Source organism: Enhydra lutris, unplaced genomic scaffold, assembly GCF_002288905.1.
Source record: "Enhydra lutris kenyoni isolate GAN:26980312 unplaced genomic scaffold, ASM228890v2 scaffoldscaffold32, whole genome shotgun sequence".
NCBI classification, from domain to species: Eukaryota; Metazoa; Chordata; class Mammalia; order Carnivora; family Mustelidae; genus Enhydra; species Enhydra lutris.
The window spans coordinates 14,075,528-14,219,706 of NW_019154116.1; the positions used below are offsets into that span (position 1 = coordinate 14,075,528).

At 42.4% G+C, this 144,179-nt stretch overlaps 1 protein-coding gene across 2 annotated transcripts; it reads left to right on the top strand.

The window, feature by feature from the left end:
* Positions 1–45,705: 45,705 nt before the first annotated feature.
* Positions 45,706–107,341, top strand: LOC111153441 (brain abundant membrane attached signal protein 1). 2 transcript variants are annotated; one of them, XM_022512460.1, is made up of 2 exons: positions 45,706–45,897; positions 105,766–107,341. In XM_022512460.1, the coding sequence occupies exon 2, from the start codon at positions 105,775–105,777 to the stop codon at positions 106,438–106,440; it is 666 nt and encodes a 221-aa protein (XP_022368168.1). In that variant the 5' UTR covers positions 45,706–45,897; positions 105,766–105,774; the 3' UTR covers positions 106,441–107,341. The 2 variants fall into 2 exon arrangements, with proteins under 2 accessions (XP_022368168.1, XP_022368169.1); XM_022512461.1 differs by lacking the exon at positions 45,706–45,897 and adding an exon at positions 99,691–99,718.
* The last annotated feature ends 36,838 nt before the right edge of the window (positions 107,342–144,179 follow it).

Genomic DNA, 144,179 nt, shown 5'->3' on the forward strand with positions numbered 1-144,179 from the left:
AATCATTGTATCTTGGGCCACAAGCTATGACAAATGGCATTTCAGTACTTATTAATTCGTTAAAATTTGTAAACTGAGGCACTAATCTTTCACCACCTGTCATGAAGCAGTCACTTTGCTCTGCTTGGAGAAAAGGAATATTGTATCCTCCTGTCCTCAAGGAGTGTCTACTTTAGGATCTCAAAGATTCCAGACGCATTGGATCACATATTTGAATAAACCAGGTATCACTTGGGCTACCCACCATGGCTTTCTTAGATCAAGATCAGCTCTGCTCAAATGCCCTTCCATGGACAATGGCGCCCTTGATTATTTACTCCATCCATTAAAATACAACACATGTGAAGCAGTGGTATGTGGTGATTTCTGCTGGCAGGTTGATGGCAAGGAGGTTCCACTGCAGAGCCATAGAGCTATTCATTTAAAGTTGAATAACAGACTCCCCTAGTCTTCAAAATGTTTCTTGGGTATTTCCACGGACTCTTAATTCCATTCCTCCCCTTCCTCCTTCTTTCTTCTCTCTTCCTCTGCCTCGGCTCTCCCTCACCTCACTCAACTCTGTTCATCCAGCTCTGTTTCATTCATTAGGCAGGGCTGCTTAACTATCTTTCTGTAATTTGCTTCTAAGTGACAGGCTCAGGGCCTAACCTTCTAGCCCCACAGGGCATCAAGGATTTTCTTATATAAACAGAGTTCTACCCCCAGTGTGAACCTCTAGAGCAAAGTGGGAATAATGAGTTTTCTTAATTTGATATTCATGCAAACAGACTAAATGTTAGCATCTGAGCCGTAGAGATTTGTACACATTTTATGAACATTTGGGAAAAGATGTAAGAAGTCATACTGGCAAGTCTTGGAACCCTGTCACAGGAGGAGGTGAAAGGGAGACAGAGAATTCCCCCTCTGCTTCCCCCATTCTATAGGAAGGGAGCACAAGGGGTGAGGGGAGTACTCTTCGTGCCTGAGTAGAAAGTTCTAGATGTAGGTGGCTGGGAAATGGAGGGGAGGGAGAGGCCAGGCTCAAATGTCTGATGTAGCCTGTGGTAGATTTGAAGATAAAAATTTCAATTAAATTTTTTTTTATTTCACCTTTAACAGAATTATCTGCAAAGGTGTCTTTCTTCAGATCAGAGAACAAAGACCAGAGGCAGCTGAAGTTCCTCTGCCCCCTGACTACAGCATCTCTATTTGCTCAGAGAACAGAAAGTTAATCAGAGGGAAATTTTCCTTTGGTTCTTTGCTCCCATCTGTCATGAGGATACACTTTCTGATAAGGTGACAAGTCTCCCAGGCTTTCCTGGGTTCTTGGCATTAAAAGGAAAGTTTTTTTTTTAAGGGCCAAATTATGATTCTCATGAAGATGAACATGTATCAAATATATTCTTTTTTTTAAAAGATTTATTTATTTTTATTTTAGAGAGAGAGGAGGGGGAGGGAAAGAAGACCCTGCTGAGCGGAGTCTGACTCGGGGTGGAGGTGGAGGGCCTCCATCCCATGACCCTGAGATCACAACCTGAGCTGAAACCAAGGGTCAGACTGAACCACCAGGTGCCCTTCAAATATATTCTTTAACACATAGATGAAGTGAGGAAACTAATAAGACGTTACAACGGGTTCAGAAGAAAATTCCAACAACACACACGTGTAGACAATCAGGGATGCTAAAACAAATCCTAAAGAGTCGATGCAAGCTGGTTGTGAAGTAGAGAGTTGCAAGTACAGAGCTATGAAGTAGCCTGAAGACATGAAAAGGGCAAGCCTTGCGGTGCCATCTAAGCTTGAAGGGTTGCCGGACAGAACACCCGGAAGATTCATTTCTGTCTATCCATTCAGTCTTCCACACGTTTTCCTCACTTTGGCAAACAGGCAGACCATGTGGGTTTATCTTGGTGAAATGGGAGATGCAGCCATCTGATTTTGCTCCACACTGAGGTAGTTTGTTTCAAGTTTTCAATCCCCAAGTAGTTGATATAGAAGGAGACCTTACCTGACGGGAGTGGAGGGGGTGGGAGTCCCATCCCAATCTGTCTTCCTTAACTTCCTTCTGGGCTGCTCTTCTGCATCCAGATTTTGAGGTTCTGGGTCCTTTACTGTGAGAGGTGATTTTTACTTAGCATTATAGGTATTTCTTCCCTGGACTGGATCATTCCAGCCAGTGCCTTTCTGTGCCATTACTGTGGGCAGGTCCCCAAAGCAAATTTAGACTGCGTATATGTTCTAGAAGAATAACACAAATTACTCTCTATTTTGTAGTAGTTAGACACACTGTGATTCATATTGATTATGTGTTTCCATATCATGCAACTGGAGCTATCATCATTACAAAGTGAGTGGAAAAGCCCTCCAATGACTTGGAAGATTTTCCTGCTGCTTCTTTGATAGCAGCCAGGATGACAATCTGAGTCGTTTGAATTTAATGCTGTGATCCTCCCATGGTGTATGTACACTCAAGATACAAAAGGTAATCCAATTGCTAGTGGGTAAATATATTAAAATTATTTATTTTGAGTGTTATCTCATACTTTTCTAAAATTCAATTTTTTAATTTACAAGCAGTAAAATTGACTTTTTATTGGTGCACAGGTCTATGGAGTTTAGCACCCAGTTGTTAAACATGTGTGTGTGTGTGTGTGTGAGGGGTAACCATCATTATAATCAGGATATAAGACAGTTTCATCACCCCATGTCCAAAATAGGACATAGGGATTAGTTCATAGTTTAACATCTATTTTCATGTGTGTATTATTTTGTAATGGGCACAAAGATATGAACACAGTAATACATGTTCATAATTTTTGAATAAATAATCATTGTAGAGGTGTGCACTCAGAACTTTGTACTAGTAGAGGCGTGTGAACAAGTGTTTGGGGACAACCTCTACGGAGAGTAGTAATAAAAGTTGCTAATTGGGAAAAAATGTCATAAGCCGATTTTTCTTTTTTTTTTAAAGAAGATGACTGCCCCAGAGCTGTAACTAGTGTATGGAGCCCCTGGGGGGTGGGGCACCAACCTGGAGACCATTGTAATCACTGAAGCAAGAGGCCCTGAAGGCCTGGATTAACGAATGGCAGAGGAGAAAGGCTGAATTTAAGAGATTTGTCCAAGATGAGGGGTAGAGGTATAGACCTGGGCATGAAGGGGAGGGAGCAATTGGGCAATAGGCCTTGGGTTTGCTGCATGGGAGGTAGGGTCGATGGTGATCCCGCTGATGGAGAACTTGACTGTGAGGTACAGCTCTTCTGTGGGCCTGGGGAAATTGAGTCCAAGTTGGTGGTATGAAATAATGAGCGTGATGTGGAGTGGAGAAGGTCTTGGGGTGCATGTTGGGATTGCCTTTGGGATTTGTAGTTTATAATTACAGCCAGTTGGGGCTAGTGAGAAGGTACATGGGCACGTTTCCTGTCTGTCAATAGTAGGATTCATCTCGCACTCCAGGATTTAAAATTCTTTAAAAGAATTTTACTTGAAAATAAACCTGAGACCCTCATGGATATCCTTCTTAGCCGATGACGGCCCCAGCCCTGGCTACAAAGAAAAGCCCGTATCTGCTCAGATAAACAGACCCCGCCCCCCACCAAGTCCTTTGCTCTAGTCTTGCTGAAGTTTTAGCAGCAGAGTGAAGACACTTCTTTTTTCATTATTATTACCATTTTATATTTATTTTATGTTAATTTTATTAATTTTTAAAATTGGTACATATAAACTTGTATCAATTTTTGAATACACATAACCTTGCAATTATTTTTGATTAATATTATTAAATTAAATTAATAGTAATTTGTTAATTAAATTAAATTAATATTATTAAATACCAAATTAATAATTTGATTGATTAATATTAATTTTTGAATACATGTAACCTAAAAAATGAATTTAGTTTGAAATACATATAACTTTGTATTCATTTTTTGAATTAATATGTATAACCTTGTATTAATTTTTAAAATTACCACGTAGAACCTTGTATTAAGTTTAGGTGTACAGCATAATGATTTGATATTTGTATATATTCCAAAATGATGACCACCATCAGCTTAGTTAACATCCATCATCATACATCGTTATCAAGTCTTCTTCTTGTGATGAGAGCTTCTAAGATCTGTTCTCTTAGTAACTTTCAAATATACAATACAGTATCGCTGGCTCTGGTCACCATGGCGTCCATACACTATATCCCCGCGACTTACTTATCTTGTAACTGGAAGTTTGCACTATTTGACCTCCTTCCCTAGAAAGGAGACTTCTTAATCCTCCTGGGAAGTCGTAGTTCAGACTCTCGACCAGTTAAATCCTTGGGGTGTTCTCAACTGGAAAATAGCCTGACCGACAAGAACCACCAGGAGCAGGCAGAGCCTTTTCTGTCTGCACTCCGCTGCCCAAACTTCGGCAAGACGAGAGCAAAGGACTTGGTAGGAGGGGGGAGTCTGTTTATCTGAGCAGATACCGGCTTATCTTTGTAGCCAGGGCTGGGGCCGTCATCAGCTAAGAAGGATATCCATGAGGGTCTCGGGTTGATTTTCAAGTAAAAGCTAAAGACCGTCTTGGCAGGACTTCAGCCAGGGTCTGAATTAAGATCGGATATTATTTCAGAAAATTTGTCTGGTGGCTGTTTTGAGCAATGGACTCACAAGTTGCAGGGGACATTTGTACCTCAAAATGTCTGCAAGGACATAGTAGAAGAAAACTGGGTGCAGATGTACTCTTTAAACTAAAAAAAAAAAAAAATGACACTAAACTCTACTGCTATTTAATGCTCTACTTGAGGGAAGCGCCTGTGTGTCATTTATAAATAAATGTGTGTGGATTGAGAATGCCTGCTCGGAGATGTTTTACTGATGCGGATAAAATTACAGTTTTTGCTTTTACTTGAAAATATAGCCAAGGGCCTTCCGCATTTCCTTTTTTGTCCATTATATGGTAGAGAAGAGGGGGAGATGAGGCAGTTGGGATAGAAAGGAAGAGGCAGACGGGAATGGTATTTAGGAGTTGGTGATTGATGGTTTGTGAGTGAATCCATGATAAAAGCCTGGCCGCTCAGTGAGGAATGTCTTGCCTTTCTAGTACACATGTAGAACTACACTATTTCTGTGACGACATTGTGCCTTCACTTGTTCTTTTTTAAAAATTTTTTACTTTATTTATTAGGGAGGGAGAGAGAGAGAGAAGCAGACTCCCACCCTCCACCCTGAAGAGAGAGCTTGATGTGGGGCTTGATCCCAGGACCCTGAGATCATGACCTGAGCCAGAAGCAGACACGTAACTGACTGAGCCACCCAGGCGCCCCCCTAATCTGTTCATTACCACTCGTTTTCCTCTCAGTCTTTTGGAGATGTATTCCGGGCAACTGCCAGGATGTTAAATAAATGTTGCAAGGAGAATATTATAGTAAATGTTTTAATAGCTCAAAAATGGAATAGGTCCATATTTTTGAACCAGAGTGTGTTCCATATAATGCCAGGCGCTTGGTTTTTGCTTCCAGAATGAAATAATAATGCACTATGGCATGCTGTGGAGTTGGGGTTAAGACTGACCTTATCATTCTTCTATGACAGCCTGGAAGTAACTCAAGTTGGTCACTTGGCGATGCCCACTATTTGAAATTTACATGGTGACGAAGGACACTATTAAATACTCACACTTTACACACTGCCAGTATAAGAGTCCAAAGGAAACATAAAAGTTATTTTCTCCTTAGGAAAATGGAAGAGTCAAAATTAGCCAGAAAAGTTATTTTCAAAGCATTTCCTTTTGGATACGTAAGGAATGCTGACTATTCAGCAAACGGACGTTGCATAAAGAAGATTTTGGTCCCATGATCTGGCTGAAGCTTTGCACAAACAGCTGCTTATCTCACAAATGGAATTTCCTGTTAATATTCTTGCAGACTAATTGTTCATCAGAAGTATAACAAATGTCAACAAATATCACAAATGTGTTACATCTTAATATTCAAGAGATGGCAGAAATAGTTCAGATGTTTGGCTTGGTTTTGCTTAAAAGGCATCAGTACAATTTCTAGATTTTGTCACAAACTGCTCTTGACGAGGTTAATACTATTCAGAGAGACAGATTTTGTTTAAATGCTCTTTTAATTTATAGCGACCTATGGCTTAAGATATGACAGGTTGAGGGAAGAAACAAAAGTCTCAGTACAAACCTCCTGGGACATAAGAAAATAAATTTTTAAAGAGCATTTCTACTTTCTCTCCCTCTTCCATGATATCAGATTATTTTCCTCCTTCAGACACACATGAAAATGGAATCAGGTTCCAAGAAACCAGAACTCCCTTCTTACCTTGTTGGCATCTCCTCCCCGGGCAGGGGCTATTACCTTCCTGGGCACTGGGACCCACTTTCTGGTCACAAGGAGGGAAGTTGAAGTACCCCCTTCTCTGCTATCCTGTCTGTTCCTGGACATTTGTAGCTATTAACTCTTTCTCTGTCTTTCTTTCTGAGGCTTGTGTGTGGTCCCAAGAACTCCCACGTCTGTGACGATCAGCACCCACACACCACTGCCAGCCCCTGCTCTCCCTTGGAAAAAGGCTTGGCAAGGGAGGGAACACATTGGATAGTATCATCTCTAGGTTACTGTCTGTAACCAAGGCTCTATGTTTATACATAGTGTTTTTTTTGTTCTGGATAGCTCAATTTTCTGGGTTAATTACCGGTTCTTGTAAGTATGCCATCTCATAATACTGTATCTTCATGAATCGAATAAATGTTGGGTGAGCTTCTCTTTCCCTGTGTGTTCTGCTGTAAGTGGGGCATGCAGGAGCAAATAAGACTTTTCCTGCCCCCAAGGTACTTGAGAAACAAGATGACATCAGGAAGTTGTTGGCAAAATATTTACGGGCCAAACCTCAAGGTATCCCCTGTTTTGTTAGTCCTGCCCCCTCAGAATATGAAGAATTATAAAGAGGAAAAAGAGTATGTATGTACATTATAAAAAGAGTATGTACATAAATTATAAAGAAGAAAAAGAATGTACAGAGAGGTATGTGACTTGCAGAGTTGAAAATACTTGCTGTCTGGCCCTTTACAGCAAAACTTTACAGACCCTTGACCCAAGGGCTATAAAGCAAGGTAAAACATTTAACATTCCATCAGGAATGGTCAAAAGGCATTGGAGTCCAGAGGAAGGAAATGCTACTTCTTGACAAATGGGATCAAAGGGAGGGCTGTGGATGGGGGAGGCGAGCCTTAAAGAAAAGATGTGGAGTTTCAATGAAGGGAAATGGGAAAGAAGCCATTTCAAGGGGAGGGAAAGAGGAGAGAGAACAAACTAGAAGCTCAGTGATGCCCTGACCATAGCTGGAATCCTCCAGGGAGCTTGTAGAGTAGAAGGTCAGAGCCTGAAATTCAAACAAATGGGAACAAATACACTTAAATGCACACCAAGTTGGAAACATAATCACACAGAGAAAGAATCGTTTCCAGAGACCTGTGAACCAGTCCTCTGCATGGACCTCCTAATGTGAAGCATGTAAAAAAGAACTGCACAGAAATCTCAGACTTCCCTCAGCAGCTTTATGAGGAGTAGTAATAGTACTGGCGATATGATTTTGACACCACCTTATTTGTAGCATGAAATAAAGCAAATTAGTAGATATGTTACTTTTGTGAAGAATCAAGATTTCCGGGGGCGCCTGGGTGGTTCAGTCAGTTGGTAAGTGTCCCACTTGATTTTGGCTTAGGTCATGATCTCATGGTCCTGGGATTGAGTCCCATGTCAGGCTCTGTGCTCAATGGGAATGTGCTTTGGGACTCTCTCCCTCCCTCTGCCCCTCCAACCCCAAATAAATAAATAAATAAATCTATCTCAAAAAAAAAAAAAAAAGAATCAAGATTTCTGGTGTAAGAAAAAAGAGGTACAAGTTAAAAAGTCAAAGAAGGTAAGAAGACTAAAATTTAATTGGCATTATTGGTATGAATTCATGATTTATATGCATGCATATATCTTAATTTTTATTTAATATGTGTGTGTGTGTGTGTGTGTATGTGTGTGTGTGTATTTCCACAGAAAGAATAAAAAACCACGAGAAGTCTGTCCAGATGTTGTTTCTAAGTATCACTTAAAGGAACCAGTCCTCTTGGAAAAATGGCTGATTCTAGGCCTTTGGTTCAAGGAAATTTCAAGGTAAGAGTAGGAATCTTCTTGTTTCCAAAAGGTAAGAAGTATCAAAAGCTAATAAAGCCATGTTGAAAGGCCCAAGGACCAACTGGACAGCATTCTCATTAGGCAAATTTGGGACACTTTGAGAATCAAAAAGAATGATAAATGGTATTGATTTTAAATATGGAGTAAATAAAAATTCTTAAGTCTGTACTATGGTACAGAAAAGAAAGAAACAGACAAAGGAAAAAGGAAACCTCACTTGTTGCCATTGGAAATGACGGCTATGAAAACTCTGTACTCTGATTAGGTGAAAAGAATTAGCATTTACTCTGTTTTTATAACAAGAACTACAGTTCATCTCAAATTGGTGAGCAAATGTTTTCTTATGGGATAACACCCATGAAATTGAAAGGATGACGGACCTTGAAAAATGAGCATTTAGCTCTCCTGCATTGTGGTGGGTCCATAAGATGGTGAGGCCCCTGTGGGAAAGAATCCAGCAGTTTCTTACAGAGTTAAACATGCACTTAGTCAACAACTCAGAAATCCTATTCCTAAGTGTTTATCCAAGTGAAATGAAAACCCATGTTCGCAGAAACCTGAATGAGAATGGTTTTATGGCTTTATTCCTAATTGCCTCAAACTGTCCCTCGACGTGGGGACAGATAAGCGAGCACTATGGCACTCCCACAATGGGATTCTCTTCAGTAATAAAAAGGAAAGAACAAGGGATACATGAAACCACATGGGTGAATTGCAAATGCATTTGTGCATTATGAAAAAAAGCCAGAGTTAAAAAGCGACACAATGTATGATTCCATGTATATGGCATTCCAGAAAAAGGAGATCTAAGGGGACATAACACGTGTTAGTAGTTGCCAAGAGTGGCCATCGAGAGGTGCAGACCATAATCCTTGATGTGGGGGAATTTGAGGAGTGGGGGGCAGGGGCACTAGTCTCTATCTTAACGGTTATGATCGTTGTAGATTAGTATATACATACATTTGTCAAGAATTGCAAAACCCGGGAATGCCTGGCTGGCTCAGTTGGTTAAGCGGCTGCCTTTGGCTCGGGTCATGATCCCAGGGCCCTGGGATCGTGTCCCACATCAGGCTCCTTGCTGGGCGGGGAGCCTGCTTCTCCCTCTGCCTGCCTCTCCTCCTGCTTGGCGTGCTCTCTCTCTCTCTGACAAATAAATAAATAAATAAAAATCTTTAAAAAAAAAAAGAATCGCAGAACTATACAGATAGAAAGATGAATTTTTATTGTATGTGAATTGTGTCTTAATACAAAAGTGAAAAAAAATACCATTTTGAAACTCTCAACTAAATAGTTCTCCCAGGCCAGTGTTTCCAGCATCAGTGTATACTGAAACTACTAGATGAAATTTTGGGGGGAGAACAGGACAGTTATGGGCCAGAATATCACCTCATATATTCCTTGCCAGTTGCAAATTGAAAAACAAAATTGTCTTATTGGAGGGGTAAGATGCTCATCCCCTTAATCAAAGCATCAAACTCAGCATCACTAAGACTATGACAACCTGACATTCTAGGGCACCGGGCATTATGTAAAGTGTACATCTCTTAGGAATTACATTTGCCCCAAGTGCTTGATCTGAATCTAGTTTCTACAGAGTTGCATTCTAGTCCAGGACCTGCTGGGTATTAAGTGAAATGACACCATGAAGAGATGATCAGACCAGTATACATGGTAGACCTTTCCACAAGACCACTGGCCCGATTGCTTTAAAAAGTCAGAGTGACTTAGAAAATAAATAACTAAAAGAGAGAACAATAAAGAGAACAACTGTTGTTCTCATGTAATGTATGGAATGTGATTGGATTCTTATTTTTAAAAAAGAGCCCAAAAAGGAGATTTTTGAGACCATTGTGGAGATTTAAATATGGACTAGATATTAGGAAAATTGTTTTATTAGGCATGAGGATGGCATTCTGTTTCCTTGTTCTGGATAATTCCATGCTTAAACACATAGAGGTCAAATGTCATGTGTGCAAATTATTTTCCCATAGTTCAGCTCACTCTGTCTATCTCTCTATCATATTGCAAAATATTCACAGTTGTAGTGAATCCAAAGATTTCCATTTATTATTGATCCAATTCTTCTTGATATTTAAAAATTTTATGACAAAAAGTTGGGGGGAAATTCCTACCAGATCCTACTCGACTAAATAAATCAGGATGTCTTGGGGACAGGACCTAAGTTATGGCGTTTTTTAAAAAGTTCTCCAGATGAGCTTTTGAAAAAAATGTCAAATGACCATTCTATTGGATTCTGGATTCTGTTGGCCGGGAATTCAGTCAGGGTAAAGGGGGGATGACTTGTCTCTGATCCACGATGTCTGGGGCCTCAGATGGGGTATCCTGCAGCCTGGGGCCTGGGGTCATCTGAAGGTATCTTCACACACATGCTTGGCGGTTGAGTTTGACTATTGCCTGGAACTTCAGCTGGGCTGTCAGCCTGCACACCTCCATGTGGTCTCTCCATGTGGCCTCTCCACGTGGCCTCTCCACATGGCCTCCAAGTGATTTTCATGTGAAATCAGCATTTTACCAACTTGAATAATCATAAGAATTTCATATGAACAATCATAAGAATCATAAGAATTACCTTAGGCATTATTAAAATTCAGATTCCCTGGGGGTCTGAGGTGAGGACTATCCAAATTTATGTGAAAAGCCATCCAAGTGATTCTCCTGGAAAGGTAAGTTTGGAAAGTGCTGACCTAGGGCCTCAGCCCTGTTGTTCTTTCGAGCCCCAGATCTTTCCAGACAGCGAGTACCAGACACCATAGACAAGGGGAAATGTCATATGCTATTGCTTTATTTCTGAAACTTAGTTCCAGTTCCTCTTTTTGATTTCTTGATTGTCTCGCTGCCTCCAACTTTGTCTTTCTCTTGGCTGTGATTACGGTTCTCCCGTGGCTATGTGGTTTTGATGTTTTGGTTGAAACGCTTGTCTAAGCCCTTGGAGCTTCCTTCTTCACGAGGTGATTATGTGGGACTAGAAACTGGATGCCTTTAAGATAAACTGGGAAAGAAAACAATGGACTAGGTCATACCAGGTCCTGATTGTGAGGCCAAGGAGTTTGACTTTACATCAGTATGCAGTGGTATGCAGAGAGTTTCTCATCCATGAGTGCAGAAGGATCAAGGGTGTGCATTATGAAAACTATCAGAAGCGATGAGAGCCTGGAGTCAAGAACAGGTTAGAGCCTAGACGAAGAGTTCTAGAGGCATTTACCAAGATGGTGTCAATCTCAAAGTTCAGGAGAAGACAGATGTAGGACACCTTATTTTCAAATCCTTTAGAGACCATCATCCCATTCTTGGGTATCAGTGTCAATAGATAAAATGGAATAAGCATTCTATTCTCTGTTTTCAGAAGAAAGATGATACTGCTGACTTAGAAGCTACACTCTAAATTGATTCTAAGCCTCTCATAATGTATATGAAGGGGTCACATGAGGTCATTTCCCTCTATTTGTCTCATTTCCCTCCTGACCGACAGGAGTACAGCTAAGCTAAGCTTTAGATCTGTGGACCTTTATCTTAGTCATGTGATTTTCTAGCCAGCTGAGCCTCCTACCATAATCTAAAACCAAGGAAGAGCTTCTGTAACCAAACCAGAAGCAGAGAAATGAATCATCTTCTGAGGAGATTTCCACTGGTATCTATCAAATATTATTCATATACACTGGTGGTTTTTTTGTTTGTTTGCTTGTGGTTTTTGTGGGGTTAACATTCTGCCTAAATTTAATGAAGCTATAGTTCCTACTGGTTATTTAGGAGTAACTTCTACATGAATTTAGAACAGGTCATCAAATTATAGCCTGTAACTGAACAGGGCCCAATGCCTGGTTTTATAAGCAGTTTCACTGGGACATAGCCACACACTCTCACATAGTTTCTATGGATGATTTCAAACTATAATAGCGGAGTACAATAGCTACACAAGAGACGGTATGACCTGCCAAGCCTACAGTATTCACTATCTTGTTCTTTACAAAAGTTTCCTGACCCCCGATCTAGGAGAATGACTTTCTCATTACCTGGTGGTACACTCTGCACATGATCCTGGAGGAAGGACAATGAGAAGAATGTAAACCTCTTTATCCATTTTTTTTTAAGTCAGGAAAGTCTAGTTGGGAAAAACAGATTCAAATTCCCTTTTGTGTGTATATTCCTTGAAGTTGTTTTACTTTCTTTCTTTTTTTTTTTTTTTTTTTTTTTGAGGTAACTCTTAGTAGATTTATAATTGGCTAAACTACAGTCAGGTCTCATCTGTGGTTTGTGGCATAGCAGTTAAACTCAAGGTCTCTGGAGCCAGACTGCACAAGTTCACATCTCATCAACTCCATCTACTCCTTGTACAACCTTCCACAAGTCATTTGACTACTCTGTGCTTTGGCCTCAGCTATACTACTAGAACATATGTCTAACGTTGTTAGGAGGATTGAACTCATTAAGGCATGGGACGACGAGGACAGTCCCTGCCTACCTACCACTGTGTAAACATTAGCTCTTATGAGTATTGATTTGATGTAGGATCATCTACAGCCAACATCCTTGATGAGATCATCAGTGTTCTTCTTGCAAATGATGACTTAGGATACCAATATGCTCTCCGTTTCAGGGCCCTCTGAAATGTTTTCCTAAGCTGTTCTCTAAGTGCTGTCCCTGGACCAACAGAATCAGCATCACCTGGAAATTTGTTTGAAATGTAAATTCTCAGGCCCCATTTTTAAGATTTAATGAATCAGAGACTCTGGGGATGGAGACTAGACAATGGTGTGCTGGTAAAGGTGCTATCTGCCTCTTGGGCAGAAAAAAAAATTGCCCCAGAGTTTGCCGATTCTTGTGGTTTAAATTCTCCCACTATGACTGATTTCAGGCTACCAACGTGACGTTATTGAACATGCACTTGGGAGGAGATACACACGATGGGTTCCTCTGAGCCTATAGGAGGAACGTGCTCCAGCTCACTGCTGGCTTGGAGATCTGTGTTTTAACACGCTTTCCAGATGATTTGGATGCATGCTGGAATCTGAGAACCATTGCTCTGACTGATCCCCAAAGAGCTTAGTCATTCAGAGTTCTGGAGAGGAAGCAGGGCAGAGTTCCTGGGCTCTGCTAGTAGGATATCTGGGCACGAATCTCCTTCTGCTACTTCCCGACCTAAGGCAGATGCCTGGCACTAGTTAAACATAACTACACGTTAGTTCTTGTTATTACTTTGGCTGTATTCCTGCTGCAGTCCACTGACTCCTTCTTCAACATTTAGAGGACTTTTACCACTCCCCACGTCCCTAGGGTAAGCCAGTGATGATCCTGTGGTAGGTAGATTGGCAGGATTTTCCTGAGGACTTTGTCATATTATGTGTTGTGTCTCATGGTGATTATATGAAGTGGAAGATGGCTGGTGTTACCCCATTTTACATGACAATCAAAAATAGCCAACATGAGCACGGCGATCTGTGGAGCCTTGCCATAGTGCTAGCTTGGGGTCCAGAGTGTATGCAGTCTGGAAGTTCATTTTTGTCTTTCAGCAACTGAAACTACTTGGATGAGGGGTCTAACAGATCCTTCCTGATAATTCTGATATCCACCACCATCGAATGGCTGGGCTCCTGTGTGTGAGAGATGGTAGGGAGCAAAGAGGCTAGCTGGGTAAACTTGAGGTCTAATGAGGCATCCTTACCCTCATTGAGTCTCTCTCCCAGCCACCATGCTCACCTCCACTGTTCTGATCTCACAAGGGTCTGTGCTGGTGTTCTCTCCCATTCCTCCTTCCTTGTTGATTACCAACCCAACAGCCACCTCCTCTTTCTCCTTGTGAACACAGCCCCGATTTTGTGCAGGGAAAGATGCATGAACTCTGATTCTGGCACTGTGCAACAGAACTTTCTGTGGGGATGGAAACGGTCCATACTCATTATGGAGACCACCAGCTTTGTGTGGCTATTGAGCACTTGAAATGTGGCTTGTGTGGCTGAACAAATGGATTTCTAATTTTGATCCATTTTGACTTACCTCTAGATTGCTTCATGAGGCTGGTGGCTACCATGTTAAGCACAAAGGGTCTAACCCATGCTAATCCAGTCCTCTTTGCTAGGCATTGCCACACTCATCATGTGGCTCAGTCCTGACCTATCGGCTAGAGTGTAAAGGGATGAAGGTGTGCAGGAAAGACTTTTCTTCCCACTAAAGAGAGAGAGGTACTAGGAAGCTCACTTCCTTTTCATGCCCTGCCCTGTCCCCCTCCCACAGTTTCCTTGCTGTTCCGCCTGTTGTCCTGGGCAGCATGAAGCTTGGTGCCGTCAGAAACCTCTTTTGACAAAGGAGAGGATGATATTAAGGAAGAAAGATGATTGATTAGAACTAACATGTATATAGTGCTTATTATAAACCAGGCACTGGCTAAGTAGTTTATATATACTAATGAACAACACTAACAACAAACTTGGAAGGGAGGTGTTACTGTTTTCTCCAATTTTACAAAGGCAGGAACTGAGGCTAGGAGAAGTGGAGTAACTTGCTGGAAATCCCACCACCAAGAAGCATTCAAGTTGGGATTTAAACCCAGGGAGACTGAGGAGAGAGGCTGTGTCCCTCATCACCTCCCCACACTGCCTTACTAGAATCAAGAGCATTGCTGACACGCTGCATGGCTCCAGTGAGACGAATACACAGCCTTAGGCTTAAAGCCACTTGAGGCTGGGTGTCCTATGACTTGCAGTCTCGTATATCCTAAATGCTGGCGTATCTTCGAGTGGGTCTCCACCCAGAGTACAGGGTGGTGCTAGCCCACTGAGTCACTCCCCTACCAAGGGCTGAGTCACAGCAGACGTGGATTAGGAAATCAGCACCATCTAAGGCTTAGGGGCGCCTATGTTGAAATACCTTGATGGACACCCGAGGGGGCTCTCCATCCTCATGCCAGCCCAGAGCTGCCAGCCAAGCTCAGCCTTTCAGCTTCCGCTCCTTTTCTCTGATTCTGGTCAATAAAGTTTGTCCCAAGGTATCATGGAAATAAGAAGCTCCAAGGAATAGGTAGACCTGGAAACCATCTGTAAAGGGCTATAGGGCACACGCTTCAAGTTTCACCTCCTATTATTCATTATGCTCTCATCATGGAGTCAACGTCTGGGTTTCCCTGTCTTGCAAACCCACTTTTGTGACTAAGGAATTCAGGCAGACATGAAGTTGTATCACCAATAAGTAGGTGTTTGTCTTTTCAGGCTGATGAAAACTTGAAAATGCATGAATATTTAATCTACACAACCAGAAGTAAACACAGCTTTAAGAGAATAATGCTGAAAATCTCTTGTCCATGTCAGCACACAATACACTGATTTGGGGACAGAGGCGGCTCCCATCCAGAGGGGTGTTTTGGGGGAACCCCCTTCTGTCCCCATAGCTGTCCTTCCTTCCTTGCTGCTAGGTAGCCCTTGCTCTCTCCCACACCTCCTCCATGGCCCCTCTCCCTCCCCAACCCAGCTATTTCCTTTTTTTACTACACCTAGAATTAAGTAGAGCCGGGGCTGCTGGAGCAGAATGAATGGGGTGATCCAGGAGAGGGTGAGAACAAGTGTAAGGGACCAAGAATCCCTGGGCCTCCCCCCTGCCCCATCGCAATCTTCATCTAGCCCTTCACTCATCCAGCAAATAATTATGGAGTACTGGTTGGTGTACTAGAGATCCCATGGTGGAAAAGCTTTCCTGGGAGAGAGAAAGGAAACCTCCTCTGTAGGGTCCCCCTGGGGTTTTATGTCTTCATCTTACTTTAGGATTTGTTAAATCCAAAGACCTAACATTCTTTTTATATCAAACTTGTGAGTTAACAGGTTAAGTATTATTGCCCCATTTCACAGGTGGGAGCATGAAGACTGAGGTCTTCTCATCTGATGTGAGTGAGCAGCAGAGTCAAGCCTCAAACCCACATCTTCTGACTCACATCTATTGTCCTGACGCTGCATGCTGGGTCTGGACTGAACTGGGCCACCCACTGCAGTGTTCACACTGCTCTGAAGCCGACCCCCGAAAGTCCTTTGACCAAGACCCCCTCATTGCAGAGAGAGGAGGGGCCGTTGCCTGCATGAGCCTGCTGGTTAGGCTTTGAAGTAAAAAAGTCTTGAGATCAAAGGAAATATTTTGTTGAATTCAGTCATTTGTCCTTGATCTGCTGGAAACCTTAATTTAATTAGCAATATAAACTTTGTAAAAACTTCACTTTCCCAGCTTGATTTAACCTATACTGTTCTTTTATATCTAAGTGACTTGGAACAAATAAGGGGAAAAAAATATGGAAAATATCTCACATAAGACGTGAACTGTGTTGTAGGTCTATCTCATGAGTATTTCCCCACAATACTGACCCAGATTTGTGTACTTCTAATGCTCCACTGGATAATAAGTTAGGGTGAGAAATCTTTTGGACGAAATTGTCTAGCTGAGGTCCAGAGAGGCAAAGTTCCCGGATTTCTTTATGTTTAAAATCACAGCATTTTAGAAGGAGGGTACTAGCATTACATATCATACCACAAGTCAGGAGCCTGATATATGTTTAAAGAGGTCAGTCCTCACCAGAACCTGTGACGTAGGCGTTCCTATCTTGAGGTTACCGAAGAAATCAAGGGACATTCCCATGGTCCCCTAGCTTGGAAGGAGTTCAGGTTCGAATCCACACTGCCAGAAGCTGAGCCCTACTGTGTGCTCATAGGCCCTATTGTTCATGAGGCACTGAAGAGCTGCCTTCAGACCTTCCCAAGCCATCTGACCCACTTCCTCCCCCATGTCAGAACTGAGGTAAATGGCATCCTGAAACTTAACTTACTTGCCCATCCCGGAGGGAGTACAGACAGAACTCAGGCCACTAAGTGTCTGGAGGATGTTCTTTTCCCTTGTCCTTTTGCAAAGGTCAAGACTGGGAAAAGCTGTCCAAGGTGGATGAAGGCCACCTCTGGGGTCCTTGAGAAAACTCTTCCATTCCAGAATCCTTGATTGTTAGCCAAGGTTCACCAGGGCATTTAAGCCTCAAGAGAATGGATCTCCTCGTTTCTATAGCATATGTTGTGTGCGTAATGGATCCGCTCTCCTCTGTGAGACTGCATTCACTGTGGACACATATCTCTGCCTTAAGCATTTTGTTTCTGGGAGTAGTTCCTATGGACGTGGAGATGCCTCTGGCCAAGATGCCACTGATGTATTTTCTGCCAGACCCATTGTTTGCTGTCACATAGAGATTGTCCGTTTTTTAAGGCAGTCATTTGAGTTCATCAAATCCCACAATGGGGGTTTTCAAATGACTCTGGTGATAAATAACATGGTTAGATCTTGAGCTAGATTTGGTACCCACTGCTCGTAATTTTCCTTTCCCTTTCACCTGCTAACAGAAAACAGAAGAACTTGGCAAGCGATGGTGTGGTTGCTAATACTGAAGGAAATCACTACTTCTGAGAAACTTTTGACAGGCTCATGTCTCTTCCTTACTCAAGAGGAGTGGACAGTTCTGACTCCCTCTAGAATAGTCTCCATTGACTCACACTAAAATGATCTCCCAGGAGCTCTGTTTCAGCAGCCTCAAACTGAACTTGCATGACTGTCTATTTGTACCACTCCCGCTCCCTGTCCCCCACCCCCACGACACCATTGCTTTCCCTGGGAAATTTCTTAAGCTTCTTACTGGAATTTGCTCTATGTGGTTAAATCCCCAACAAGTAAATTGTGAGCTTGGCATAAATGGTCAGTTTTGTTTTAGAGTCACATTCAAAAGAATAAGTGAAAAGGAGATAAATTTCTTTTTAAGGAGGCTCCTAATTCCTATAACTGAATAATATCCCTGAAATGTAATTGAAATTCAGAATCTGGGGAGAGTTTGCAACAACAGATTGTATGTCATTTGTGCTGAGAACTATTTCAATCTGGATTTCAATGTAAGAGGGAAGATGGAGGAAGTAGGGGACAGGCTCCAAATTTTGTGTAACATCCAATGCATTTCTTTCTTTCTTTTCTTTTTTTTTTTTTTTTTTTTTACTTTTTGGAAAGTGTCTACTGAATATAGGGTCTGAAACAAGCCACTATTTGCTGAAGCTGAGTGATGGGTACATGGGGCTTCACTGTTCTTTTCTCCCTGCTGTTATGCATGTTTGACACTTTCCTTAATAAAACAAGAGAAAAGGAAGAGGAAACAGCGGCTGAACAATGATCATGGGTGTAGTGCTGGGCTGTTCTCAGCTTGCAAGAGTCATCCAGGAGAGCTACAAAGAGGAAGAAAAGCATTAGTTCAAACTCATTATCTAAAGAGTTGGGTTTTTATTTGTTTTTTTGTTTGTTTGTTTTTTTAATTTTTTTTTTTTTTTCCTGGAACCTTAAGAATACACTCAAAAACCGTTTCAACATGGTCTGGCCTGGCAGGGGTCAGAGACGGCTGGAGCACCAGATGGTTGAGAAAACCTATGACATTGGTGGGTGGCTGGTTGAAATGGTTTTCGACTAGAATTATGACCGGAAGATTCAAAAAGGAGCGTGTACCCAGGCATCCTGCGATCGGTCATGAGGCTGCTGCATAGTTTTGACTTCACCTGGGGGCCAGGATACAGTGCTTCAGTTTTAGGTTCTTAATTATAATAATTACTGCAAGCCTTGTTCTTTTGTGTCCCTGTCCCACCCCCTTCCAGACAAGCAGAAGGTACAGACCCGACTGTTCTCTGTTTCGGATTTTCCGGTGGGTAAAAGGAATGTATAGGAGATTAATTCACCTTCCCTCCGGCACGCTAGGGTAAGCCTCCTAGACCTGCCAATTCTTCCCCTGCGAGCACTGGGAGCGCCCAGCCGTCCGCGGGGTGAAGCCGACCTGCTTCCTCCTCCTCCACGGTCTCTGGGGCCCCAAAGGTTGCCTCTTCCTGCCGGGGTTTCAACCAGCTGACCGCAGGCCGAGCGCTCCGGTGCCCCGCAGCTCCGAGGACGGAAACGGACCCGACCCGTGTGGGTCCTGGAGGCCGGCGAGTCCCGTTCTGCCCCGTCACTCTGTCGCCTCCAGGGATCACCCAAGTTCTGGCCCCTCAGGTAATCTGTTATCTTTCTTACACTCCAGCACCATTCTGTTCTGGGGGGGCTTTCCCGGGATTCCTGATTCGTCTCCTGTTCTCATGCCAACAATGCTTTGCACTGGGCTGTGTGGGGTCCTTGTTCCACACGGGATAATCCCTTCTGTGCCCTCAAGAGTCTTCAAAGGATGTGAACCCTAACTGAAACACAGCTTTCTCCAGATTATTCTGGTTTTCCACTTCTCCACGTGTCATCAGCTGGGTTGGGGGGTCAGCATTATGCCGACACTCCACGGTCACCTGGGGTCCCTCGCTCTTCTTTTTGGACAATATTCCTCCTCTGTTGGGTCCTTGACTTTTTGTGATTCCTTTACCTTCCCACCTTGCTGTCTCCGGTGTGATCTCCTGGTGACGGCTGCCTCCCACCTCTCCAGTTCAATTAAGACGTGAGTGTACACATGTGAATGAGTGTGTGTGTGTGTGTGTGTGTGTGAGTGTGTGTGTGACTATATAGTATCCAGACCCAGTCTACAACACCCAGTGATTTCGATTCTAATTTTGGCTTTGTACTCACTGGTTTGTGTGACTTTGGACATGACAGTTTCGAGGGTCGTTAGCTCTTCTGTATGATGCAGGAGAAGTATTTCCAATAGCATTGGGCAGAAGGAAATGAGACCCATACAAGGTGATCGGCACATTTCTGGCATAACTCAAACATTGTTAACGAAAATTGGAACTGGCCTGCTTGGTTTTGTTCCCAAATCCCATCCTCATCTGAGGAAACTTCTCTGTTCTTCGGAACTATACAACCTGTTCCTCACCAGAGACCCCTGACTGCTTTAACCTGTGACAGGCACGTCCCCTGCACGTCTGCCCCACTATCTGTGACAACTTTCTGTTCTACACGCTCTCCCAGTGCTCTTTGTCTTTCTTTCTGGATCACCAGCTGGAGCCCCTCAGCCTTGGCTGGGGGCCTTATTTTCACTGCAAACTACAAGGGCTGTAAAGTGTATGTCATTCATCTTGTATGAAGGTCACATTATTCTGTGATTATATTTTCACAATTTTGCACTGTGATCATTATGAGGTAAACCACTGCCTACTGTGGACCACAGGCCAGACGGTGCGTGAAGAATCTCACCATGTACCTTTAACCCAGAGATTGGGCCTCAGGCCAGTCATAGCTTTGATCTCAAGGGCAAGGTATCTAGGACATTGGCTTGGCAGGGAAGTGAAATGGCACTTTGTACAGAATTCCTCAGAAGCTGAGACACCAGGAGGCCAAGAAGTGGTCTTCGTCATCTGACTCGAGTATTTGAGCTCCAGTGAACAATGGGAAAGTCGTCTGAGCCTTGGGGCAAACTCAGCTATGTACAGTGGTTCCATGATTTTCTTTGATTTCCCTTGAATTTTCTTTGGTACTTTAGGAAATTCCAGTCTGTTTCAACCGGGCTGTGGTGCAGTAAGAATAAGGAATTTTCTCCTGGCTGGGCCAGACTTTGAAGATGGAGTTCTACTTTGGAGGCAGAAGGGCCGTGATGGAGGGAATCAGACCTGGGGCTCGCTAAAGCATTCAGAATGAGCTTGGCCCCACAGTCCGCAAGCTCAGGACCTCCCTGTTCTAGAAAACTGTGGAGCCAGGGAGCATGGGGAGGCTTAGTTTGGCTTGGGCCTGATTTTTTCCATCATTCTGAGAGGTGGAGAGCCTCTTCCCTCATTCTCAGAGTGGAATGCAGAGGAAAGGGAAAGAAATTCTTGTGGATACGGGGAAATTAGACCATGACAATGTACGTATCATTTGGTTTGAGGTTTTACGAGTTCTCAGGGACATTTCTATCCAAAATATAGAAAAGGTCCCCAAAAGGCAACTCTTGAATGACCGCGATTTTGAAGGATTCTTCACTCTTCTCTTATAGGTGAATAATTAAAAATAAAATAAAATTGTGTGATGTTTAAAGGAGGCTAATCAAGGAACTGGGAGATTTATCTCCCAAACCCTGTTAATCACTGAATGGCTGTGTGATTTAGAACAAGATGATTAACCTGGTTCTGCATTTCCTAACTTTTAACGTAACTGTTCATTATCATTAAATCTTTCCCTTCAGAATATTGTGAAAAATAGGGAACATTTACATCAAATACTTAGAGTAACTTGAGGGAGCCAAATGCTTTAAAAATGCCACCTGGACTATGAAGTTTTTAGCTATTTGAGGAGCCATACAAAATATACGAGGAAAAAAAAATGGACACATCCCCAGAAATCACTAAGAGCTGTGCATTTAAAGATCAATAAAAATAATGTCTTATATTTTAAAAACCGGAATATTACAAGTCAGACAGACAGAAAAGAAGGGAGAGAAAGAGAGAAAAGAAGTAATTCTTTACAACCTTATGCTTACTTAAGTATCTCTTCATTGTCACTCCCAGAATTCTGTCTACGGTTTCCGAGTTTGGTCATAAATAACTACATCATTTCCTGGGGATGTGGTAACAGAGCTCCACGGACCAGGCGGCTTCAAACAACAGAAGTCTATTTTCTCACAATTCTGGATGCTGGAAATCTGAGGTCAGGGTCACATATCTGAACGGGGCTCGTGGAAGGATCTGGTCCATCCTTTTCTCCACTGGCACCAATGAAAATCCTGGGTTCCTTGGGCTTCAGACGTGTCACCCCAGTCAAGGCCTCTTTCACAGAGGACTTCTCTCTGTGCATCTGGGGGTTGATACCCCCTCTTCTTAAAGGACCACAGTCATACTGGATTGGGACCCGCCCTAATAACCTCATTTTCACTTGATTACCTCTGTAAAGACCCTCAAATACAGGCACATTCACGTGTGCGGGCTTCTGGCTTCCACACAGTTTGGGGGGAACACAGTTCAACATGCAACACTGACCAAGTTTTTAAAAAAATCTTTATTTTCCCCTGGTGACCTGGGCACTGGCAATTCCTCTGTGTGGGGAAGACCTCTCACTGGTGACCTCGGAGGGCAGGCAGGGAGCTCAGGGACCGGTCTTGGGGTCTGAAAGGTGCGGTAAGGGCCTTTAGGGTGCCTTTGCAGAGTCTTCACTCCTGGGCCCCGCCTTGTGCCTCCCCTGCCCACCCCGGCCCTCAGTCCTTCAACTCAGTCCGAGAAATGCATGTTCAGTTTAACACATCAAATGCTTTTTAAAAAATGGACTTATGGGGCACCTGGGTGCTTCAGTGGGTTAAAGCCTCTGCCCTTGGCTCAGGTCATGATCCTGGGGTCCTGGCATCGAGCCCCACATCAGGCTCTCTGCTTGGCTGGGAGCCTGCTTCCTCCTTTCTCTCTCTGCCTGCCTCTCTGCCTGCTTGTGATCTCTGTCAAATAAAATAAATAAATAAATAAATAAATAAAGTCTTTAAAAATAAAAAAATGGAGTTTAATGAAAAATTCAAAAGTTTTTTGAAAGAATGATCAGAACGTGCACCGCCAGCCTCTTGCAGTGGCCTTCTTGTTCCTTTCGCCCAACGTGCCAAGGAAACCCCCTCTTGACCGTCTGTGGCAGGGGGACCCCCTTTCTCTGGAGATCCTGACATGCGCAGCCAGAGTCCGTTGGTGACATCGGACTGTGGCACGATGCCCCGTCCTCCGAAATCTTATTTTAAAGCCCCATGGGCCTTCGAAATGTTCTTGCCTAGGGCGACCAGCAGGGGAGAGCAGGGAGGCGGGCTGAGGACCTTTTAGAGGGCGGAGCAAGCTCAGCGGGACATCGGTATGGCCCGCCTGTCACCTCTGGCCAGACCCTCCTGGTTCACAACCTCAGGCGGGTTCAGGCTTCCTGAACACGTGTCTGTGGACCTCAGTATGGGGCCAATTCTGGATGCCCAGAGTCAGCTACTTTTTACTTCTGCTGCCAGAAAATGATTTATTTTCTTCCTTCAGCACTAGCGTGACCAGCGTGCCTCTCGTGTTGTGAGAACAGTTCACTCTGGACGATATTAATGAAAGGACAGGAGTTTACCCAAGGGGGTTGAAGGGCGCGTTCCTTCCTGCGCTTTGACCGCAGTGCCCCCTAGTGGGCCCTTTATGCTGTACAAGGTTCTAAGAACGTATTTTAAGGAACTCATTGTTTTGTAAAGTGGACCCATATTTTGTTTTTTTTTTTCCCCAACTAAAGATTACTGCGATACATGACCAAATTGTGTATAGATATAATCTTCTGGTTGTTCACATGAAATGATCTGCACATGCCCTCTTCCTCGTCTCAGGAAGGAGGGGTGTCGAGGACAGAGAGGTTAATAAAACGGGCACAGAAGGAAATCACCCTGAGGGATTTTGAACTGTGGTTGGTAACACAGTATATATGTATCCAGAAAACGAAAATGCTGAACATACAACTACAGTGATGCTTTAAAACAGATTATCTTGGCTAAAAATCTTTTTAAAAGCAGGATAGGGATATGGATTGCCTCAGAGCAAGTCCGACATTTAATTTCTGTGACAAGTGGTTGGGGGAGGAAACAGCAGGTCCCCAGACAAAGGCCACCTTCTTACCGTTTTGCATAAAGATAATAAAAAATTATCCCCAGGTATTCAGCTCAGGCCAGCAGGCAACAAGTTCTAGAACCCTAGAGGGCAGGCTTTCCCTCAGAGTTAATCTCTCCTTACACCACATTGCGGCCTGAGTGTTCTTTCTCACTCTGGTCCACAACCAGGGTAGAGACAAAGGCCTGGCCTCACTTCCTTGCTCTGTAGCTTCCAGGAGCCCGCAGGGTGGCCAAGTTAGGAGATGCCAGTAAGGACCATCATGCAGGAGACACGGGTCTGGAGAGTTCTCAAGGCTTCTCTGAAGGAGGTGTAAAGATATTGCTGAGATTCCCAGATTTTTAGATCTTACAAACAAGCCACAAAGTGGAGAAAATTTTTAATGGAGGATTAAGAAAAGATGGCTCATTGCAAAAGAAATTTCTGGGTAACGGCATCAAAAATACAGTCATTAAAAATTGAACAACTATCTTCATCAGTTTATAAAAGAAAAAAAATTCAGTACAAAAGACAAGACATAATTTTAGAAGAACATGTCTTCTCAGGAACTATGTGTTTTATATACATGTGTATATATATATATGAGCACGTGCGCACACACGTGCACACACACACACACACACACCACAGTTCCTTCCCTTTCTTTCCTTTTCCTGTGGAACAGGGAAAAGCTTCTCCTGACCTGGCAGATATGTATGGACTGGCATTTGGGGACAGTGTGAGTCCTTTGTCCCTGAAAGCTGATCTCCTGGCATATTTGCACCTCCGCTGTTACTTCTTGGGAATTAGGACTCAGGCCCCATTGTGGTGTAAGGAGAGACTAACTCTGAGGGAAAGCCTGCCCTCTAGGGTTCCAGAACTTGTTGCCTACTGGCCTTGGCTTGTTGTGGAGGGCACGTGAGCTTGTCAGACCTCAGAGGGTCTGGGGGACCACAGGGCCTAAACACACTGCCTGGTTAATCCTCAGCTCCATGCCAAACCATGCGTGAGCCACCACACTCAGATGGGAATGTGCTCATGGTCAGGCCCTCAGAGGAAGGATTCCCAAACGTCCCCGCGGCCGTCGCCTTCCAGCGCTCAGGAACACTCACTCTCAGAAAGGAAATTCGCAGACCCTTATGGTCAGCAATTTAGAGCCAGAATAGGCCTAAAATCATACAGCTGATTGTCCCCATATTACAAAGTCACTCATTCACCTGAGAGGGACAAAGGACATGTAGAGATTCACTCCAGTTGTCTTTGGAGAGGCTGATGCTACCTCGTCTACTTCACACAGCCTAACACCATAGCCTCGGTCAAAGATGCACCCCTCAAACGGTGGGTGGGCCAGGGTCTCCTGACACATCATCTCACATCTGAGCCTTTCCCAACCCCCTGAGATTCACCCTTACGCTGCTAGAAGGCTTGTGAGCTGAAGAAAAGCCAACATCAGAAATCTCTCTTGAGAACCTTCCTTCCTTCTGCTGGGTTGGGAGCTGTTATTTTATCTTTTAGGTTTTATCTTGTCCATGTTCAAACTTTTTATCCCTTCTTTAAAGGCCTTATTTCACAAATTTTTAATTGTTTCGGGTTTTTTTTTCCAGTTTAGTTCTTTTTTCACATGTGTTATTCCAAATGGGTTACTACATCCGAACGTCCAATGGACAATGAACGTGTAAACAATTTATGCATTCTCCTACTTTGTGCATTTTTAAAAAGATTTTATCTATTTATTTGAGAGAGAGAGAGTGCATTTCTGCACAAATGTGGGGAGAGGGGCAGAGGGAGAGGGAGAAGCAGACTCCCCACTTAGCAGGGAGCCCAACTCAGGGTTGGATCCCAGGACCCTGAGACCATGACCTGAGCCAAAGGCAGACAACTGACTGAGCCACCCAGGGAACCCCTACTTTGTGCATCTTGAGAACCTAGACACCACATAGTCCTCATCTTTTTATTTGCTGTGTATCTTTCAGTTTGCCTTGTTTTGTCTTCCTAACCTTTGAATGACTTCTATATTTCAACCATTTCACTTAATTTGTTGGTTTTTGATGGTGTCTCTGTAGTGAGCTGAATGATGGCCCCCTAAAAGATATGTGCACACCCCAGTCCCTGGAACATAAGAATGTTCCCTTCTTTGGGAAAGAGGATGTTGTAGATATTAAGTGAAGGATTTTGAGATGGGGAGCTCATCTTGAATTAGTCCAGTGAGTTCTACATTCAATGACAGGGTCCTTCTAAAAGACACACAGGAGAGATGGCAGAAAAAGGGACAGCTACCAGAAACTGGAAGAGGCAAGGAATGAATTCTTCCCTAGAGTTTCTGGGGAATGCAGCCATACTGATGCCTTGGTTTTTGAACCTCTGACCTCCAGAACCAAGAAGAAATATTTGTTGTTTTAAGCCACCAGATTCGGGGTCATCTGTTAAGGGAGCCACCAGTATTCTAAGAATTTGCTTGACACATTTCCCATTTGGTGGTAGGCAGCCATTATTCCCACATTTAATGTGTAATTTCCCAACTGTCAGTGTCTTACTCCCCACTTTTAGGTCACAGATCCCAGTCACACTGGGTATTCTACTCATTGCATTTTATTGTCAGTTTATGGGCTGTGTCTAGCATTGGAAGCTTCTATTTCTCTGCTAGTCAACAGCAAATAAAAGAGTTTATTTCTAATTCACACATTTTGGAGCAAAAAGGCTTGGAAAACTTACAGAATAGAATGGTTTGACATCTCAAAAGAAAATAGGAATCGTGTGAAGGTGTTTTACAGTGATCACACTATACTCTGGTAGCAATTAATGTGGGGTTTGGAGCTAAGTTCCCGGGGTTGGAATCCAGCTTTAACAATTAACTGTGGACAAGTTATGTATCTTCTCTGGGCCTCGATCTCCTCATCCATGAAATGGGTCTAAGAAGTTGCACCAATTTCTGATGAGCATGAAGTGAGGTAAAATGTGTAAAGTTCTTAGAACAACACCAGGAGCATTTTCAGCACCTTGCAAGTGTTAGTTATAGTTTGTGTGTTTATGCTTTAAACATCTAATTAGTGTGAAAGCACCTTAAAAATAGGGAGGGGCCAAGTAGGGAGGTTACTAAGTTATTAATAACCTTAAATTATTCCCTTGGGGAAAGAGCATTAAGAAAGTGCTCGTAGGGACATAATAACTTCGTGTGATCCTGAAATAGGATTTTGAGCAGAATTATATTTACTCATGTAGGACAGAACAAGGGACAATATATTCCTGAAACTAGCATTAAATATTGTGTCATATGCCATTGATGGCCATGTTTAGCAGGCAGTGTAACGACCAATACCCTCTCGTATGGAATAAGCCTCTATCTCTTTTATAGATCTTTTGTCGTATCTCTCAAGTTTATTCCATCATTTCGGTTCCAGGGCTAGGAGATTAATCTCAGTTAGCTCCCTACTGCTTTATGCCTGTGCTATCATAAGTATTCATGGAATCCCTTCCCATATGACTCTCTTCCCTCCAGCAGAATTTTGGGCACAGCATCCTGTAGTCCTGAAACAGCGGTGGGCTCAGAGCCCTGAAACTGCACACAATCAGTGGGGAAAAATATTAACGTGCCTATAAATAATATGCAATTTCTATTATGCTAATCATATGCATGTGATAAAATACACAACCATAGAGAATTTTTAAAAAAGATGAGTTTAGGGGCGCCTGGGTGGCTCAGTCAGTGAAGTATCTGACTCTTGATTTCAGCTCTGGTCATGGTCTCCGGGTCGTGAGATCGAGCCCCAGGTCAGGCTCCACGAGTCTACTCGACATTCTTTCACCCGCTCCCCCATCCCTCCCCTGGCTCTCTCTCAAATAAATAAATAAATGTGTATTTTTTTTTAAAGATGAGCTTAAGCTGAAATAGAAAAATTTTAAATTTCATTTATTTATTAATTTATTTAGAGAGGGAGAGTGCATGTGTGAATGCAGGGAGGGGCACAGGAGAGAATCTTCATGCAGACACCCCGCTGAGCATGGAGCCGGATGTGGGGCTCGATCCCAGGACCCATGAGTTCACGACCTGAGCTGAAACCAAGAGCCGGTCACTCAACCCACTGAGCCACCCGCTGATGCTGAATCCTGCCATTAAATGCCACTGAAAGGCATGTTTTACATTTAGGCCAAGGTTCCTCTTTAATAACAGTGAGTACAAACCCTCCAAACAATACTTCTTCCCGGTCATTTAAAACTTCCTCTCCAGCTTATTGTCCTAGAAGATTTGATTACCTCTGCTCAAGAACAGGTGCATCTGCCGTCCTTGTCTGCTGCTCGTGTGTCCTTGTGTTATCAGTACCTTGTTCAATACACCATTTCTTTCCAGGAAGCTTTTAAAGCCACTTGTCATTTTTCAGAGGGTTAATTAACGGAGGTAAAGCACGAGCCATCTGTGCAGCAGAATGTGACAATAAATGAGCAGCGAAGAAGTGGGAGGAGCCCCCTCTGTCACCCACATCACTTTGGGATAAACTAACACGCTCATTGGCCATCTGACAGGCTGAGTGAGAGCCTCAGTGCTGGGCTCCTGGGTGGCTCGGTCGGTTAAGCATCCAACTCTCGATTTTGGCTCAGGTCATGATCTCAGGGTCATGAGGTCAAGCCCCACAGAGTCTCCTTAAAATTCTCTCTCACCCTCTCCCTCTGCTCTGCTCCTCCCGAACCCTGCTTGTATATGTGTGTGCCTACGTGCTCTTGCTCTAATTTTTTTTTTTTTAATCAGTGTCAATTTCCATATTTAATACTGACAAAAGAGAAGACCGGGGCTCCTGGGTGGCTCGGTGGGTTAAGCCTCTGCCTTCGGCCCAGGTCGTGATCTCAGGGTCCTGGGGTCAAGCCCCTCATCGGGCTCTCTGCTCGGTGGGGAGCCTGCTTCCCCCTCTCTTTCTGCCTGCCTCTCTGTCTACTTCTGGTCTCTCTCTCTCTGTGTCCAATAAAAGTAGGTAAAATCTTTAAAAAAAAAAAAAAAAAGAGAAGACCTGATGTATTCTCGTTGCCGCCCAGTTTGTGCTCCTTCAGGGTGGACATGCGTCTCTTAGGGGACTATTAACCACAGATAAAGTCAAAATAATTTAGCCAGGCTTCCTTGATCACCAGAGCTGGTCTCCATTAGGCTTTCCTGGTCCAGTGGTTGGACGGCTTCTCTAGGACCTAAGCTGAATGTATGCCGTTAGGCCTCAGTCTGAACAGATTGTTCAATATCCCCTTCCAGAATGCTTAGTTTTTACCTCTTATGAGTCCTGGAACTGCCCTCCTCAAGTTGAAGTAGAGAATTCTACTTTTCCAAGAAACCGTAGGACAGACCTCCCCTCTCCAGAAAGTCTTGCCTGATGATATCAAGGCTTAAGTGAGCACTCCTGTCTTTGACTCTGGAAATAGTCTTCTGGCAATTAGACAAATTGCCTTGTTGAGGTATTTTCTATTATTGACTTCAACTATTATTGAGACTTTTATTATTTTAGTTTTACATGCTTGTGTCTATCTCCCCAACCGGACTGGTAATTCCTTGATGATGAATCTGTGTTGTATCATTCTTTTTTTTTTTTTTAATTAAAAAAAGTAAAATGGGCACAAAATTTAAAACATTTTTGGTACAAAAAGGATCATCATGAAAAATGTAACTCTTTTGCTCACTCCTTCCCATCTTTCTTTTGCCATCTTTACAAACATTCCTTTTCAATTCTTAGCTGGTTCCCCTGGTAATTTTCTCCAAACTTTACTGCTCATTCTCTAGTTCTTGCATTGCCACTTTTAGATATTACCTAGCTAATTTCTGTTCTGGGATATGATAGGGTATTCTAATAGTCTTCACCTGTCTTTCCCTTGCCCTTTTCATCCTTGTATTTTCCTAACATTTGTTGCTTAATTATTAGTTAGCATTTACATTATTATGGCCATATAAATATGGTTTACCATTGAGTCAACCAGAGTAGATGAGTTCATTTCTTTTTACAAACTTGTTTTTCCTAAAGTTACCACATTTTCTCATTTGCTTTATTGTCTCTGAAACTATATTTGTTTTCTTTAAAGATTTATTCATCCATTTGAGAGAGAGAGAGAGAGATCATGAACAGGAGGGAGAGAGAATCTCAAGAAGACTGCACTCAGCTTGGAGCCAGATATAGGGCTTGATCCCAGGACTCCAAGATCACGACCCAAGCCAAAACCAAGGTCAGACACTCAACTGACTGCACCAGCCAGTTGTCCCTGAAACTGTATTTGTTTTATTTCCAAGTGTTCTCAAACAAATAGCAAGTGTCTGTCAGTATTATCTTCCAAATTCTCAAATGCATCATATAATCTTCCCATTCAGGTTTTGCTGGAAGACCTTCCTCCCACAGATTTTGTTCACTTGCTCTAATTTGGCTGGGTCAGCTGATGTCTGAATTCACAGCACTGTTGTGACCCTGTGACTTCCCTTTGGCCCTGTCCTATGCTGGACATCCTTCTTTTTGGATTCCATGTCCCACTCTTCCTTAGTTTTAACCTTCATTCTGATACAGTCTTTAAAAGTCTGAAAATATTGTTGTACTCTTATTTTTTGGTGGATAGATTGGCTGGGTATAAAATCATAGATTGAGAATAATTTTCCTTTAGAAATGTAAAAGTTTTATTTTCTTACTTCTAGTATTTTCATTCTGATTCCTGATTCCATTTGTTGGTTTCCTCTCTGGAAGGTTCTGGCATCTTCTCTTTATCTCCAGGGGTTCTGGTATTTCAAGATGATGTGTTTGTTTGTTGTGATCTTTTCATTTATTGTGCTAGGCATTCAGTGTGCCTTTTTAATTTGGAGACTTGTGATTCTCAGTGCTGGGAAAATGTTCTATAATATCATTGATAATTTCTTCCTTTCTGATCTCTTTCTGGAATTTCAGAAAAATTGGACCTCTTGTTTTGAAACTCTCTCTTTCCTTTCCTTTCCTATTTTCTATTTCTTGATATTTTTGCTTTACTTTCTAGGATCTATTCCATATTATAGTCTAACCTTCTGTTGAAATTATACCTTGGTTATATTTTTAATTCCCAAGAAGTCTCTCTTGCTTTCTGATGCTTGTTGCATATCTATCTTCCTGTTCCTTTTTTTTTTTTTTTAAAGATTTTATCTGACACACAGAGAGAGAGAGAGATCACAAATAGGCAGAGAGGCAGGCAGAGGGAGAGGGGGAAGCAGGCTCCCTGCTAAGCAGGGAGCCTGATGTGGGGCTCAATCCCAGGACTCTGAGATCATGACCTGAGCCGAAGGCAGAGGCTTAACCCACTGAGCCACCCAGGTGCCCTATCTTCTTGTTCTTATTTTATGACTAAATTGTCTTCCCTGATAGCTCTGAGGGTACACACAGCACATACACATCGATTCCTGCTTTACTGCTACATCCTCTGGAGTCCTCCCTTCCAGTCTCCAAATCATGTTGCAAGTTTTCTTAAATACCTGATGATTCTTGGTTGTCCTTTTATAATCAAGACCAAGATACTTGAAAGTGATTTGTAAATTGTGTGTGCATGGACAGACCTGTGGAGAGTGGACTTCAAAACAGGTGCCAAACTAAAGTTTGGGCTAGGGGCTTTTTCATTACTGACCTTTTCATTAGAGACCCAGCTCACCAGAGAGGCTTCTGATCTCTTGTTTGGGGGCAGGATTTTCTTGGCTGTGGACTTCTGGCATCAGGTTCTTGGAAGTGGGCTGAGTAATCTACATCATTAAACTGGCTTTCAGTGAATTCCCTTAGTTTTAGGTCTGTGCCTCACATCATGTACTTATCAGTAATAACTAGATTGGCACCACTTGAGATCGTTTCTTTAGGGCACATTTCCAGCCAAGGGTGTGGGGACTGGGGAGCATGGAGGTGGTTGTCTCTACTGAAAGACTGAGAGGAAATCTGGGCATGTGTTCATCTAAATAGAAATGTTCAACTAATCTCCTCACTGCCCTCTACTTTGGGTGTCTCCCACATCCAAATGTTGGACCTTTGAAGGTTCTGTTGAGAAAACTGGCTTCTAAAACTTCCCATGAAAGATTTACAGTTTAAAACCTTTTTTTTTTTTTTTTTTTAATTAAAGGGGCCAATCACAGAAGTATCGTGAATCGTCTGGTGGCGTGGAATTTGTGATGCTTGATCTGAGTTGAAAAAGTCACTGGGAACAGCAAAGCTGGATCTACGTCACTCAGGAAGTTTGCCATTAACCGGCAACTGTCCAAGACTGTCTTAAGAACATTAAGTTGTCGGGGCACCTGGTGGCTCAGTTGGTCAAGTGTCTGCCTTCAGCTTGGGTCAGGATCCCAGAGTCCCAAGATCGAGCCCTATGTCAGGCTCCCTGCTTGTGTGTGTGTGTGTGTGTGTGTGTGTGTGTGTGTGTGTGTGTAGGAGTGTTGGGGTCTGCTTCTCCCTTTCCCTCTGCTGCTCCTTCTGCTTGTGCTTTCTCTCTCTCTCTCTCTCTCAAATCAATAAAATCTTAAAAAAAAAGAACACTAAGTTGTCACTATTATGAAAGGAAATTTATATTCTTTGGAGCATTAGAACACATTCTTATGGAAATGTTAAGGGGATATAAAAATAATTCCAATATGGCACCAAATAAGCTTTGCTTTGTTACTCTGACCCAAGACATGCAGGGGAGCGTGCCCTTTCCTTTTCTTGATGCCAGGAACTCACTATCAGAAGTGAAGAGCACAAAGTTATTTAATGGAATTGAATTTAAAAATTAGAATATTTTAGCTTAAGTAATTTCTTTTGTTGTTTGTATTTAGTAGTCAAAGAAATGTGTACCTTTGGAATAATAGAGGCTGCAAAGACAGAACAGGGGTGTCAGGGAAATTACCACTAATTGCTCAATAAAGATTCTTGAGTATGTGTGTCCCATGGATGGCACTTCCTCATCCGTACACTACATCCCGGTCTGGGTGGAAGGTATTTTAGCTTCTTTACTGGACTCTGAATCTCATCTTAAGCTTTCCAATGATGTCACATCCTAGAATACAAATTAGAGGAAACCTAAAGGTGTTTTATCATGAATATAGCAGGTAAAATGAATAAACAAGTGAATGAATGAATAATGATCGATGATATTAAAACTTAGCATTTTCTATTGCTCAATACATAACGTACTTGGGACTAAGTATTTTATAGGTATTAGCTCACTAATTCTGCGATTGACATGGGTATTGTCAGTCAGTTTAGACTACTTAAGTCATGCCACTGTAAAAAGGAGCCCCAGATCTCAGAGGCCTGCGATAACGGACATTTATTTCTCACAGTGTGTCCATCATGAAGCTGCATAACAGGCTTGCAAAAGGTACAGCAGCATCTGGGTGAAAACGGTAGTCTCAGCTGAACGGGGGTGGAGAGATGGTGAGCTATGCACACGTTCTTAAAACTTCTGGTCAGAAGCAACACATGTCCTTTCTCCCTTCAATTCAATTCAAGACAATTGGGGTCTGCTTCTCCCTTTCCCTCTGCTGCTCCTTCTGCTTGTGCTTTCTCTCTCTCTCTAACTCAAAGCCAGTTACATGGTCATTCCCGACCTCAATGAGTCAGGCTGATTTTATTCTATTTCATGGAGGGCCCCCTCAAATCTTGCAGCTACTCTGATATCACAGGGGCGGGGGGAGTATAGTCCTTTGCTAGGGAGGGCAGCAAACATTTTGAATAATACCATTTACCATAGACAAAACCAGCAAAACAAAACAAAACACAGTATCGAGGTCCAAATTATGCAGAAATGTTAGAATCAAACCCCCCTGTACTCCACTTTTATTTTATTTATTTGAGAGATAGCGTGAGCGAGCTTGTAAGCACGAGCTGGGATTGGGGAGGCAGATGGAGAAGGAGAAGCAGACTCTGAGCAGACTCCACTGAGCAGGAAGTCTGATGTGGGGCTCGATCCCAGGCCTTGGGATCATGACCTGAGCCCAAGGCAGATGCTTAACTGACTGAGAACCCAGGCATCCCTATCCCACTTTTCTTAATGAAAAATAACTCATTTTCATTTGTGTGATATTATTCCAGGGTATAGTTGGAAAAGGAAATACAAAATGGTAAGATAGTACTATGAGGAATAACACCAGGAGACTTCTTTACATGAGGGCCAATCTAATGTTATTTGCACAAATAAAACTCAGGGTCTAAAATGTAGATTTCAGACAGCTTAGGTGGTCTCAAAGAGAATCCTATTTTGCTTTGGGCATTCTCTGGTGTTTTACATTCATCCTGTGACTTAAACTTGCCAAATGTGAGAAATAGCAGAGAGGCAGTATTATTGCTCTTAGGGAAAATAATTCTGAGAGGAAATAATTTCACATCACCAGAAGCATATCTTAAAACTCTCGGGGACTTAGCCAGTCTGTGCATTTTACTTCCTTTCTCATGGTTGCATCAAGTCTTGTCTGTCACAAGAAAAGTAAGTACATACATATCCCAATGTTATAATTTGCTTTCTAGTTTATTAGAATGTTTATTAAAAAGTCACCCCTTCTGGGGTACCTGGGTGGCTCAGTGGGTTAAAGCCCCTGCCTTCAGCTCAGGTCATGATCCCAGGGTCGTGGGATTGAGCCCCACATCGGGCTCTCTGCTCGGCGGAGAGCCTGCTTCCTCTTCTGTCTCTCTCTCTCTCTCTCTGCCTGCCTCTCTGTCTACTTGTGATCTCTGTCAAATAAATAAATAAAATCTTAAAAAGAAAAAAAAAAAGTCACCCGGTATCTGGTTTTAGCCTTTATCATGCACTAACAATTTCCCAAGTAGGCGACACTGTGTATTCCTTAACGAGCCTGCCACCTTGTGGTGACTTGGAAAATCACACTTGGCAAAATGAGCGCTTGGCTGTACATTTCCTTCAGTAAGTACTTTTTGAGCCGGGGAAGGAGAACCAAACACTGCTCTAGGTACTGCGCTTACAACAGCAGATGAAATGGACAAGAATCCCCACCCTCCTGGAGCTTGTGTGTTAACAGCACAAGGACTTGGGTATATAAGTTAGAATTTGGAAATGTGGTCAACCTTTGTAACTTGCAGACGTAATATCCTACTTACATATGTGCTCATCTTCCCTTGATGTGTGCTCATCTTCCTTATGTTATCTGTGCATGACACGTCCCTGCTGCTATAAAGGCCAGCTTGTCCCTCTTCTATTCTCTGGGTCCAAACACCTCTTGTCTTCTCAAGGACTCAGGGACTTTGCGTCTGTTATAAACCCCTCTTTCTCCAACATTCGCAAAGGCTGCCTCCCCCCTTGCTGTGTCCTCCAATATGTACATATGCTCAGTGGCTTCCAATTTAAAAGGTCTTTCCTTAATCCCAAATTGTCTCTGGTTAAAGCTATGTTTCTCTGCTTCCCATCACAACAAAGCGTCTCAAAAGTTTTGTTTTTATCTCTCAAGCCCACAGGAGGTTTGTGTGCCTTGCTTATAGCTGAATTCTCAGCACTCAGGAATTGTTTAGTAGGTGGTTGATCAATATGTTTAATTTGCCTGTGAACTCATATAGTAATAATGGCAGCTCCCACCCTGCCCTAGTCTAGGGGCAATCGGGGTTTTGTAAAACAGAAGCCGGAAGGCCATTATGTTGAAGAGGGTCCTGCTTGGCACACGGGAAGGTTTTTAATCTTACGGCTCCCCAGTTTGTAAAAGGAGGACTGCACTCTCTTGGAAGTGACAGTTATACGGCAGCCTTGGGGTGAGATCTAATTGGTAGTGGTATCTGAGTATAATACTCTAAATAATGTTTTGGCCATGGGACAAATTCCGTGAACAGTCAATGGTGATTTATTAGTGATGTCCACACTGCATGTGGGAAGTGACATTGGCTGTACATTTTTGGACAACTTGGTTCCTTCCAGCTCTAAATGTGAGCAGTGATTTGAAAAGACAGAATCTTGGGGGCACCTGGATGGCTCGATTAGTTGAGCATCCAACTCTTGATTTTGGCTCAGCTCATGGGGTCGTGGGATCCAGCCCTTCAGGGCTCTGTGCTGGGCGTGGAGCCTGCTTGAGAGTCTCTCTCTCCCTCTGCCCCTCCCTATCCCTCTTGTCCTTTAATAATAATAAATAAAAATAAATTAAAAACAAAGACAATCTCAGCACGTTGCTGCATTTTAGATTTCAGCTAGACTAAAACCTCTGAGCAGTTCTCAACATTTAATTACAGAGTAAGAATTAGACTCAGAATTACAAACTTCAATCTCTAGAGTAAATCTAAGATAAACGGACATGGATTTGCATCTATTTTATTTAACTGGAGTTCATCTGCTCTCCCGTATCATGAAGGAAAAGCTTTTTTATTGTATAATATTTAAAAACATTACTTTCCGAAAAATGTCCTGCACTAAGTGACGTTAATTATGCTTAATATTTTATTTCCATTTGAATGTGTTATCTTTCCTTCTCTTCTGGATGACTGACTTCATTTGCTTTCTTTTCCCTCATTTTGCTTCTCCACAAAGGGGTAATTCCAGACTAGACTGGCAAATATGTCAAGCTATATTTCAATTACTGGGACAGTAAATGTGAAGTTAATGAGATTAAAATACAATAAGCCTCAGAAGTGAGTGTAAGCCCCTTTTAAAGGAAATCAGGATTGAAAGCAAATCTTCATCACCTTATGTGTCAGTCATAAATGTTCTGAGTCCATGAAAAAACATCTGAATGGATTTAGAGACTTTGAAGAATGTAGAGTTTATCATAGTGAAAAGAAAATGACTTGCTTGCATTTATTCGTTGCTCCAGAGTAATTTTTTAAGGCAAATAAATAAAATTTAAAAGTTAAAATTAAATGAAATTAACTAAATAAAATTTTAAAAAATGAAAGAATGCTTATGAAAAATCTGAATTTGTGAAAGGAAGCTTCAAATTTACTTTATTACAGTCTAGGGGTGAATTTTGCAGGGGTGGGCAAATTGTAGCCCCTGTGTCAAAACTGACCTGCCACAGGTTTTATAAATAAAGCTTTACTGGAACACAGCCATGTCCATTTGTTTTCGGATTGTCTGTGGCTGCTTTCCCGCCAACGTGGCAGGGTTCAGCAGTGGCAACAGAAATCTCATGGCTTGCAAAACCCAAAATAGTCACTGCTTGGCCTTTTTGGAAAGAAGTTTATAAATCCTGCCCTAGACTGTAAGCTTCTCCATTATACTGTATATTTCCGAGGGCAGGGACTCTGTGTTTAAGCTTAGTTTTTAATTCCTCTTAAAAAAGTATCTGTACTTTTGACATGATCAGTTAATAACAACTTGAAGAAATATGGCATAAAATAGATATCTATGCAAACAGTCATATTTTAAAGATTTTATAGCAGTAGTTACATGTGCTTAGGTCAATCCTATTTTTCTCAGCCCTTGGAGAAAGGTTGTGTTCTCTGCTTCTCTGCCTTCCCCGGGGATCTGCAGCCCGCCTCACCCCCCGGGAGGACATCAAGCTTACCACCTTCCAGCCCAGATCTCCTCCTAGGGTTTCCCTGGAGCCACTTAAGGAAGCAGAGTCCATCCAGCTGGTTGATGCGGAAGTCCTGCTCTCAAAACTCTTCCCGGTTGTCCCTTCCATCCCAGTGCTTCTGGCCTCTGCAGCTTCCAGCTGGCAATTTGCAGGCCTGGAGCAGATTTTAAGTAGCCGCCAAAAAGATGGCGGGGGGGGGGGGGGGGGGGGGGGACAGGAGAGGTAGGGGGGGGGGGGTGGGTGGCCGACTGCCAGGCTCCCCTAGCGCCCCTGAAGGCAGAAATGGAAGAGCCCTTGGCTGGGCCAAAATACAAATGCTGAAAAAAGGAAGGTGAAACCTTAGAATACAAATATTTCGTCTTACTCTTCTGTGGCTACAATCCTAGAGAAGTCCATTTGGCACTGCAGCATTCGCTTCAAGTTCATACCAAAACGTAGAAGAAACTAAAGAGAGGGACGAAGAACTCCTTCATGGCCATCTCCAAGTCCCTTAGGACCTCTGGGCTCCCCAGGTTGGAAACCTTTGCTTGAGACTCAAAGGGAGAGGCTGCTGCAGAGTTTGGGAGGGGGTGGGTGTGGTTCAGGGGTGCCTGGTTAGCTCAGTTAAGCATCTGATTTTTTATTTTGGCTTGGGTTTGATTTCAGGGTCTTGGGACTGAGCCCAATATTGGGCTCCAGGTGCAGCGGGGAATCTGATTAGGATTCTGTGTCTCCCTCTCCCTCTGTCCCCACCCCCACATGCTCTCCCTCTCCTCCTAAAAAAAAATAAATTGATTTTAAAATACTATATAATTATTATATTTCCAGAATTATTATTTTTTTTTTTTTGAGAGGGAGTGCACGCACGTGCGCACATGGGTGTGGGGGAGACAGGCAGAGGTAAAGAACCTCAAGTGACTCCACACCCAGGGCAGAGTCTAACCGGGGGTTCAATCCCACCCCAAGACCATGACCTGAGCCGAAATCAAGAGTCGGACACTTAACTGACTGAGCCACTCAGGCACCCCCAGAACTCAGAATTATAATACGTATGATAAAATCCAGAATTTTCATTTTCAGAATTGTGATATGATGGCTTGTGGAGTTTGATGTCCTAGATGGCCTTGTGAGAAAATTTCTGTCTCCTGTGAAAAATCATTATTGAAAAATTGTCCTTTCAGTAATTCACTATCCTTTACATAAAGGGCTACATCGATATGTTCCTCTGAAAGCCGATTGCTTGGAAGATTTGTCCCTCTCCATACATTGCAAACATTTCCTTTGTTAGATGACAGTTAGTAGTCCATACTATTTTGACTTCCTTTTTTGGCTGCCAGGAAGCTTAGAGCTAAATTTCTTGTGCAAACATAGAGGGATACCATGTGCTACGGGCTTCCCATACAGGGACCCGTGCTCTCCCGCTTTTCCTAAGTGAGGCCTCTTAGTTTACTCCTTCCTTCATGACTCTGTTGGTGGTCCTGTAACATCAGCTTCTTTAGGACACATTTTTCTGGGTGTGTTTCATGAAGTGGCTGAGGGATTTAAATAAATTTTCTTGTATAATCCTCAGACTAACCCAGTGAAGTTGGAAATATGTCCATTTTCCAGATGAAAAGACTGAGACTAAAAGAGATGAAGATCTGTGCTCAAACTCATAAAGCCAGAAAGCAGAGGCAGTTAGGTCTTGGAACCATTCATACCTAAAAATCAAGCTGGTCTGCCACCTCTCCTACCCCTGTTTCAGCCAAGTTCAACAGAGGTCAAAAAGAACTGGTCTGTAAGAATAAAGTCAATCTTCCTACTGAAAAGTCATCAAAGGGATGACTAGAGGACTCTTATCAACAGAACCGAAAATAACCCTTTCATAGGAGACAGACTGTTACATCAGATGAAACCCAAACAGTGAATCAACATTGAAAAAAAAAAAAAAAGTCTCATCCTGTCCCTAATTAAATATAGGCAACTTAAAAACATCTTGCACCTCTGAAAAGTTGTAAACTGTATTGGGGTTGGATCTCTGGAGAAATGAATTCCCTTTGTTTCTTCTGGTTGCCATGATGTTTGTTTAATTTTCCTGGAGGACAGAACCATAAAAATCAGCATAGCATGATGGATGGGTCCCATTTCTAGAAACTTAAAACCGAGAAAATATTTCAAAAGATGAGAACTATGTGTTTATAGAGTTGTCACAGCAGCACTGTCAGGAGTAAAAAACAAAAAGGAGGATAACTGGCCTTCATAGAAGATACGAGGCTTAAGTGATTTTGAACCAGCAGCAATGCTATTTACGTAATAGAAGATCATTCAGATACACAGATGTACAGAAAACAGAGTGTCGGGTGTGACTATGGGACAATCAATCCAAAAGTAAGTTCATATATAGTAAGGGTGAATGCTAAGCTAACATCTTATCCCTGCAATCACCTCAAAAGCTGGGGAGGGGTGTTTTTTTGCTCAAGGGGTAGACTGTGGTGGGGTTTCCTAGAGACCTGGTCTCCCAGCCGAAAGAGGGAGTGTCAGGCCACATTCTTCATCGAAATCAAAGCACTCATTTAAAGGTGAGGAAGCAGAAAGATACAAGGAGGAGAAGTATGGTGTTAAAAAAACACAGAGCAGGAAAGCTGATGAGAAGGCAATCCCTGAGTGGTGGTTTCTTGGCCCAGCACAGGTCTCCCAAGCAACATACCAAATTATATACTCTGAGTCCACAATAATGAGTGGTCACTGCAAAAATACTCGTTTAACTCAGAAGTGTGTAACATGTTAGAAAGCTGAGCAACCCTCCACCCACTTCTGAAATGACACCAGCTCTCAGTGGGGGATGCTGGTAACTGTTGGGGCTAAGACCCCACAGAATTTCCCACGTATTCAGTAACAGTGTAATGGCACAATACCGCCCCTACTGTTCAGCAACTTGCTTTAGTACTTGAGAAGAAGTTTTTGACATCTTTCTGTTTGATTTTGATCAAATGAATATTTTAATTACAATGAAACTGTTTTTCTTTTTTGTTCCAAGTCCTTTGGTAACACTGATGCTTTAAGACAGGGACCATGATGCTTTGTGTCAAGTATCCTGGCTCAGAAATCATTCTGACATTGAGATGACCTTGTCTGGGTCAGAGATTGCTGTGCTCGAGACACAAGGGGGTCATGGCATCTATCTGGGGATTTTAGAGAGTCTATCCAAAAAGCAGAGTTGGCTAAATATATTGAAATTTGGACAATATTTGCACTTGGAAAAAAGGCAAGGCAGGATCATTTAATTAATTTATAACCAAAAATATGCATCCTCTGCATTCTGTTTGGCAACTTGCTTTTACACTTAGCAATTTATTTTCAGCACCATTCCTTGCATCCGAGTTGAAGTAAAACTATTTTAATTACCAGTAGGAGCTGATCTGAGAGTAGAGGCAGGTAGTAACAAGGAACGGGCTAGACCTCAGGCTCATGCTATTTAATACTAGAATCTCTTCCGTCTCACTTATTCAAAAGTAGAGCCATGTGAATAATTGTTCTACAACATTCTTTATGCTATTTAAAACTAACTTGTTCTTTGAAGGTTTTAACAGGCGATTATGGGGGAAGGGCAGCCAAAGAATTAAGGACTGTTTTCCTAAGACTGAGGTCCCTCTGCTTTCATACCCTGCCCTATGTCTGTAGAAACAGGTGGACACTGTCTAGAAAAAGCCCTTGTATGTGAGTCAAGCAAACACCCTTTATCATTGACTTGATGTATTTCCTGAATAGAAAATGTAGGTGAATAGACAAGTATTTGGGGGCCTATGGGATGGCAGTGGGGGAGGGGGACAGAAATCACAGTGTTCAAAAGGGAGAAGGGAGTTGGGAATGGGAACAATTTAGGTGGAGTATGAGGTTTTTTGTTTTTTTTTTTTGAGATTTTTTTTTTTTTTTTTAATCTGCCTTTTATCTTGGGCAAAAATATTCCTGACAGAGGGCCAAAGCCAGCTTGCTCCTTCCAGTCTGAGTCCGATGCTTTGTAGTAAATACATGTTTGCTTGGGTTTCCGAGCTAACGTTTTACAGGACTGGAAGGGGAGGCTGAAAGTGGGAAGCCAGGTGAAGTCGTGTTCTTCCAGTTCCTCAGCGTGTAGGGACAGAGACTGGAATTCAAAATCCCCGAGGTTAATTTTCAGCACTGCTCTCGAAGCGACTGCTCTGATTTGTGTTCTAGTCAAGGAAGGTCATCAGGCAAGGGCTCAGGGTGCATGGTGGGCCCCTGCTAAGAGGAAAATCTCTGTTCAGTTTCGTTGTCTACACCCCACTGCCGGCTAGACACCCTGACCCACAGTAAGGGGTGGGCCCCCGTGCGGTATGTGCTCTTAAAACAAATCAAGTCTTTTCCAACTTCATGCTCTTTTAAACCAGGGTTTTTCAACCTTGTCATTATGGGCATTTTAGACCGGGTAATTGCGGATTCTGGGGCTGTTCTGGGTGTACCGTAGGATGCTTAGCAGCAATGCTGATTTTTACCCATTAGATGCCAGGAGCACTTAGCCCTTTGTACCTTCTTCTCCCAAATGCCTCTAGATTTGCCAGCTGTACTCTGGGGAGCAAAAGGGCATCTGCTGGAGAACCACTGATGGACACAAAGGAAGGCCTTTCACTTGGGTATGTGAATGGTGAGGTTGTGATCATGGGAGGGTGGGGAGGGTAGCACGGGAGAAAGATGAAATACATTTACAGATTCCAATATTTTCCTTTGATTAAAAATCATAAATATATTTCAGGGGAACAAAAGCTGTACAGTTTCGTATGTCACATTGGCTGTCTGGCTCTTATAAAGCTTGCAATTTGTAGGTCAGGTCTTTGAGCATTTACAGAGATTCTGTTACCCACCCAGTCCTTGGGCACAGAGCTGAACCGATCAAATCCTCTGTGTGGGTCTCGGAGGGCTTGGGTGACCACAGTGGCCTTGAACAGGAGCTAGCCAGAAAGACGTCAAGCAAATGTAGCAGGGGTAACACAAGTGACAGTATGTCACCATGCTTCTGTTTCACTCATGTTGGTTCCTATCTTTTATTTGGGGTCTTAATCCTTTTTACTATTTAGGAGAAGAGGAAGGGGAAGTGAGGAAGATGCCAGGCCTGGGTGGCTGATGTGAGAGGTCCAGCGACAGGAGCCGTGGGCGAGGTCTGGAGGTGAGATGAGGTCTACCTCCTACTCTCTTGCACACTGGATAACAATTTGGAAAGCTGAAGACACACTGAAATTCTTGGAAACTGACTAGTAATTTAGGTGACAATGTATCCATTATATTGCAAGCAATTCTTAGGCAAATCTTTCAGGAAAAATCAGTAGTCACTGGATACCTCCTCTTTCGGATGAGTAGTTTCATAATGTACCTTATCTTTCACCGAAGCAAATCATTCAGGCAATTGAAAATGACAACAGAATTCATTTTACAACTCAGAAAGTACAGGTTTGTTTATTAAAAATATATTCATTCCATTGGGAGAGTAAAGCCGTTTTTATTTTCATCAGTGTCATGTCAAACAGGTAATTAAATTTGTCATAAATTGCACCTTGAACGTATCCATCCAAGTCGTTAGTTTAGGATCTAAGCAGCTAGTGATGTCCACAATGGTTAATGTTAACTTCTTTTAAACTCCAGAGCTTCAAATGCTTATTTATGAATTCCCTAAATGTGTGTTTATAAAATTTTTCAAGGGCATGCACCTTAATAATGTAAGACGTTAGAAAAATGACCAAAAATCAGACTAAAAACATCACCATATTGGATTTTATGTAGTAATGGATTGAGATGGAACATTTCGGTCACCATGTGATACATGTGTACAAATTCTGGGGTTAATAGCACTATCAACCAATTACATCATTGTTTCATTAAAGAAGAATTCCTTAAAAAAATCCTTTAAAAGGACAACTAGATCTGATGGGAGATAAAATTGACAAGACACAGTCTCACTGGTGTAAGCTTCTGCCTCCCATTTCTATAGTAACCTGTGATCTGTTTTCCGATCACACCTTTGAAAGGCTTGTTTTCTCCATCAGGAACATCTGACCAGAAGCACTGAAGGTAACAAATATTTCTTTCTATATTGTCTTTTTTTTTTTTTGAAAAATTGGACTAAGGGAAAATAGAAGATAACATTCAGAGGCCACTCACACAAACACAACAGGAACTTACATTTACTAATTTGTGGATACTGTCATTACCTGAAAGATCACAGAGCTAAAAACTGAATATTAATCAAATGACCATTCAGATATCCTAACAAATACATTCAGTATATGTATTGAGCTTTAATAAAATCGCAACTGCTCATTTGATTTGGTAAAGTAAGAACTTAGAGGCCTGCTCGGGATGACCTAAAATTTTACAGCCCAGCTGTTTTCAACCTGCAGTAATTTTTTGCCTCCCAGGGGATATGTGGCAATATCTGGAGACATTTTTGGCTGTCCCAGCTTGTGTCATATTAGTGGTGGTGGTGGTGATGGTAGTGTGTCTATGTGTGTGTGTGTGTGTGTGTGTGTGTGTGTGTGTGTGTGTGCATGTGCGCCCGTGCACGCACGTATACTCACTACTGGTAACTAGTGGTTAGAGGCCAGCAGGGAGGCAAGCATCCAATAGAGCCACAACAGTCTCCCCTCCTCCCCTCTCCCATCCAAAATAAAAAATTACTGGCCCCAAACAGGAGGTTGAGAAAACCGACACATAGCCTCACAGATGCTGTTCTAGAATGAGAGACATATATTAAACTTATGAAATTATTGAGCGTAAATGTTCAAATATATAAAATGCTTTGGAGGCAACCCTAGTTGAAATTTTCTTCCCTGCTCTTGTACTACATTTACTTCTTTGCTATTTCATTTAAGTGGCCAAAAAAAAAAAAAAAAAGAAAGGAAAGGAAAAAATTTGGGGGAAAAAACCTATAGAGAAACAAAATCACCATTTTTTAAAATCCACTTTTGGTTAAGAAGTGAACATTTCCAGCTTGCACGTGTTTAATTTGCTGTGGTCATATATGAACTGTAAATATCCATTCAGTCCCGTAATCAAGTGTTTCCCCTGCATAACTTCTAGCAAAGTTGAAGTATTGGGTTCACACTGGCACTCTGCTTAATTTAAAATTTAGTAAAGTTCTGTTAAGTTTTTTCCCGTTAATTGAAAATGGACTTACCTTTCCTAAGTGGAATGCGGACGCACTTGCCTTTGGCAAGTGCCAAATTCGCCTTTTAAATATGGTGGCATTTTGTCTTCTTGATTCTGGAGGACAACCTTACCCCCAAATCCACGCACAGGTCAGGGGCGCGACCCATCTTGAAGGAGGACTTGCAACTCCACCGCTTTCTTTGCTGGGGTGCTGGCAAACAGGAAAGCAATCCAAGCACAGCCAGAGGGCGCCAAAATGCCGCAAATAAAAGTTCCAAAGGTTCAGATGGTTGCGGGAAGGTAAAATTGGCTTTTGTCTAATGAAACAGCTGCGGTTGTAAGCGTTGTCATGTTATTTTTCGCATTTGCTTCTGCCAACAGATAAGCTAGGGGGGCATACGACGCCACCCTGACGGTTATTTTATGTCCCGGTGTTAAAGTGGCAGTGCCTGAAGCCACCCGGCACGTCGTAGTTGGTTGGCCACGGCTTTAACCTGAGCGCTTCTAGGCGGCCCTGGAAAGGTTGCCTCCACTAACCCAGTCTTCCCGGGGATTGGTTGCCCCTTTTAAAAGCACAGACATAGAACACCGACGGTTCCTTTCCTCGGGCTCTTGTCCTTTCTCCTTCCTCGCCAAGTCCCGAGAGCATTCTTGCAGGGGGGACGCCGCCCGCCCCACTAGGGTGGACCTCGGCGGTCGCGCTAGTCCCCAGCCGCAGACCTCCAGCCTCAGCCCAGCGTGCGAAGGAGCCGCCTGCCCCGCTCGTCTGGTCCGCCGGGGCGCCGCCCGGACTTGCCTGCCATTAACCGCCACCCTCAACCCCGAGGACGTCTGCCTTGACGGGCTGAGGGGAGCCACCAGGTCACCCTCACCCTCACCGCCCGTCCAGGTATCGCAATCTCAGGCGGACGTCGCGCGCGAGCGGGATTGGGGTGCTGCGAAGGGTAGCAGGTGGCAGGGGGCGTCATTCATCACCTCGAGGCAGCCCCTTAAGACTGAGCGAGACGGAGCACTTCCTATCAAACCATTCCAAAGGGGGGGTTGAGAGGGAGAGAAAGAGAAGAGACAAGTGTCCACAGACAGCCCTGGCGCGGCGGGGGAGGGGAAACGGCGCAGGGCTGGTCGGGGGGGGGCGCGGGAAAGGACAGGACAGGACGGGAGGGAGGGGAGGGAAGTGGGGAGGGAGTGGGAAGCCCTTCTGGAGGACAGAAGAACCGGCAGGAGAGACGGGGGACGGAGGGGAGGGGAAGGGGAAAGGGGGACCACCGGGACGCAAGGAAGGGAGCGGGGTGGAGGGGAGTTGAAGGGAGGAGGGCGGGGCCCGGGATGGAGGGGAGAGGAGGGGAGAGGAGGGGAGGGGAGGGAGGCGGGCGGGGTATGCGGGAGGAGGGAGGCTGGGCGGGCGGACGCGCCGGGGGAGGGCGCTGGGCAGGAAGGGGAGGGGGAGCGCGAGCGCGAGAAATGCAGAGGCTGCAGCGGCGGCGGCGGCGGCAGTAGCGGCAGCGGCGACGGCGGCGGCGGCAGCGCTCCAACTCGCTCCTCGCTCCGGGCTCCGCCGTCGAGCCGGGGAGAGAGCCTCCGCCCGCGGCCAGGCACCGGCCGGACGACGCCTGCGACCCGGGCCCCTCGGCGGCACCGCGCTCACCCAGGGGCGGCACAGGCACCCAGAGCCGGTAAGGAGGCGCGCCCCGGCTGCCCCGCCGCCTCCGCGGACCCGGGGCGCCGGGAGCCCGGGGGATCCGTGCGCCCCCGCCCCACCTCGAGGCCCTTTGTTCTCTCCGCGCCGCGGCCGGGGGCGTGGGGCGCTGCGGGCCCGATTAGACGGCGCCCAATGTGGGGACCCTCCGCGAGGTTCCTGCCGCACCTCGGGGATTCGGGGGGATGGGGGCCCACCGAGGTGGGTGGTTTCAGCCTTTCGCAGGGTGGGAAGGGTGTGGGGGTGGCGAGTCTGCTAAACGGAGTTGGGGGGTGGCTAGCGGGAGGGAAGCTGCTAGTTAAGGAGGAAATTGTCGAATGCGAAACCCTTTAAACGCACTGAGTCCCGAAGAGACGGTTTTGTGCGGCCGAAGGGAGCGTATCTGTCATCGGAACCATTCACAGCCCGGAAGAAAGCGCTTCGGTTCGCGGGGCGCAGCTGCCGAAGATGGAGGGTGGGGGTGGGGTGGGGCGGGAGTAAGGGGGAGAGAGAATACGGGGATCTGGTGTGATCCGGAGGAGGGAGGTGCCTTTTTGGTTTCACAAATGGGGTTCCTTGACCCGGGGGACTCCTGCATCTCGGCCTGCGGTGGCCACGGAACGCGAGGTACCCACGACGACGTGCCTCCCGAAGCCCATCTGAGCGGAGCAGAGCCGCAGCCTGGGACTTCCCACTAACCTGTGGGCTGTGTCTGAGGTTTCTGGAGGTTTGGGTTCAGAGATGCGCTGCGCGTCTCCCCCCTCGCGGCCCCGGCGGGGAGGGTGTGAGCTTGAACCTGACAGCGCGTCGGCCCCCACGGCCCAGCCCCGCTGCGAGCGAAGGTTTGGGGTTTAGCAGGTTTTGCCGAAAGCGCTAACGCTGAAACCCGACGCCCGGTGCCTGCTTCCCGCCCCACGCCCTCCCTCCGGCCTCCCGCCCCCGAAAAAGAAAAATTGCGAATCCCTGGATCCGTTCGCACACGCCACGCGCGGCTACTAACCGCATTCTTTTCATGAATATTCATCGAACGCTCGGCCAGGTCCTTATCTGCTTCCCCAGAGACATTTCCGCCTTGAAACGAGCTCCGTGGACAGCCTGTGCCTGTGTAATTTTCACCCTGCCGAGATCAGCCCCGCGCTCGCGGGTGCATTTTTCTAGGACCTTGAACGGGGTTGACACACCTCGGTCTCCCGCGAGGCCGCGAGCACATGTACGGGGGGGTTAAAACCGAACAGGTAGCGTCGAGGGGGTCGTTTTGCTGTAGGGGTGTGGATCCACCTCCCCGGGATTACAGCCAGGGATAACAGATCTCAGTACTGCGGGCAAAATGAATGAATCGGGACTGTAATTACCTATTCCTTTGTCTTGGCCTCGCGCATGCGCCGGAGAGCAGGGTGTGGAGGGCCCCCCGGCAGCCCCATCTGATCTCTCCATCACCCACCCACCCACTCCCTTCTGAAGCAGAGGAACAAAGGCGTTTGCCCTAAATGTTGCGTGAAATCCTTGGACACAAATGACAGTTTTTTCCCCCTCTGTGTGTGTGTCTTCTTTTCCAGGTCACCTTTCGTCTTTTGCTTTCTTAGTGATTTCAGTTGACGAAAAATAAGATGATCCTTGGTGATGAGAGCACACTGTGGCTTAAATACTTTTGTGACCGAACACTGTTAATTTCCCTTTCTGGTACTGTTCATTGTCCTTTTTTTTTCTGTAGCTTACTGCACTGCAGTGATGGTGGCCCTCGATTTGCATCAATTAACCATTTGACAGATTTTTGCTGCTGGTCTTTTGATCAAGGGACATTGGTTTCAAAACTGACAGTGGCTGTCTGCCCCTAGTGTCACTGCTTGGGAGAAATTAAGACATTTTGGCGTTTATAGGAACAAGATGGCCTACAAAACCCAGAACAGAGAAAATGGTTACCTTGTTAGAATCCTAACCCTGTTTTTCCTCTTGGTTCCTGCCTCATTGTTTCACTAGGGATCCCAAAAGGCCAGCCCCATGGAGGTGAAAATCATTGGTAGGGGAGGAAGGAGGAAGAAGGCAACCAGGGCTGATGGGGTGAAGATGGTTGATGGAATTCATAATGCTTCCCTTTCTTTTTTCCTTTCTTACCTTTTTTTTTTTTTTTTTTTTTTTTGGTACCATCTAACAGAAGCCATGATACATATACCTTTGATAGTCAATTTTCTTAAAAAATGGTGTATTATCCAGATTATGGCCATTTAGATTTCTTTTTTTTGGTTTTGGGGGCTACTTTAGTCTACTATCCAGAAGGTGACTTATGGATATAAAATGGCTAAATACCGTATTTTTGCAATGGCCCGTTAAGAATTTTATGTTTAAGTATTCTCCATACATCCTGGTGGGATGACATGGAGCAGGCAGATGGAAGTCATCTCTTTTGTTCTTTTTAATAAGGGGATATTGATATTGATCACATTTAATATATCAGAGTATCAGAGCCTATATTTGGTAAGATAGCTGGTGGTACCCTCTCTGTTCTTAGTATTGGGCGGTTTATTACAGTTCAGGGGGCTATCTGCAGTTTTTTTCTTTTTTTTTCCCTTTAGATTATGTTTTTGAGGGAGAAGTGAGTTGGAATATATATGGACTTGGATAGCAAATATATGCTAATATGTTCCAAATTCAGTGAGTCTTAGGTTTTTAAGCACGTTGATTTTTAAACTGAATTTGAAAAAAAATCAGTTACCTTATTCTTTTATCTCGTTAGTTTTTTGGCAGTCCTTAGCAGGTAGAGAAAGGGAGCTAATGGGCCTTTTGACAAAATGTGCCAACAAGAAGCATATGGACAGTGGCATTTTTGTCTTTAACTGGTGCTCATGCTTTCATTATGGCGAACGGAAGAGAATCTTCTCTCCTGCTGGACCACCCTAATTTGAATGTCCGATGGAAGAGCTCTAAGAACTGTGGCTCTCTGTTGTTGGAGGCATCTTTACAATTTCACTGGATTTACCAGAACACATCATATTCTAGTCTAAGATGTGATGTCGTCTGTCTCTTTAGTTTTGTGTGTGGTGGTTTTTTTTTTTTTAAACAAATATTCATATTAAGAACAATTTAAAAACCATTTTTATTCCATGGTCAAATAAGCAAAGTGTTGGAAACTTGGATTTGGATGAGAGTTGGTCACTGTGAAATGCTGTAAAAATGGATGTCTGCGTGTTACACACAGTAGTTTTGTAAAAACTTACAAAATCCAAACATTTTTTAAGGTGCCACATAAATGCACATGGGTGTATGAGTTATATACATGCTCATATATACACATGATGTATACATACATATGTGGTAAAATAAAATCTTACTAATGATAAGCTAAACTAGTTGGTGTAGAATTTTATGATTTTTGGTATTTTATAGTGCTTCATACTGGTCTTTGGAAAATAATAAATTTTTGGTCTCTCTAAACACGTATGTGAATGGGGGAGCCTAGGTAGCGAGTGTCCTAAGAAGCTCATTTCCAGTTTCTAGCAGTGTAAAACATATGGGTTGCCTCGAACATCTTAAATTAAGGTGTTCATTTACAGGCTTAAAAACTCAGGTGAAACGCCACTGAACTTGAAAAGCTGTAATAAACAATGCTTACAAAATAAAGGACTTATGAAATTGTTCTGTCTTATTTTTCTGACCTCTTTTAAAATTTTGTTTGGAAAAAAAAAATCTGGAAAAGGCCTGCCAACTGTCGTGTTAGAAGCCATTGCTTTTGGTGTCTGATTCTGTTGAAAGAAATACTCTGATTTGTTTAGGCCTGTAGTTTACATGGAATTATACTTACTCATTTTACACCTTCTTTATCAAAGGTTGACATCTCAGTGACCATTTTAGCTGGTGGACTGGAAGCCAGGTGGTGGCTGAGGGAAAATGGAGGATGTAGGCAAGCTGTTCTCTGGGAAGTGGGTGCCACAGCATCCTTCCATCAAGTTTTCTCAGCCCACCCAGTCCTTTCCATTTATTCTAGTGTCTTAAGACTTCAGATAACCCAACGCAACATGAACCTTACTCTTTGGCTTAATTATGGTAGATAAATAATCAGGAAACAGCTTTGAGTTGTGACGATCCCAGAATTTTTTTAATTTTTTTCCAAAGAGAAAGTACTCCGTGTGTTTTGAGAAGGTGCATCTGGATTGGTTCCCTAAGGCACAGTGGAAAAGAGCTGGGTTTGAAAGCTCTTAAAGACTGTGACTAAAACCACTGTGGGCAAATGACTTCAAGCCTCTCTGAATTTCACTTACTTTGGTTGTACGGTTGGGGTAATAATTCTTATTTTCTCACAGTAATAAGGACCACACACAGGGCTAAAATGTGCCTAAACACAATGGCTAGCTCTCAAAGGCTTCTTGACTACTTACTCTGCATTTTCAACGGTTGTGTGATTGCCATCACTAACTCTTTTCTGTATCTTGAGCTGTATGTAGTTTTGTCCCATGCTGATTAGTCAGGACCTGTGGGTTTCAGTGTATTCAGTTGGAAATCAGATATTTCAGTTTCAGAGATGCTCAAATATCATAATTACTAGCTACCGTTCTCATACATGTACATATTTGAAATTTAATGAGACACTGTATGGGAATTTGCCCAAAAGTGGATTGAATGAAACCAGGGTAGCCACCCTCCTTGAATTTCCCATGGCTGCTTACGTAACTGGAGTGATGGCATTTACATTCTTTTGGGAAAATATGGGGTAGTCCTAGAGCCACAGATGCTCCCAGCCTGCCAAAGGAAGGTTTCTGTTGAATGCCGTTCCCTCCATCACTATTAAGACAGACATCTAGGTAAGTGTCCAGTGAACCACATGGAAGGTAGAAGATGACCATGTGGAATCCAGTTCTTACCAGGATATAGTTAAATTGCAGTTTTGAAAAGGCACAAGCCTTAGCAACAGTGATTAAACCGCTTTCTCTTGTCCCCGCTGGAAGTCAAAAATCGGCTGACACGGATGCAGAGAGAGTCCTGTGGTGGATTTTCCTTCTTCCGCAACCTGAGGATTTACATAACCTAAAGAATCGGGCTTTCCAAAGGCAGTCGATTTTTTTGAACAAAAACAGGAAAGCAGAGAGTTTTTTGACTAGCTAAGGCTGTTGGTGAGAGGGGGTTACCACGGAGCAGGTTTCAGAGTCTGGGAATAAATTCCTGAAAGCTTTGGAGATTTAGAAATAGAAACCATCTGCCGGCACACCAGGGGCCCAGGGCATAAGAAAACATTTCAAGATAATATAGAAAAGCGGCATTTAGTGGGGAAGGCAAAGCATTTGCACTGTATTTCCTCCTTATCACTTAGACATTTTATGAACTTTTTTCGAATTACTTTTTCTTCATATTTTCGAAGGGACTGGGTTTCACTGGTTTGTTGCTTAAACTTCTCTTCGAAATCTATTTCAGCCATTGCTTGTACATGGTGTGGGGAGTATGATATTTGGAAAAGCATGATTTGGAGGGTTGGGTGTGGTAGAGTTGGACTTCACTGGGTTGTTTACTAGCTGTGAGGCCTTGGGTAAATTGCTTAACTTCTCTGTGCCTCAACCCTCAAAAATCTGTAAAATGGGGGTTACTATATCGGGTTTTTGTAGGGATCAGGTTTACTGTTTTGATAAGGTTGAGATCTGGGCAACACTGGATGACCTGGGCAGTAGACATAATGCATTCAGATTCCTTGAAGTAGGAAGTTTGTTGGGTCCTGAACAAGATGTACTTGTTTGCATTTGAAAGGAGTGTTTTAGTCATTAGTACAAAGATCGACATAAACCAATCTTGATATTTAAAATTCGGAGGACACGTGGTTTACCCTTGGCCATATCCCTACCACCCCATGCCAAGAGTAAAATGTGTGTTACTCAGGAAGGTATAGGTATTGTCACCTACCTGGTCACAAAATTTTTGGAATTACCGTCATGGAGACCTGTCATCCTGGCTTCTTAAAAAAGCAAAAAGGAAGTTGGGTTTGGTGGATCCTGGAATCACTTTGACCCTTTCAGCCATTTAATTCAGGGATCTCTGCCCAAGTGGTTTGTATTTGTGCTCCTGGACACTGAGTTTTGCTGTTAGGTGAAGGTAAAGTCATTTTCATTTTGGTTAAATAATTTTCTTTCTTTCTTTCTTTCTTTCTTTCTTTCTTTCTTTCTTTCTTTCTTTCTTTCTTTCTTCCTTTCTTTCTTTCTTTCTTTCTTTTTTTTTTTTAAGATTTTGAGAGGGAGAATGAGTAGTGGGGGGCAGAGGGAGAGGGAGAAGCAGGCTTCCTTCTGAGCAGACAATCCAATGTGGGGCTTAATCCCAGGACCCTGGATCATGATCTGAGCCAAAGGCAGGAACTTTAACCTACTGAGCCACCCAGGTGTCCTAGTTAAATCATTTTCTAAATAGTTTTTTTAAAAACAGCTTTTTGAATCTTAGGGATTTAGGAGGGAAATTATATTTTCTCATCTGTCAGGTGTTCACTGTTGGAAAGGTTTTAGATACGGATGTTGTATCTTTTAAAGTTTTCCTCAGTGAAAGCTTGTTTTTTTTTGCTGTTGTTAATCTGGAGAAGTTGAAGGATGAGGTAGGACATTTGTTCGTATTTCCTGTATATCATATTCTCTAATTGAATTTGATCCCCTGAAACAAACCGTAAAATGAATTTTACCCAGGAGTAAATAAAAAATGGAGGGCTCCATAATGTAGGTAAGACTGTAAAGCGAATAAAAGTGCTAGAATTCAAATCCATGTCTGAGGGTCCTCCTCTTCTCTCCAGTGCTACACTGTACTTTCCATAAGCCTTGGACATTTTATCTTATGTCAGATGGACATGGGATAAAGTGGGTGACCTTCTAACATCTTAGCATTTTCAGTATGGATTTAGAGAGAGTTGTCCTAAGTTCTTCAGTGAAAAATTAGTTATCTAGGAGAGACACAATGCAGAATAAATATTTAGTCACTAAATACATGAAGTGACCTGTAGATTAGAAATGCTTCTTGTCATAGTGAACATGAGCTAATATCCTTAAGTCATCCTTTTCTTGGATGGTGATGATGATGATGGTCATGGTGGTGGTGGTGATGATGACGATGGTGGCGGCGGCTGCTCCTAATAAGGACTCGTAGATGGATGTGGCTTTGGTTGGCCCCTTCACTTTCCTTATTACCCTTCACTGGGTGAAATAAGTGCTCGAATGCCTTCCCTGTAATTCTGCCCTTGAGATACTAATCAAGATACTACTTGACCCCCTTCCTGCTAGGTACCTAGCGTTGCCTGATGAGAGAAACAAACTGAATCCCAACTTTGTGAACCCATTTCATTCTGCCTCTGCTGGATTCATTTAGGGGAATTTGGTGGCTGCTTTTAAATACTACTACCCTAGCTACAGCCTCAGCCTTTTGTAAATACTTGTGTCATCCTAACAGAATGTTTGAAAGCTCATGACCCAGACACTTATTTTGGAGCTCAAAAGGATCTTAGAAAAGTCGGTGGCTTACTCAAAGTCTCATGAGCTGGTTAGTGGCCGGTGGAAAACCAGGTTATTTCCCAACAAAGCCTTCCTCCAGCTGCCCCTCCCTTCTGTGGAATTGAGTCAAACTCTTACTCAATTTCTGCAACTTAAATTCCTGCCATGCTTGTACCCTGGTACCATTTTTTGAAAATCCAGTCCTGATCCTGGGTGTCTGTCCCTGCCGTCCTCTTCTCCCCGCCTCTGCAGAAACCATCTCTTCTGCCTTTGATGGACCCACTGATGGGACTTGTCTGCAGATAGTCCCTGCTGTTCTGTTAGCTGCATGCCCTCTTTCCTCTTCAGCTTATCTCTTTTTTCTTCTTGCATCATAGGCACGTGACTTCCTTCATAGGCCAAAGCATTTATGGCATGCATTAAAATAACTTGGCTAATAAAACTAAATTTTGGTGTCAGTATCTTTGTTTCCCTCCTTAAATGAACCGTGGTGCTGGCTTTTGGGGGGCTGCAGAGGGAGGGTACACAGTTGAAAAGAAAGCCAGTTGGCTTTAGACTCATGGTTGGTTGGTTGGGGGGGCGCTGTAAAGTGAGTGGAACAATCCAGAATTGTACGCTGGGGATGCTGAGAGAGGCTCTTGGCAGATCCAGTGTACAGTGTTGTGGAGAAAGGATGGACACCAGCTTTTATTACTAGTGTTATCTGGCCTGCTGGTTTGAGAGGTGCATAAAACATGAGGTTTAATTGTTTTTCTTTAGAATTACCATTTATAGTATTTGGACCGACTAGAGGATTTGAAAGCGCTGCAAGGTTCTGAAGTAGCCATGAAAATATGGCACTTAAGTACTTAAGTTGTTACAAACATTTTGTAAAGCTTAATAATCAGGCATTTGAAACTTCTGTCAGCCTTGTGAATTGCGTGCATTGGCACTCGGAGAAACCATGGTAAGTTTACCTCTGATGAGAGACAGTTTTAATCTCCTGTTTTAACTGATCTGTTCAGACGTTTCAATAAGTGGAGAATAAGCTTTGATGAATTTCTGTTCTTCCCAGGGAAACCTGCAATATGGAAGTGACTTCACAGTTTTAATAATGCTTTTAATTACTACACTTTCCGTAGGTCAGAAATACAGTCCTATCATAAATCTAAGTGAAAACCTCTTTTTTAAGTTCTCGAAGAAACAGATGTTAGAGACCAGCCTTTGCTGGTTGAGCTTCTGAATTACAAGTTTCCTGGATTGCTTGGCAAATCAATTTTGAACAGACCCACTTCGCTTTACCTGTTGACCTCTGTTCAAAACACCATTACCACACAGACTAATGGAATAGCCAAGTTAAATAGTAATACCAGTTAATTGGGGAAACACTGTATCAAAAGAGAAAACAACAGCAACCATCTAGTAACTGTAAGAACATCGGCGTTACTTCAGGATACATAGAAGGAAGGTGTTGGGTCTTCTAGAGTATTGTCTCAGCTTCTCTGGGCTTGTCGAAATCAGTAGGGGCTGGAGGAATGTTTGCTGTCTTTGACCTTTACAGATGTTCTCAGCTGTTGAGTACAGAATAGCAGCATCTGTATTCACCTTGGGCATATTTGAGATGGTTGTGGAAAAGGCAGATGTAGAGAAATCAGTGATCTGTAGGCGGGAAGATGCGAGATACCTTTCTGCCTTTCCTTATCCTGCATTTCATCAAGGAGGTAGGGTAAGGAGACGTGACCACGTGGGCGTTTACTAAAGACATTCAGATGATTAAATAAGGTGGTCCGGAATCTTCTCTGGATGACTCATTTTCTTAAGGAAAAAAGAATCTCAACAGTTGGTGGTGACAGTAGCTCCCGGGGCTTCTCATGGTCACCCAACCTCAGCGAGTAACGAGTAACTCCCTGTTGACAGGGAGGTTTGTTAGAGTAACTCCCTGTTGACAGGGAGGTTTGTTAGACTGCGCTCAGATTTCCTCGGTAGCCCTGGTAATCCTTTGTCCAGACCTTAAGCCTTGAATTCCCAGGGCTCACCCAACTGGACTTTGGAAACCCACCCGGTTCTAGAATTTCCAGTGCTTAGCTTTCAGACAAATAGTAACAGGTGTTTGTAACACTGTTCTTCACAAGGTGGTTAATACAAGATTAATAATGTTTTCTCAGGTTAAGTGTTTCTTCATGTGATTACGATCTGAATGTCTCTCTTCTCCCTCATCCAATGCAGGGGTTGACTAATGATCGAAAAGCCACCCTGAAGATTTCTTGGCGCAAGAGACAAAAACATTAATAGCTCACTCCATTCCCCTCCGCCTTTTCTGTTCTAACTGGTTTTGTTTCTGCCATCCAGAGAGTTTAGCTTTATTTCACCTGTACTACAGTCTCTTGGGTGGGAGGTCATCCTGGGAGACCCCAGCTGGCCCCAAGGCAGAGAGAAGTAACTGCACAATGGAATTATAACATGATTTCACTAAGGTAAGAGCGGCCGTTTTCAGTGGAATAAACACGGTGGGAAAGAAGATCTCCTGTTTAACTTTCTACCAACTCTGAGTGCAGGGAATGTTACAAAAAGTGAATTTTTGTGAAAGTGAATCTGAGTGTTCATGGTCTGCATTTTCCTCCCCCGCATCCAAACAACCCTGTCTGTTAGCCCTTCTGCTTTATAAAGTACCGCTTTGTTAGACATTGAACTTGAGTGCTGCACAGAGTACTAGCACAGTCTCTGACTGTATCCTTGCTTCCGGCAACAAACCCTCGGACGTTCAGGAGAGCAGGTAGTGGTTACAGGGAGCAGTTGGCAAATTAGGACTGATGAACTCCTGTTCCCCTTTAACTTGCCTTCTCTAAGCCAAGGCCTCCTGTTCGCAGTTCTCCTTCCTGTATTGATCACCGTCGGCTAGGCATTCTACCAAAGGAGAATCTTTTGTCACTCCTTTCTATAGTGAGGTAGCCAGGAACCTCAGATAAAGGGCAGAGAAGTCCAGAATGGTGTAATACGGCAAAAAATGTGACTCTTGTCGCTAAGGGGAGTGGAAAAACAAAAACAAAAAACCCAAAACTGAAGGCAGCTTGGAGTTGGACATGATTAGTATTGGAAGAGGGTGTAGCCTGGGGGAGATAGAGGTGGAAAACGCCACCAAACCCAACCCAACCTCTTTAGGGCATGTAGACAGTTGGTAGTCTTAGCAGCACGCGGCGAGGCTAACCCAGCAGACCCTGGCACGGAAGCACTTGTTTGCATAGTGTACCTGGTAGAGAAATCATCTAACTGCTTACAGGAAGGTGTTAGAATGTTGCAATGCACTGTGGTTACAATGCACTGTGCAAGGTTTCATTGTTCCATTTAAATCTGATTCTGAGAACATGTTGAAGGATCTCCCGACCCAAGGAAGCAGTCCGATCTTGGGGGGGAACACTGGGGGGGCACTTGTGCAGTGGCATTCCTTGTTAAACACTGAGGTGCATAAAATGGTTCTGAAAAGGAGGAAGGGCTTGTACTTGGAAGTTTTTTTGTTAGGTCATTTTGCAGCCATGTTTATGGCTGGAGAGAGGGGAACACCCATTCCTTTTCTGCTTCTAGAAGTGTCTGGATTCCCCGTGTGTGGGCAGGATTTCTGGTAAGTACAAAAAGTAAGCAAAACTACATTGTTGCAGGTCAAGAGTCAGTGACACCTTGTCAGTGGAACCCTACTGCTCGCTCCGTCTGGGGTTCGTGTGACAGAGGAAGGGAAGGGACAGGAGAGGTGATAACGGGAACTGTAGGAGACACCAGTGCTGTGTTCCTGTCTTGGTCTCCTCTGGCTGCCACTATGCAATACCACATGCTGTGTGGCTTAAACAACAGAAATTGCTTTTCTCAGTTTATGGAGGCTGGGGGTACATGATCAAGATGTCAGTGTATTTCGTTTCTTCCAGAGTCTCTCTCCTTGGCCTGCAGATGGCCGCCCTCTTGCTGGGTCTTCCTGCATTCGGGTGCACACACCCATCCCTGTGTCTCTGCCAAGCCCAGCAGTCCCACTGGGTGAAGACCCCCCCCCCCCACAATGGCCTCATTTTAGCTTCATCACCCGTTTAGAGACCCTGGCTCCAAATACATTCACATCTTAAGGTCCTGGAGGTTATGGCTTCAGTGGATGGATTGTGTGGAAACACAGCTCAACCTGTAACAACTCGTGCTTGGTATTAAGAAATAGTGAGGAACATTTGAAAGTCTATGCAGAAAGCTGCTTCACCGGTTCCTACTCTCAAGGAGGAGAGTGGAGAGAATCAACAGTGCTTGAGCCCCTGGCTTGGTCCTCACCAACCCATGGGGGGCAAACATAAGAGCCTCCATTTGACATGAGATGCAGAGAAGTTAATCTCCCCAAGAGTCACATCACTAGAAAATGGCAAACCTGGTATAAGATTCGAAAATCATGTTTCTGTGGCATCATTGTCCTGGGGATGGCAAAGGGTGTAGGCAGATCCTATCCCCTCTGTTGTATGCATGATGGACTTGGGTCCATGCCAGAGGCCTTGGAATGAATCCTCAACACAGTGCCCTAAGCAGTTGCCACCAATCGGTCACCATTCACGTGTGGTGAGACCTGGTTTTCACTCTAGTCTTGTATCATGATTCTTTGCCTCTGCCCAAAGGCTTTCCCATTTGGATATCCACATACCCAAATGTGACAAGAGAGTGAACAAAGGGAGTGAGAAAAAGATTTCCTTAGAACAGTGTAAAGAACTAGCTAGTCTTGAGTAAATGAAGATGGAGTTATTTGGGGAAGACTCTCTTTAGAAAGCTCCTACCAAGAGTGACAGTGGCAGAGAGACCTTACTGTAGACGAAAGAGTTGAACAGATGCATCGGCCAATTTAAAATCCTTTTCTAGCATCAAGGCTTATCGGTAGGGATTCAGCACACACAGTCTTACCATGGAGCAGGTTTTAATAGATGGAGATGATGGGAGACGGGGGTTTTAACAAAGGCAGGTGTGGGAGGAGTGGGTAGAGATACAATGAAAGGTTTACTATACAGTGGGACTCTAGCAGGTGGAAAGTTAAGAAGTGTCAGGAATCATACAAAGTCTTGATGACTGCTGAAATCAAGGCTAATAAATTTTGGGTCTTTCCAAGCAGTAAAACAAGTAGTGATACTTAACGGGATTTTTTGGAGGGACATTCTCAACAAATGTGGATGTGGGTTTTTGGCTCCGCTTAACGTCACACTTCGGAGAGACTCTTTCTACAAAAGTAATGTGCCGTGTTTGAGGTGCCCTCTGGAATGAATCAACCATTGCCTTGGGCTGTTTCAAATTTCAGGTCACATCATGTTGTGTTAACTACAGCAATAAAAATATTACCTCATTAATCCACCATGAAATTGAATATAATAATTCCGTTTTATCAGACTGGATAAACCACAGGCCCTAAAATAATTGAAAGTTGGTGCTATTTAGTTTCTTTTTAAAAGCTTAGAAGTGGTAGATTACTTTCTGCATAAAATGTGCCATAAGTAGTAGAATTTTTAATTTTAACTCTTTAATTTATGCAGCGTCTCTTTCCAAGCAGATGTCCGTGGTCCGCAGTGTAGCGCTCATTCTTGGCCGGTCCCTCTTCCTCTCATTCCTGAACACTGGGCTCTTCCTGGTAACAAAGCTCTGAAGTCCACCTTGTCATTGTCTCTCTGTCTGTTCAGTAGCCTCTACTCTTAAGCCGTGAACCTCGCAGAAGCTTCTCTTCCTCTCCCCTTGATTACTGCCTTGAGAACTCGTCTATATCTGAACATGGCATCCCTCTGCTGAAGACTTTATATCATGACTTTCTGGTCCACTTAGAATAAACTATAAAAATCCTTGCTGATCTACAAGTGCCCGCACATTTATCTTCTAGTTTCCTCTTCAGACTCCCTCATGCTTCTCTCTCATCCACCCTCTGTTCTCAGCCATATGGCCCCCCACGTGGTTCCCCCTGTGCTGCATGCCGCCTCTTGCCTACTCTCTTCTGCCTGGAATATTCTTTTCCCGCTGTCCAAGTATTCTTCAGTGAAATGCCGCTTTTTCAGAGATACCTCCCCTGCCTGTCCCCACATCTCTTGTAGCGCTTGGTGTTTTTGTTCTTGCATTGATGGAAACTGATGTGATTATTGAATATCTCCACTCCTCTGGATGAAGAGACCAGAAGGCAGGAATGGGTTGGTTTTACTGACCCATAACAGTGTTCTAGGACAGTTCTGTTGCCAGGTACTCCATGTTTGTGCAGTGTATGAGGTTGCCTACCGTACATTATCTTGAGGGAGAGGGAGAAGCAGGCTTCCTTCTGAGCAGACAATCCAATGTGGGGCTTAATCCCAGGACCCTGGATCATGATCTGAGCCAAAGGCAGGAACTTTAACCTACTGAGCCACCCAGGTGTCCTAGTTAAATCATTTTCTAAATAGTTTTTTTAAAAACAGCTTTTTGAATCTTAGGGATTTAGGAGGGAAATTATATTTTCTCATCTGTCAGGTGTTCACTGTTGGAAAGGTTTTAGATACGGATGTTGTATCTTTTAAAGTTTTCCTCAGTGAAAGCTTGTTTTTTTTTGCTGTTGTTAATCTGGAGAAGTTGAAGGATGAGGTAGGACATTTGTTCGTATTTCCTGTATATCATATTCTCTAATTGAATTTGATCCCCTGAAACAAACCGTAAAATGAATTTTACCCAGGAGTAAATAAAAAATGGAGGGCTCCATAATGTAGGTAAGACTGTAAAGCGAATAAAAGTGCTAGAATTCAAATCCATGTCTGAGGGTCCTCCTCTTCTCTCCAGTGCTACACTGTACTTTCCATAAGCCTTGGACATTTTATCTTATGTCAGATGGACATGGGATAAAGTGGGTGACCTTCTAACATCTTAGCATTTTCAGTATGGATTTAGAGAGAGTTGTCCTAAGTTCTTCAGTGAAAAATTAGTTATCTAGGAGAGACACAATGCAGAATAAATATTTAGTCACTAAATACATGAAGTGACCTGTAGATTAGAAATGCTTCTTGTCATAGTGAACATGAGCTAATATCCTTAAGTCATCCTTTTCTTGGATGGTGATGATGATGATGGTCATGGTGGTGGTGGTGATGATGACGATGGTGGCGGCGGCTGCTCCTAATAAGGACTCGTAGATGGATGTGGCTTTGGTTGGCCCCTTCACTTTCCTTATTACCCTTCACTGGGTGAAATAAGTGCTCGAATGCCTTCCCTGTAATTCTGCCCTTGAGATACTAATCAAGATACTACTTGACCCCCTTCCTGCTAGGTACCTAGCGTTGCCTGATGAGAGAAACAAACTGAATCCCAACTTTGTGAACCCATTTCATTCTGCCTCTGCTGGATTCATTTAGGGGAATTTGGTGGCTGCTTTTAAATACTACTACCCTAGCTACAGCCTCAGCCTTTTGTAAATACTTGTGTCATCCTAACAGAATGTTTGAAAGCTCATGACCCAGACACTTATTTTGGAGCTCAAAAGGATCTTAGAAAAGTCGGTGGCTTACTCAAAGTCTCATGAGCTGGTTAGTGGCCGGTGGAAAACCAGGTTATTTCCCAACAAAGCCTTCCTCCAGCTGCCCCTCCCTTCTGTGGAATTGAGTCAAACTCTTACTCAATTTCTGCAACTTAAATTCCTGCCATGCTTGTACCCTGGTACCATTTTTTGAAAATCCAGTCCTGATCCTGGGTGTCTGTCCCTGCCGTCCTCTTCTCCCCGCCTCTGCAGAAACCATCTCTTCTGCCTTTGATGGACCCACTGATGGGACTTGTCTGCAGATAGTCCCTGCTGTTCTGTTAGCTGCATGCCCTCTTTCCTCTTCAGCTTATCTCTTTTTTCTTCTTGCATCATAGGCACGTGACTTCCTTCATAGGCCAAAGCATTTATGGCATGCATTAAAATAACTTGGCTAATAAAACTAAATTTTGGTGTCAGTATCTTTGTTTCCCTCCTTAAATGAACCGTGGTGCTGGCTTTTGGGGGGCTGCAGAGGGAGGGTACACAGTTGAAAAGAAAGCCAGTTGGCTTTAGACTCATGGTTGGTTGGTTGGGGGGGCGCTGTAAAGTGAGTGGAACAATCCAGAATTGTACGCTGGGGATGCTGAGAGAGGCTCTTGGCAGATCCAGTGTACAGTGTTGTGGAGAAAGGATGGACACCAGCTTTTATTACTAGTGTTATCTGGCCTGCTGGTTTGAGAGGTGCATAAAACATGAGGTTTAATTGTTTTTCTTTAGAATTACCATTTATAGTATTTGGACCGACTAGAGGATTTGAAAGCGCTGCAAGGTTCTGAAGTAGCCATGAAAATATGGCACTTAAGTACTTAAGTTGTTACAAACATTTTGTAAAGCTTAATAATCAGGCATTTGAAACTTCTGTCAGCCTTGTGAATTGCGTGCATTGGCACTCGGAGAAACCATGGTAAGTTTACCTCTGATGAGAGACAGTTTTAATCTCCTGTTTTAACTGATCTGTTCAGACGTTTCAATAAGTGGAGAATAAGCTTTGATGAATTTCTGTTCTTCCCAGGGAAACCTGCAATATGGAAGTGACTTCACAGTTTTAATAATGCTTTTAATTACTACACTTTCCGTAGGTCAGAAATACAGTCCTATCATAAATCTAAGTGAAAACCTCTTTTTTAAGTTCTCGAAGAAACAGATGTTAGAGACCAGCCTTTGCTGGTTGAGCTTCTGAATTACAAGTTTCCTGGATTGCTTGGCAAATCAATTTTGAACAGACCCACTTCGCTTTACCTGTTGACCTCTGTTCAAAACACCATTACCACACAGACTAATGGAATAGCCAAGTTAAATAGTAATACCAGTTAATTGGGGAAACACTGTATCAAAAGAGAAAACAACAGCAACCATCTAGTAACTGTAAGAACATCGGCGTTACTTCAGGATACATAGAAGGAAGGTGTTGGGTCTTCTAGAGTATTGTCTCAGCTTCTCTGGGCTTGTCGAAATCAGTAGGGGCTGGAGGAATGTTTGCTGTCTTTGACCTTTACAGATGTTCTCAGCTGTTGAGTACAGAATAGCAGCATCTGTATTCACCTTGGGCATATTTGAGATGGTTGTGGAAAAGGCAGATGTAGAGAAATCAGTGATCTGTAGGCGGGAAGATGCGAGATACCTTTCTGCCTTTCCTTATCCTGCATTTCATCAAGGAGGTAGGGTAAGGAGACGTGACCACGTGGGCGTTTACTAAAGACATTCAGATGATTAAATAAGGTGGTCCGGAATCTTCTCTGGATGACTCATTTTCTTAAGGAAAAAAGAATCTCAACAGTTGGTGGTGACAGTAGCTCCCGGGGCTTCTCATGGTCACCCAACCTCAGCGAGTAACGAGTAACTCCCTGTTGACAGGGAGGTTTGTTAGAGTAACTCCCTGTTGACAGGGAGGTTTGTTAGACTGCGCTCAGATTTCCTCGGTAGCCCTGGTAATCCTTTGTCCAGACCTTAAGCCTTGAATTCCCAGGGCTCACCCAACTGGACTTTGGAAACCCACCCGGTTCTAGAATTTCCAGTGCTTAGCTTTCAGACAAATAGTAACAGGTGTTTGTAACACTGTTCTTCACAAGGTGGTTAATACAAGATTAATAATGTTTTCTCAGGTTAAGTGTTTCTTCATGTGATTACGATCTGAATGTCTCTCTTCTCCCTCATCCAATGCAGGGGTTGACTAATGATCGAAAAGCCACCCTGAAGATTTCTTGGCGCAAGAGACAAAAACATTAATAGCTCACTCCATTCCCCTCCGCCTTTTCTGTTCTAACTGGTTTTGTTTCTGCCATCCAGAGAGTTTAGCTTTATTTCACCTGTACTACAGTCTCTTGGGTGGGAGGTCATCCTGGGAGACCCCAGCTGGCCCCAAGGCAGAGAGAAGTAACTGCACAATGGAATTATAACATGATTTCACTAAGGTAAGAGCGGCCGTTTTCAGTGGAATAAACACGGTGGGAAAGAAGATCTCCTGTTTAACTTTCTACCAACTCTGAGTGCAGGGAATGTTACAAAAAGTGAATTTTTGTGAAAGTGAATCTGAGTGTTCATGGTCTGCATTTTCCTCCCCCGCATCCAAACAACCCTGTCCGTTAGCCCTTCTGCTTTATAAAGTACCGCTTTGTTAGACATTGAACTTGAGTGCTGCACAGAGTACTAGCACAGTCTCTGACTGTATCCTTGCTTCCGGCAACAAACCCTCGGACGTTCAGGAGAGCAGGTAGTGGTTACAGGGAGCAGTTGGCAAATTAGGACTGATGAACTCCTGTTCCCCTTTAACTTGCCTTCTCTAAGCCAAGGCCTCCTGTTCGCAGTTCTCCTTCCTGTATTGATCACCGTCGGCTAGGCATTCTACCAAAGGAGAATCTTTTGTCACTCCTTTCTATAGTGAGGTAGCCAGGAACCTCAGATAAAGGGCAGAGAAGTCCAGAATGGTGTAATACGGCAAAAAATGTGACTCTTGTCGCTAAGGGGAGTGGAAAAACAAAAACAAAAAACCCAAAACTGAAGGCAGCTTGGAGTTGGACATGATTAGTATTGGAAGAGGGTGTAGCCTGGGGGAGATAGAGGTGGAAAACGCCACCAAACCCAACCCAACCTCTTTAGGGCATGTAGACAGTTGGTAGTCTTAGCAGCACGCGGCGAGGCTAACCCAGCAGACCCTGGCACGGAAGCACTTGTTTGCATAGTGTACCTGGTAGAGAAATCATCTAACTGCTTACAGGAAGGTGTTAGAATGTTGCAATGCACTGTGGTTACAATGCACTGTGCAAGGTTTCATTGTTCCATTTAAATCTGATTCTGAGAACATGTTGAAGGATCTCCCGACCCAAGGAAGCAGTCCGATCTTGGGGGGGAACACTGGGGGGGCACTTGTGCAGTGGCATTCCTTGTTAAACACTGAGGTGCATAAAATGGTTCTGAAAAGGAGGAAGGGCTTGTACTTGGAAGTTTTTTTGTTAGGTCATTTTGCAGCCATGTTTATGGCTGGAGAGAGGGGAACACCCATTCCTTTTCTGCTTCTAGAAGTGTCTGGATTCCCCGTGTGTGGGCAGGATTTCTGGTAAGTACAAAAAGTAAGCAAAACTACATTGTTGCAGGTCAAGAGTCAGTGACACCTTGTCAGTGGAACCCTACTGCTCGCTCCGTCTGGGGTTCGTGTGACAGAGGAAGGGAAGGGACAGGAGAGGTGATAACGGGAACTGTAGGAGACACCAGTGCTGTGTTCCTGTCTTGGTCTCCTCTGGCTGCCACTATGCAATACCACATGCTGTGTGGCTTAAACAACAGAAATTGCTTTTCTCAGTTTATGGAGGCTGGGGGTACATGATCAAGATGTCAGTGTATTTCGTTTCTTCCAGAGTCTCTCTCCTTGGCCTGCAGATGGCCGCCCTCTTGCTGGGTCTTCCTGCATTCGGGTGCACACACCCATCCCTGTGTCTCTGCCAAGCCCAGCAGTCCCACTGGGTGAAGACCCCCCCCCCCCCACAATGGCCTCATTTTAGCTTCATCACCCGTTTAGAGACCCTGGCTCCAAATACATTCACATCTTAAGGTCCTGGAGGTTATGGCTTCAGTGGATGGATTGTGTGGAAACACAGCTCAACCTGTAACAACTCGTGCTTGGTATTAAGAAATAGTGAGGAACATTTGAAAGTCTATGCAGAAAGCTGCTTCACCGGTTCCTACTCTCAAGGAGGAGAGTGGAGAGAATCAACAGTGCTTGAGCCCCTGGCTTGGTCCTCACCAACCCATGGGGGGCAAACATAAGAGCCTCCATTTGACATGAGATGCAGAGAAGTTAATCTCCCCAAGAGTCACATCACTAGAAAATGGCAAACCTGGTATAAGATTCGAAAATCATGTTTCTGTGGCATCATTGTCCTGGGGATGGCAAAGGGTGTAGGCAGATCCTATCCCCTCTGTTGTATGCATGATGGACTTGGGTCCATGCCAGAGGCCTTGGAATGAATCCTCAACACAGTGCCCTAAGCAGTTGCCACCAATCGGTCACCATTCACGTGTGGTGAGACCTGGTTTTCACTCTAGTCTTGTATCATGATTCTTTGCCTCTGCCCAAAGGCTTTCCCATTTGGATATCCACATACCCAAATGTGACAAGAGAGTGAACAAAGGGAGTGAGAAAAAGATTTCCTTAGAACAGTGTAAAGAACTAGCTAGTCTTGAGTAAATGAAGATGGAGTTATTTGGGGAAGACTCTCTTTAGAAAGCTCCTACCAAGAGTGACAGTGGCAGAGAGACCTTACTGTAGACGAAAGAGTTGAACAGATGCATCGGCCAATTTAAAATCCTTTTCTAGCATCAAGGCTTATCGGTAGGGATTCAGCACACACAGTCTTACCATGGAGCAGGTTTTAATAGATGGAGATGATGGGAGACGGGGGTTTTAACAAAGGCAGGTGTGGGAGGAGTGGGTAGAGATACAATGAAAGGTTTACTATACAGTGGGACTCTAGCAGGTGGAAAGTTAAGAAGTGTCAGGAATCATACAAAGTCTTGATGACTGCTGAAATCAAGGCTAATAAATTTTGGGTCTTTCCAAGCAGTAAAACAAGTAGTGATACTTAACGGGATTTTTTGGAGGGACATTCTCAACAAATGTGGATGTGGGTTTTTGGCTCCGCTTAACGTCACACTTCGGAGAGACTCTTTCTACAAAAGTAATGTGCCGTGTTTGAGGTGCCCTCTGGAATGAATCAACCATTGCCTTGGGCTGTTTCAAATTTCAGGTCACATCATGTTGTGTTAACTACAGCAATAAAAATATTACCTCATTAATCCACCATGAAATTGAATATAATAATTCCGTTTTATCAGACTGGATAAACCACAGGCCCTAAAATAATTGAAAGTTGGTGCTATTTAGTTTCTTTTTAAAAGCTTAGAAGTGGTAGATTACTTTCTGCATAAAATGTGCCATAAGTAGTAGAATTTTTAATTTTAACTCTTTAATTTATGCAGCGTCTCTTTCCAAGCAGATGTCCGTGGTCCGCAGTGTAGCGCTCATTCTTGGCCGGTCCCTCTTCCTCTCATTCCTGAACACTGGGCTCTTCCTGGTAACAAAGCTCTGAAGTCCACCTTGTCATTGTCTCTCTGTCTGTTCAGTAGCCTCTACTCTTAAGCCGTGAACCTCGCAGAAGCTTCTCTTCCTCTCCCCTTGATTACTGCCTTGAGAACTCGTCTATATCTGAACATGGCATCCCTCTGCTGAAGACTTTATATCATGACTTTCTGGTCCACTTAGAATAAACTATAAAAATCCTTGCTGATCTACAAGTGCCCGCACATTTATCTTCTAGTTTCCTCTTCAGACTCCCTCATGCTTCTCTCTCATCCACCCTCTGTTCTCAGCCATATGGCCCCCCACGTGGTTCCCCCTGTGCTGCATGCCGCCTCTTGCCTACTCTCTTCTGCCTGGAATATTCTTTTCCCGCTGTCCAAGTATTCTTCAGTGAAATGCCGCTTTTTCAGAGATACCTCCCCTGCCTGTCCCCACATCTCTTGTAGCGCTTGGTGTTTTTGTTCTTGCATTGATGGAAACTGATGTGATTATTGAATATCTCCACTCCTCTGGATGAAGAGACCAGAAGGCAGGAATGGGTTGGTTTTACTGACCCATAACAGTGTTCTAGGACAGTTCTGTTGCCAGGTACTCCATGTTTGTGCAGTGTATGAGGTTGCCTACCGTACATTATCTTTCTTCTGAAAATCACCTTTGGTAGCAGAAAGGGCTTCCATTTATGGACACTAAATGTCACCTCATCTGTTGTGCTTACTAGGAAGATGAATATCTGATGAACTCCAGTTAGTGTAATTATCCTGTTTCCAGGCAGTAACTTCAGTAGTAATTGTTCTAAAGCCCTGAGACATTACGAAAATTGGTACTAATGGCTTATGCCATGTAAGCCTCCTCCCTAGGTAGGGTCTCCAAGGAAGAATGGAACTGTATTATTTGTGAGAAAAAAAGCACTGTTACACCGTGGAATCTTTTTGGAAATAAAGCACTGCGAGTGAGAGCTGGGGCTGATTACAGGTACATTCCTCATCCTTTCTTCCAGGTTCCTGGATGGAATCATGGTTCACACTGGATCAGTCAGGACTGAACAGCTTAACCAATGCATTACCTAACAGCCTCTGTGAAGTTGGGCGTGTTAGGCCCCCCAGATGGCGTGTGGTTTTAAATCTTCACACCTTAGTTGATGATAATAAAGTAAAAGTGAATTCAGCCTGATCTGTGCTGTCACCACTTACTCTAACTTGCACATCCTCCAAGCTGGAAGCCTGCGTCATTCCTCCTTGGATGTCGGTTTCCGGCTCAGAACCTGTGGTCGAGGGAAGGGCTGAATGCACAGAAGGGCATGTTTCCTTTGGCCACTTGGCATCAATCATTCTATACAAATAAGGCGTATGTCATGTTACTTGTTTTGGCTTCAAGTCCAGGAACCAGCTGGTAATGAACCTTCAGCAAACATCATAGTGTTTCCTTTAGAGGGTGGGGAGTCCACAATTAAGAAAGCATTTGTGATTCCCCCTTCCCCTCCTCATTTTCATACTCTCCTTAATGGTCAGCATTTAACTGTCATTGCCTCCTCCCGGAGCGCTGTGCTTTAGTTGAAACTAAGATGATTAGAGCAGTAAGTACCGTCAACTCTGAGATCTCTCACAGATCTGGGCCTAGTTTCCTAAAGCCGAGTCTTGTATTGATGGGATTCTTATTAAATAAAAAAAAAAATGTTGGTAGTTTTTTACATTGATATAAAATGAATTTTCAAATCAATCTTTATTTAAGAAATAATAATGCAGGGTTTCAGTAAAGTTGTATCTGACAGTAACAATTTACTCATCCTAAAATGTTTCTGGATATTGATCTTCCATTTGCAAAATTCTTCCTGTAACAGGTTTCTTTTTACGTATTAAAGATTGTAGTTGAGATGATCACAGTCTTCATTGCCTACATTTGTGAGCTGAGAATGGGGTGTGAGACCCTCTACATGATTTATACCCTACACACTTGTTACTAATACTATTAAATCAATACTTCATCTTTAAGTGGTCTCATTTTAAATGAATTCAGTTTATGGATTAGCCAGTGGCATTCTCTGCGCCTGTAACCTCCTTCCCCTAATGCCCCTCAGCTCGGCATCCAGAAGGGCACTTCTGCCTCCATCAAGAGGAGCTAACCCATCAGGAAAAGGGAGAGCACAGCTGAAGGTGGTCTCATCCTTAAGGTCAAGCCAGTTAGATTTAAACTGGGTAGTGGAATAGAAAGGGCAGTGGTCACTCTCTGCAGTTAATTTTTTATCTTAGGCACTATTTAGTCCCCCTGACTCCCACGTTCTGTTTGGAACCCTTGGTCCCATCGCTTCTCGGCCTTTTGGCTAAGATCAAGCGTGGAACCCTTGGTCCCATTGCTGGTTAGGTGCTCAAAAGATGTCATTAGCTGGAACGACGTGGTGTCAGTGGTTGGGCAGGAATTCCTGACACAAACTGGCTGATGTGTATTTCCAAGCAGTTTTCTAGATGGTATTTCCATCCTTTATTTTTCCTTGATCCTGGTGATGGGACTTGCATTAGGAAAGCCCAAGCAGTATTGCTGTGGATGTTTAGATTTGGTCGTCTCTGAACTCCGGGGAATTCATGTGGGCCTCAGTCTTCGGCTATCGTGGGCACATACTTCCCCTCCCTCTGTTTCTGCTTTGTAAACATGTTTTTGGGGGTCGATGCACGTGATGTACACTGACACATTTGCAGCCATAAGTAAAATATATATATATATATATAATGTATATACACACACACACATATATATATACATATATATATATACACACACATATATATATAGTTAAAAGATACAAATACTGTTTTTGTGATGAATGTATCCTTTATTTAAAGATCAGTGTGGAGACCAAGCTCCTTAAAAGCCCTTCAAATGAGCAACCGATGTGGGATTCATCTGCTGTTAAAGGCAACATGGGAAAATACAAACCACATTCAACTATTGCAGAATTACTGTTTGTTTATTGAATGAGCTGGGAGATGCAAAGACCGGTTTCCTTCCTTTAAGGAGCTTAGAGCTGGGGAAGGCAAAGGAACACACCAGTAATTACAGTGAGACAAGTGTTGGTCTCTAGATACATGGGACAGTCGTTGATTCTACTTTTTCTCTTTTCTACCGTGTGTCCCTGGACCCACCTCTTTCACTAGACTGAGCCATGTGAGATATTCCAAGTTCAGTTGACAACTGTTGAGTTTTCTGTGAATATCACTTTGAGCGTGTGGAATTCAGGATTGATTTTGTTTCATTTAAAGGTCTTAATTTTCTAAAGATAGAAAAGACATTTATGTATCCTACATTTCCATCCAAAACAAAGTACTCTAAGGATTAGAAATGGAAGGAAGAGCCTTCCAAAGAGTTAGTAATTAAAACACAGTAAGAATATACTTTGTGTCCTTACCCTGCAGTGCCTGAAGGACCTCTTGGGGCAATGTCCCCAGCAGGCACTCTGTCCTGTCAGTCTAACCGCACTGGCCGGGTACTTGGCTGGAGAGACTGAGGGAAGAATTACTGTTGCTCCCTCCAGAAGATTCTAGGGAAAGCTCACGGCGGTGTGCGGGATCCTTCATATCGTTACTCCAGGGAAGCTGACTTACTGAATCTAAGGTATAAGTGGTGTTTGTCCTTTATTCCGGAGAGCGATGTAATCCCTAGGAACACAAATTGGGGGTGCATGGAAACGACTTTGAAATTACACATCATCTATGATGCAAAGGGGTATCTCTGTACAGAGAAAACATGTAGAGCTTCTTCATGAATTGGGTAAGTTTGTAGTGCTAGGGAGGGCAACAGATCATTTTTCCCTTAATATTTTGTTACAGGAATTCTATTTCCCTCCATGTATAGTCCCTTTTGCCCAAAAGTGCTGGTTTCTCTGGACTCCTAAATTGCAAAAAGTTCACAGAAGTAGCTGAGACTCTCGAACGTGATTTTTTTTTTTCTTTTTAATCTCAACAAAGTTAGGGCAGGGTTGGTAGCCAGTCTCTTACCTGCCTCTGGCCTTAAGCTTCCCGTCTGATTTGTACTACCTGCCATCTGTAATGGCTCCTTGACCAGTGATTACTTGTCACGGGAACCCTGTCTGCTTCAGTGAGGTTTTCCTAGAACTTCGGGCACTAGGTGGCCCAGAGTAATTCCTCAATGTGAATCAGTGTATTAATCCTTGAGGTTATTCCACCTTTCAGGGAGAAAAGCAAAAGTGACTTCTTACTACAGGATTAAACCAGTGTATACATTGGTGGTGATCTTGGGCACATCATTCAGAGAGCTAATTTCCTGGCTGGTAAATAAGAAATCAGTTGTTCTTTTGTGTTAACGTTCTGTCCTAAATCGTTAAGTGGCTGCTGAATATATTCTGAAAGTGTATCTTATGGGTTCAGTTTAAAAACCTGTTTAAGAAAAAACAAATATTTTAGTAATAGGAATTGAAGATTTATATGAAGTCACAGATTCTGGTATCTAGAGGCTGAGTAGTTCAAATACGATTAACGCACACCTCCCATTAGGTTGATATTTTAAGAAAAAATTGCTAACAGGCAGTCTTGATATAAATACATCACAATTGTGTATATCCAAAAAGCTGGTGTGTTATTGTGTAATTCCCCTGAAATTTTCAAAGGCTGGGATTTTTCTGTAGAACTTGAAAGCTTATTCATGGAATCTCCCAGCCATACTTCAGAAATACTCAAGGATTCTTCATGAAAGTGTTGAAACAAAGACTGAAGGACTGATAGGGTTATCTGGTTAGGGACATGAAGAACCTTCATTGGAGCTCATCTGGAATGCTTTTCTGAAGTAAAAGACAGACTACATAGTCCTTAACCTTAGTGACTTGGATAGTTTTCATTTTGGAGAAGGAAAACTGCTGAAGTCTGTGGTTCAACTTGCAGGCGTTACAGGTATGGACCCATGGGAATGAGGATTCTGTCACCTGACTCTTGCTAGGTGTTCCCTGATGCTGCTTTCTCATGTCAGGGTACTCGTGTCCCCAAACCAGAGCGCAACACTCTGTGTGTGTGTGTGTGTGTGTGTGTGTGTGTGTGTGTGTGTGTGAGTGTGTGTGAGAGAGAGAGAGAGAGAAGGCTGTGTAGTTCCGTAAATGCTTATTTGGGGGGAATTACTGTCTTTTCAGCTTGGCACTTCGATTGCCACTTTATTTGGTTTTTGACTTGAAATATTTTGTGTGAATTTACTTACTCTGTTGTCTAGGAGCTTTTCTGTTTTCTATTTATTGAAATTGCGTTTTGTTTTTTTTTTTTTTTTTTTTAAATTAAAAAGAACAGCCCTGGACTTTTCCTTCTCCTTAAAATCTTAGCAGATTCATTTGGTTCTTGTCATTTCAGCCTTCTTACATGGGAAGAGTGGTCACTGTTTTCAACCAACCCAGTTTACATAGCTGGCTTTCCAAGTTTTTATGAAACCAAAATAAAACTTCAAAGAAACTGCAGAAGCTTGAGCCTCCCGTCTCTCCCTTTCAACTAACACCTACCAGTGTTTATCTTGGGAATAATTTGATGTTTATTTGCTGAAACGTGTAGTTAAGTGTTAATGGAGATGAACGTCAAGCTTCAGAACGGTGTGCCGAGACCTTTAATATTCTGTGTGGAGCATTTGATGCTCTGTGGTCAGGGGTTTCCGCGGAGCCCATGAAAGCGAGAAGGAAAAATGGTTATACCTGCCCCCGCCGTGGCTCGACTGGACGTGCTGGAGGGCGGCCACAGGCCTTTCTCCTTGGACCTTGGCGCACCTTTTCCTTTTCCTCCTCCCGCCGTCTCTCTGACTGCCTCATGCCATCTCGGGGTGTCACGGTGTTTTCTAGCACCAGGAACTGTTCGTAATTCCTGGTAAATACTGAAGTGTGACATAAGCGGTATCGCTATTGAAACATGACTCAGTATGAATTGCATTTAAACACTGTTGTGACAGTGACTTTTCAAAGAATACGTGGAAATTTCTGTTTGAGTGTAAACTGTTAATCACCTGCTTTCTGTTCGAGTTTAGTAATCTTTGGTAAGTCTTTTAAGTCTCTTTCCACCCCAGTGAGGAGTGTCCAGGCCTGATAAATGCCTAGGAAAGGAGGATTGCTTTAGTGCTTGCTCATTTTGCCCATATAAGAAGCCAGTGGAGTTGGCTTTATCCAACAGAATACGTAAACGAGTTGACAGATAGAACCACCCATCACCTTCTTACCTGGATAATCCATCAACATGTGACTAAATATTGCACATGGCCTTTAGCTCCTTCTAGAAGGAAATACGGCATATATGGAAAGGCCTCTCATTCCCTTTTTTTAAAATAATTTTTTTAAAAGATTTTTCATTTATTTATTTGACAGAGATCACAATTAGGCGGAGAGGCAGGCAGAGAGAGATGAAAGGGAGCAGGCTCCCCGTTCAGCAGAGGGCCCGATGTGGGGCTTGATCCCAGGATCTCGGGATCATGACCTGAGCTGAAGGCAGAGGCTTTAACCCACTGAGCCACCCAGGCGCCCCAGCTTTTTTTTTTTTTCCCCCTTGATAAACCATTTTTGAAGCCACCAAATTCAGAGTCTGAATACATGGGTCAGTGTTGGTACATGTGACAGAAGGCCGTATGTTTGGTGTTGATGGTTGACCTCACACTCATCCTGGGGTGGAGGCCTCAGTGTCCCAAGGATGTGTTTGGATAGCCTGGGTTGTCGATCCAAATTACAGCTTCCTCTGTCTCTCTTCCAAGGCCTGGCAAAGCAAGGCTGTTTCTCATTAGGGCCCATCTAGGATTTCAGATATGTGCGGCATATGTGCATCTCATAATGTCCTCTCACGCTTGAAAATCCAAGCTTCAATTAGTGAGGCAAAGCTCTTCTAGTCTGGATACCCCCCCCCCCCGCCCCCAGTCTGTGAATTTGTACTTATTCGAAGTCCCTTTTACCGCTGACTGTCATGGTGGTGGCGGAGTCTTCGGAAATGTCACTCCCGCGGTGTAGTGGTGGTTGCCTTTCTTCTCTCAGTCTGTAGTCTGTAGTTGGAACTGTTAATAGAGATGTAATTTCAAAGACTACTAAATAAAAAGCCTGGATTATTGTGATTTCGACTCTAAGCTGACAGCGTAAAACCATCATTACAGGGAAGACAAAAAACTGCGGAGATTGATTTTTTTTTTTTAAAGGTATTTTACAACATTTTATAATCTCTTCTAATTGCAATATAACAAAATAAAACCTTTTGGTCAACTGAACACAGGCTTGCCATGTGCCACACAGGCAGTGTTCCAAGCTTTACAAAGACTGACAGGCTAAGGTAAAGTCACCTGATGAGGTAGGTGCTGTTACCCATTGCGCAGATGATGAAATTTTGGCAGAGAATTAAGTAAGAGTATACGTAGCCAGTGTGACTTAGCCCTTCGTGGCCCACTCTCCATGCTAGTAATTTGCGGGAGCACTCCCAATCAACAGGAAGACTGACTTCGTTGCTTCTAATTTGGGGAACTTTTATTCTTTAAGTGCTGTCCGTGACCTGCGGTTGTTGGAAATGAACTAGATTCCTAAGCTCGCATCCATCTGCCCGGCAGCTGGTGCAGAGCCAGTGCCCGTGGCCGTCCTTCTGCATTGGATTCCCTGAGGGACCCCGGTGTCCCAGACAGCTTCTCCCCCGGTCCCTCTGCCTGGGTGATGAAGGGGTGTGTCGTGGTCCATCCACCTGGACTTAAATCCTCAGGTCACACCTTATTTGTGTGAACGTTGTTGGCTCAGGCCATTGCCTCCAACCTTCTTACCTTCGGTCACTTCTGTGTCTAATTTGACATGAAAGAGGTCTAATTGGGGTTGAATTCTTAACAGAGAGATGCTTACACTGTACACCGTGAACAGGGTTCAAGATTTCTAATGGATATTTTAGGTTCTCAAATAGTAGAAGATAAGTTTCCATGTTACGGAAATCTGCATATTAAATATTTCCAGTATATACCTCCCTGATAAGAATCTGTACATTACATATTCCCAGGGTCTGGAGGACAGAATGGTAAGAGGAAAGGTTAGTCCAGCACTGTGTGTGGGGGTGTGTTTGTGTTTAACATTTAACACATGCCAGTGTAATTGGATTTATGCTTAGGAGTGAGCTGCTTTAACTTCCCACTTAATTTTATATACTTGTCGCTGTTGTTTGCTTTGCTCTGTGTGTACAGGTAAAAATTGTACTGACCCTTAAACATGAATAGAATTTAAGAGTGTTCTCCAGTATCGGGAAGACACAGTCTGGCTTAGTAATTTGTTATCTGTGACTATCTGGGGACCTGTGTTGTAGTTAGTAACTCCTGCCAAGCTGGGGTCCAACATTGAATTCTAGGGGGGGGGTGTCGCTTCAACCCCCATTTTTAGGGAAGAGGGAACTCATGATAGAGGACTCTGAGTTAACCACACATGCACTGCTGTTGTATGTACTGTCAGATACTAACGTGATGTTTTAACCAAAGTAGGACTTGATAGAGACATATTATTGAATATATATTTGCATTGATGTGCATTGAAGATACTATAATTACAGTTTTTTTAAAGGTAGTTAAATGTCAGTGTTGAAGTAAGACATTTCCCCCTGTAGTGGCTATCAAATAAATTACATTAAATTGTTTTCTTATTTAACATTTATAGTATTACAATTATTTTTAAATTAAAATGGAATTTTAAAAAAACAATTTTTTTGCACTCTCATTTTGACGGTGGAGTGTATTTTATCATTGTTCCGTGGAGCTGTTCATTAACACTGTTTGGTTTCACTATTATATTCAAACTGTTAATAGACATTGTATAAGTGATAAGTGTAAATACCGAATATGTATTTTGTATATAAATCTGTACAAATCTATAAATACCACTTTGCCTCTATGACTGATTTTATTTCTTCTGTAAACATTCTCACCTCAGCCGATTTAATATATGAAATTCTGAGATGAATGAGAAATAAATTGTATAATTTTATAGGCTTTTAGAAATTATTAGGCTCTGCATACAAAGTTACATAATTCTTTTCCCCCTTCTAGGCAGACTGTCTCCTTAAATTAGGAAAATACAGAGAAAACTTGGCTGAGGTGAGAAAAGACAAAAAATAAAGGAGTAAGGGAGGGAAGAAGAGACAAGGAGAGAAAGAAGGAATTGAGATCATAGGGAATAAATTCATTGTGTGGGACAACTCAGCTGGTATCAGGATGGATCGTTCGGAAGCATCAGGATTCAGAACGATGTACGAGAGACACCTCAGCCTGTTTTGCTTTCCTAGAGTAGTACGTAAAACTGGGAAATGTGGTGAGTTACTGGTAAGTTGAATAGTATGGATGAAACGTGTGGATAGAGAAAAAAAATGTCAGGAAGGGTCTAGAAAGGGATTAGATGTTTTCTAGAATTTTTCTAGAATTCTTGGAGATAGCTTCATAGTAGAGCCCCATCATACTCAGAAGCGTTTGAAGGATGGGACCCCTGGGTGGCTCAGTGGGTTAAGGATCTGACTCTTGGTTTCGGCTCAGGTGGTGATCTCAGGGTCCAGCCACATATATTGGGCTCCACACTCAGTGGGGAGTCTGCTTGACATTCTCTCTCTCCCTCTCCTCCTGCCCCTCTGCCTGCTTGTGCTTTCTTTCTCTCTCAACTAAATATAATACGTCTGAGGGGGGAAAAAAGTATTTGGAGGAGGTCTTGCAGCCAGATAATATTGCCCCAACTTGTCCCTGCTTTGAGGATGGGCTTAGCCTCTTCAGAGGACGGTCTGAGCTGAATCAACGAGAACAGAACCCTTCCTATAAAAGACCTTTGGGAAAGGTAGAAATTCTAGATCACAGTGGCCATGACAACCCTGGAAACGAGTTTGAAAACTGAACCCCGTGAGGGCAGTGGGGAGCCAGTGCATCCGTATTTCACTGAAGTGTGCGTACTAACAAAGCAGCATGGGTTGTGACACCACAGTGTTGTGGCACGGCCAGGGGGAGAAAAACCCGAGCCAGGAGCTTAAACTGCGTGCAAGCTGGTGAACGTGCGGCAGATTTTTAGATTCAGAATGGGATGGTGGTTATTTCAACTATTGCTATTTAATTTAATTTGAATTCCGTTAAGCACAACTTACTCGTAAAGAAACGGTACGATGCTTTGGGTCAACTCACATTTCTGTAACTAGACACGGGCGTGTGAGGCTGTTTGTAACTTAACAGGAATGTGAAAGAGGGGTTTCATTCCCTAATTCCCTTTTTCCACAATTTACTTTACCAACTCTTCCATACAAGACTTTTATCCAAATTGCGTTTTGCTCCCCACCCCTGAGTCTCTGGGGATCTGAACTCTGGCAGCAACCATTGTGGAGAAGGACTAAGCGTCTATCAGTCATCCTGTCTCACCTTATAAAAGTCATTTCAGTTCTGAATGTTGGATTCTTACTTGGATTGAAGTTCTAAATGCCGATCTGAGAAGGGTTCCACAGGTGCCCCAAAGGATGTGGATTCTGACTTCCTGCATAGAACTAAGTTCTAGTGATGTTTTCGTTGGTACAGGGAATTGAAAAACCTAATGCTACTCTGTCATCATTCAACTGGAAGAAGTAGTTGAATACCAGACTGCCCACTGGATGGATGTTCCTTCCATATGCTCTGATCTCCAAGTTGTAACTCTTATCTGGAGTGCTCCTTCAAAAGGTGGGCATGGTTGGGAGTCAACTTTGATGTGGCCTATAAAGTTCCCCGCCCAGCACTTAAGCTGGCCTTTGATGGGAGAACTCCTTAGTTAATTTTAAGAAACTGTACCTCTTCCAGTGTAAGACAGTGGCTGGAATTAAGTATGTGAGAATGGCTCGCCCAATCCCCGGCCTGTCATATGTCCCAGACTTAACTTAAAAGAATTGGTGGACTTTGTGTTATGAGAATCAGGGGATAAGTGTACGGCAGAGGATTTGGAAAATATTTAGCATTTTTGTGGTCTCTTTAACAGTGGCCCACTGTTTCTTGGGGGAAAAGGCATTAGTGAACAGAGAAATCAGGAACCTCTGCATCTGGGCCACCACGGGGCTTTCTTGGCCATGGACTGGGCAGTACCCCAGGTCATGAGTCTTACTTTGTCTTGTTCCTCAGTTACTTAGGACTTTGTTTCAGTTCAAACAGGTCTGAGATATCCCAAACCTGGGATAGTGAACAGATGGTTTCATGCTAGTCAATATTCTGGTAAATATGGAGCACATGATTGGCTCAGTTGGTAGAGCACGTGATCTTGATCTTGGGGTCATGTGTTCAAGCACCACATTGGGTGTTGAGCTCACTAAAATAAACAGGTATATGTGTAAAAATAAAAAATATTCTGGTAAATTTTAGATGGTTACCTGTAGTCATCTTGTTGGAATTCTCTTCACCTATAAATGGCAGTAGTCTCTCTCTCTCATACACTTCTATTTGGCCACTGTTTGTAAACTATTGTGATGGAAAGACCAAGTTCCTGTTTGATGTTTGTTACCTGGAGAAATTGACCAACAGGTGTGCCTATCAGCCTCCGTTGGGACCTTATTAATCTGCTGATCTGAAGTGAAAACAATCATGCCATACATTTTTTTTTTTTAAATGTTATTTTTTGGCTCCTGCGTGGCTCAGTGGGTTAAAGCCTCTGCCTTCGGCTCAGATCATGATTTTAGGGTCCTGGGATTGAGCCCCACATCAGGCTTTCTGCTCCGTGGGGAGCCTGCTTCCTCCTTTCTCTCTCTGCCTACTTGTGATCTCTGTCAAATAAATAAAATCTTTAAAAAAAGGTTATTTTTTATCATGTGCTGTTGCTCTGTGTGATGGATAAGGCAACAAAATTTTGAATTTCAGTGCATGTGTGGTGTTAATTCTAGGTTGACGGCGCTGTGTACATTTCAGTGGTGGCAGGGTGATCACTCAAAAAGTACCTCCAGCTCGAGTTGGACAGTACTCTGGGGAATGGTGGTGGTTCATAATCATTGCCAGAAGGACAGCGCAGTGTGTCTTCTATGACGGAATCTTCTCATTGCGTACACCTGAGGATTTGTAAAACCAGGTTCAGACGCTGGCCAAGTTCAGTCACTGAGGTGTTCTTGCGAGCTCATGTTCCACTGTAGATGTGAGTTGCTTTCCGCCGAGAGGATAGCAATGTTTGTGGTTGCCCACATTAAACAAGAGGACCCTGGAAGACTAACATCTGGATAAAAATACGTGCCACATCACAGCTGTATTTTCTTAAAGCTCTGAAAGTGCTTTTTCATATTGTTGTTCCTTGATTACCTTTTTTCTAGTCCCATACCACCATTCCACAAATCTGAACATCTCTTAATTATGGAGGCCTTCTACCACATCATATTAAACTTTAAAACATTCACATCTCAAATTAAATTTATTTTGCAATAACGATAGATCTGTATGTGTTGATTTGTAGAAGCTCGATGGCATCACTATTACTGTAAACATTTGTCTTAGCCCTTCCAGACAGCTTTGGAGTCAGTGGCTTAAGCAGTAAATACTAATTTCACTCAGCGTTGAGGCTCGGATGTCGAGGATCAAGGCACCGACAGATTTGGGGTCTGGTAGGAGCTCTCTCCCTAGTTGATTGAGGACTGTATTCTTGCCCTCAGCTCACGGGGTGGAGGGGGCAGGTCCTCTCTGGGGCCTGTCTGAGAAGATCACTGATCTCCTCCATCAGCACCCCCCCCCCCCCCCCCCCCCCATGAACTAACACTCACTTACCAGAGGCGTCCCTCCAAATACTATCACACTGGGGATTAGGTTTTAACATACGAGCTTGGCGGGGGTGGGGGGGGGCATTCAGTCTGTGGCCACACGTAAAGTCTGGAGGTCTTCTCTTTGTATTTTGGACGCCCTGCTTTATTTCTTCGAGATCTCAAAACTCTCAGATTTTACAGGACCCTTGAGAGCTGACACCCTTGCCCCATGCCTGTGGGGCCCCACGATACAGGAGACTTCCCTGTTGCTGGCCTGGCCCCACCTCACCTCTTGAGGGGTGGGTTTGACCTTGCGAGCCAAGGTGTCAGATGTCAGACTCGCAGAGCCTTGTTTTTCAGTCAGAAGAGAATTCTAAGGTAAGGAGCCATCTGCTCTTCCTGCATGTAGCTGCAGGTCCAGAGTTTATCTCCTTGGGTCGCAAAGTTCAGGGTCTACTGTTCGCTCCTGAGCTATGCAGCGAGCAGAAGTCTAGATAGATGTGATTCACTGATGTGGAATTTGCAAAGCCAGATTCGTTACCAGAGGCTTCTTCAGTCCTCTTCTGTCAGTGGTAAGGCAGTTCCATCATCTTTTTTTTCAAGCCCTACTTAAAATCACTGGTGACACACATTTTTAAGCCTTCGGTGTAGACTCTGTCATGTTTTGTGTAAATGGCTTTTTGTTTCACATACTAACATTTCTGTATCTTTGCCTGCTTTGCACCTTGCTCTTTCGTTAATTTTCTTAAAACTGACAATCCGATCTCTCTCTCTTTCTTTTTTTGGACCATCCCTAAGGCTTTTCATTTGAATGTATTTTGAGGGTTCCATTTTGCTTTTATTTACTGCTAAGACTTTTGCTAGTGCTTTTTGCTCCATCTGTACAAAAATAGGCCAATGTCAATTTGATATTTGTTCCACCTGACTAAAATGTTTCCTTTATTCTTAACAACCGCATTTTATAGAAAATATATTCTTCGATGAATGTGTCTATTTTGTGAAATTAGCTGCATTGCCCTTACAGTAAGTATTAAAAATCAACCTAATTTTTGTTACTATTTTGCATGGCGAGTAATCTTCTATGTGGTGAATTCATTCATTTTCAGGTGATACCATGTTCTGACCACTAATTGTTGAGAAGTGTATGTGTTGGAAAGATGGTCATGGTGGGGAAGGAGCCCTATGAATAATTTTATTGCCAAATGTCAACACATTTTAACCTGAAATTTTAACCTGAATTTTTGGTGCTTAAAGAGTGGTTTTGAGAAATTTAACTCCAGTAGAATTAAGATTTCTTTTTTTTTTTTTTTTTTTGCGTAGAGCGGAAATTTTAAAATTATAATGGCTAAAATGACAGAGAAGTTTAATTCTCTTTTACATAAAACTCCAAAGATGGGCAGCAGGGTTGATGTGGCAGTTCAGTGGTGTTTTCAGGGTACCGGGCTCCTGTCTCTCAGCTTTCACTGTCCATGTTGACTTCTGCCCTCATGGTTCAAAATGACTGCTGGAATGCTGAGCTCTTTTTTCTTCAGAAGTACCTATTAGCACTTTAGATCGTATTTTGTTTGCCAGCACTTAGTAGTGGAGTCATGAACCTATTCTAAGTAAAAGAAAGACACAGTCTGTTGGAAACCTCGATGGTGCAGGTTGGTCCACAAAACCCCCATATTTCTGCCTGCACAGTGGGGCAGATGGTGGTTCTACTCTTGGATAGGGAACACAGGAAAAGGAGTAGGTTCAGGTATGTGGGAAAGGTGATGATAAGCTAACTTGGGGGAAATCTTGAGTTTGAGGTACCCAGGGATGTCCGTGTTGGGTCATTGGTATACCACAGCATGGCTGAGTTTGTGGCTCAGGAAGGAACAGTGGGTAAGCTATCGACGCAAGACCCCCCAGCATCCCTGAAGGCTCTTGAGACCGTGCAAGTGGGTGAATCTCTCAGGAAAAGCAAGATAGGTGATGTGATGAGCACCAAGGGTGATGCCTCCGTGAATCTTTGAAGGATGTCATGGACAGAAGAGAGAAGAAGAAGGTTGAGGCCTGAAGATGAGAAGGACTGGTCTGTGGAAAACCAGAGGGAAGCTGTAGCTGTGTTTTTTCTTTTTTACTTTTTTTTAGAGAGGCGGGGAGGAGCAGAGGGAGAGGGATAGAAGGAATCTTAAGCAGACTCCACACCCAGTGTGGAGCCTAACTTGGGGCTCATTCTCACAACCCTGAGATCACGACCCTGTGCTGAAATCAAACGCTTAACCAACTGAGCTACCCAGGTGTCCTAATGGCTGTGGTTTTGTTTTGTTTTGTTTTGTTTTGCTTCACTTTCACCATTGGACTATTGTTTGATATTATGGAAGCATCAAAAGACAAGCATTTTAACTTCAGAGAAGGTTAGGTATGATATAATTTAAAGGGCTCCACCACAAGACCACGCTGTCTGCTCAAGAAGAGCACTGAAGTCTTTGTTGTCTCATTTAATTATTAATAGATCTTCTCTCAATAAATCTTCCCTCACAGAAAGGTATTATTATCCCCACTTTATGCATATGAAAACCAGGCATACACAGGTTAGGCAGCCGTCTCTTTGCCATGCACAAGAAAGGGATGGAACTGAGGGGTTGGAAACCAAGCACGTTCATTAGTTCTGGTCAGGATTTTGTGCTTCTGTCCCATGCATGTCTCCTGAGGGGTTCAGTGACCTGTCAGGAGTTTTTGACCTGGAAAGTGCTGTGTTGATAACTACAACCTAAGTTTCTTTGTTCTCAGTGTTCAGAATACACAAAGTGATGAGAATTTAAAAAAAAAAAAGAAGAAAAAGAAGACGACCATGATGATGACGATGATGGTCTTGTTTCCCAATCTTGAAACATTCCCATGTGACCATCTTCTTTACTGATAATGTTGCTGCAAACCGAAAGGAGTGTGATTGACCTTTGCAGCATCTTTCAGACTTGAATCGCACCCTCATCTGATAGCAGAACTGAGTCACTGGTCACTTGTGTTTGTCTTAAACTAGACAGGGGGTGCCTGGGTGGCTCAATCCATTAACTGTCTGCCTTTGGCTCAGGTCATGATCTCGGGGTCCTGGGATCGAGCCCCGCATCTGGCTCCGTGCTCAGCAGGGATCTGCAAACTTTTCCTCAAAGGACCAGATAGCAAATGTTTTAGGCTCTGCCAGCCATGCAATTTCTGTCAGAACTACTCAGGCCCGTTTGTGCAGGATGAAAACAGCTCAGTGTGTAAATGAACGGGCATGGCTGTGTTCTGATTAACCCTTATTTTCAGCAACAGGCAGGCGACCTAGTTTGCTGACCCCTGCTCTAGAAGAATGCGAACTTCTACAATTTCTGCTGTTAACCTGCAACTAAAATCATTCGACAAAACTGTGGAAATAGTGAATTACTTTTTCTTATTTCTAGAACTCAAAAAATACTTAGCTAGTTTGTTTTTAAAATTGACTTTATCTCTGTAGTGGTCTTTTGTAAGTATAATGCCAGTAATTCTGTTCTGGGAGAACAGATGCAAAGTAGGAATTTGGAGTCCCTGTCATATTCTCTGTTTTATTTTCTCCTGTGTACTCTGGACAGAATGCTGAGTTACCAGGGTCCTTCTAAATCAAAGTAATCTACATCTCTCAAGTCAACCCCTCAGTCACGTAGAGACTTGATCCCCCACCTGAGACTTGAGTCGCTCTGATCACCATCAGTCTGCACCCCAGCACCTGTGGTGTTAAAGACTGGAGAAGGAGGCTTGGATACTCACAGTATTGGCAAATTTTCATCCTTTTATTCCCCACCGATCAGAAGACCACTAGTGCATTCAGGAGGCTTCAAAGAACAGAACAATTCTTCGACAGTAGTTCATCTGGTGTTTTTTGGTTTGTCTTATGCAGATGTCCACACCTATCTTGGAAAAGCATGGTAAAGTGAATTCGCATATTGGTAGTTTTACAATGTGTTCCAGTGTTGTGTTGCAGACCTTTGATTTGTACCGTTGTTGAGAGTTTTTAGTAATTTGAACTAGACTAGATTTTTAGGGGAAATAATCTTTTTTCATAAAAGAACAACTAAGAGGACATTAGCATTTTATATGCAGATTAGTGCTGATTATGAAGAATGAGCATAATTAATTTGTAAAGAATCATAAGCAGATTCTCTGTTCTTTTCAGCTGTTAGTTCTCATTTGTTTGTAATAGAGAAAGCAAATTTTTGTTAAAATAATTATAGTTCACCTTTTGGGTTCCTTTAAAAGTGCCCTGTCCCTCCCAGGCAGGCTGTATGCATTGCAGTAATACAGGATGGCATCTTTTTTCTTTTTTTAAGATTTTATTTGTTTGTATTGGAAAGAGAGGACTCGAGTGAGATGGGGGAAGAGCAGAGAGAGGGAATCTCAAGCAGACTCCCCGCTGAGCTGGGAACCTGACATGGGGCTCGATCCAAGACCCTGAGGTCATGACCTGAGCTGAAATCAAGAGTCAAGAGTTGGGCTCTTACCCGACTGAACCACCCAGGTGGCCCACAACAGGATGGCACCTTTAGCCCACATACCCTCTCATGGCCTTTGAGTGCTAGTAGCTGTGTGACCTTTGGCTCTCCTCCTGACTTAGTGGAAATAAAATATTTTCTCCTTGTGCAAAAAGGTCTCAAAGTTCGAGTGACTGGAGGAGCTGGGAGACTTGGGTTTGGGGAATCCTAAGAGTCTCTGATAATCACGCATGACGGTCAAGTCTTGCTAATGCTAAGTCAAAAGACTCCATTTTGCCTGGCTTAGAGAATGATTGGGATTTTAGCATCGTCTACTTTCAGAGCTACATTATGTGAGGAATAACCTGTGAGTAAGTAGAATGAAGTCATTCCGATAAAAACTATTCAATTTGCAGTGAATCTGTACTCAGTCAAGATAGTCAAGGACTCACTGACAGTTTTGAAGAATTACACTTATTTCTCAGATTTTAATTTGTTGAAGAATTGCAAATCCCATACTTGGGTTGTCACAAAGTATGAGTCATGTGATCTAGGATAATGAATTTTTACTGTACGTCATGCTTGGCACTGATTCCTAAGACATTTTAGGCTTACAGTAGATAAGAGGTCCGGTGTAAAGGTGGAGAGAATAAATCTTACAGCACCAACTCTGCTGGATGTCTGTATTTCATATTTGCCAGCTTGGCCAGCCTGTTTCAGTTGATGCTAAAAAAAAATTAACAGTGTTCTGAGAACTGAATGCTGGATGCTCCCTCTTTTATGGGCGGTCTGAGGTGACGTTAATTCACACTCCGCATCTTTTTTGGCCTTCCAGCTGACTAAAGGTATAGCTTTGATTTTCCTTTATTTTCCATGATAATTTATTCTCCCCTTTTATTTATATATTTAATATTTTGGACCCATTGTTCAAACATGTAAATAGTTTCGGACCTGTAAATTTTTTCTCTATTGGCATTTGTTGCATTGATGTCTTAGATGTCTCAGATTTTAAAGAAGAGTTAGCTCAGTCCCTTTGTTTTATAGAAGAACGTAGGTCCAGAGATGCGTGGGACAGGTGTCTAGTCACCAGGAGTAGAAGGGGCTGTCTTAATGAGTATTCTCTTTCCCTTTGATTCAACTTAATCTATTTTAGGTCTCATGTTCATGGCATTGTAAAATAATCTGCCCACTTAATACTACAGTAAGTATGCTACGATTTTCTCCATTAAGACCGACTCATGAGTCGCTTCCAAGAAAAGCTTCCAAGCTTTTCTTCTATATTCTCCTCACATCTAAGAGTCCTAGGGAACCTGTGGTACTGTGCGTATCTAAGGCTGCCTCATGTTTTGAAATCTCTTACCCCAATCTCTTACCCCACACTGATGCCTAGTGTCAATTAGGAAATGTTGCAATTTGTAACCCACTACTCTGAATTGTGTTACAGGGTGGGAAGTTGTGGGAATGCAAGGTCGGTGGCAGGAATGAGTCGTGGAAGTCTCAGTCTTTTCTGAGGCCAAGTTTTGTTAGCTTGTATCAATCAAATAGATTTTGTCACGTTAAATAACATCTCTGTCACTTCTGCCTTCTGTTTTAAATGGACTATATGTTTGCCTTTGACTTGTTTACTAAGACAGTACACCTCTCCTCAAACACATCTGTCAAAACTTCAGGATTACTTAACACTCACTCTATCACCAGTGTATTCCATTTAGCAATGTCCTCCAGACCGGAGTAGGTTTGTAGACAGGGAACTCGAGATACCCCCACATAGGAGACAAGGGTTGAGTGCATAGGATGGGATCCTTCGTCTGTATCAGAAGGAATTCGTACCTGTTTGAATGAATCCTCAGGTGTCCGGGATCAGCAAGACTTCCTGCCATTGCCTTTAGCACCCCATGTTAGCTGCTCCCACCTTGTTCCACATCTCAGTGCACAAAAAATTTGAAAGGCATCCCTAAAAGAGCCCAGAAAGCCTCCTTAGCAGATATGTGGGCCGCTGCCTATGCATTTTCTACTCTAACTCTGCAAAATAATTGACTTTTTATTTTAGTGTACCTGTTAAAATTGTTTAAAACCATGCTATCAGAATCCAGCCCTCAGGATAGCATTTTTAACCTTTGACCACTTTAAGAGGCATTTTTTCCTGCAATGTGGGTTAGCGAGACCTCTGGGAGCTCAGAGTCAACCTAGGACTGTGCCTGAATGTTTGTGGTGGTTCTGAAAGAAATGGGAAAGTGGATTTGAGTGCTCAATACGGTCTTATTCAATCCTCACGTGATTATTGCACATTTGTACAAAGGTCTAAAATTACAGACCTAAGGGTAGCAATGATAGTCACTAATACCAAAAATGAAATAACCAAGCCTTGGGGAATTAAAAAAATGGCTTGATATAAGCAGCTTGTAGTGGCCATTGATGTGAGATTTTGGAGTCTGGGAGTGAACCATGAAGAGAGAATTCTTGAGACCTCTTCCGGTGCATAAAAGGTGATTTTAATTAAAGCACGGAGACAGGCCCTGTGGGCAGAAAAAGTTGCACTGGCGTTGTAAGGAGGGACTGATTATATGCTTGCAATTTGGGAGGGGATTAGGGATAGCATAGGCCTCTAAGGAATTGGGAAGCAAGGTTTCTAGGACCTTGAGGGGTCATGTACTTACGTCTAGTAAAACCTGAATCATGAGACCTTTAGATCTATGGAAGATGTGAGCTGTGTGTTTGGAGGGTGATTGCTAACATGGATCTTCTGCGTGTGGGGAAGGAGATAAAGGAATTTTCCAAAGGGATTTTCGTATGTTAAAGGAGACTTACAGGATCCTGGATATTGGGCTAATGTCAAGTTAAGGCTGCCTTTTGTCCTTTAGCAGAGTGCTGACACGGAGGGCATTGAGTTGCGGGAAGAAGGTCGGTCGCTCTCTGCCTGTCCAAGCCTCGGCAAGGGGCTGTAAATGGAAGTTTCATTTTTTCCTGTATTTTACCTTGTCTTCACATCAGTCATCATGAGATTCAAACCCAGTTGAACACATGTTGTTTAAAGATTCAAGTTCACAAAATCATGCAGTTAAATGGTGTTAGTTCCTTTTCCGAGGGGAGTGATGGGGTGAGTTTGCTGTGGCTTGGACACCCCGGGAGGGGCTCTCCTGAGGCATTGAATAGGTGTTGGTTTTAGGATAACGTGTTGGGCTGGTATTTAGCATTTGGTCAGCAGGCGAGTCCTGCCGTGCTCTTGGCGTGGCTTGGAATGCAGTGCCTTGTTCCCTAGTGGCCCCCGAATTCCAAGGAAACCGCTCATGAATTTGGGCAGTCTGTTTCCTTGACTGGCTTTTTTCTAAGCCTGTGGGGGCGGGGGGAGAAAAAAACAAGAAATGGCTGACTTCTTGCTTGAATTTTATGCTAAGATTCGGGAAGGGTACCTGGTAATTCTTCTACTTTGTGTTTGAATAAATTATTTTGTAGCAGTGATGGAAAATAAAATACTCTAGGAGAAAGGTTTATTGATATTTCCATTTTAAAACTATGACTGAACTCCAAACAGGTGAAATGGGCAAAACAGAGTATTGTGCGTGGCCCTTTGCCATAACCTGTCAACCTACCTAAAGCAAGTAAGATGGAAATACACGTAGTTTGGAAAACACTCTTTCCCAAAGTTGCTGTTAAAGCACCTCTTGAGACATTTTTGATTTTTTTTCTGGAACGTGTTTCCGTACATACTGGGCTCACTTAGTCATTTGGTGTTCCTAGTTGGCCTTCATCTTTTCTCAACACGAGGCATCTGTTCTTATCATTATAAGTTTTTGCACTTTTAGTAACATTTACTTGCTCTTAAAATCTACAGATTATATAATGAGTATTTCAGGCTTTCACCTAGGATTTAAATGTTAAGGAAAGTGATTATTTGGGCCGTAACTGAATCCATTTCCATTCGTTCGCCTGTTCTGAATGCAGTACTTTGTTGCACCTGTGTTTTACTTAATCTTGAAATTCAAAGTTACCTATTCACAGGACTGAGAAATGGTTTTAGGCACAAAAATGTAAAGATCTGATTAGGTTCCTCACGTATTCACGAGCCAGGCAGCTTCCCATCTGGCAAGTAGGGGGGAGTTCCAAGGAATTGCGCAAAATGAAGGCTTTCACAGGAAAGAGGGTGGGCAAGGACGTTATTAGCAAAAGAAAAGGATTGTTTCAGGCAAGGTCACCTTCCCTTAGCTGGGGGGGAGAGGAGAGGCTCCTGTCCTGTGATTACTTCATCTTCCTTTGCAGCGTGGGGAGAGCCCTTGTGACAGATTACTTCATTGGGGCTGATCAGAAAATTCCTGGCTGATACGGTAACCCTGCATTTCTAGGGGAGGTTGAAACTGCAGTTAGCTTAGGTGTTCAGGCCTGGTTTGGGGACTTGGCCTAGCATAAGTGACTCCCTTTGGGACCTGTGGTTTTCTTTTTAACAAGGTAAAAGAAGGTAAATGAAAATTTGCTGAACACCTACTGTGTGTCATGAACCAAACTTTTATTCTGTCCTGCAAATACTCTGTTTAATGCTATGAACAACCTCCCCCCACCCCCTTTTTTTAACCTTTCAAAGAGGAGGTTGAGTTTGCTGAGGCTAACTAACTTCCTTGTCCAAGTTCACATAGCCGGCCTTGGCCTGCTGACCCCGTTGCCCACGGGCTTTCTCTCACATAGTGTATGGGATTGGGGCTCAAGACTCCTGGGTGAGCCGTGAAAGTCCATTTGAAGTAAAAGAGGAAAACCTGTTTTCTAAGGACATAAAATGGATGCTTTTGAAAACAGTAAGTACCCTCTCAGAGGGAGGGCTGCAAACTTGAACCACAGCTCAAGCCTGAGTTCTGTGAGGAGGGAGTTTACAGAGCCCTCTGGCTACTGGAGTGTGTTCTTCCCCAGCCTGTGGCAGAAGTTCCTGGAGCCACAAAAGACCCCCTAAAGCCTGGTGTAGGCCTAGGGGCTTCTCTGCAATGGATAAAACCCGCCCTTGGGGCAGGAGCCTTGCCCTTCTCTTCGGGCTGCCTCCTCTGTGGCTGAACAGCGGCATGGATGAGGGGGTTAGAGGAGGTGGGGGCAGTTGGCCCGGGAGTTTCTGGATGGGACGCTAAGTCCTGATTATCGTGACATATTCATGATTCTGATAGCATAGAGAACTCAGATGGCTCAGGAGTCCCTAAGACTTCCTTGGGGCTGATACCACCCTATTTTCTGCACCCTTACCTCTAGGCTAGACCCTGCTAGGTAGGAGTCCTTAATCATGCTGGTCTTCGGGATTTTCCGTGTTGCAGTTTATGCAGATGATGCAAAAGCCTTCAGTGACTCAGTGTCGGTGCAAACCCCGTCTGTCTCTGTTGCTCAGTGAGTGGCCCCTGAGCCACTGGCTTCAGGTTTCCCAGGTCAACTTGTGAAAAAAGTTGATGCTTAGGATCCATAAGGGTCTGGAGATAAAACACCTAGGGGACACAGCTTGGGGTGTGTGTGTGTGGGGGGATATACTGCCATTTGTGGAGGGGGGGCTACATTACAAAGCACATTAAATGTCACACTATGTTGTTTAAACTCAACATTACAGGGATGCCTGGGTGGCTCAGTTGGTTAAGCATCAGCCTTTGCCTCAATTCATGATCCCAGGATTCTGGGATAGAGTCCTCCATCAGGCTCCTGCGTAGGGGAGCCTGCTTCTCCCTCTCCTTGTGCATGCTTTCTCTTTCTCTCCTTAACAAATAAATAAATCAAATCTTAAAAATAAAATAAATTAACTCAGCATTGCAGTAGCCTCTTGAAAAGAAACCCAGAGAATCCCGTTCATTTGTGCATTAATACGTACGTTCTTAATTCACCAAAGGTTTACTAAACCCTGATTTGTTTTGTGCTAAAGCCTAACATCAAGACAAAAAGCGAATTCTTTGTTGAAAAATCAAGGACGTGTATATAATATTTTAGAATGGTTTTCCTTGAAAATGATTAAAATATGAAATTGCTTCAGAATTAGAAATACTACATTCACTATTGGTGCCAGAACCAAAAGATACATTAAAATGTCAAAATGTGGCCATTTTAAGTGGCCATAAAAAGTGTGAACCAGCCCTTTATGACTGGAGATAGAAAATCCTGGAAATAGAACTGCGGTTACTCCCTGAGTGGGTGCACCTCCTCCTTCCCCTTGGCTACCAGTCAGTCTTTGTCCGGCGGACTCCATTGAGTGAGTCTCTTATGGCTCCAAGCCCAGGATGGTCTGTCTAGTTCACCGGTAGGCTGCAAAAAAATATCTCAACTTCTGGAAGGGTTTTTTGTTTGTTTGTTTTTTCCCTGCGCTTTATTTAATTCTCTCTTGAGAGTCTTAAATCAGTTGCAGCGATAGGACATATTAGTTTCCCAGGTCTGTGGATGGGAGGAGTGGCCCAGGAGTGATCTTAGTTTGCATTTCCTGAGCTGGTTGTGGGTTCACTTACCAGCTTTATTGATCGAAAGAACAGGTGATTCCTATAAAGTCCAGCGTTAGCATGCTGGAAATAGGGCTTTTGAAAGGACTGCTCGTTAAGTGCACATAAATAATGATACAAATGCGCAGCAGATGCAGGAAGGTATTTAATTATTGACGAGAATGAATAATGCATGTTTTCTGATAGTGTCTGCTGCAAGTGGTAGGATGTTGTAAACGGGAGGAAAAAAACCCTCTGCCTAAGGTCTGCATTTGGTCAACGCTATATTTAAAGACAAGCTTAACCGTCATTGGTTATATTTATAGAGCCATCATCAGTTCGGTTTTATGGTTAAGCTTTGTAGAATCAATAGGAGGTATACTTTGAAAAAATGGTTTCTCCAGTATGCATATAGCGGCTTCAAAGATAATCTGGTCAATGTTTTTGCAGTGATTTGTGTATTCTCCTTGATGATGAGATGAGTGCTAGCTCCATAGAATTGGCCATCATGGACGATTTCTGGAACGTGGCCGTGTCTCATTTAATGGAACGGACATTTCAGTTACAATTCAGCGTACTTATATCTACTGCTAAGTGAAAGCTGAGTTTATAGAACTGAATTTATACTCGTGGTTCTTTCCTTTTATAAGTTTGTAACTTGAAAATTGCACGTTTCAGTGTATAGTAAGTCGGCAATACTTATCGGGCATCCATCGTGAATTAACCTTAACATAAAGTCTTTGTTCTGGGGTTTTCAGATATATGTTGAATAAATTTAAAGACAGCCTTTGAGGTCAGTGCTGAAGTAAGGCTGGTTCTGTTCTACTGGTAAAACTCCCTACACAATACAACAGAATAGAAATGAGGTAAGCAGGGATGTTACTGGTAAATACCACAGACGGATGGCTCCTTAAAGACCCAAGACCAGATTGCATGATCAGGAATACTAAGTGTGGCGAGGTGGTTCTGAAGAATTGATGTCCTTTTTACATCTCCATGGAGAATCAGTGTCTAGAGACCCAACCGTGCATTCCCTTATCCCATGCCCTTTTATAATGCAGCAAGCGTTGCTGCTTGACTTTTGCCCATCAAATCATTTCGCAGTAAGACCTCCCCAGATTTAGAGGTCACTGTGTTTGTCCTTTAGCATTTTAGTTGATGAAATGTCTGTCCTTTTCCTCCTTGCACTTGAGAAATCCTAAATGTTGTTAAATGAAAAAAGCTAAGTGATAAGATAAATGACTAGACAAATACAGACCTGAAATGCTAGAAAGATAAACAACTCTTTCAGATGCTCATGATTTAACATTTACTGTAGAGAGATCTTACTGAGACCTTAGCGAATCTTTTTTCTGGAATAAATCACACTGACCATATTCACTTGAAAGAAAGTGATGTGGATGCAGAGTCTGGGCGCACTGTGGGGCTTGGATTTGCCCTCACTCCTCTTTCTCTTTCTCCCCATCTGTCTAGTAAATAAACTTGGTTTTTTTGACTAACTTTCTGACTCTTCCAGAACCTTGAACTATCAGTGATTTCTCCTCCTTGTTGCTACTTGAGCTTCTTTCTTTATTCTTTTTCTTTTCCCATCTCCCCTTAGGTATTTGCAGTTCTTCCCAGTCCTTGTAAACTCCCATCTTGACAAAATTGCAAATTCTTGTCTTGACTTCTTCCTTCCTTGAGCAGCACTCTTTCATGTTGACCATTGTGGATGGTCTGAGGCTCCTCCTACACTATCTGAGCGCTTCCTCAGAGACATTTGTCCTCACCCCTCTACCTGGGTCACTCCAGAGTTAGCAGCTGACAAGTTGTCACCAGATCAAATTGCACAATTTCTGTCCTTAATCTCTCTTAACCTTTTTGCAGCGGCACAGAAAACCTCCAGGCTGCTTCTTAAAGTCCTCTGTCCCTTTGCTTTCTGAGCCGTAGACTTTTCCTTCTTTGCCAGCTACTTTTAAGAGCTCATGTTCTACTTTCTGCCACCTAAATACCAACATTCTGTTAGACAACCTTTATAGTTTTATATTCCACCCCCACCCCCCCAACCCCCAGGTAGATACATCTTCCCCATCTCTTAAATCTCCAGAGGGTTTTCTTAAAAATCTCAAGTGGACCTTCCTGGTTTTCACATACACACTTTCTACGTTGCCATCTTCATCTACAGATAGCATAGCCATCTTTCAAAGCCATTTGTCGTGGTGGCTGACACTTCAGGTGAGGCAGTCTGCTTGGGTTCAATACCCATGTCCAGGCGGGTAATTATATAATTGTCCCAGGTGAGCTGTTCACCTGCACCCTGCCTTCATTTCCTCAGGGTAAAGTGGAGGTAGTAATAATTCCTTCCTCCTAGGATTGATGAGGTAGCTATAATGAGTTCATATACATAATTAAATAGTAAGAGTTCTAGGTAGAGTAAGTACTGTGTGTGTAAATACTTTCCATATTTCTACCATCTCAGACCCCTTTTTCTCTATAAAATATTCCTGATGCCCTGACTGGGACGAAAGACTATCTTTTGGGGGAAAACTGTTGTTTTTCACTCTCTTAAAACACTTCACATCCTCTCATTTTAATTGTCTCTGTATGTCTTCTCTCTCCTGCAAGGCTAGAGGAGGCATTTTGTTGACTTCTCCCTGTGCATGGCTTCTTATACTTGTTTATACTTCAAAAAGCTTATTTTTTTCCATTAAAGTCAAGTCTATTTTTCTAGAATAATTTCTGAACATCTGAAGTTTTTGAGGCCACTCTGCATGGTGGATCTTTTTTTTTTTTTAAAGATTTTATTTTTAAGCAATCTCTGCACCCAATGTGGGGCTAGAACTCACAAACCTGAAATCAAGAGTGGCACACTCCACCTACTGAGCCAGCCAGGTGCCCCATCTGTTGGGTTTTTGGTGAGAGATTTCCAAAGATAACTTGAGGATGCTTCTAGTCTGTACTTCATGAAGGAGAATAATGGAGAGGTCACTTGTAGTTCATTTTCTTTTGTAGCTGACACCTTTCTGGTTTTGTAGGTCCAACTCTTCTTAATCAACTCTTTGGTGGGAAAATTGGGTTGTAAAGCTATGATTGTGTCTGTCCTTTTTTCCAAATATTTCTTGCACATTTTTATAATAACACTTTTCAGTGCTTTTTATTATGACGGGAATAAATAATCTTAAATGTTGTAGAAACTTGGACATAGGTTGACAATTCTTACGGTTCCCTGTCCCCAAAGGACATTCCCATCACCTCCGTGGTGGTGGTGTTACAGTTGCTGAATAGAGGCTTTGACTGAACCAGACACCAAGAACAATAATTTCAACAGTGGATATTATCACCAGGCATTGATAAAGCCTCACAGCAAATCAGCTGTGACCAAGCGTACTCTGGTAGGAATACCAAAGACACACATAGGCTATAGGGTCTTTATTTCAGGTTTTCTCTTTTAGAATAAAAGTTGTGACTATTTAAAAGAAAATGAACAGTTTGTTGATACTCGAAATTGTTGGACATAACCAAATAAATGCTCTCATTCCTCTCTTCTTACTGAATAAAGCTTTTGAGTTTGTTATGTTTCTTCGTTCTTTGTAAATTCTTTCTTAAAAGGCCATTTCCCACCCGCTGCCTTCCTCTAATCCTAACATTTGCTTCAGCTGGATTTGGCCAATAATTTGGATTTTTTTGTGTGTCTGGAGTCATTATAAACCCAGTTGGTCTCGTGAAGAGTTCATTTGCAAATGCAATTCACAAGTCAGCTCTGACTTTATAGGTTCCTTTAAGAAAAATCAATACTGGATTGTGTTGTTTATCAACCTGTTGAAGCTTTGCAGCCCTTAATTCACAATTGCTTGTTCAAGGATACAGTTTACTATATGCTCTGGCCATACATTTACCTTGTCAGGAAACATCGATCTTTTCTCAGCATCCTTGTGAAGCAGATATATTTTCTTCTGATTGTAAAATGGAAACAAAATTTAAAAAAGACTGGTTTGTACCGGTCCCATCATGAAGCAGCAGTCAAACCAGGAATACCAGTCCCGTTTCTGACCTACTGTGGCATATTCATGTTGTTCTGCTGTATTGATAGAGTCATCTTCTTCATTGTAATCTGTTTGCAATCTTCCTTAAAAATCCTTTTCTCTTGGGGCACCTGGGTGGCTCAGTGAGTTAAAGCCTCTGCCTTCGGCTCAGGTCATGATCCCAGGGTCCTGGGATTGAGTCCCGCATTGGGCTCTCTCCTCAGCGGGGAGCCTGCTTCCCCCTCTCTCTCTGCCTGCCTCTCTGCCTACTTGTGATCTCTCTCTCTCTGTGTCAAATAAGTAAATAAAATCTTTAAAAAAAAATCCTTTTCTCTTGATTCTAGGTGAAATGGTAAGTTAATCTAGACTTGCATTTTCAAATCAAAACTTGGCAGTGGATGGGACCTTTGTGTGATTCAAACTGTCCTACATAGGAGGTGCCTAGGTATTAGAGAAGGAAGACATAAATAGAATAGCGTGTGAAGTTGTAAATATCGTAACTTCGGGGTCATATGGGAGAAAATTTGTATTAGCCATATTTTTTATTTGGTTCTCTATACCAGTTAAGTATACCAGTTATTTTCATTGTCCTAGAATTATGGTGGTGTTCACTGGCAGAGCAACAAAAGTGTGAAAATAATGCTAATAAGACATGGAATTGGGTGATATCGTGGAGTATGTAGTAATTGTAGAAAGAATACAGTGCATGTAGGCTCCCGTGGTTTTGAGGTGGTTAATGCCTGGAAACTGTGTCATCATGCAAGGTTGCATTTTCTGAAGAGGGACAGTGTTATAATCGGGGCTTGCATTTTTGTTCCAAAGACTTGTGCAACACTAATGGATATAACCAACACTGTGCTACTGAAATAAAGATTCAAAGATCACAAGTGGTGACTCTCTGCATATCAAAACATCTAAAATTCAGTAAGTGGGCTAAGATAAATATTAACAGTTAACTACCAATAATTTTACTTGCCACCAAGGTGCAGACGGATTCTTGAAAGCTGTTTGGACATTGTGGGAAATGAGCAAAAATGGGTGAAGGGGCGTGGGGGATACAGGCTTCCAGTTACTGGATGGGTGAGTCTTGGGGATGAAAAGTATAGCATTGGGAACATAGTCAGTGGTATTGTTAATCGTGTTGCATGGTGGCAGATGGCAGCTACACAAGGGATGAGCCACAGCTAATGTGTAGACTTGTCAAATCACTATGTTGTACACCAGAAACTAATGTACCGTTGTATTTCAGCTATCAACTACAATGAAAAAAGCATCTGGGAACTGTGAGGCATAAAAAAAAAATGTTTTTCAATTTAAAATAAAAAAAATACAGCAAAATAGAGATGAAGTGTCCCCCACTATGTAGAGGAAGAAAGCAAAGCTTGGGAGAGAGGAATTCATCGGGTAACACAGCTACCCTGAAAACACGCAGCCTATTTCTTATCACTGAAGTCTGTTCTGATGGCAGTGGGACTGTAAGGTTGAGAAGAATGTTCTGGAAAAAATAAAAAAGCAAGCAAGCTATTAGGATGACCCAGGTGTCCAGAGGGACTCTCCTGGGGTGGCTGGTGGGCTTGTTACTTAGACTTGCCTCAAAGGACTGAAATGTCAAAGTCAGCCCTGACAATACTATGGTTTCGTCTGCTTAGAACTCCTTTTGATCTAACATTTCTCTTTTTCTCTTTCACCTGCACCCAACCAGACTAGGAAGTGTTTAATTTCAGGGACTAAAGACAGGAAAGCATAAATCATAGCTCCCAGAAACCCGACATTTCACTGGGAAGCCATAGGAATAGCTCAGCTCCATCAGGGCTAAAATAGTGATAGATGCTCTCCAGGTAAGGAGGGCTGTGCCTTCCTTTGTTTTAAAACACTGGCAGTTTTTCTTGACTGAAATGGAAGACGGTTGGGATGAAGCCATGTGTTTTTCCTTGGTAGCAGCCATATAGGATTTGAGAACCTCAATTCTGGTAGAGGGAGAGCTGTCTTCTGTCTATGGAGGCTGTTGAACACTAAGTCACATCAGGGGCTCCGCTCACCACAGCAACTGGTGTCTGCCAGATTGCGCTCCTTTCTGAGCACCAGAGAACAGAGGAGCTATTTTAAGGGGCTTCCTGATTTAGAATGCCTTTGCTTTAGCTTCCGTGCATAATAGAGTCAAGGTATATAAATCCTGTACAGCTGGATGTTCTTATTCTTAGGTGCCCTGGAGGTGTCCTGCTAGGGAAGCTTGCAGGACAGAACATTTGGCTTTAGTTTCCGTAAGTTAAAAATGCAGAAAGAGATTGGATCTGGTGGAGGAGTAGATTTTCAGAAAAAGCATTACATGGAAGCTGGAGAGAGACTTCATTCAAAATGAAAAATGTTCTGTCTTGCCTGTCTCATTCGCTGTCGCTCTTGCTCTCTCTTTCATGTGAAGGTAATGAACCTTGGCTCTTAACTGTGTTTAAAATCACCATGACCTCATGCTGATATTCCCAAAGCAGAGTTGGCATTTAATATCTATACCTGGTCTGAACTCTTTTCCGACTTACAGACTCCAAAAAAAAACAAACAAACAAAAAAAACAACTTCTAAAATATTGCTTTCTGGTAGCTTTGTAAAAATGGTGGTATGTCCTGGTTTTATCTTGTGTGACTTTTCCATGACAATAAATATGGAAATGGATTATCCCCTGATTGAAAAAAAAAAAAAAAGCTCTTCATGAGCGATGTCATAGATAAAACTGTTTAATGAAGTTACGAACTTGTAAGAGAATCTAGAAGAGATCTAGACCTTTACAAACAAATTGAATTTTTTTTTCCCCTTGGAAGAAATGTTCCATATTTCTGTGCCCAACTAAAGATAAAACCAACAAAAATGGTTCTACCCAAAGTAAGTGGTATAATTGATTGGTGACGGTAGTGCTTATGTGTTAAGCTCTTCCGATTTCTCAAAGAAAGGAAAAGAGAAGGAGTCTTCAGAGAAAACCTTCAATTCTGGCAAAATGTAGACCATTTTTTTTTAGTACTGGACAATCTTAATATTTATTCTGTCTCAAAAATTAAATCTACGTTTTTCCATAAAATTCAAGATAGCTCCCCCCACAGCCCCCATGAGATCAGCCTAGGTTTAAGCAGAATTGCCCTGTATATTTTAAATACCTCTTGCCAGCTCTTGGGTATGAAGGTGTTTGTGGTTAGGAGCTTGAGAATTTTAGCACTTACTGAAGAAGAAGTGAATCTAATCACTGCTTAGATCATTTTTCTCACCCGTAGCAAGTGGGTGAAAACTGGTTTCTGGCAGACAAAATAGATTTTGTCAGGAGGCCACACATGACTAAGCGCTTAGTGTTAGTGTCCTGTGAAACAGTATAATCTTGCTTTAGAAGGAAGGCAAGTCCTCCATTTACACTGAGCAGTGTTCCTGAAGGATTTGCAAACACTGTTGGTATTGGTTAAATCTGGATGAAGCCATGGGGAGGATGGCAAGAAAATAATTTTACGTTTTACAAACACTTTTTAAAAAAGATTTATTTATTTCAAAATGAGAGCAAGAGCAGGGAAAGGGGCAGAGAGTCTTAAATAGACTCTGCACTGAGCATGGAGGGCCATCTTATCACCCTGGGGCGCCATCTTATCATCCTGAGATCATGACCTGAGCCGAAACCAAGAGTGTGACCCTTAACCAACTGCGCCACCCAGGAGCCCTATAAATACTTTTTAAATACAGGAAACAGGTTCTTTAATTAGACTTAGATAACTGCTGAATTTATATATATGTGATATATTTAAGTAAGCTCTGTGCCCATCATGGGACTTGAACTCATGACTCTGAGATCAAAAGGCACAAGCTCTACTGACTGAGTCAGCCACATGCCCCTGGATTTATATATTTGAATGGTTTTCACATGATACAGGATGGGATTAGGAAATTGTTTTAATTTGGCTTCTCAGGCTTGGTAATCATTTTATGTCACTGTCTATTTAAGTCACTGACCTTTTTTTTTTGAGGGTTACGTACTGTTCTAGCAAATTGGACCCAAGAACTCTTCCCACATGGTTTTTCTCAATATTTCTACACAACACTTGACTGAATGTCATGTTAGCTTGAGGAACTTGTGATGGATCCTCTGTAGACTGACTTAAATTCTGTTGAAAAGATAGTTTTCAATTATCTTTAGCATTGCATAAAAGGGAAGATGGCTAGCATTTGATCATTTTTAGAAAATGCTCCTTCTTAGAGTGTGGCATAGGGCAAATTTTGCCAAGCAGGACCACCAGTGGTTGGTAGATGACCCGTCAAAAGTAGGTAAAGGGGAACAGCAGAGTATCTTCTGTAAATAAAACACTACAAAATAGTTCTGCATGAGCAAAGCCAAAGAAACATGATTTTTCTGACAGTTATGTCTTTATCTGACATGTTTTCAGTGTTAAGTTCCATTCCCACTCAATACTTAAGAGGTGAAACATTCTGAAAACATTTCCTAATGTTAATTGAAGGGGCGCCTGGGTGGCTCAGTGAGTTAAGCCTCCAGCTCTTGATTTCGGCTCAGGTCATGACCTCCGTATTGTGGGGTTAACCCCTAAAATGGGCTCCTCGCCCAACAGGGAGTCCACTGGAGATTCTCTCTCTATCCCTCCCCCTGTTCTCTCTCTTTCCAAAAGAAATTAATCTTTAAAATAATGGAACTGACATCAGAAAATACTTTTTTGATAAATATTTGGATTTATAAAAATAAAATTTTATTTCTAATTTTTAACAGGCTTCACATAATGTTGAAATTACTGTGTATTTATCATATAGATATGTACAAGGAAATCCAGTTATAGCAGTGAGCCAGCTGATTGTCAATTTAATCTTCAGAGTGCAAGATGGTGTAATTTTTTATGGTAATAATTAGTGGGCATTCGAACTTTATTGTCTTAGGATGTTCCCGCTGCTCTAAGAGTACCATAGACTGGTGGCTTCTAAACAACAGAAATTTATTTCTCCTATATTTCTCATAGTTCTGGGAGTGGGGAGTCCAAGATAGGAAGTAGCATGATCAGGTTCTGGTGAAGACCCTTTTCTGAGTTGGAAAATGCCAACTTCTTGCTGTGTCCTTACCATTATGGAAGGGGCTGGGGAGATCTGTGGGGTTTCTTATAAAAAAGGGCACCACTCCCATTCATGAAGGTTCCACCCTCATGACTTGAGCACCTCCCAAAGGTCCCACCTCCTAGTATCATCACCTCGGGCGTTAGTTTTCAACTTAGCGAATTTTGGGAGGATACAAACATTCAGAATATTGATCATAACACACTTTTCACACACACACTAGTATTTTGTTAGTGTCACAAGCATTCGTAAAATACACACGCGCGCACACACACGTAACATCCCCCACCCCCAAGAATGAACTTTAAATATCTTCATTTTACTGAGTAGGAAATTTGAGACCCAGAGGGGAAGGTGATTTGCTCAGAGTCTTAAACAAATTACTTACAGCTGGGACTAGCACTCAGCATACTTGCATTTTTAGCAGACTTCATTTTGAGTGCTAGGTGGTTTGTTTTTGACACGTCTTAAAAGATTCATAATGTGTTTAATTTTTTTTTTTTTTTTAAAGATTTTATTTATTTATTTGACAGAGAGAAATCACAAGCAGGCAGAGAGGCAGGCAGAGAGAGAGGAGGAAGCAGGCTCCCTGCTGAGCAGAAAGCCCGATGCGGGGCTTGAACCCAGGACCTGGGATCATGACCTGAGCCGAAGGCAGTGGCTTAACCCACTGAGCCACCCAGGTGCCCCGTGTTTAATTTTTTTCTAAATGACATTTGTCCTTTGCCTTTCTGCCTTTATTTTCTCAAAATGAGAGACTAAATTTTAATTCAGAGGCTATGCTGAACATAGATTGGTTTGTTTTAAGGTAAGAAAATTGTAAGTGCGTATCAGGAAAGTTTTGGATGAGCTTATCACATTAGAGCACACATTGCAAGAATTGTTGTTTAATGAATTCTGGATTGAATTCAGCTTGTACAGAGGTGATTCCGACCTCCGTGTATCCTGGCGGTTGTATCTACAAAATAAATATGATTTAGATGATTATCAGTGGCTAAGGAACATCTTCCATGTTCTTTGACAGGCTTCCTAGAGCGAAAGTAAAAAAGAATTAAAGAACTCTGTAGGGGAAATCATCTCTATTAGAGTATGTTGATTACAACGTAACCTTTCAGATGATTTCTTGCCCTTAATCCCCCAAAGAAATTTTTCATGTTAAATTTAAGTGCTCAAGAGTCATTCATTTTTTTTAGGTTTGCTATAGTAGTGATGTATAGGATCCCATTATATATATATAATGTGAAAAGAAAATATGGTACCCAACTTAATAGTTGCACATTAGCTTGAAAACAGGATTTTGTTTTACAAGAAAAAAGATACTTGGGGCTCCTGGGTGGCTCAGTTGGTTAAGCGTCTGCCTTCTGCTTAGGTCATGATCCTAAGGTCCTGGAATCTAGCCCCCTCTCTCGTTTCTCCCTCTCCCCCCTGCTCATGCTCTCGCTCTCTCCCTTGCTTGCTCTCTCAGATAAATAAAACCTTAAACAAAAAAAGTGCTTGTCAGCTTTAAGGCTCAACAGAATATTTGCTTTGAGAAAGAATTAAAACCCGATTTTTAGTCCATTTTGTTATTTAACTTTATGTACTTATTTCTGAGGCCAAAACCTATCACCTTACCTTGTCTACCTAGGTAGGGAGTTGCTTTTTTGTGTGTCTTCCTCCACCTGAAGATGTTAGAGAAACACACCTTTGGAATTTTCATGGAAGTTCCTGAATACACACTGTCCTTTATTATTAGGAAAAGTCATTAGCTGCCAATAAACAAAGGCAAGTTGTGTCAGAAATGAGTGTGTAGGGGCGCCTGGGTGGCTCATTCATTAAGCGTCTGCCTTCTGCTCAGGTCATGATCCCAGGGTCCTGGGATTAAACCTAGCATCAGAGGCTCCCTCCTCAGTGTGAAGTCTGCTTCTCCCTCTCCCGCTCCCCCTGCTTGTGTTCGCTCTCTCACTGTGTCTCTGTCAAATAAATAAGTAAAATCCTTAGCACCACCACCACCACCCCCGCCCAAAAAAAGAAAAGAAAAGAAATGAGTGTGTAGTGTAAGCTAACAACAGGGCTGTGAGGTCAGTGTCAGGAGGTGGTGGGTGTGGATACGGGCTCTGAGTTCCCCGACCCAGGAGAACCCTTAGAGAGAATTCAGCACCATTGGTCCCTCCTCTACTCTTTTATGGCCTCCCTTCTGGCCTCCCACTTCCTATGCCAGGTTTCTTTGATCAGTGCACAATGCCACAGTGACCCTTTCTCTCCTCCCTTCACCAAAAAGCAGGACTTCAGTTTTTCTGAATATTTGTTTATATCCTAATAGAATTAATTAACTAGAAAAAGGTCTGGTTTTCTAAGAGTGGGGGAATAAGTACAGGACAGCTGTGGGACCTAAGTTAGGACCTTCAAAATATTAAAAGTATTGGTACTTTATAAAAGAAAAAACTCCTCTGCAGAAAGTAGGAAAAAAGGGGAGGGGGAGGCATTTGACGGTGTTCCCTCGCTCCTAAGAAACTGACGTTTAGCTTACTAGCTAAGATGTGGGTCAGGCTTGTTGCCTTGTGCATATTTAATAGGCAGTAAATGAGTTTCAACGGCAGAATTTGGGTTCTATCTTCATCCTCATGACTGAAATGGATTTTCCCTTGTTTTTCTGGAACAAATGAAGAGGTACTAGGAAGATGAAATAATTCTTCTGTGGTCGCTCTAGTATCAGCTCAAATTTGGAGGATGGAGATTTGCTGGCTAGTCTATAGTAGACTAATTTACTATTGGCAGCAAATAAATGCACCAGCTTCCTTTCCACGTGCACTCAGTCAGCAGGAGCAAGCTTGGGATACACATAGAAAAAATCTTCATGATGACACTTAAAAATATTTTTAAATATTCTTTTAATTACAGCCCTTCTCAGACCTGATCATAGAGCTTGTGTGTTTCGAGCCCATGTTCTACCATTCTCTTGGGATTTACGAGGATAGAACTACCTAAGAATTGCAAAATTAAATGATGGGGAAAGGAATTAACATTTATTGTAGGCCCATGAAATGTCAAACACTGTCCTAATGCCTCATGTTAAATTCTTGTAAGGTTGACATTTTGTGCTGTACAGGAAATGAGAGGACAGAGTTTAAGTAGACTTGCCCAAAGATTCAGGGTAGGTACGCTGGGGAGATGGGATTCATAGCAACACGTTATAGGAGTCAACCATGAGGCAACATGCAAATACTCCATGAAATAATTCTTGTCCAGAATTTTCCAGATTACACACAGTGAAGTTCTCTCTCTGTGTTGTTGACTGTTAAGTTATTTTCTATGCCAACTTGAAGACCTAAGTCTATAGTTTGGTCCTTGTGGCATCAAATTCTCTTGTAATTTTAAAGGACAGCTCTGGAGTTTGCTTTCTTTTGACATGTTTTAACTACGAGATCAACTTAAGTGTTGGGTTATTATATCATCAACACATGGAGCTTATTAGTTCAGTCCATCAGCGTGGGTCGTGTTTTAATGGTTAGTGAGTGTCCCAGATGTGGAGAAATGCAAAAGGTAGTCTCAGCCTTCACTGTAGCTCAGATTGAGGTTTAAGTGACTTCCAAGGTGGGTTATTTGTTGCTGGGTTTTTGTTTTTAAACTGCCTTTTTTTTTTTTTTTTAACTTAGATGTTTGAACTTAAAACTTTCTATACCAGCTAATTTCCTTCAAAATTAGAAATAATAGATATGAGAGAAATGGTTAAAATCTGTGCCCATTGCTCTCCTTATTTCTTACGGATACTGATACAAAGCTCCACTGACAAATGGGGCGATAACAAGGTTAGGGGCAGAGAGTACCTAAAGTTCTGTGTTCATCATTCACTTGGCGATGTCTTGAGTTCTGAGTCACCCCACATCTGTGTGCACCAACCTTGTGACCCAGGGTGGGTAACATTCCTGAGATGAGCTCTGTCCTGTTACCGGCTTGTTCATGATGTTCCCTTTGACCACCTGGATGATGCCTTCTCATCTTAATTCTGTTGGATTTGACCTTTTCCTTATGATACTGCCCCATGAACTCCGCTAGTTAGAATTTCCATATGGGTAAAATGAGCACGCTAATGGTAAATTTACTACCTTATGGTACTGTAGAGAAGATTAAATAAAATAATTTAGTAATGTGTTTAGGATTAGGATTGTGCTTGACACTCAGAAAACCATTAATAGATGTTAAACTGTAATTTTAATTCACCCCTGCTTATATAGGCAAGGTTTTCACCCATATTATCTTGGGAAAAACCGGACTACCTTGCTTTTCCAGGGTTCTCGTGGATTCTATAAGCCTGCCTCTGATACCCCGCTGCACCTTATACAAGAAAATTAGCAAAAAGCAGGGGTGTTTATTAACTTCGTGTTTGAAAAACAAATAAGGATAGAGACTTTCTTATTTACAACTTGATGATATATATTCATTTCCAACCCAGAAATGAATCGCAGCTGGGCCTAAAGGATAGAAAGTGTCCCTGACTGTTTCCGAAAACCAATTTTAGTAACATAGATTTTAGGTTTGTAAACCAACATGACTTTAAGCCTCTGGGGATGGTCGTATAGAATTTCTTGCTGTGCATGTCAGAAAGAGGCACTCCTGTTATGTTCAGAATGTACACCACATTTACACTTTGTCTTCTATTCTGTAATTTGTAAGTTGGTGTATGGGTTTCTACTACAGAATGGGAGAATATATACAAAGAGCAGAGCTGTCAGGTTTTCTTGTTTCTTCCCTCTAACCTAATGTACCAGAATATATCTCAAAATGTCAGAGCTGAAATTACTTTTGACATTCGTGCACATCGGCTAATTAACTGAGTTATAAACTATTTAAAACACTGATCCAATTTATTTCTTTGTATTTTCATTTTTGCTTTGTGATTGCTTACGAGATTAAAGTATATTTAATTGTATTTTACCATATGTATTTGCCCCCACTTCCGAGGGAAAAATAACCCAAAATTAAGTCAAATAGAACCCATTGGGTGTCTGAAGTGGGTTATGACCAAAAACCATTCCTTTTTTTTAAAAGAGATATATAAGAGAAATTCTTTCAGAACATAATAAAGGCCTTCCTTCAGACTTGGAACATTATTTTGGTCATCTTTCTGCTTACTGCTTTTTTCTTCCTCCAACGTTAAAGGCATTCCAGACAGGAAATTCACATATGGGGTGGAAATTAGCAGATAGAGACAAATTTTGACTGAAGAATAGTGCTCTCCTACCTAACACCCAGCTTTTAAATAAGATAAATGTAGATTATTTCACTCTCATGAATCATGCATGGTTCCAAGAAGTGTAAAGAATAAAATTTTCTGTTCTAAATGGATGACTTAAAAAAAAAAAAAAGGTTACTGGTCAATAAGAACTTCATAACTCAACCCAGAGTCATCCTTCACCTAGGACAGAACCAGGTCAACTGTCACTTGTACTCCACTGGGCCCCAGGGCAAGGCTCTCTCTCTCCTGGTCTTTTCTTAATTGTGGGGACTAAAGAATATTGGCATCGGATCTTTTCCCTGCTTCATCAAGGAGAAGCAACAGATTTTCCTCTGAAGAGCAGTAGTTCCCGGGGGTTCCCACTGATACATGATGGTTAATGACCATTTTATTAGTTTGAATTCTAATCAGGTAATTGACCATGAGGGACATTTTTATATTGCTATAGAGTATCTTTAAGCCAAAAACATCTAAAAAAGCAATGAATACAATTCTGACACAACTAACCAACTAAATGTAGCTAGAGACACTATCTAGGCTTTTCGTGTTTTGGGAGATAGTTTTAACTGGTCCTGCTATACTAAGGAGATAGGCCAAATACTACTTGCCTTTGGTCTTTGAAGATATGTGCGCATATATGAGCAGGTATATGAACAACGGAGTTTCAGAGGAGTTTGTAGTTTGAGACTATTTTCTGGAAATTTGTGATTGTGCGTTATCAACAGCTGTGCCATTTCTCGGGAAAGTATTTTAAGATTGTGAAGGCTTTTTCCAGCTCTGCCATAGATCTAAAATGGCTGCTTCTGCCATTTTGCACGTAAGTGCTCCATGCTTCCTATCTGAGCTGCCCATCAGAAAGCACCTAACACACACACACTGCTCCACTTCCCCTTACCATGGACAAGCTTAGTGTTTAATCACGGATTCTTCGATCTGCGTTTATTATGTCTTCACTTGCTGCAGCTAGACACTGTGTAATCGAGCTCTTTACTTTTTATGATGCACTTTTTAAGAATTTTGGATTGTGGCAAAAGACAGTTAACACCAGCTTTACCCTGGTCGCCATTTTTGAAGTGTCCCCTTCAGTAGCTTGCTGAGCTCTTCACTTCGTAAGCAGTGGCCGCCTTCAGTTTTCATGCACAGCAGCATCGCGGTCCATTCTGGCCTCTGAAACAAACTAAGGTAGACTTGAGGGCGTCTCAGGAGAAGTTTCTCTCTCACAGTTGTGCGGGCGGGGAAGCCCCACGTGAAGGTGCAGGCTGATGAGGGCCCTGGGGCTGGTGGTGGGCAGTTCTCCGCCTGGCCTCCCCCGGGGACGAGGGCCTTCCGCAGTACCATCCCTGACCATGCCACCTTCCTGGCCCGGTCCCCTGGAGGAGGCCCCGCCCCCATGCCATCACCACGGGGGGTCGGAGTGCGGCCTGGGAATGGGTGCGGGAGGTGGGGGGCACCGACACTCCCTCCGAGCCAGCAGTAACCCCTCTCCGTGTTGTGCCCTGTTGTGCTGTGTTGCAGAACCGCAAGATGGGAGGCAAACTCAGCAAGAAGAAGAAGGGATACAACGTGAACGATGAGAAGGCCAAGGACAAAGACAAGAAGGCCGAAGGAGCCGGGACCGAAGAGGAGGGAACCCCGAAGGAGAACGAGACCCAGGCGGCTGCCGAGACCGCGGAGGTGAAGGAGGCCAAGGAGGAGAAGCCCGACAAGGACGGCCCGGACGCGGCGGCCAGCAAGCCCGAAGACAAGGAAGGCGACAAAGACACGGCGGCGGCCGCCAAGGAAGACGCCCCGAAGGCGGAGCCCGAGCAGACGGAGGGGGCGGCCGAGGGCAAGGCCGAGCCCCCGAAGGCCGAGCCCGAGCCCGCGGCCGGCGACGCCCCCCAGGCTGCGGAGCCCGAGGCGCCCGCGGAGGCCAAGGCGGATGACAAGGGCCCGGAGGCCGGGGAACCCACAAAGACTGAGGCTCCCGCAGCTCCTGCCGCGCAGGAGACGAAAAGCGACGGGGCCCCGGCTTCAGACTCAAAACCCAGCAGCACCGAGGCTGCCCCGTCGTCCAAGGAGAGCCCGGCAGCCACGGAAGCGCCCAGTTCCACGGCCCCGGCCAAGGCCCCGGCCCCCGCAGCCCCCGCAGACGACGCCGCCGAGGCGCCCGCGGCCAGCGCCGAGCAAACCGTAGCGGTCAAAGAGTAACACGGACACCTCTGAGCCCGGTCCCGCTTCCACCGCCTGTCTCTCTCTCTCTGTGTCCTCTCTCTGTCTCTCTCTCTCCTCTACTAACTCGTTTCAATTGGAAGTCATGATATGTATTGCCCAAGGAAATTAAAAAAAAAAAATAACTAAAAAGGATGCTGTCCCATCAAGGGAGGGAGGGGGTGGGGAGAATCCAAATAGTATTTTTGTGGGGAAATATCTAATATACCTTCAGTCCACGTTCCCAGTCAGTCCTGGATTTTGAAGATCAATGTCTGAAAGTACACATCTTCCGTACCGACTGCTGCCACGCGCCCTTTGCCGCCAAGATCCGAGCGTTCTTGTCTTCTGCAAGGGGGTTGGAGTGATGCGATTGATTCTGCCCGCGGGGCCTATGCCAAGGCAATCAGATCTTTATGAGAGCAGTATTTTCTGTGTTTTCTTTTTAATTTACAGCTTTTCTTATTTTGATATTTTTTTAATGTTGTGGATGAATGCCACCTTTCAGACAGCCCACTTAGCCTGTCCACGTGTGTATCTTGATGCCAATACTCCATTCTTCCTCCCCAGGTATTTTTGGGAGTAACAAACATTCTCTCATCCTACTTAGCCTCCCTAGATTTCTCATGACGAGTTAATGCATGTCCGTGGTTGGGTGCACCTGTAGTTCTGTTTATTGGTCAGTGGAAATGAAAAAAAAAAAAAAAAAAAAAAAAGTCTGCGTTCATTGCAGTTCCGGTTTCTCTTCCATTCTGTGTCACAGACACCAACACACCACTCATTGGAAAATGGAAAAAAAAAATAAATAAAAAAACAAAAAAAATGTACAATGGATGCATTGAAATTATATGTAATTGTATAAATGGTGCAACAGTAATAAAGTCAAACAATTAAAAAGTAATGGAGACTATTGGTTTTCTTTCACCACCCCATCCTTTCTCCGTAATTACCTCAGTAGAGAACAGAATGCTCTGTTGGACCTGTTCCTGGTGGTACTTGGGTAGAAAGCAGTGTGCTCATATTTTCTTGAACATTCTCTGTTTCAACAATTAGCCGGTGGATCAGTGTCCGTACACTACCTTGCAGAGGCCAAACTGAAAACTGACTGGCTATGGATAGACACCCTCTAAAAATGGATGTTATTAATTTACTTAGAACAGATATTTTGAATAAAACAAGAGGCAGTAAGTGGAATTGATCTTGAAGGTTGGAAAGAGGATTAGAAGATCTTATAGAAATACCCTGTGTATGTGCGTTGTGAGACCACTGATGATGGTGATATTTTATCCCATTACTTACCATACTCCTGCAAAGCCTGGAAAGGGGGCCCAAGGGCTCTGAGGAGGCAGAACAGCACTGTGAGAACAAGCATCGAACTGGACCTCATGGTGGTCCTGTCCTGGTTTTGTCACTAATGACTTATATGGCTTCTAAGTCACTAACCTCCAAGCCTCCCTGTTTTACCTACAAGAGGGTGAAGGCTTTATGATGGCTAAAGAAAGACTTCTTTAACTTTGGAAGTATTTAGTAGTTTGTGTGTATGCCTGGTGACAATTTTATAGGATGGATAGATGTTACGTCACCTCCATTCCTTGGTTTCTCCCCCAGAGCTTGCTTGGATTCCGTATATTCAGTAGTTGGGGAAGAGCATGGAGAACCTGGATAATTTTTACTGAGTGTGCACATCGATCTGGAACATAAAAGAAGAAATTGTCCCTTGGATCTTTTGGTAGTCATTGGGTCTTTTCCAGTTGGATTCTAGAAACTACATCTCAGATGTAAAGCTCTTAAAAATGAACTCAACCCTAACAATAAAAAGTTTTTTCGTGATTGAATGAGATAAATGAGAGATTTTGCTGGGGAGTGGGATTGGGTGATAATCTGTAATAAATACAGTTTCACACTCTAACATAGAAAATTTTCTGGAGAACTTGGGTCAATACACTGGAATTAATTCCCAAAGAGACATTAGGGATATAGTGAATGCAAATGAACCTGGTCCCGTTCCTCTGGGTTCAAGAACTTGGCTCCAGTTAACCTGAGTGGTCTGTAGTGTATACCACACCTAAGATGTTGCCAGTGGGTCATGCTGGAAGAAGAAATGGTGAAATTGAATCCTGGGCAGATATGAGTGTTGGGGTCAATTCATATCTATTACCGCCTTTTGGCACTTCTGGTTCTTGTTTCTATAGTGAAATGAATTTGAATTCTTAATGCTTGAAAACACAGCATACAAGAAATATGTAAACACCTTAACCACCAAGCACCTGTTTTAGGTAAGGAAAATGGCAGGGGAATGTCCAGGTTGTTCACGATGTGTCCTGGCAGATATAAAATAGCCTGGGGGCAGGTTGCTAGTGGTGGGGAGAGGAGAACAGATTCAGTGAACCCTGGGGGACATTTATATGGTTACTAATATTAAATGCTGTGCATTTCTTACAGATAAATGTGATTGGTGGAAGTGATACGTTACACATTCACTGTGTTTTCATCCCTTCCTTTGAGTTAAAAATTTCACTGGGTTTTTTGGTGATTAGAACAGTCAAATCAGGGACGGCTGGCTGACTCAGTCGGAAGAGCATGTGACTCTTGATCTCAGGGTTGTGAGTCCCATGTTGGATGTAGAGATTACTTAAAAATAAATCTTAAAATCAAATCAGCCTCCTGGGTTAAGAGTTATTACTATAAATCACTGTTTAGGGGTAAGTGAAACTAAAGAGATGTTTTCTCTGTTGATGTACACTTCGATGTGTTGGGTAGCATATGGGAGAATTAAAACCTGAGCCAAGTATGACTTTTTTTTCCCCCTAACTCTATTTGAATTATGTTCAAACAATTAAAGTCATAAATGTGGTCACCAAAATTAAGTTACACTTTTAACCTAACTGGTTCATGTTTCAATTCTACCATACTTAGGCAAACTTAAGATGTAGTCTGAAATCATATATTCAGCAGAAAACGTTGTATGTATGGGAGTAATTAGCTCAGCCAGGAAGGGAACAATTGGGCAATCCATGTTAGTTTTGGATTAACCCAGATTATACCCACCTCATGAATAATCCAAGCTGAAGAGGCACACAGGCAGTGCTTAACAGGCAAGTCAGCCCTGTTCGGAACTCACCACCTGTTTGGCCCATGAACTCACATGAGTACAACCACTATGAAGAACGGAGGGTTCCAGGGTCTAATACTCGTTGGGGACCTAATGTGCATACTGTAAGGAGGAAATGAATTTGAAATGAACTTGTCCAAGGTTACCAGCTTTGTCTCTCCATCTTGAAGATCCTGTCTAGGGGCTGACACAGCCTCTGCCTGATGGAAATGGACCCAAATCCCAAGAGCTGGGGAGCACTAGGCATTCCAGGGTGGGCCTTCCTGGCCTCAACCAAGACCATCTTCAGCCTGGCCCTGTTGATTGAGGCAGAGGTCACACATGGCCATGATCCAAGAACAAAATTCACCATTCTTGGAGAATCTTCCAGTGGGGTCAAGACCCAAGGTCTAGCGTACAGTATGGAATTGGTGGCCAGTTCTGGTACTGACAAGATCTAGACATTCTTCAGCTCCCCAAGTTGGGTAAATTGGTAAGTGCCAGCAGCTACACAAAGTTCGTTTTCATTAGGCATTCTGAATCCACAACTTTCATTCATTGAAACATCATGGTGTATTGAAACATTCTATCTTCACTGAAACATATACACAACATACCATTTAATGTCTGCTGTCAAGTGTTGGTGCTGGGACACCCATCTTAGGTTGCTACTTTACAGATAGAAGGCTGTGATACACAGCCAATCTCAGTCAAGTTTCATCTTTGGGGACAAAACCTACTGTTCATAAAATGTACTATTTTGGTGATCAACTGCTTGTCCCAAAATCGATGAGATTAATCTTCATTCTTTTGATCATTATTTTTAACTAATTTCCTCAATATTGAATGTTGGATGCTCAGAAGGTAATGTTAAGAACAGGCCAAATAACGCTATCACTATAGTTGTGAGGTTAATCAATTAAGTTTTTATATGCATCCTCATAAAGGAGGCAACATTTGCTTCATTTTAGCTTACCGTGCTTTTGGTCTGCCAAGTAGTTAATATTTTAAACATTTAGTTTAGAGACTGCAATTTTTTAATTTTTTAAATTGAATTTAATTTTAAATTTATATTTACTATTTTATTTTTATTATTTTTTTTTATTCTCTCTGCTACTGGGAAAGTGAAAAGGGCAATGTAGGGAGTTTTTCATGAAGATACATGTCTTTGGTTTAAAAAAAGAAAGCTATATCTTATCCTGAGCCTATACATTTTATGCCTTTTTTTTTTAAGGTTTTATTTATTTATTTGACACAGAAAGAGAGAGAGAGAGTGCACGAGAGAGCATAAGCAGGGTGAGCTGCAGAGGGAGAGGGAGAAGCAGGCTCCGTAATAAGAAGGGAGCCCAAAGTTGGGCTCAATCCCAGGGCCCCAGGATCATGACCTGAGCCAAAGGCGGATGCTTAAATGACTGAGGCACCCAGGGCCACCCCCCCCCCATTTAATGCCTTTTTAATGATAGAAATTTTACTAATGTATGAAATCTTGAAGTCCCAGAAACCACTGTTTTGGAACATTTCTCTGAGTCTTTCTCAGTCTTCATTTTATTGACAGCAATTTTCTTTATGAAACTGTATTCTTCTATCCACCTACAGACTTAAGTAAAAAGAGTGAATATCTTCTTGGAAAAGAACTGTGATCTTTAAAAAGAATACTCTTAGGGTAACTGTACACACGGAAATGAAAAATCAAATAACAATATCGTATATCTCTATCTCATGTACACTTGACCTTCATATTTTTTAAGGTCCAAATATAACATGTGTTCCTCATTTTTTTTCCTTTGAGAGTGGTTTTATGTTTCTCCTGAGTTTCTCTCTGAGTTCAGAAAGTTCACTTTTAATATCACTCATTTATAAATTAATTGGCCTCATATAATGTATCCATTTATTTTGTGCTAGCTCCCTCAGGCCAGTGTGTTAAATTGTCAAATGACAAAATGATGAAGCAATGTGCGCCGATTTGGAATCATTTAGAGAGTGCATATTTGTTTTCTTCACATCTGTTCTTGCTTAGAGAGCTTAAGAGGGTAGGAGTAAAGGGGGCCTCAAGAAAAATGCTGTTTTGGGGACTTCTCATCTTAAATATGATTTTACATCTATTTCCGGATTCTGAAGCCTGATAGGCTATAGGCTTTCCTGAAGCCGTGGGTGGAGAAACGTAAACTAAAACTTCAAAAAAGAAATCCATTTCTTAAGATTTACATTCTGATAAATTTTTTAAAAAGTATGTTGAAGACTGAGTTCCAGTCACTAGTAAGAAAGGCTTATTACTGGCAACCTCACCATCTTTTGGCTTTTTAAGCTATGAATGTACTGAAGTAGAAAATATCTTGGAAGAGGCACCGAAGACTTGCCTCATAATAGAATAAATTAATTCTTAATGTCGCCTGGATTGTAGTTAAGGGCCACAAAACCAGAAAGCCAGGCCCATCGTGTTGTTACTTAAAGGAAAAGCACACATCTTTTTTTTCTACCTTGAGGTAGATGCATTCCCTTGTAATAAAATTTTGTTAACAAAAAGAATGGGGGAGAAAAATGAAAAAAAAACAAAAACAAAATTAAAAAGAAAACCAACAAACCCAAAAAACCCCCCAAAACAAACCTTCCAGTTCCTAAAAAAGTGCAATTATTAATGCAAGGGAAAGACCACATTTCAGTACTTTCCTGACAGAAACAGCCCTGTTTTGAGATCGCCCATGAAAAAAAGGGGGATGACGTGTCTGATGACAATGCTCAGGGTCGGGGCATTTGATCTGACACGTTAACCCCGGTAAGGGATCTGACGGAAGGCCCTAGAGCAGTGGTGACTGGCTTTCACCCTCCTGTTTCAGCTCAGACATCTAAGAATAGAGCTGCCCCTCAGCCGGAACCACCCACTGCAGGGCACCAAAGTCTGACTAGTATGCAAATTCCCTGGAGGGTTCTTTTTCTCTCTTTCTTTCCTTTTTTTTTTTTAGCCGCATATAATGGAGACTATATTTTGCTTGCTACCTATTCAGTTGCCTTCTCCGGCAGGAGCTCAAATTGCCTTGACATTCAGAGCGAATTCTACCTTTTCAAAATAAAACACACACACACACACACGCATGTAAAAGCAACAAAATCCAAAATATCACAATTTGGAGACCGGCTAATGAGAACACATCAAAAAGAGATGCTTACATTTCTGGTGCTAGTCAGCCCCTCATTATAACTTTTTGTCTTTTGTTTCCTCTCCTCCTTACTCTGTTTCCTCTGCATTTTGTCTTTCCCGTCAAGTTTTCTCCTTTTTTTCAGTCAGCTAATTGAATTCCAAAGTGATCAAGTCCGCCAGCTTGTCCCCCTCTCCCCCTTACTTCCTTCCCTTGACACAAATGCTTGCACTGGGCCAGAACTCTAGAAATGACATACTACATAAATGTGTAGTAGCTGTTGTTATTATTGAAGTGTAGTTGACACACATTGTTGCATTAGTTTCAGGTGTTTCACAAGGTGATTTAAGTCTGTATGCTCCGCTGGGTTTACCAAGAGTGTAGCCGCCATGTGTCACCGCACAGGGAGAGTATAATACACTGACGGTATTCCCTTTGCTGTACCTTTTATTCTTGTGACTTTTTCATTCCCAAACCGGAAGCCTGTGTTTCTTACTCCCCTTTATAATCCCCTTCCACCTTCCTTTAAATGTGTAGTTCTTAAATACACTTCAAGTGTACTGTTCTTTTTGACTTTGCATAACCCTTATTCATTTGCTCAGAGGTTTACTTGGAACTTACTTGTCCTTTACTCATCTCTCTTCCCTTGCCCCCACCCCCCAGTTTGTCTGTAGCAGGGAGATTAGGAGGATCTATTTAGGATACAAGGTAATTTGAAATACTTTTTGATGTAGGATGCTTATTAAAAGAGCATCTTTAGGGGCACTTGGGTGGCTCAGTGGTTTAAAGCCTCTGCCTTCAGCTCAGGTCATGTTCCCAGGGTCCTGGGATCGAGTCCTGCATCCGGCTTTCTGCTCAGCAGGGAGCCTGCTTCCTCCTCTCTCTCTGCCTGCTTCTCTGCCTACTCATGATCTCTGTCTGTCAAATAAATAAAATCTTTAAAAAAAAAAAAAAAGAGCATCTTGAATGTTCCACCACAAGAAGCTCTGTTCCAGAAGGTAGGGCCGTGATTTCTAGATGCCATACAAACTGGTTACATAAAGTCTTCTTGCATGTTGAAATAAAAACTTTCCAGGCTCCTAGGCATATCTTCAATTCAGGAGTTCTTGTGGAAGGTGGAAGGATAGGAAGAGTTTTGTGGAGCCCTTCTTTGGGGTTTAACTTTTTTTTTTTTTTAAGATTTTTAAAAAAATTTATTTATTTGATGGAGAGAGGGAGAGAGAGCACAAGCAAGGAGAACAGCATGCAGAGAGAGAGGAAGAAGCAGGCTTCCCATTGATCAGGGAGCCTAGTGCAGGCTTTATCCTAGGACCCTCGGATCAGAGCTAGAGCCCAATGCAGACACTCAACTGACTGAGCCACCTAGGCACCCTGGGGATTCACTTTGATAGTGTAACTTGCATAAGATTTCAAAGACACGGGGTTAAAATCTGGGTTTTGTGGCTTTTACTCTCACCTTAAGTAAATTCCTTAACATCCTGAGGCTCACTGACCTCCTTAGAGAAAAAGGGAATAACAACAATAATAGAGTTACTGTGAAAGTTTTCAGTGGGACCTAGGAGTGACCTGCTCACGACATATACTCCATGAACCACAGCAGAGGTTTCAGTTCCTTAGAAAGGCTAGGATCATAAGCTCTGGCCTGATTGTATACTGAAATTATACAGGAAAATGTAATGGGAAGACATTTCTTCATGTTTCTTTAGAAATGCAAAGGCAATACCCATGGTTTGTAGGAAAATGATAAAACATATATATGATGTATGGAAACCATTTGGGAGGGACGTCAGGATTCAAGATGGTTTTCCTAAGAATATTCAAATTACATCACCAAGATAGCTAGGGTGTGAATCAAGGAGAGAGAACAAATTGCCTCGGTGTATGGCAGATGAAGTCACTGGAGTCCCAACTCTATACGCAGGTGGCTCTGTGACCTGGGAACAGATTTAACTTTTTGGAGCCTCACAATGCTCATCCAAGAAGTAGAGAATATTCCTGTCTCAGGGGCTGGTGGTGAGAAATGAAGGTCATGTTTAGCACAGTGCCTGGTACATAAATGCTCATTAAATGGATGTCCTACTGTGATGTGCATTTCCTTGTGGAATGAGTGACAGTGAAGATTGGGGCAATTTCATCCTTCCCCTCACCATGATTTTTGTGATCAATTTCTCTTTTAAAGCAATATAATATTTAATGGGTAAGTCTGGCATGGTCTTTACTCATTCTGTGTATGTCACACGACATATGCCCAGTGGCTTCAATTAAGGCAGGGATGTGGAAGGGGGTGTTCCAAGTAGAGCACTGAGGGTAAAAAGGAGTTCGCTGGCTATGATGCTGTGGTTCCAGGGCATGTAGTGGCAGAGGTTGGGAGGTGGGGAGGAAAGCAAGCTAAGCTGGGGCAAGGAAGCAGAAGGCATTATGGGTGTGAGGGAATCACAGCAAGAGGGAGCCCATGATAGCGGACAGTTGGGTGTTGGCTGATGACTGGAGACGAGAGATGGACATTAGGTTCTATCATTCCCTTTGAGGATGGTGAGTTCCATCCCAAATGGCCATTGGTTTTGTTTAGTAAGACCTGGTGTGAGGTCTTTCCAAGCAGTGGGTAGGGAGGTGATTAATTCTGCTCCTGAACTGATCTGGGTGGTGACTTCTTGGAAGCAGATGCTGCCCAAATGAGTAGAAAGGAAGAAGCCCTTAATTTTCTTTAAGATATCCACTACTTTGCCTCAGGAGACCTTGCAGTCCGGGCCTCAAATAAAGCCCACGTGGGTGAACCTGCTTTACACATGGGCCAAGCACACTCTTCTAATCACCTGAAATCTCTCTGAAGACTTCTGGTGACTTTATGCTTCTTCACTCTCCCTTTTTCACAAAACTGCATTTAGAAGATGCTGGCTGATCCCCTGGTTTGAAGCCTATCTCTGAGACTTAATGATCTCAGGGACCTTGGGCAAGTTACTTAACCTCTTACTGCTTTGTCCTCCTTATCTGTAAAATGGCAATAATAGTATCACTTACCCAAGCTCAGATCACATAATGGATCTAAAGCACAGGACCTGGAAGCTAGTAAGGGACCAGAGAAAATATACTGTGTTGTCTCTTCCTGTTTCTTCAACTGTTCCCAGAACTCCAGGCTTACTGGACTTCTTCCAGTTCACCTGTTAGCACTGCTCTGTCCTTGAATCTGCCTGGACTTCTTTTCCTTCATACTTTCCATGTCTGTGTGTTTCTTGCCTTTACACCCCCTACCACCGAGTGTCTGTAGGTTTCTCCTCATTCTGACTCAAGAAGACTGGACATAACAACTCATGAGGTCCCTTTGTCGCTGGCAGACAGCTCCCTACCAGCCGACATCAAATTCCATGAGATTGACTCACGGGCATGTGATTCTTCCCCCACTACGCTGAGTGACGTGAGGGTGAGGGCATTCCTTCTCATTTCCTTGTCTCTAGTACTTTGAACGTTGCCTCACACTTAGTAAGTATTTTAAAAATATTTGATGAGATGTAAATGATTCATATAATATGACCTCTGTGTCCTCTCCCAGACTTATTTGCCTTTTAAAATGAGATAAAAAAAATTTTAAGTAAAAATGATTCCCAATTGTTTAGTTTCAGATAAATGGTCAGGCAGAGGGGAAATAGTTATCTGGGGAAGAGTGGGGTGACGTTGGGTGGGCAGCGCAGTATTATCAGTGAAGATCATCCTAGAACCACTGGAACTGTGTCATGCCTGGCCATTTTTGACTCTCTCAATTAAGAGGGCCAATCCTGTATTTGGTAGCAACATAATCTGTTATCTTATTAATGATTTTCAAATGTAGATTGTATTTGGAAAAGAAGGAATGTGAGTGCTTGTCCTAATTCAAATATTATAAATGAAAAACATCTGTGACTCCCAGACTAAAGCCAAGCGGTATTATTTTACGGAGATGTTGAATGAAGTGGCATCAGTGAGCTTCAGATGTCTGAATAGATTCCAGTGGATCTCCAACAGTATTCACATGGGGTTGGGCAGTCATTGAATCGAGGTCCTTATAGCCATCTTGCTGAAAATACTGTTATTCAATTTAAATTTGAATAAGACAAAAGCAATAAGCAAGGTCTTTATTTTGCTTAATATTCTTTGGACAAAGTAACATTTACTGTTGGGTTCTTCATGAGTTCTTAGAAATTTGACAACTATTTCAGAGTCTGATTTTCGTCTTTTTCTGAAGGTCCCACAGGAGGTTCAATGGACTGCTCTAGCCTGATTAGAAGAGCTGGTATTTTCTTACCTAGTTCTCACAAAGTCTTCCAGATGACCAACTAATAATTATTTATTCAATAATTATCTTTAATTTTCTTTACCTTTTTTAAAACAAGGAATTTGGGGTTTTCATACCAAGTCTAGAACCAATCCTTTAAAGTTCTTAGATATCTAGAGAGTAAGTTTATTCTGGGAAAGTCCCTATAGTAAAGTAACATAAATGTTATCCTCTCTCTCTATGTTATGCACAGTGATTTGGTCAACTACCAGTGGAAATATACATGATTCTCTTATAGATTTTCTTTTCTGAATCATGGTATTTTTTTTCCTAATGGGAAAAAAAATGTGTTCGTGATTTCCATCAATTATAGCATCCACTAACACGCTAAACCTACACATGTGCCTATATCTTCATTATATTTCAATAATTAGAAAAAAGTCCTCACTATTCTTCATTTATACAAGTCATACAAAAGGATGTTTCACCTATATTGCACTTTAAAAAACTACTGTTAGTGTATTAAAGCTTGTTCAATGATCAAATTTTTGATACAATGCAAACAGTATGTATAAAATTGTAAAGTACATGGATTATTCTAATTAACAAAGTACTCACGTTGGTATTTCTCCATGTAAACTGGCCTCTGGTTTTAAGGAGAAATTCTGGCTAGTCATGCTACTTAGCTTGATCAATATTGTCTTATAATCTCTGTCTTCAACCAAACAGCTGGATCTGTCGGTGATCTATAACTTTGATGAAATCTTAGTTACCTTTTTTGAAGGCCACCATCTTGTTGGCTGCCCAACCCTCTATATTCCATAGTTCAGATTCACTCATATGAGGTCCACCTGATGCTCAAATCAAATTTTTTTTCTATTTTTTTACATTTTTTCCTATTTCCCTATTCTCTGAAGCAAGAGCAAATTCATAGTTATGAGAGCTTTCATACCAGCAACAAGCCACCACAACTTTCCAAAGCAAGAGGAGGCCCCAAATATGGCTGATGATCCAGATGGTTCTGTTGAGTTGAGCCTAAAAGTATTTTAAATTTTGGCTTCATTTTTATTTCTTAAACTATGACTCTGCACTGTTCTTGAGACTGGTTGGGTTTACAGAAGAGTTAGAAGACAGTGCTGTGTGATCTCTGAGGACTCGTGAAGCCCAAGGTCCTCAGGTCAGAGTTGTATATGGGACAGATGCCTGCCTGAAAACGGACAGGGCCCAGAAATGAGCGTGCCAACTGGGAACTAATGAGAAAGGAACTGATAACCCACCTGACCATTCAGTCCGTAGACAAAGTAAAAAATCAAAGATCTTTGTGATTTATGTAGTGAAACACCGAGCCATCTATGCATCTACCACAAATGCTTAAGCTTTTAACTTTCCCCCAGGCCTTCCAGGGCTTTTCCTGAACACGTGGGAACATGTGTACTCCGGCTGTGTGCACCATTCCTTATCCTACTTGTATTTCTGATAATAGGTGTGCTGAATGTAAGGGCATTTGCACCATTTTGAAATGGTAGAGGTGGAGGATAGAAACAAGAAGTTTTCTTACCATATTTACCTTAACCAGTTAACAAGTATATTTAAAGATAACTCAGCAACTATGATGGAGAGTTTTCTGCCTAAGAAAACCATTCTAACTTGCCATATGTAGGAGCTACTGGAAGATGGTAGGCACTTGAATTCTAGACTGATAGTGTGGGCTGCTCCCGGCTTGGGGTGAGAGGCACACTGGCTCAATAAAGATCCGTAAGTGTTAGTTAGAATGGGACAAAGACCTAGCAACCAAGCTGAGACTCTAACCTGCCTTTAGTCTGGATTGAAGAACACCGAGGAGGCAACAACTATGAAATCCCCTTTTATTTCCTGTTGGGTCCCGGGAGCACCTAACACCATCTTGCCAGTTTCCAGGGCAGACATCATACTGCATGAGAAACAATGACCCAACTGTCAACAACGAACTGTGTCTGTGCTCAAGGGACACCGTCTAGGGTTGTGCTATTTTGAACATCATTTCCGTTCATGAAGCGGCCAATGCCATCAGCTGAAAAGTGAAAGATGAATCCAATCACACACCGTCCTCTTTTAAATAACATCAAAGAACTCCTTTAACTGGCTTTGTAATTAACTTACTGCTCCTCGACCCAGAAATAGTGATCAAGAAGAAAAAGAAGAAACACACCACTCACTTTGTCTCCATACAGACTCTGCCCTTGAGATGCCCTTGAGATGTCTTCTCTAGAGTTTACTAGGAACCACCTCCAGCCCACTCTTCAAATCATCTAGTCTTGCAGTTTCAAGGCCATAACTTCTTCATTTGACCTTATGTCTCTTCCATTTCCCTCTGTACTTGTCCATCTGTGCTGTAAGGGTTAAAATTAAGGACCAGTATTATGTGTTGCCTCCACATCTAGGGGAAACTGGGAGTGTCTTGAAGGGCCAAACAGTGTGTTTCCCCTCAGCTCTCTGCTCCCCTGGGCAGGGTGCTCTAGCCAGTCCTTATCATAGAGATGTGCACTGGTCCTGCTTATCTCTGAGTGGCAGGCGTCCATTCCCTGCAAGTCCCCGGAGTTATTCAAACAAGCTCATCACAACTTCTTGGTAGGGGAGAGCCACCTCACCCCCTTGTTACTACAGAGTCAGGCTCCCACAACCTCTGCCTGTTCACTCTGCTCCCAAGTGCCACCCCTGTGTACCCTGCAGGGGTGGTGTCTTCCTTTCCCAGGCTGTGCATATGTGCGATAAGAAACCGCTGTTGTTGTCATCTGGTCCATGTTGAGCATCATGTGTTTGGCCCCCTGCATAACTCTTGGGTGGGGATTCCTTCCTTACCTGGGGGTGAGGAGGTGGGGATTGAAATATCACCTATGACCTGCCACTGCTGCAACAGCAACCTATCATCCCCCCGACCATGCCCTTGGGTGCAGAATAATTGGGATGGAAGAAATCAAGTTGAAGACACATTAAGCTGTCAGTATGTGGCCATTTCCACACATTTTCTGGGGATGCAATTTTACTCAGTGTAATCAGTGGGTGGGAGAGATATTTTTGGGAAGTGGACATCCTTAAATCCACTGAAAGGAGGACTGTCGTCTTTGCCTGATGGTAAGACCTGTCCTAAATACTCAGCTCATGTGTTATATAGCAGAGGAGGGAAGCTTGCCTGAGTGTAAAATATGAAGTCATGGACATAAGACCAGAAGTGTTTTTAAGAAAAGAACAACACATATACCATATTTTAATACTCCAAAGTCCTTACTAAAAGCCATATCGCCAGATGGAAAGAAAAGATTTATTTCTCTTGCTCATGAAGTAGATGGTATGGGGGTAAATAACAGACTTAGGGGGTTCACTTGGTGATTTACAAGTGCAGTTCTGATTCTAAATGCTGATTATCCTGGCTGAGTTACTTACCCTTGACCTCATCTGTAAAATGGGAATGAGAATAGCATCTACCCTAGGAGGTTCCTGTGGGGATGAATGGAGTGAATAGTGCCAGGTCCTTGGGAAGTACTGCTTACATTTTTGTGCCTTTTTTTTTTTTTAACTACATAGAAATCTCAATCTCAAATCGATGTTTGACGCATCCACATGTTTTTATATTACTGACTTTCTGTGGATTTATGGCTAGTATCTTAGTTTAAATCTGCCTTAAAGCCTCACTTGTTCTTGATTGAATTGCCTTTTTATTTGAAAGTAATGCATTCTCCTGTCTGAATTACTGCAAGGGCGAAGACATGAGCACTGGGCGTAAGCGTGGTTAGTACGTTCTCTGCAAGCAGGTGCCTCAATGAATACAAAGTCAGGAATACATTCTGACTTGGTAATCTGGACTTCTCCACAGTAATGACGAACTTACTTCTGCATTCATATCTGTGCTCAAGATGGCTGGATTTCTCAAAAAGTCTGACTTCCAGAATAAGAAAAAATGGTACTTAATTATTGCCTTGAGGAATTGTTCCGTGGTCATCATAAGTCATATTCAATTTTCACTAGAAAAAAATCATAATTTAAAACAAAAGGCTATTTTTCATGTTGGAAATGTGGCTGGAGTTCCATGCCCTGTTTGTCTAGTTAATCAGACCTCTAAAAGGGCAACATTCCTGGAGAGGTACTAATGTGGTTTGGGAGGGGCCGTTATTTATAGATAATGAGTTCAGATACAGGTGAGGTTGATATGTTACATTTATTAGAGATAGAAAAAGAAAAGAAAAATTGGATGGAAACATTGCAGATTCAGACTTGAACTTTAGATTAATTTAGTATGTGGGCAAACAGGTGACAATGGGGAGCGGCATGTCTCCATACATATGTCTGCAGGTGTATAGGTGCTTCTAAGTTGGTGGGAAAGGAACAGGCTGAAGGAATGGGCAATAATTGTAAGACATCAGCGATCACGTGAAAGGGTTGATTGACATCAGTGCAGCAGAGGAAGAGTGACATTGCTACCATCACTTTCTGCTCTCCTGAGACCATAAAGTATAAGAATTATTGCTCTATTAGTGGTAATTTCTGGAACTACCAGTTTAATTTTTTTTCCCATAAAACCAGAGGAGAACCAAGAATGGAAATAAGACTGGACCTTCCGAAGTTGTTTTTATGATAAGTTTTCTAGCTGTTGATAAAAATATATTTATCTTGGATCATAAACTGGGGGAAACACCCTTTATAAGCAGATATCTGGAATTAAAATCACAAACAGTCAAAAACTGAAGCACTTTGGTGGCCATGCTTATGCACATTTCCAGCAGTAAAAATTCACTTTTTGTTTTAAAGAAATACCTTCTTTTCTTTTAACCAATAAAATATTGTACGTGTGTTTTGTGCAAATCAAATGGTACAATTTGTGGATGCATTAATGCTATCACAGCCCTCTTTTCCAGAGCAGGGGGTCAGGTTATGGAAACTCATGAAATGTGGACCGAGAAAGAAGCCAAAGAAAACCATGAGCAGAAATCAAGGAGAATTCCTGTTATGAACCCCACTAGGTATTGCTCTCCAGAAGTTCTCAGTTCCTTGCTTAGACAATAGTCTGTCCATAGGGGGTAAATGAGAAAGATGGTGAACAGACTATGTAGTAATGGTTGTGTGCAGAGAGAGGGGACAGAGAATCCATAAAAGTAGACAAGAAGTATCATAGCCTGAGTCCATCGAAGGTGAGGCAGATGGTGCCATGGTGTTGAGAACTCCTTTTCTTTTCCCATTTAAAATATAAGCTTAGTTACCATCACAAGAAAAAAAAAACCCACAACCATGGTGACAGATATTAACTAGACTTACAGTGGCGATCATTTCACAATGTATACAAATATTGGATCATTATGTTGTACACCTGGAACTAATATGTTGCATGTCAATTATCCCCCCAATGAAAAGAATTATAGTGAAGTGATAAAGGCAGAAGAATTAAGAGTGCATGTAAGGAATCTTTGCCAATGTTTCTCAAGAACACTTGAAAACATCATACACTACAGTGCACAATAAAATATCCAGTGTGCATGAAGACAACCAAAGCACAAAGAAAAGCTTAAATTATGCTCCATGCCTTTCATGGGTCAGTTTCTTTTCGTGGTATGTACCAGATACTTGTTCTCCTTGGTTACGCTGTTATGAGGAGTGCCTACCTCTCCTCTTTTGTTTCTTCTTCTGTCTACAGATGTCAGAGCAAAGCTCCAACCGGTCCTTGACATTAAGCAGAACAGGCTGGTGTCATATTAATTGTAAATTCATGGGCTTATATGATGTATGTGTATGGTATACAGAACTGTTGACTCTCATCCTCACTCGCCTCCCATCATAGCTGCTACTCTGTCCTTCCCCTTTCCTTGCTTTGTCCTCTAGCTTGGAGATTACAAACTCAGGAGTGGTGAACCCTGAGGTTGCAAACTAAGGGGCCCATGGAGCCATGTAGGGTCGAGCGGGGACTGTGGCAAATTGTTCTATGGCTGGTGGCTCCTCAGCTCCCATAGATGATTGCTATAAGTGGATGCAGGCTTAGAGTTTCCAGAATTTTTCTCAAAAGAAGCCCTTGTTTTGGATTTTTATGGGAGATGTCTGAATTTTTATATGTCAGTTAATGTAACATGTAAAAATGTGTGGGGAAATTTTAAGTTTGTGGGGCAAATCTCATCCATAGATTTGAGTCTGTCATGTCAGCCTTATCCATTTTTGAAATTCACTCCATCTCTGAGTCTCCCCATGCCTGACCTGCATCTAATAAGATATGTGTTAAGGACAAAAATGTATATTAAAACACCATTTCAAGCTAGATTACAATAGTAATGTTGCATAATAATATATAATATAAGGTAATAACAATAGTGTATCAAAATAATATAAGCCTAGACAGCAATATATTTTCTAAATGGGTTATATATACTCTTCTGTTATAAATGGCATATTAGGGGAAAGGAAACATATATAATTAATCTTAAAACCCTGAATTCATAATAGAGCAAAAGAAAGCTCTAGTTAATATTCTTCAGTGGTCGCAACCTCTCTAAACTATTATGATGTGGCCTGGGGCAAGTTTAGGATACTAGGAATAGAATTCGGATTAAATAAAGTATAATTATGATCATGTCTATAGTACAACAAACACACTTTCATCAAATCATGGAAATAGGAAAGTCAGAATGGATTGTATCAGTCATGAGGAACTTACTGATATTTTTATTTGTTCTATCAACAGCTTCTTTTTTTTTTTTTTTTAAGATTTTAGTTATTTATTTGAGAGAGAGAGAGACCAAGAGGAGGAAAGGAGTGGAGGGAGAGGGAGAAGGGGTTTCCCCACTGAGTAGGGATCCTGACACCAGGCTCAATCCCAGGACCCTGAGATCAGGACCTGAGCTGAAGTCAGATGCTTACCTGGCTAAGCCACCGAGGTGCCCTGCTATCAATAATTTCTGTTGGTAAATATGAATCTACCAGTCTCTTACATGAACCTCCTTGCCAAGTTCTTGCCTTTGATAAACACTGGAATAGTCACACCGTCACCTTGCTACTAATAATGTCTTTTAACCCCTCTGATATATCCTTCAAAATCCCCAAACTTAGCCTTGGATAATGCAATTCTCAGGCTGATACTGTTTTGGGATCTTTTATCAGCTTTAATTTGCCTTCACGGCATAAGCATTCTGCCAAATCTAGTTCAACTACACAGAATGAGGGGAGAGGAGGAAACCCAAACACCTCACTCCTTAGATGTCAACCCCCATGTGAAGACTCTCATCACTCCCATGACCATGGTCATTGGAGAGTCCCACTGCATGGTACCCAGCCAGTGTTATCCCCAGGGAAGCCTTTGCTCACTGCGGACAAAGTTTCATGACATCTCCTTGGACCCTCTCAGCCTCAAATCTTTAAATCTACACCAGCCTTGCAACTCTGAGTATTTCAAAGAACCCATCATTGCTCTGTGGCAAATTTGCTGAGATCTTAGCTGAGCAGCCCATTGGTCACTTGATCCACTGCCTTGTTGTCCCCATTGGCACTTAAATACCAAGAGCCAGGCTCTGAGACCCCCACTTCTGCGGCCCCCACTTCTGCAGCCCCCAGGTTGCTGCTGAAAGCTGTTGTGCATTTACTTTTCTCTGCTTAGTTTTAAAACTCAAAGCTGTTTGTCTGCAGCTACATCTTCTTACTTAGAAGCCCTCCTTTTTTGTGTTATTACTCTATGGATCTACTTGGGGTCAGCTGCTTCCTGGAAGAACACACTCTTTTTTGGGATCCTCCCCTGTAGAAGTTCTACATAGAAAGCTTCTCATCATGGAGATGAAGCCCGGACTCTTACAGACAGCTGCTCTCAGAGGACTGCTGAGCCCTATTCCCTTGCTGGGTTGGAGGGTGGGCCTGAAGAGTGACGGTGTATTCCAGCCAGGCGTAGCTGAGACAACACAAACTTTCCTCCCTTGGTTGAGATGTCCTCACCCCTAGGGACATGGGTCAATACTGTGCAGACTGACATACATCACACTGACTTGACACTTCACAGTAGGTCTTGGAAATCAGACCTTCACAGGGCACGTCGAACTGTCTCATGCTTTTAGCGAATACCTGGTATAATTTAATTGTTCTCCTCTTGATGAAGTTCCAAACCTTTTGGACATGACACTGCTGCAGCAGCGTAAATGAAAATGACTCTTTCTTAAAACATTATTGGTCTTTTTTTCCCCCTCCAGAATAACCTTTTCAATACTTGCAAGTAAGGGACTAAAATACTTCTGATAGTTTTGGCAATACTGTTAACTACTTGTTCCTTGAGTTCTCAAGGTCTAGGAAGGGAAATTTATTGAACCTCTCTGCTCCTGCAATCAGCAGGAATTGAGTCCCTACTCATTTACGTATTTATTCAGCATTACAACACCAAATGCCAGGCACCAGAGATACAAATCCTTGCTCTTGAAGACCTTCTGGTTAGAAGGTAGAAATTGCAGCAGCCCAGACTTAGTGTATCAGAGATCTTGTCTTTGTCTGCATTGTAGAGTTTACTGAGTCAATGGCAACAAGTTTTCAAGGTTGGAAAATACTTTTCTTGTAGAAAAATTTTGCTTATAATGTTATTTATTTTGTTTGGAGTTTGGCCTACACTCTGGTGATAACTCAGTTGGGTCACAGGGCTCTGAAAGAGTGAAGGCCTCTTGTGTTTCTTTTTCAACATTTGTGGAGAATTTTTGGAAAGCTTCCTGCCTGTAATCTGATACAATGAGAAGGTGGATGGACAACTACACAGTGGCTAAAAGCAGAATTTGATTCTGTAAGTGAAGGAGCCTGATGTGCAAATATAGGAACAGGATCTTGTTTCTTGTGAAGAGAACTGTTTTGTTTGCTTACGGAAGACACGTCTTTCTTAAAACTGTCACTTCCATGAGGACATCAAATTAGCCTTGGCTAGGAACAGCAAATGGCAGGTAGTCTAGTTGTTAAAGATCTTTCATCAACGTGATTAATGTTGTAATGGATGAAGGAATCCTTAGTTGAAACTTTAAAAAAGAAGGCATAATGGATGTTAGAAATCAAAATGTGGTCTCAACTAAGCAGTGACTTGTACAACTCATAACCATTTTGACTGAATTGACTGGATTCAGTAAGCACAAAGACAGGATAGGTCTTGCAACCTTTCATGAGGTACATAGGGTCAGATAAAATAAACTGAATACTCTTTGAAGTCACCTAGCAAGTCCCAGAAAAACTAGGTATATCTCAGTCTCCAAAATTCTAGCTCAGTACAAATCCAAAATCCTAACACTTCAAAGGATCATTAAGTGATTATTCGAGCAGATATTTGGCTCTAGATAAAAATGAAGTTTTTATTGTCACAATTCATGTAAATGGTGTTGACTTTGGGTGGCAAACAAGCTGGGATCAGACCCGCTTGATATTGCTTCAGGCAATGATGTCAGCAGTTGCGCGTTGAATAAATAAATTAGAGATTTCATGAATGCCAAGTCACACAAGCGGAAACACAACCTTCTCTTTCCATTTGCTTTTCACTGTGAAGTTTGTGTGTAACTTCAGGGCAAAACCCAGAGCAGGTCCACTGGCCAATTTGGAGACTAGTGAATATTTTACAGGATGGCAGATAAACTACATGAATGCTGAGAAAAATTCCAGCCAATTTCTCTAGTCACTGGGAAGTGTCTGAGGTGAATGAAGACTGGTTGGGGCAGGCTTGAAATCTTGATTCTCCACATGGGTCTCCTCCCCCCACTCACCGCTGCCCAGATTTGGTCCCCTATTCAGCCCTGCACAGACTGAAACAATTCTCTATGAAGTCTGCATTCAGCTCTGTGATGTTTAGCATTGTGCTTTTTAAATTATTATTATTGATAATAACTGCTATTTACTGAGGACTTCTTATGTGCCAGGTGCTCATTTAGGGGGTTAACCACCTATATTTGGTCTTTTATCTCTGTGAAGTCATTTTAAACATTTTTCAAAGTTTTGAATATGACCTTTTAACAGATTTAGAAATAGATTAAGAAGGAGGATTACAAAGAATAAATTTGCAAACAGGTCCTCAAACACTTGTACACAAATTTTCATAGACACATCAGTTATGATTGTCAAAGGTGGGAACAGCCCAATGGTGATCTATGAATGAACCCATCAACTGTGGTTTTATACAAAAATGGGACATTTTTCAGGCCTCAAAGGAATAGAGTGCAGGATAAATACTGCTACAATATGGAGGAACTTTGAAAACATTATGCTGAGGGAAAGAAGCCAAAATAAAAGGTTTTACATATAGTATGATTCCATTTATCTGAAATATCCAGAATAGAAAATTTGTGGAAACCAACAGCGGATTGGTGGTTACCAGGGGCTGCTGGAAATGGAGAGTGACTGTTACCAGATATGGGGGTTCCATTTGGGGAGATTGTGGTAGCGATGGAGGTGTTGGTGGCACCACTTTGAGGAGGTACTAAATACCGCTCAGGTGTACCTGTGTAACAGCTCATTCTTTGTTATGTGAATTTCATCTCAGTAATACTAATTTAGGACCAAACTAAAGGGATCTAATTTTCTGTAACCCTGTTTTCACCCTTTTTCATTTCCAACTTGAAGCACTTCTGAAAGGCCCTGTGGAGAGGAGCAAGAAGTTGGGTTGGTCTCACTTACTTCAGGTTTTGGTTCAAAGGTTATCCTTTATTAGAAAGTCCCTTCCAGCCCACTGGTAACAATGCCCGACTCACCCTTTGTTTTTACGGCACTTTTCACCAGCTGACATATTTATTTGTCAATTTTTCTGCTTCACCTCCTAATTAAATATAATCTCTCTGAAAGCAAGAGTTTTATTTTTAGTCACCGTTGTATCCAAGACAGTGTCTGGTAGGGGCAGGAGTCCAATATGTATTTGGTGAATGAACAAACACAGTATCAAGTCCTGATTTTCTTCACCATTAATCATCATGGGAACCATAAGAGAGTAACATCCGTGGGGGAAGGGTGGGTGTCATTTATCTTTTACTTCCACATCTAGGTCGATGCCTCAAGCTGAGACGATGCTCATTGAATAGTGTTGGGACTAAACTAAAGACAGTCCAATTGGCAAGATGAGACATAGGTAAACATGAAGTTAAGTGACGATGCGGAGAAATCGTATGATTTTACAGTGGTGGAAAGAGTCATCTTGGAGTCATTAGATTTGGCTTCTGATTCTGGCTCTTTTCCTCCTCTCAAGAGAGGATTTCAGTCTGTCTAGGCTTCAAGTTTCTCACTACAAAATTTAGAAGGTGGGACCAGATGGACTTTCTGACCCATCCTAAGCTTTAATTATAATGCACATACGTGTAGCAAAGGAAAAGAGTGGTATACATTTAACTAAATGGAAATTATCCCTAGATGGGAAAGGTATCTGGTTAGCTTCCCTCCCCCACAACCTGATCAGGTCTAAAGAATAAGAAGTCTGAAGAAAATCTCTTCCGAATGTGAAATTTTGTTGCTTAGTATAATTTTGTGAAATGTGGGCATGAATGAGTTCTACAATATATTCTAAACCTTTGAGACAACAACCTTTATTTGGAAAAGTGGTGAGTTTATGCAGTTTGACTTACTAATGTAAACTCAGGAATATAATACTGCATTAAAAAAAAATTCTCAAGTTTGGTAGGAATTTAAATGAATCTTTAAGCCTACCGAGCAGTGAAAGGTCTGATTGCAATGATTTCCAATTGACATACTAAAGTTCCCCCCACATTTCTCTTGTTTTAGCAATATGAGAGGTATTTGCAAGCTCTAGATAAATACAAATCCAGAACTGAAGCCCAAGCAAAAATTCTGTTCTCTCTGCCTAGGGCAGTTGACTTCGAACAATAATAGCAATTATCATGCAAGCAAGAATCGGGGTTCAGCTGACTCCTTGAAGAAACTAGTTGGCTTCAAGACACTTAACATGCTGAATTCTTTGAGATTCAACAGTAGGGACCTGACAGATCTCTCCCTCTCTCTCTCTCTTTGGAGGTCGGGCGGGGGGGCAGAGGGAGAAGGAGAGAGGGAATCTCAAGCCAGCTCCCTGCTGAGGGTAGAGCCTGAGACAGGGCTGGATCTCACAACCCTGAGATCCTGGCCCGAGTTGAAACCAAGAGTGGGACACTTAGCGGACTGAGCAACCCAGGTGCTCCTTGGCAGGTCTCTCTTACTTGGACTTTTAGTACAAGAGCAGAGAAGGGAGCTACCACAGACAAGAAGCAAAACCCAACACACTCCTTCAGAGGCAAATCCTCAATGAGGGGCAGCACAATAGAGACATTTATGAAAGGCCGGATAAAAATCCATTTAATGATTTTTCCTTCAGAGCACTGTGAAAAAGAAATAATCTTGCCAAATGAAAGTAATTTAAATTAAATTCAACAAACATTTATTGAGTACATACTCTGGGACACATACTGTCTTACAGAGAAAACAAATATGGGGTTGAATTTTTAAAAATCTAAAGGTTGCTGTAAAAATGTGACCAATAAATGACTAATTTCTTACTCTTAACTCTTTCTCCTTTTAGGGGACATTTCTGCCACATTGTCACATAGACTGTAATTTCCTTTCCTTTCCCTGTATTCCTTGAAATATGCATGATTATTTTTCACCATACTTTAATTTTGTCTTATATTTTGTTTCATACTATTTACAATTATATATATATTATATCATAAATTATATATAATTATATATATATATAACTTTAAATATGTATATAAATTTTTCCCTCTCTTGCCAGGACTAAGAATTTCTTCCTACTCCCTCCCATCCCCCACCTGCATGGACTCTGCCTGAATATTTGATCTGGTTCTTCACTTTGATCAAATAAAAAGAACTGGGTTATAATTCTTGCAGCGATTATTCCATTGTGCAAATTAGTTAAATTCTCCAGGCCTCACTTTTCACTTTTCATGAAATTTATAGGCAATAAAATATGGAAAAATAACCTCTTGGATTTATTGCTGGAAACCTTGGTGGAGCCAAGCTCATAGATGTCAGGAAGAAGGATGGCAATAGGGCACAGATGGCTGATAGGTGGCCGCCTATTAAGTTGACCCTGTATTAGCATAAAGTAAATGTTTATTTAGTTGCACAGACTTGCAGGATGTCACTGAATGATTGTGATAGAGGTCTTAGATTAATGATAAGATCTGAGATGGGCTAAGATGAAATATTTAACCAAGAAGTATTTTGCATCTTACCAAGTAAGATGATAAAATACCAGCTTGCTGGGTTGAATGTACCCCCAACAACCAACTGGCAGATTAATCCTGAAGAATCCACCACATCCATTGGGACGTTGACAGAGACAATGCCTGCTACTAGAAATTGAATTAGAGACCTGATCGCACCTGTAAGGAGGAGGTTAATATTCAATGTTTTGTCATCTATGTGACTTCTGAAATGAACCTGCCGGAAGCTTCACTGAGGGATCCTAGAGTGGTAAAGAGTGTCACCCAAGTGACACTGTGCAGAAATCAGGATGGTTTTGAAAATGGCGGATTGCTAGACAATTCGCTCAATCTTCCCCGAAGCAGGACATAACCATCTTCTTCGAGTCATGTTTGTTCTTCTCATGCTCTTTGAGAAGCTTGGAGGTCGAAAGTCGAGAGAATTGCTCCCAAAGAGCTGTCGCTGTTGAGCTGACATGAAGGATCAGACACTAAAAGGTGACCAGCAACCCGGGAAGTTGGCGTTGGCATCGGAAGGCAGTGCACGCACTGGTGCGAAACAGAGCTGGGGGAGTCCCTCAGGGAAGGCGTTAGGTTACCTATGAGGGAAACCAGTTCCCAGGAGAACTTGAAAATCAGCTCATCTGGGGGATTTGGTTGCTTGTGTAGCTTTTACCTATAGAATTTGTGCCAACTTGTATTAGAATAGGTATTTTCAACACTTCCAGGTGATTTTGATGACATTCAAGTTTGGAAATCAACATTCTAAGTCAAAAATCTGCAAACTGTGGTCCACGCATGGGCCAAATTTGGTGTGTTGCCAAATGTTGTATGGCTGGTGAGCAAAGAATGGTCTTTTTAAATTTTTAAATGGTTAGAAAATGTGAGTACTATTTTGTGACATGTAGACATTATCTAAAATTCAAGGTCTCCAAGTGAGAAATGCTCACCCCAGTGAGTCAGGCTGACCCCAGTCCTTTGGGATCACAAACTCCAGAGCAGAGCCCAAGGATCTGTGTTTGAACTCACGGGTACCTTGTCCTGTGGTGTGTTTGATTAAAAGCTCATGAGTGTCATCTGTACAAAAGGCACCCTGCAAATGCGTCTGTGTTAATGCAAATGCACGCAGAAGGAAGTGCTATTCATTTAAATTTATACAATGCAAGCTGTTCTTTCTTCTTTTTTTTTTTAAGAGGGGGGAGGGGCAGGGGGAAAGAGAAAATCTTTTTTTTTTAATTTTTTTCTTTTAAATTTTGTTTTTTATAAACATATAATATATTTTTATCCCCAGGGGTACAGGTCTGTGAATCGCCAGGTTTACATACTTCACAGCTCTCACCATAGCACATACCCTCCCCAATGTCCATAATCCCACCCCCCCAACCCCCCTCCCCCCATCAACCCTCAGTATGTTTGTGAGATTAAGAGTCACTTATGGTTTGTCTCCCTCCCAATCCCATTTTGTTTCATTTACTCTTCTCCTACCCCCTTAACCCCCCATGTTGCATCTCCTCTCCCTCATATCAGGGAGATCATATGATAGTTGTCTTTCTCCGACTGACTTATTTCGTTAAGATGATACCCACTAGTTCCATCCACGTCGTCGCAAATGGCAAGATTTCATTTCTTCTGAAATGGCTGCATAGTATTCCATTGTGTATATATACCACATCTTCTTTATCCATTCGTCTGTTGATGGACATCTAGGTTCTTTCCATAGTTTGGCTATTGTAGACATTGCTGCTATAAACATTCGGGTGCACGTGAACCTTCGGATCACTACGTTTGTATCTTTAGGGTAAATACCCAGCAGTGCAATTGCTGGGTCATAGGGTAGTTCTATTTTCAACATTTTGAGGAACCTCCATGCTGTTTTCCAGAGGGGTCGCACCAACTTGCATTCCCACCAACAGTGTAGGAGGGTTCCCCTTTCTCCGCATCCTCGCCAGCATCTGTCATTTCCTGACTTGTTCATTTTAGCCATTCTGACTGGTGTGAGATGATACCTCATTGTGGTTTTGATTTGTATTTCCCTGATGCCAAGTGATATGGAGCACTTTTTCATGTGTCTGTTGGCCATCTGGATGTCTTCTTTGCAGAAATGTCTGTTTATGTCCTCTGCCCATTTCTTGATTGGATTATTTGTTCTTTGGGTGTTGAGTTTGCTAAGTTCTTTATAGATTTTGGACACTAGCCCTTTATCCGATATGTCATTTGCAAATATCTTCTCCCATTCTGTCAGTTGTCTTTTGGTTTTGTTAACTGTTTCCTTTGCTGTGCAAAAGCTTTTGATCTTGATAAAATCCCAATAGTTCATTTTTGCCCTTGTTTCCCTTGCCTTTGGCGATGTTCCTAGGAAGATGTTGCTGCAGCTGAGGTCGAAGAGGTTGCTGCCTGTGTTCTCCTCAAGGATTTTGATGGATTCCTTTCTCACATTGAGGTCCTTCATCCATTTTGAGTCTATTTTTGTGTGTAGTGTAAGGAAATGATCCAATTTCATTTTTCTGCATGTGGCTGTCCAATTTTCCCAACGCCATTTATTGAAGAGGCTGTCTTTTTTCCATTGGACATTCTTTCCTGCTTTGTCGAAGATTAGTTGACCATAGAGTTGAGGGTCTATTTCTGGGCTCTCTATTCTGTTCCATTGATCTATGTGTCTGTTTTTGTGCCAGTACCATGCTGTCTTGATGATGACAGCTTTGTAATAGAGCTTGAAGTCCGGAATTGTGATGCCACCAACTTTGGCTTTCTTTTTCAATATTCCTTTGGCTATTCGAGGTCTTTTCTGGTCCCATATAAATTTTAGGATTATTTGTTCCATTTCTTTGAAAAAAATGGATGGTACTTTGATAGGAATTGCATTAAATGTGTAGATTGCTTTAGGTAGCATAGACATTTTCACAATATTTATTCTTCCAATCCAGGAGCATGGAACATTTTTCCATTTCTTTGTGTCTTCCTCAATTTCTTTCATGAGTACTTTATAGTTTTCTGTGTATAGATTCTTAGTCTCTTTGGTTAGGTTTATTCCTAGGTATCTTATAGTTTTGGGTGCAATTGTAAATGGGATTGACTCCTTAATTTCTCTTTCTTCTGTCTTGTTGTTGGTGTAGAGAAATGCAACTGATTTCTGTGCATTGATTTTATATCCTGACACTTTACTGAATTCCTGTACAAGTTCTAGCAGTTTTGGAGTGGAGTCTTTTGGGTTTTCCACATATAGTATCACATCATCTGCGAAGAGTGATAGTTTGACTTCTTCTTTGCCGATTTGGATGCCTTTAATTTCCTTTTGTTGTCTGATTGCTGAGGCTAGGACTTCTAGTACTATGTTGAATAGCTGGGGTGATAACGGACATCCCTGCCGTGTTCCTGACCTTAGCGGAAAAGCTTTCAGTTTTTCTCCCTTGAGAATGATATTTGCGGTGGGTTTTTCATAGATGGCTTTGATAATATTGAGGTATGTGCCCTCTATCCCTACACTTTGAAGAGTTTTGATCAGGAAGGGATGCTGTACTTTGTCAAATGCTTTTTTAGCATCTATGGAGAGTATCATATGGTTCTTGTTCTTTCTTTTATTAATGTGTTGTATCACATTGATTGATTTGCAGATGTTGAACCAACCTTGCAGCCCTGGAATAAATCCCACTTGGTCATGGTGAATAATCCTTTTAATGTACTGTTGGATCCTATTGGCCAGTATTTTGGTGAGAATTTTCGCATCTGTGTTCATCAAGGATATTGGTCTGTAATTCTCTTTTTAGATGGGATCCTTGTCTGGTTTTGGGATCAAGGTGATGCTGGCCTCATAAAATGAGATTGGAAGTTTTCCTTCCATTTCTATTTTTTGGAACAGTTTCAGGAGAATAGGAATTAGTTCTTCTTTAAATGTTTGGTAGAATTCCCCCGGGAAGCCATCTGGCCCTGGGCTTTTGTTTGTTTGGAGATTTTTGATGACCGTTTCAATCTCCTTACTGGTTATGGGCCTGTTCAGGCTTTCTATTTCTTCCTGGTTCCATTGTGGTAGTTTATATGTCTCTAGGAATGCATCCATTTCTTCCAGATTGTCAAATTTGTTGGCGTAGAGTTGCTCATAGTATGTTCTTATAATTGTCTGTATTTCTTTGGTGTTAGTTGTGATCTCTCTTTCATTCATGATTTTATTTATTTGGGTCCTTTCTCTTTTCTTTTTGATAAGTCTGGCCAGAGGTTTATCAATCTTATTAATTCTTTCAAAGAACCAGCTCCTAGTTTCATTGATTTGTTCTATAGTTTTTTTGGTTTCTATTTCATTGATTTCTGCTCTGATCTTTATGATTTCTCTTCTCCTGCTGGGTTTAGGCTTTCTTTCTTGTTCTTTCTCCAGCTCCTTTAGGTGTAGTGTTAGGTTGTGTACCTGAGACCTTTCTTGTTTCTTGAGAAAGGCTTGTACCGCTATATATTTTCCTCTCAGGACTGCCTTTGTCGTGTCCCACAGATTCTGAACCGTTGTGTTTTCATTATCATTTGTTTCCATGAATTTTTTCAACTCTTCTTTAATTTCCTGGTTGACCCATTCATTCTTTAGAAGGATGCTGTTTAGTCTCCATGTATTTGGGTTCTTTCCAAATTTCCTCTTGTGATTGAGTTCTAGCTTCAGAGCATTGTGGTCTGAAAATATGCAGGGAATGATTCCAATCTTTTGATAACGGTTGAGACCTGATTTAGGACCGAGAATGTGATCTATTCTGGAGAATGTTCCATGTGCACCAGAGAAGAATGTGTATTCTGTTGCTTTGGGATGAAATGTTCTGAATATATCTGTGATGTCCATCTGGTCCAGTGTGTCATTTAAGGCCTTTATTTCCTTGTTGATCTTTTGCTTGGATGATCTGTCCATTTCAGTGAGGGGAGTGTTAAAGTCCCCTACTATTATTGTATTATTGTCGATGTGTTTCTTTGATTTTATTATTAATTGGTTCATATAGTTGGCTGCTCCCACGTTAGGGGCATAGATATTTAAAATTGTTAGATCTTCTTGTTGGACAGTTCCTTTGAGTATGACATAGTGTCCTTCCTCATCTCTTATTATAGTCTTTGGCTTAAAATCTAATTGATCTGATATAAGGATTGCCACTCCTGCTTTCTTCTGATGTCCATTAGCATGGTAAATTCTTTCCCACCCCCTCAGTTTAAATCTCGAGGTGTCTTCGGGTTTAAGATGAGTTTCTTGTAGGCAACATATAGATGGGTTTTGTTTTTTTATCCATTCTGATACCCTGTGTCTTTTGATTGGGGCATTTAGCCCATTAACATTCAGGGTAAGTATTGAGAGATATGAATTTAGTGCCATTGTATTGCCTGTAAGGTGACTGTTATTGTATATTGTCTTTGTTTCTTTCTGATCTACTACTTTTAGGGTCTCTCTTTGCTTAGAGGACCCCTTTCAATATTTCCTGTAGAGCTGGTTTGGTATTTGCAAATTCTTTCAGTTTTTGTTTGTCCTGGAAGCTTTTAATCTCTCCTTCTATTTTCAATGATAGCCTAGCTGGATATAGTATTCTTGGCTGCATGTTATTCTCGTTTAGTGCTCTGAATATATCATGCCAGCTCTTTCTGGCCTGCCAGGTCTCTGTGGATAAGTCTGCTGCCAATCTAATATTTTTACCATTGTATGTTACAGACTTCTTTTCCCGGGCTGCTTTCAGGATCTTCTCTTTGTCACTAAGACTTGTAAATTTTACTATTAGGTGACGGGGTGTGGACCTATTCTTATTGATTTTGAGGGGGGTTCTCTGAACCTCCTGGATTTTGATGCTTGTTCCCTTTGCCATATTGGGGAAATTCTCTCCAATAATTCTCTCCAATATACCTTCTGCTCCCCTCTCTGTTTCCTCTTCTTCTGGAATCCCAATTATTCTAATGTTGTTTCATCTTATGGTGTCACTTATCTCTCAAATTCTCCCTTCGTGGTCCAGTAGCTGTTTGTCCCTCTTTTGCTCAGCTTCTTTATTCTCTGTCATTTGGTCTTCTATATCGCTAATTCTTTCTTCTGCCTCATTTATCCTAGCAGTGAGAGCCTCCATTTTTGATTGCACCTCATTAATAGCTTTTTTGATTTCAACTTGGTTAGATTTTAGTTCTCTTATTTCCCCAGAAAGGGCTTTTATCTCTCCCGAGAGGGTTTCCCCAATATCTTCCATGCCTTTTTCGAGCCCAGCTAGAACCTTGAGAATTGTCATTCTGAACTCTAGATCTGACATATTACCAATGTCTGTATTGATTAGGTCCCTAGTCTTCGGTACTGCCTCTTGTTCTTTTTTTTGTGGTGAATTTTTCCGCCTTGTCATTTTGTCCAGATAAGAGTAGATGAAGGAGCAAGTAAAATACTAAAAGGGTGGCAACAACCCCAGGAAAATATGCTTTAGCCAAATCAGAAGAGATCCCAAATTGTGAGGGGGGAGAAAGGGGATAAAAGAGGTTCAGAGAGAGAATAAAAAAAAAAAAAGAAACAAAAAAAGAAAACCAATAAAGAAAACATATAAAAAGGAAAAAAATATATATATATATATTAGATAAACTAGTTAAAAAACGTTAAAAAAGAAAAGGGTAAAAGTTAAAAACATTTAGCAGAAGAAGAGAAAAAAAATTGAAAAAAAAAATTAACTGCAAGGCTAAAGAATCATGGGGAGAAAGCCATGAGTTCCGTGCTTTGCTTTCTCCTCCTCTGGAATTCCGCTGCTCTCCTTGGTATTGAAACTGTACTCCTTGGTAGGTGAACTTGGTCCTGGCTGGGTTTCTTGTTGATCTTCTGGGGGAGGGGCCTGTTGTAGTGATTCTCAAGTGTCTTTGCCCCGGGCGGAGTTGCACCGCCCTTACCCAGGCCGGGCTGAGTAATCCGCTCGGGTTCGCTTTCGGGAGCTTTTGTTCCCTGAGCGCTTTCCGTAGAGTTCCGGAGGGCGGGAATGAAGATGGCGGCCTCCTAGTCTCCGGCCCGGAGGAGCCGAGAGCCCGGGGCCCCACTCCTCAGTGCGCCCTCAGAGAACAGCGCCGATTTTCTCCCGTCACCCTGCCTCCGGCCGCGCTCCGAGCTGACCGAGCCTGCGACAGGTTCAAGGTAACCCCGAGCTTAGAGCTCACCCCTCGGCTCTGTCTCTGTAGCCAGCTTCCCCGTTCTAATACCTGTAAGCTCTGCGACACTCAGACGCCCTCAGTCCTTCTGTGACCCTGCGGGACCTGAGGCCACGCTGACCCTGCGTGGGCTTCACCCCGGTTAAGCCTCTGGAGCGATGTCCCTCAGCGGAACAGACTTTTAAAAGTCCTGATTTTGGGGGCACCTGGGTGGCTCAGTCGGTTGAGCCTCTGCCTTCAGCTCAGGTCATGATCTCGGGGTCCTGGGATCGAGTCCTACATCGGGCTCTCTGCTCTGCAGGGAGCCTGCTTCCTCCTCTCTCTCTGCTTGCCTCTCTGCCCACTTGTGATCTCTGTCAAATAAATAAAATCTTAAAAAAAAAAAAAAGTCCCGATTTTGTGCTCCGTTGCTCCGCCGCTTGCCGGGAGCCGGCCCCTCCCCCCGCGGTCTATCTTCCCGTCGCTTTGGATTCACTTCTCCGCCAGTCCTACCTTTCCGAAAGTGGTTGATTTTCTGTTTCTAGAGTTGCTGTTCTTCTTCTCTTCGATCTCCCGTTGGATTTGTAGGTGTTTGCAATCTTTAGATAAGCTATCTAGCTGATCTCCCGCTACCTGAAGTAGTCTCAGCTGCTACTTCTCCGCCATCTTGACTCCTCCCGGAAAGAGAAAATCTTAAGCTGGCTCCATGTCCAGCGTGGAGTCCAGTGGATGACTCAATCTCACAACCCTTGACCTGAGCCGAAATCAATAGTTGGATGCTTAACTGACTGAGTCACACAGGCGCCCCAGTTCAAGCTGCTTTTAAGGAAGTCTTTCCTTGGGCCAAGGAAACAGGTCTATATGGTTCAAACAGTATGAGATACTGGAAGTGCAATTACTTTTTCCCCAATATCCCAGGCATTCCAATCCGGGGTCACCCCCGTATATAAGGCAATCAACAAGCCAAAAATCCCTTTAAAATAAGTTGGTGTTTTGAGTCTAATTATACATTAGAACTTTGAGCTGTTTTTGTCTTTTTAAGAGTTTCCATTAATTGGTATAGAAGCCGATAGATGAAAGGCTGAGTGAATGAAACCTTTTATCGTTTAGAAAACATATCCACTACCAAGAGAATGAACAGGAAACCAAGCATGGAAAGACCAAAGAATGACACTTGGCTTTTACATTTTTTAGCCAATTCTTCCTTGCAGGTGACTTAAAATCTCATTGTCACCAGGAGCATTTGTAGAATTAAATGTGTTTGTATAAGTTATTTGTAAGTCAAAGATAAAGGAATGTGACTCTTGGGACAGTTAATGTCCCTGGTACTAGTGTAGTTTTGTTTTAAATGCAACAGTAGGGTCTAAAAGCAATGTCCTAGGAATGTGGGGCTGGATGGAGGGAGGACACGAAGATGTTCAGGTATGCTCCTGGGGGAGGTGTATGGGAAGGGAGGAGGGTGGAGAATGGGAATGCTCACAATCACATTTCCCAGAGATTTTTGTGGTTATTGTAAATAATCAAGGAGATTCCTTGGCAATATTTTTGAATTGAGGGAGGGGTCAAATGGAGGGAGTACCATATCTGGCCAAGCACAGTGTAGTTTTATTTACATGGTTATGCCAGAAGAGATTACAGCTTGCATGATCCCAAGTTACAGTTCTTCCACTCACAATTGTTTTGCTGGACGAGGTGAGGCCCCGTACTTCCTGTCATTCCCAATCTCCTTTTTTTCCCCACAAACATTTATGAAACACCTATGATGTGTAGAATGCTACACACTTGGAAGTTTGTCAAGTTTATCATTTGTGTAAGTCATTTGTAAGAACTAACACTTCTCAAAGACCTTGGACTTTATTTATTTCTTTGTTTTTCTGTTTATTTTAAAGATTTTATTTATTTATTTGATAGAGAGAGAGAGACACATCAGGAGAGGGAACACAAGCAGAGGGAGTGGAAGAGGGAGAAGCAGGCTTCCCATTGAGCAGGGAGCCTGATGCGGTGCTCAATCCCAGGAGCCTAGGATCATGACCTGAGCCGAAGGCAGACGCTTTATAACAGAGCCACCCAGGCGCCCCTCAAAGACCTTGGATTTTAGTCTGAATCTGTTTAAAAACATTGTCAAGTTGTTAGATTTGAAAATATTTGCTGTACAAAAATAATTGAATAAATTAATATTTTGGTTGAATTTGCAAAGTGATCTAGTGTTTTTGGTACTTTCCCCCAAATATAGTCAGCATACCCTCAGCCTCAGCACCACCTGGGCACCATCCCAGACCTATTGAATCAGAATCTGGGGGGGGGGGTTTGAGGGGGTGGAGGGAGCCCTCCAGGTAATTCTGAGGAGCCCTGATCTAAGTGAAATTATGAGACCATGTACTACTGATTTGTTCTAATTAGTAGTTTGAAATTTTAATAATGAGAAAAAAGTATGGTGGATTCAGTAAATGGGCAAAAAAGGTCAAAATTTTATTTTTCATGAAATTGAAAATATTGCCATATGATAATCATTTACATAGTCAGGTGGTATGAAGGGGGACGTGAAGGGTTGGGGGGGGAAAGCATTGAGAAAGGCATTTGATACTTTTTCCCTTGAAAAGGGGTTTGGATTGAGTTTCTATGTTAATTAAAGTTATCTGGGCCATTTAATTTGAATAGTTGGCTCATAACCAATAATTGCATAGGAGAGATTTTCTCTTTTAATAAAATTGGAATCTAGAACATACTGAAATAAATAAACTTACACTTCTGGTTCTTTAAGCTAATGCTTCAAAATGATCCGTGAAAAAAAGAATATTTTGTTTTTGTTTGTTTTTTATTTCCAAATGCATCCTGGACTGTTACTTCTGTAACACAAAATTACAATAAACCACTAGAAAAATGAGATGAAAAAGATGCACAAAATGCAAGCACCAGATTTTATTGCTACTGTCAACAGACACTGAATTACTCTAACAAATGATATTCCCAAATGCTGACTCTCCCTTTCTGAACCAAGCTCATTGTGGACTGGTAACAAACAGATCACCGTGGAGACCAGTTTTCAGGCCACACTTGAAGAAGCCTAGTTAAACCACATCTCTACTGAAAACACCAGAAAACCAATGGCAGTAAAAGACCAGGTGAGTCAACCTTAACAAAACAAGCAGCAGAGGAGGTTCTGATGAATGGGCTAGGATCTCAGTCGGACCCTTATCCTTGTGCCTCCATGTTCTTACCTAGAAAGTGGGCATCATAATATTTACCTCACAGGATGGTGGAGGGAACTTTTAGTGGTTGAGAATGTATTCAAGGGGGTGCTTTAAGTGAAAGACTACAGAATTTAAACTATAGACATAGGGAGATGAGGACAACACGGAGAAGGAGGACATTGAAAAATGGTAGGATCCATGGATGATGGTAAATCTTGCTAGTGTTAAGTTATTACTACAGGGAGAAGGAGGGACACACACACACACACACACACACACACACGCGGTTGTTATGGACTGCAGGTTTGTGTTCCCCCACCCCAAATTCATCTGTTGAAGTCCTGAACCCAATGTGGCTGTATTCAGAGGTGGGGCTTTTAGGAGATAATTAGGATTCAGTGAGCTCGTGAAGGTGGGGATCTTGTGATGGGATTAGTGCTTTTATAAGCAGAGACACATGTAAACAAATAGCCGGAAGGCAGCTGTCTGCAAGCCCGGAAGAGAGTGGTCACCAGAACCCAGCCATGCTGGTGCCTGATTAGACTTCCAGTGTCCAGAACTGTAAGAAATAAATCCACATGGTTTAAACCCCCAGTCTATGGTGTTTTGTTATGGCAGCCTTAGCCAACTAAGACACTGGTACTCATGAGTGAGATCCTTGGAATTAAGATTTCCGGTTGGTTTGGAGTTAAGAACAGTCACAAGATCCTTTGACTTATGGGCCAGGGAGTGGTTGGATGAGAGGGTAGCATAGGCTGTCTTTAATCCCAATTTGTAATGCTTGAGACTAAACTCAAAATTTACAGAGTGATGCATAGTCAAGTTCTTTTTATGGTCTCTGTGATGCACCACGAGCAAGTTAGAAGTGGGGCCTGAGTTCTTGGCCATCTTTATGTACTTTTTAGTTTAGACCCAAAGAGGTTGCTGTCACTTCTATGTCACTTCATTCAAGAATATTTAAGTGCTCATGAAAGTGCCAGGCACGGTTCTTGACGCTTAGGATACCGATATGCTAGCTTAGTCTGTTTGCACAGCTATAAGGAAGTGCCCTAGACTGGGTAGCTTGTAAATAACAATTACTTTTCATAGTCCTGGAGGCTGAAAGTCTGGGGCCACGGTGCTGGCACCGTCTGTGTCTGATCAGTTCCTCTCTTGGCTTGCAGGTTGCTTTCAGCTTACAGACCTGGGTACTGACTTCTCCCTATGCGGACATAGGTGGAAGGGGATTTATAAGGGTACTAATCCCCCCTTGTGAGGGCTCCACCTTGTGACCTTATCAACTCCCGACAGCCCCGCCTCCTAGTACCATCACTCTGGGGATGAGGTTTCAACATATGAATTTTGGGGAGACAAACATTCAGCCTATAACACATATTCATCTGTTTTCCTTGCCCTAAAGAAGCTTGAGGAAGTCCCAAAAGTTCATTTTCACTTTTGTTTCCTTTGCCTTTGGAGACATATCTTGAAAGAAGTTGCTGTGGCTGATGTCAAAGAGGTTACTGCCTATGCTCTCCTCTAGGATTTTGATAGATTCCTGCCTCACGTTGAGGTCTTTTATACATTTTGAATCTATCTTTGTGTATGGTGTAAAAGAATGGTCAAGTTTTATTCTTCTACACATAGCTCTCCAATTTTCCCAGCACCATTTATTGAAGAGACTGTCTTTTTTTCCACTGGATATTTTTTCCTGCTTTGTCGAAGATTAGTTGACCATACAGTTGCAGGTCCATATCTGGGCTCTCTACACTGTTCCATGGTCTATGTGTCTGTTTTTGCAATTCGGGGTCTCTTCTGGTTCCATACAAATTTTAGGATTATCTGTTCCAGCTCTTTGAAAAGTGCCAGTGAAATTTTGATCAGGATGGCATCAAAAGTATAGATGGCTCTAGGCAGTATAGACATTTTAACAATGTGTGTTCTTCTGATCCAAGAACATGGAATGGTCTTCCATCTTTTTGTGTCTTCTTCAATTTCTTTCATGAGTGTTCTGTAGTTTCTCAAGTACAGATCCTTTACCTCTTTGGTTAGGTTTATTCCCAGGTATCTTATGGTTCTTGGTGCTATAGTAAATGGAATCGATTCTCTAATTCCCTTTCTGTGTTTTCATTGTTAGTGTATAAGAAAGCCACTGATTTCTGTACATTGATTTTGTATCCTGCCACATTCCTGAATTGCTGTATGAGTTCTAGTAGTTTAGGGATGGAGTCTTTTGGGTTTTCCATATAAATTATCATGTCATCTGCGAAAAGAGAGAGTTTGACTTCTTCTTTGCCAATTTGGATACCTTTTATTTCTCTTTGTTGTCTGATTGCTGTTGCTAGGGCTTCTAATACTATGTTGAACAAGAGTGGTGAGAGTGGGTATCCTTGTTATGTTCCTGATCTCCAAGGGAAGACTGTCAGCTTTTCTCTATTGAAAATGATATTTGCTGTGGGTTTTTCATAGATAGATTTTATGAAGTTGAGGAATGTTCCCTCTATCCCTATACTTTGAAGCGTTTTAATCAGGAATGGATGCTGGATTTTGTCAAATGCTTTTTCTGCATCAATTGAGAGGACCATGTGGTTCTTCTCTCTTCTCTTATTGATTTGTTCTATCACATTGATTGATTTGCAAATGTTGAACCACCCTTGCATCCCATGGATAAATCCCACCTGGTCATGGTGGATAATCTTTTTAATGTGCTGTTAGATCCTATTAGCTAGGATCTTGTTAAGAATCTTGGCTTCCGGAGCACCTGGGTGGCTCAGTGGGTTAAAGCCTCTGCCTTCGGCTCAGGTCATGATCCCAGGGTTCTGGGATCGAGCCCCGCATCAGACTCTCTGCTCAGCGGGGAGACTGCTTCCTCCTCTCTCTCTGCCTGCCTCTCTGCCTACTTCTGATTTCTGTCTGTCAAATAAATAAATAAAAAATCTAAAAAAAAAAGAATCTTGGCTTCCATATTCATCAGGGATATTGGTCTGAAATTCTCCTTTTTGATGGGGTCTTTGCCTGCTTTGGGGATCAGGGTAATGCTGGTTTCATAAAAAGAGTCTGGAAGTTTTCCTTCTGTTTCTATTTTTTGAAACAGCTTCAGGAGAATAGGTATTATTTCTTTTTTGAAAGTTTGGTAGAGTTCCCCAGGGAATCCATCAGGTCGTGGGCTCTTGTTTTTTGGGAGGTTTTTGATCACTGCTTCAATCTCGTTACTAGATATCGGTCTATTCAGGTTGTCAGTTTCTTCCTGATTCAGTTTTGGAAGTTTATAGGTTTCCAGGAATGCATCCATTTCATCTAGGTTGCTTAACTTATTGGCATATAACTGTTGATAATAATTTCTGATGATTGTTTCTACTTCCTTGGTGTTAGTTGTGATCTCTTCCTTTTCACTCATTATTTTATTAATTTAGGTCCTCTCTCTTTTCTTTTGGATTAGTTTGGCAAATGGTTTATCGATTTTATTGATTCTTGCAAATATTCTAGGGATATAGGAGCATGGTGGGTGGTGGTAAGGGGAGGAGAGATAATAAATAATATGTAGGTGTGTTAGAGGTGGTGGTGCTGAGAATTAAGGGAGGAGGTCTGGGGGTAGGTGTGCCAGAGTGGGCCGGGTTAATGTGCTATGTTAATAGCTGACTGGGGTAAGAGAAGATTTGAAGGAAGTGAAGGAGTTAGTCCTTTAGATATCTGAAGGTAGAACTTGCCAGGTAGGGATGATATTTGTTATTATTACATTCATTTTCTGTCTCTGAATTTGTATATAAGATTTATATAGGCTTTCCCTACATGATGTCAAAGTGGCTGTTGCTGGCTTATCCTGGCCAGCATGAGCATTTCTTTTTTCTCTTCTCCTTG

What these genes read in the sequence shown, in the direction of transcription:
- LOC111153441 (XM_022512460.1), top strand. Translation starts at nt 105,775, where the DNA reads ATGGGAGGCAAACTCAGCAAGAAGAAGAAGGGATACAACGTGAACGAT.